This window comes from Rhipicephalus sanguineus, chromosome 2, assembly GCF_013339695.2.
Source record: "Rhipicephalus sanguineus isolate Rsan-2018 chromosome 2, BIME_Rsan_1.4, whole genome shotgun sequence".
NCBI lineage: Eukaryota > Metazoa > Arthropoda > Arachnida > Ixodida > Ixodidae > Rhipicephalus > Rhipicephalus sanguineus.
Genome location: NC_051177.1, coordinates 92234415 through 92378593, shown reverse-complemented (window position 1 = coordinate 92378593; position 144179 = coordinate 92234415). Strand labels below are relative to the sequence as shown.

General features: G+C 46.1%; 4 protein-coding genes across 6 annotated transcripts; all 4 read left to right on the top strand.

Annotated features, from left to right (window-relative positions):
- Positions 1-15325: 15325 nt before the first annotated feature.
- LOC125757192 (alpha-tocopherol transfer protein-like) lies at positions 15326-52865 on the top strand. Of its 3 annotated transcripts, XM_049412491.1 has the most exons (6): positions 24788-24981; positions 28673-28824; positions 32302-32553; positions 34119-34312; positions 37298-37408; positions 40389-40823. In XM_049412491.1, the coding sequence occupies exons 3-6, from the start codon at positions 32325-32327 to the stop codon at positions 40581-40583; spliced, it is 729 nt and encodes a 242-aa protein (XP_049268448.1). In that variant the 5' UTR covers positions 24788-24981; positions 28673-28824; positions 32302-32324; the 3' UTR covers positions 40584-40823. The 3 variants fall into 3 exon arrangements, with proteins under 3 accessions (XP_049268447.1, XP_049268449.1, XP_049268448.1); XM_049412490.1 differs by lacking the exons at positions 24788-24981; positions 28673-28824 and adding an exon at positions 15326-15440 and having other exon boundaries at positions 32412-32553; XM_049412492.1 differs by lacking the exons at positions 24788-24981; positions 28673-28824; positions 37298-37408; positions 40389-40823 and adding exons at positions 15326-15440; positions 52641-52865 and having other exon boundaries at positions 32412-32553.
- LOC119383383 (alpha-tocopherol transfer protein-like) lies at positions 43872-54731 on the top strand. Its single transcript, XM_037651482.2, has 4 exons — positions 43872-44026; positions 45915-46166; positions 50061-50254; positions 53686-54731. The coding sequence occupies exons 1-4, from the start codon at positions 43897-43899 to the stop codon at positions 53905-53907; spliced, it is 798 nt and encodes a 265-aa protein (XP_037507410.1). The 5' UTR covers positions 43872-43896; the 3' UTR covers positions 53908-54731.
- A 17735-nt stretch (positions 54732-72466) lies between these two features.
- LOC119383385 (alpha-tocopherol transfer protein-like) lies at positions 72467-76640 on the top strand (the record flags this gene model as incomplete). Its single annotated transcript, XM_037651485.2, has 3 exons — positions 72467-72664; positions 74867-74977; positions 76375-76640. Coding segments are annotated over 3 exons (561 nt in total), but the record flags the coding sequence as incomplete, so codon positions are not given.
- Positions 76641-87886: 11246 nt separating this feature from the next.
- On the top strand, positions 87887-139167 carry LOC119383381 (alpha-tocopherol transfer protein-like). Its single transcript, XM_049412882.1, has 3 exons — positions 87887-88122; positions 138404-138596; positions 139161-139167. Exons 1-3 carry the CDS (start codon positions 88002-88004, stop codon positions 139165-139167), a joined length of 321 nt encoding a protein of 106 aa, XP_049268839.1. The 5' UTR covers positions 87887-88001.
- The last annotated feature ends 5012 nt before the right edge of the window (positions 139168-144179 follow it).

Below are 144179 nucleotides of genomic sequence, written 5' to 3'. Positions count from 1 at the left end.
TTACTGCAATTTCATTTTCTGATCATAATATCACGTTCTGCTTTTCAGATACCGTTTTTCATGGTGCTCACGCTGGACAGGAGCGACAACCTAGCAAGCCACAAGTCTGATGCCTCAAGCCGTCACCACTTTTTGATTTATTCTTAATCACAAGGAATAAATATGGAAACATGATGGCGATTTCTGCTGTTCATTTAGCAGCATATGACACTGTGCACATCACAGTCACACATTTTAGTTGGCTATACTCATAGAAGCATGTAAATGAGGAATACCCAAACTTCTTAATTGGAAATCACAGACCATCTTTTCGCGCTTTCTATATAACTTTGTTGGAAAATATGTGTTGTTTTGACGAGTTTTATTAAAATAATGCTAAAACTGAACTATTCTTTTTTTACAGTCGCTGGGCAGAACGGCAAGTATTATTGGACTTGCTTAAAATGAATACTCCACTATTTTCAACAGTAGCCGCGCAAAAGTAGAGCAAGGATCAAATGAGTAGCTTAAAATACTTGTGGAGTCGCTTGATGCTTCGGTGTGGGTCCCTTGACCCCACTAGGAGCGTTACCGGCAGGAGTCGTCTGACTCCCTATGACTGGTAACGTGATCCTTCGGATGAGAGTCTTTCCACTTTTCCTAGAGGGTCAGGGGCCTAGCCGACCCTGACCCACCAAGAGAGTCACCGTGACTATTTAAAGAGAGTCCTATACGTGGCAAGTCAGAACTCTCCGAAAAGAGTCACGCATACTCTTTTTTTTCTTAGAGTGTGTAGTGCTCATCTATTTCGTTCTTAAACTATCAGCAGGCGCAAAAAACTCTTTCGTTGGTCTTGAAGATGCACCGCAGTGGCTTCCCCTGAGTTTTGTGTTCTACGGAGAAGGAAATGACCAAGCAATTTTAAGCTATTAACAAAATTTTACGGCACTCCCAGATTTTCATTCTTGGGTGTATATTCTCGTCCGGCGGGTCATGGTGCGGGCGCGCGCGATTCTCAACGAAGACTGTAGTCCTGAAGCAGTGCTTTGAGTTCGTCGAATGTGGTACTGTTATTGTATCGTTTTGTGCGTGCATCATGCGGGTAACCGAAAGCATTCATAAGCTTTTACCAGGACTGTGTATGCCCACACGTCCGAAAGGATTCTACGTGATCAACAATCCTCCAATATTTGACTTTTTCTTTGCAATCATCAAGATGTTCCTTAAGGCAAAACTCGTACAGCGGGTAAGATTCATCTGCGTGCGTTTTCTTCCAGTTATTCATTCTTTCAAATCCCTCACGTTAATGACTTCTTTCCAAATACGCAACTAAGAAAAAACGAAGCTACATCGACGATCGTTGCGTGAGGGTTTGAGGGTTTTTGGTAACTGACGGCGGAAGCGCAGCCTCAGAAAAAAAAAACAACGAAAAAAGTATTACGCCATAGGACGCGTACGTTTCGAAAGATAGTAGTTATTTGAAGTTCCGACACGAATCTCATGTAAGCAATACATGGCGACATTAGTAGTTTGCTTGAACAAGAAGGAACTGCAACCGCAAATGTTGAGCACTTCAACAACACGCTTTCTTTCGTGGTCTGCCTAATGAAGTTCTGTTCGTCAACGAAAGAAAACTTTTTTACAGCTTTATTGTCGGGTGCATGTCCCCAACATGAACTGACTGAACCACTAAGTAAGGATCCGTGTTAAAAAAATGAAAAGACCTATTAGCTGACGGTTTATTGCGAAATGCTTGTTTCGAAAGACTGAATTTTGTACATAGTTATTGTGCGAGTCTGCGTTTGATAATCAATACTCGAAACGTTCCAGGTTCCCCTCCTCGTAGTCTGGTAAAACACGAAACATTTTTTCTGCACATAAACGAGAATTCAGATATAGGCGTCGCCGATCACGTACCAATAATTAATAAGTACACTCGTGGCCCTTACAAAGAGCACTCCTGTTGATTGCAATTTGTGTGGAGCCCTTTACAAACCTTACATTTACAGATCTGCCTTTTTGGCTACGACCTAAAGGAACTGCACCAGCTCGTGCCTGATGACGTCATTCCGGAAGAACACGGAGGGACGAACGAAAGCTACGACTATACGACCCATTGGAGAGAGAGTTGGAGAGTGAAGAAGGTTTCTTCCAGAAGCTGGGCTCGACGGATACCAGGGTTACCAATGGTGGCTACTTTTCGCCAAATTGGCGAATTTGAGAGGCCCGGGGCGACCTAAAATTATGAATGGCGACATGGCGAATTTTTTGGCGATTTTCGGCTTAGGTCTCCGCTGAGTTATACATCCTAAGCTCAGTGTCTTTCCAATGAATGAGCGGCAACATTCCCGGTATTTTTCTTGGTTTTAGAGTAGAACGTGCACATTACGCGTCATTCGGTATGTTCGTCCTGTAACTCGTGTGTATCTCCTCAATTCATCTAAATTCAGCAGGTACTCGAATGTCCCCCAGCGACATTTTAGCAAAATGTAAGTCAGCGGACTGCCTCGCAAACCGCGAGGGGGCAGTGTTTGACTATAAGTATATAGCTTTAGGTGGTTTAAGCTTCTCTAAAGTTTCGCTTCTGAAGGGGCTAGACGACGGGTTGGCCGCGTGTTCCGACCATTTGTTCCGCCAAAGCTCCAACTGTTCTGAATAGCTTGGCGACTTATTCACTGTTGCAGTACCCCCAATTTAGCTTATGTATCGAGGCATTTTCCACTGCTCTCGGTGAGCGTGTGCAATGAAAACAATTGCTATAAACATTCTACATTGTCTACCTGTTCATTATTAACGCATCGGATTGACACGTGTAGATGTAAGTGACTATAAGAAAGGGTCGGTGGCGTCCTTTATCATATCAGTTCCCACTTAAAAAGTGTAAGTCTCACTAATGATCGGTTCCTGCAAGAATTCTGTCGTGTTACCGTCAATGAACCTTTTAATCCTTTTAATTCATATAAGGGCACGTAAAGCTGTCTACAAACAGCGCTTTCACGGTTTTCGCCCAAGGTTTACCACACCTTTACCTTTGAAACGAGCCGACAGGGATGGAAGGATATCATGAGCGCTTCATTCATTCACCCTTGCGCCACCACGCACATCTTGCGGCTAGTCGGAGAAGCAGCACTGTGCACTCCCATGGTGAAGCGGGCGATACAACTGGTATTGAGAAACGTCAATATAATTTAAGGGTCTTGGATGGTACTGTATTCTACCGAGCTATACGTGAGTGGAAAGTTTTATTACTATGTATGCCGCACATATCTAGGATGGCGACTTTTTTGGCGAAATTTGTAAAAAAATGGCGACTTTTGGCGACTTTTTGCTCGTCGTTTGGCGAAATTTTCTCGAAAGTCAGTGGCAACCCTGACGGATACTGCGATACGTCGACGAAAACTGAGCCCGATTATAGTGGCTTGTTAAGTAACGAGATACTCTCGATGAAAGAATAAGGGAACCTCTGAGGCACTCTGTGATGAACTATGGCGCTGCCGTTTTTCGAACTTATTGTTTTTTTTTACACACTCCTGGTGTCTCTTGAACTCACGCCGGCGAGAAGCGATGAGTGAGGACAACTCCTCATAACCTCCAACGCAATGAAAAGTGACAGTCGCGCTGATGGTCACAGCATTTTCGCAGGTGGACTCATGGGCTAGTTGTTACGAAATTGTGTATGCCATGAACTGGCGCACCACGACGTTCAAGACGCCTCGACACGGGTATGAACGATTGATTAGCATGTGTGCAACAATACGTTCGTGGAAGGCTGTGTTAGAAACTGGCGCCACCTCCCGGTCGAAAATGGGAACCTCGCCCGAAAGAGAACGTGGCCCGTTAGTCTGCGGAACGCTCAGCGCACAGCTTGCCGCCGTTGTTTCCGCTGAGTCTGCTCGCGGCTTGTCGGTGGATGGCGATGCCACGAAAATGAAAACCAGCCGATAATCAAGCCAAGGAAGGTATAAGGGGCATTCTTCTGAAATTCCGGTATTGGAGTCCATTTCGGGCAGCTTCATCCGCTTTTTCGTTTCCCGAAATGCCAGCATGTCCAGGTATCCACTGGAATGTAATGCTATGTCCAGCAATCTTAGCCTTGTGATGAAGATAGGCTATATCAGATGTTGGTGATTACCACACTCATGCCTGTTCCACATACTTTGTAGGGCTGCTTCGGAATCTGTAAATATCACCCATGTTTTTGGCAGCTGCTGTCGTAGTATTAACATAAGAGCCTCCTTAGGGTCATATAACTCAACTGACGTAGAGGATGCCGTTCTATCAAGACGAAACGAGAGGGATTTTCCTTTAGAGGGCACAAAAACTCTGTACGCGGACATTTCCGACTCTAAGCGTGCAAGAACATTCGGTGAGCATATTGCATACGGGAATAGCTTCACGGAAGGACACTGCTGGTAAACATGTTGATATCATGCCTTCAGCACACGGTGCACGCCGTGCATGGTTACTAACTATAAGAACCAATTATATCAGTTTTAGCGAAGCGGTCGTGGTGCGTGCCCCGATAGGCGAGTGCGGGGATTAAGCAACCGGTTCTATAGTCAAGGGCAATGTCCTTTTTGTTTTCTTTCCCGTTTGGCAAAGTAAGCGCTCGCGTTGGCACGCTATTGGTGTCAACAACTATTGGTGAGCCAGTCGTCATGTTCTACGCAATCTGTTTACTGCGGCGAGTTGGCTCTTAGGAGTAGCGGTGGCTCACGTCGGGCGCTTGCAGGAGTAACACTGTCGCGTTTCCTCGAGCAGACTCGTAGGACGTCGGAAGCTCGACGCTACAGGCGTACGACACCAGCAGTACCAAGAGTGAGTGCACAATACTGAAGCGTAAAAATTCGTAAGGTACTAAAAGATAAAGTAGGAGCTATGCCGTGTTTCTTTTTCGCATCATAGACGCTGTTGGTGTTGCACCGTCGGCATACGTTGTACGAGTCTTTCACATTCTATGCCCCGTGAAAGTGTAATTCTTCCCCTAAAATACTATTACATTAAACACAGTAACGCGAAAATTGGAATAGTGTGTCTGTAGCGGAAATTGCAATGTTGACCGTAAGGAAGATACATTCGGGTGGCGGAATCGACGCAGATATTATATATACGAGCTTAAAATGTACTGATGGGCTAGTTGGTGAGCCATGATTTTCGAATAGGCAGCGCACAAAAGGGCAACGACATAGTATGTGTAACCACATACTGTGTGGCAAAATAATTTTTTTTTATCAGAACCACGTGTTATTTTGTTTTTTTTTGTTTTTTGGTTTTTTTTGTTGTGCCTTTATTTGTGCGGTTTCCTCGGGTTTTTTTCGGTCCTCATCGTATCCACTGCATGCTGTGATAGCGCATGTGCGTGTTCACATACATAAGCCTGGTCCTTCGACAATAAATCACCATTGCAGTACACATAGGCGTGCGCAGGGGGGGGGGGGCAAGGGGGGCGAGAAGGGGGGGCGCAAAGTCAGCCCTATACATTGTAGGGGGGGCGAGAAGAGGGGCGCAAAGGCAGCCGCATACATTGACATAATAGGGAGGGGGGGCGCTGCGACGAACCTTCGCCCCCCCTGAAGGGGAACCCTGCGCACGCTTATGGCAGTACAGCGCTTGTGTTTGCGTCTTTTTATGTGTACGTATTCGTTGCCCTTTTGTGCGCTGCCTATTTGAAAATATGTACGAGGGTTATCCAATAAGGACAGAGACTGACTCTCTGAAACGGTTATTTCTGAGCATTACTTTTCAAAACTTTTGTCGCCGTGCAATGCACTTGTCCCAGCGTGTCTGACATTCCAGAAAAATATGGGAGAAGCCATTTTTCGCCCTCCGCCTGAGAACTGCCTCTAAAGCCTGACCGTATTTAGGGCCGTATCAAAATGACGTCCCTTCAGTTCTGTTTTTCTCGTGGGGTACAAAAAAAGAAAAAAGAAGTTGCAGGGAGCCAAGTGAGGACTATAGGGTGGGCGAGGGATATTTGAGGTGTTTTTCCGAGAGGGAAATTTGACCACAGTGTTCGCAACGTGAGCCCTTGCGTGACCCATGCCTCGTGTTATGCAATGAAGCGAGAGAAAGAGAAAGAGAAGCAATGCAAAGCACGCAGGTAGATTAACTATAATATACTACACATGGCTATGCTATGCTAGGAGCTAGCAACTTGGCACATACTAAACTATGGTATGCAAGTGCCCTCACTCATCGCTCGCGACGCCCGAACTTCATAGGTTGAGGCACTTCCCCTCGTGCTGCTCGGAATTCGCTCAGCGATCAAAGAAGACCTCGGGTGCACAGCGGCCGAAATGGTGTACGGCACCACCCTCCGCCTACCTGGGGAATTCTTCGCCTCTACTGCAACCGACCTGTCACCGCCTGACTACGTCGAACAACTGCGACTCCTATGTCAACGCCTGCGACCGACTCCCGCCTGGCTACCTGCCACTTATGATGCCTTCGCATAAGCAAAGACCTTGCTTCATCAAGTCACGTCTTTGTGAGACGCGAAGACATCCGGCCATCACTTACGGCACCGTACGAGGGTCCATTCAAGGTGCTCGACCGTACCGAAAAGACCTTCACAGTGACTGTAAATGGCCGCACGGACGTTGTGGCAATCGACCGCGTGAAACCAGCGTACTATCGCGCTCAGTATGAGCTACATCACGCGAGCGCATGGCCGAGCGCTCTGCAAGGTTGTACAGTGGCGCCGATCACGGCGTATTTTCGAGTTTTCTGGAGAGAGTTTGGCTGCTCGTGCGAGCGCGCATCGCCCCCACTTGCTTGCTTGCATCCTTGAAGTTATCATTTTCGAAGCTGATATCACCGCAGGGCTAAACGAGGGCGAGGGTGAAAGCAAGTGGAGGCGATGTGCGCTCGCAGGGACAGCCAAGCTCTCTCCCAATAACGCGAAAATATTCCATGATCAGCGCCACTCTACAACCTTGCAGAGCGTTCGGCCATGCGCTCGCGTGATGTAGCTCATATTGAGCGCGATAGTACATGCCGAACTCAGATGTATCAGCTTCACTTCCCATGAGTTAAACGGTCCCATCGGCGCGAATCACGTTGCCTCTAATTTTGCTAAAAAAAAAAAAAATGCCTCATCTGCCACGGGGGGGGGGGGGGGGGGGATGGTGAGCCTTGTAGCGGCACGCCCTCACTCCTGCTTACAGCGACACGGACTCCGAGCGGTGCGCTCAGTGCGCACCCGCTTACAGCGCCCGCACCGCGTGGCGCAATACGCGCGAAGTAAAGATAATGTTCTCTCTCCAGCGACCATCGTGTGCTGACGTACATTCCGCTAATCGCCTATGCCTGTCTGTCTGTAGGCAACGTAGATCGCGTTCCCTATACAAGGCTATGCAATGTTTACCTTCTCCCCTCCTCCTCTCCTTCCTCCTCACCCTCACATCACTCATCCTCACTCTCACTTGCCTTTCCCATTCCCTCGCTATACTATACTATGCCTGGCTTTGCTATGCTAGTAGCTGCTTGGTTTACACTAAACTATACTATACACAGCTATGCCATGATTTACCCCTTCTCCTTTCCTTCCTCCTCACCCTCACTTCCCTTTCCCACCACCTAGCTATACTATACTATGCATGGCTATGCTATGCTAGGAGCCGCTTGGCACATACCCGCTTTCAGTGGCGCATACCCGCTCGACCACTTCTTCCGGACGAAGCCGGCCGAACCTCAAGCTTAAGCAGCTCCGATTGCTTAAGGGGCTCCGAATGCTTAAGCAGTGAGGGAGGGCCTCTCTTCTTGCTCTCTTCAAGAAACTTTTTCGCCAAGAATCCGTCTCCTTCTCTATCCTTATTTCTCTCTCTCTCTCTTTTTCTGTCTTTCTTTCTCTCCCTCTATACTCGTTCTCTCGCCCATCAGAGTTATTGCATGCCACACTGGAGAAATGGGCTCACGCATAGGCGTGGGCAGGGTTTCCCTTCCGGGGGGTGGGGGGCGAAGGCTTATCGCAGCGTCCCCCCTACCCCATTAAGTCAATGTACGGGGCAGACTTTGCCGCCCCCCACCCTCTCTTAGGTGACTAGGGGGGCGCCCCCCCCCTCCTGCCCACGTGTTCTGTGAGCGAAGACGACAATGAAGAACGCGGTACGGTTCATGATGATGATAATATTCTATCTATAACACACGGCCAACCTCGAGCATAACAGCTCTGCTGTGAAAAAGACCAAAAAATGCAGGAGTCCTTGCCCTGTAGGAAAAATGAGGGCAAGGGACGCTTTGCGTCGACGTGCCTGACGTATCTTTCTTTCCTTCTTTGCTCTTTCTTTTTTTTTCTCTTTCTTTCTTTATTTGTTCTTTCTTTTTTCTTCATTTCTTTCATTGTTCTTTCTTTTTTTCCTTCCTTCCTTCCTCCTTTCTTTTTTTCTTTCTTTCTCTCTTTCTTTCTTTCTTTCCTATTTTCTTTCTTTCTTTCTTTCTTTCTTTCTATCTATCTATCTATCTATCTATCTATCTATCTATCTATCTATCTATCTATCTATCTATCTATCTATCTATCTATCTATCTATCTATCTATCTATCTATCTATCTATCGCATTGCGCAACGCTCCCTCCTAACTTTTTCCTTCCTCCATGCCGGGAATTCGACCTCCATACGTGCTTAGCAGCGCAACACTTCTGTTGCTACAGGTAACAACGGCGGCCATGCGTTCATATCCTGGCAACAATCAAATGCGGCAACGTGAAATTACAAGTCACCTCGATAAAAGATGAGATTGCCACATAAAAAAAGGCTCATCGCCGACAAGCCCAGGATCGACAGGGCATCAATTAGTATTGGAAAACGGCGCATACAAATATGCATGCGACTGCCGTACCTTCCAAGGCCGCATTTCTGTACACACGCCGGCGGCGGGCTTGTCACGTATGGTGCTGCCGCCACCGCCTCCGAAATCTGTAACTCATTACAAGCTTCACTTGAAAAGTCTCGCTTCATCAGCATCGCACCTGATGAATGAAAAGGAATATAGCAATCATACACTATTATAGTGCTAAAAGAAGCTCAAAACGCTTCGTGACAGGCGTTATCGCCCGTTGATGGGACTAGTTGGTAGTGATGCAGAACTATCGGTAAGTTGACTATCGATAGTATCGATAGTTTTTTTGAAACTATCGATAGTGTAAACAAACTATCGATAGTGCTACTATCGACAAATTATCGATAGTGCAATCGGTAGTATCATCGTAATATTACTAGCGATATTACTGCTACGCGTGTTTATTGCTTTGTTTTGACTTATTCGGGTTTCACCCACAAAGACTGTTAGCAACGTTTGACGCAGACCGCGCTATAATGTTGAGAAACTTCACAATTGTTTGAGATCATTCTGTTGAGATTACGCGTCGGACGCGAATATTCAAGTTTATTCGAGAGCTTACGCGAGCGCCAGCGGTAACGCTGGAAGGTTTGATGACTGATGTATAAAGGACGACGCGTTCCACCGATGATCAGATTACTCAACGGCTGACGACTGCTCCCGCCGCTGTGAGTGCGCAGCACGTATCGCTTGTATCATGAGCTTTAATTTTCTGGGCACAAGTTCGCCAAAATAAAGAGCTCCGTATTTCCCAGTCTTGCTGCAGCATTCTTCACCGTTACAACCACGTGACGGTACTATCGATAGTGGTGGGAATAATGATGCGGTTGCTGGCCGGCCTTATTGCGAAGATATTTGCGATAGCCTACTACCAGCTTCGCTTAATTTATGAGCAATTTTCGGCAGAGAAATGAATTATTTCCGCAGTAGAAATGGCGGAATATATCCATCAATAAATTCGTATCGAAAAGCAACCAGTTACACCTTACACTTAACTTCTCGATATTTTTTTTATTTTGAAATCATAAAATGCAATATCAATTTGAAGCCGCGCAATCCCAACACATGCATTCCCAGGATTTGGGGACATCTGTGCGTGGCGCCATCTCTCGGCGGTAACGACGGCCTCCTGCCGTAACTGATTGGGAGATATGCGAAAAAAAATCATATCTCTTGAAAAAAGCAAGCTATCAAAAACGACTCGGGGTTCTATACAGTAGAGACCTACTGGAACATTTTGGTAAAATTGCAGTATCGCACTACAAAGCCTGTGGCTTCCCAGGGCAATTGAACACCGCCCATTAGAAATACATGGGGCCCCATTGTAAAATTTTAAACACTCTGGGAAGCCACGCGGTTTGCAGCGCCACACTGTAATCTTAACAGAATGCTCAAGTAAGTCTCTGCTGTATAGAACTGGGAGTCGTTTTTGATATCTGTATTTTTTCGTCAGATATGATTTTTTTTCGCCTATTTCCCATTCAGTTACGGCAGGCCACCGCAGTCCCCGACGACAGATGGCGCTACGTGCATATGTCCCCAAATCCTGGTCATGTAAAGGCTTCCTTTCCGCTAGAGCTGAACAGTTTGACTTTATAATCATGCGTCAACAAAGCACTGTGGTGAAGAACTCAATCATGTCAACTTTCTCGCCCTTCAGCCTGCTCCTCCGGCTCCCCTATGTACCACGAGAGCGGAGAACCAAGTTTACTCTGCAGTGAGTCCGCGCACTTGATTTTATACTATCGATAGTACCATCGAATTTTTTACTATCGATAGCGCTATCGATAGTATTTTTCACCATCGATAGTTCGATAGTCACTAAGCTATCGATAGTATCGATAGTACCATCGATAGTTCTGCATCACTACTAGTTGGCGTTCTCGCTTCAGCTGCGCAGATGAGCGTTTTAAATGCGCCGACTATTGTTCTGGTTCATATCCGTTCCTTAGCGGAACGGATATGGAACTGTATGCTTAAACTATAAATGCCTTCATTCAGCGCTGACAGAACACAGATGGTTTGTCCTTAGTCTCATCGCGTGCATGATCCAGCTGCGACACATTCAACGCTCTGGCGGTGTTTGTCATATCTCAAACGTTGTGAGACGCCGAGAGCGCTGTTTCTACTGCGCAGTAGGCAGTTGAATCGCGTGGTACATTACTCCTTGTTACCTTTTGAATTGAGTAACGGGGCCGTGAAAAATGATACATTTCTGCCACCTCAACTACCCTGCGTTTCGCAGGTGCTTGGTCCTGCAGGGGTCCCTGACATGATGGCGGCGACACAGGGACCTACCGCCTCATTTGAATCCCTTGAGCATGTTGCACGGAAAGAATTAAGAGAAACGGCAGCGATAAAACTGGCGGCTCTCAATGAATTGCGTCAACTTATTTCAGGTAAGCAGAAACGGCAAGCAAGCAGCTGTAAGACCACGCTAAGCCGCTATTTGTTGGCAATAACATTTATATCGACAAACAGAATATTATACAGACGTTTTGTGAAGAAACCTTGGCATAAGCGCGTAATGTGCCTTGAAGTATGGTGGTTACGCGAGCGTACGAATCGTAGGCAGTAAATAAATCTATATTAAAGCGAAAGTCTCACGTCTTTCGTTGCGCGGCCCTTGAGGAAAACATGGTAGGCGAATGAAATAGTACAAAACCCCGCGTTACCTACCTCACTGATGGCGTCATGCTGTGACGTATCAGTGTGATGTCAAAAAGCTTCAAAATTCGTGCCGTCATCATAAATTCATCACGTGACATCATCAGTTGACAGTTGGCCGATATCGGAGGAAGTACAACACCAAGTGAGGTGCAGAATGGTACGAGCAGGTGAACGGTAATGAATTGGACTGAGAATGTCAAGGTAATTTGATTAGAACTAGAATTAGAATTAGAGGTAGTTTAATGCGCGTCTCGCACACCGAGGCTCGTGTTGTTTTGCAAGAGGTGTGGTAACCGATTGTTCAACTTAAGGCATCCCAAAGTGTGAAGCAAGCTTTCGCCTTCAGGTGTTAAAGGGGCCCTGAAACACTTTTCCAAGTAATCGTCGAATGGCTTCATTAAAAGAGCCTATTGCCTCACGAATCGACTGCCGCAAAAATTTTTAGAATCCGTGAAGTACGAGCGGAGACCCAGGGATTTGCCGCACGCTTCAAGCGCTTTCTCTCTCCTTTCAAACTAGCGAGCGCCCTAAAAGCTACGCAGGGAGGGGGATGACGAGGGGTCAAAAAGATGCGTCCGTTCGTCAGCGCACGTCATGACCTTAAACACTTTCTTTACTTTTTTTTTCTTCGAACACGTGGCTTACTTTCAGTCGCGGGCACGTGGCGGCATCCCGCGGCGGCCACGGCAACTATGCAGCCCACGATGCTCAACCAGACAATGGCCGTGCACTTTACGTTTATGGCGTGGTCATTTGGGTTTATGGCATCAATTGCCGAGGGAAGAGGGAACAATTTCTGAATGACTTTGAGAAATAAATTGTAAGTTCCAAGCCGCGTGCAGTGCTATAATGTCTGGCCCGCGTGTCCCGGGAGTCTCGACTCCCGGTCGGCAGCGTTTTCTGGCCACGCTGAAAAAGTGTTCCAGGGCCTCTTTAAGGAGAGTGTAACATACGCAGCAGAACATTTTTTATTGCGATAGCAATTATATGGACAGTCTCGGCTGATTTTTGCCGTCGGTGGCCGCCGTCATTCACCGTATATGTATATGTGTGTATATATACAGAAAAGCCACAAAGAAATAATTCAGAAATTCTTCCCGACGCGCGGAATCGAACGGGCGCCCTCTCGCTTTGCAGGCCGCCGCGTTAGACGTTAGGCCACGACAGCACAGTCTTTCAGCCTGCTAACGGCGACAGGATGCTTTTTTAGTGGCCACATAGATGGCGCGACGTGCGCGCGCGCTTTAAAGATCGTCGCCCCGCCCCTGCGAACGCCGTTGCTGTTCGCTCTACAGGGCGTCGTCGCTTTCGTGCGCTTATCTCAAGGAAAGAAGGGGCGGCCGGTGGGCTGCTTCGCTTCGCTCGCTGCAGCGGCCGCGTTTGCGAAAGGAGCGCGCTCTTCAAACAGAAATAAGTAACAACTGTCACAATTAGTTCGCGCCTTCGCGCTCGTCTTGTTTATATACACCTCTTACATCAGTATCCTTTCTGAGTTACCACGTAGATGGCGCGATGTCCGCGCGTGGCGTAAAGTCCCTGAAAAATATAAAGTAGCGCCAACTGCGTCCCTTCGCCTCTGCCTCCTCTCCTAGCAGCTGCAGCAACGCCTCTAGGGTGTCCTCCGGGAAGCTCCAGATTTTACCTGCTGTAGACAAAACCTCTTGTTTCTGCTCTTGTACCGGTGGCTGGTGCCACTGACAGAACAAGTCGGCATCCTGAAGCATCCAGAACCACCGTACGAACTGACTCAAGCGCGGTCGACCACGCACCGTGCACCGATCAAGTAAACAACCCAGACGAGGACAAACAAGATGGCGCTCGGACAACCTTCTAAAAAGCTAGTGCGCCACTCTAGCGATTTCTTAGCGCCGCCGTGTTTGCAGTGGCGCTGCCATCAGGAGCGAGCACTTTTGCGTACTAAAACATTATGTACCGTACAATTTTATGCTCTCGGACACCATGAAAAGACGCCACTTTCTTCGATGTATATTACATTGCCGTATTTATCGCTATTAGGAGCTGGCTCGCCAGGTTCTTAAGCTGCGGCGAAGTTCCGCGCCGTAACGTGCATCCATCCATTCAAAGCGTCGTGGAACGCGAAGAGGAACGCTGCGCGCGTCGTGTCTTCCCTCTAGCCTGGCCGTTAATTCTCGCAAAACGATCGGGGAACGCGGTCGACAGCCAGGCGAGCGTCGCATAGCTGTTTTTAGGGCCACTTTGTCGTGGGCGTCTCGAGGGCAGTCTTCGAATTGAAAGAACATTAGGAGCGTTGTGTCTGCAAGTGTCGACAATGGATAATCAGACGCTGTTAGATGTTTCTTGTATATATGCTTCAACAATATGTATATAATTGTAAATTGTGTATATAGTTCATCAAAATTGTATGTTAATTAAACCTTGTGTATATATGTATATATAACAACGTGTGTCACGTCTTCATATGATGGTAGAGGGCTTGTACGGAAGATTCATGGGTTTTCCCGACTTTCTTCGAGCCAGCTCCTCAATCATCATTCACTTCGTGGATATGGCGTGATTTCTTTTCATACCCTTTATTTCACGGACCGTTCCAACTGCGTCACTTAGAACTGCAGCGCCCTCGGGCGCTCTAGCGGAAGAATTGCACAAGCCTCTCCTTCCGGCCAAGAGCCATGCCCTGCGAGCTTCGCAGCTCAACTAACTTCAACTGCAATCTACAAAGCGCACGAGTGAGGAGGTGCCTGCACACTGACATGAATGGCGCTACTTTAGTTATTTTTCAGGGACTTTAGCGTGGCGCGCTTTAAAGATCGTGACCCCGTTCCTACGAACGTGGTCGCCTTCGTGCGCTTATCTTGAGGAAAGAAGGGGGCGGCTGGCGGGGGAGCGGGGGGTTGTATGTCTTGTGCTCTCCCGGCGATGTCTGCGCTGAAGTGACAGAGCGTACGAAGGTCGCTTCGACGCTGCAGCGGCCGCGTTCGCGAAAGAGGCGCGCTGTTCAAACGGAAATAAGTAACGACTGGTACAGTTCGTTCGCGCTCGTCCTATGTGTACCTGTTCGTTCGTTTCGTGCGTCCTGCTTTATGTTTGAGCAGTGCGCTTCCAGTGTCGAGCTGTGACGCATTATAGTTCGCGCTCGTCCTGTGTGCGTTCTTTTCGTGCGTCCTTTGGGCTCGAGCGACGCGCTGGCAATTTCGAGCTGCTTTCCGTTCTTCGCGTTACATTCCAATTTATTGCTATCGCATTCATTGCTTCGCCGTTGCGGCGAAACTGTGACTTTTTTTACTTCGTTCTTTTGCGTTTTATGGCATTGTGAGTTATTCAAGGAAAGTATTCTCCTATAAATGGAAGGACATGCCATGATTATGCACGTCGCTGGGGACTCGTTGGATACGCGTGTATAATCAAATATATCGAGAAAAGCATCCGAAAATTTTCGCAGAAATAATACACGCATAATCACCTTTGCGAATTTTCTATAGATGACGCGTAAGTAGAGCTTTTCAATATGAAAAATGAGAAATAACAAAACTTTATTGCAAGGGACGGTGTCAAAAAGGGGCGACTTAGGAGCTCATTGGTTGGCGCCCAAGTCATGGGCTCCACCGGCATCCGCCGCTCGCCTAAATGGCGTAGTTGAACGTGTGAGTCCGAGCTCGCGAGTCGGGCCTCCCAATGCCACAAACAATTCGAAATGTTGTTACTTCAGATTTGGCACAGACCACTGGGCCACATGGCCTAAAACAACATGGTTAAGCTTCTTATACAATGCATAGGCAACTAGCTCAAGTCGGACCAATGCAAGACCTTCAGTGACGGCCATTTTGTGACGTTTTGTTTTCATTGTACCTCTATCCCAACAAGATGAGCCATTGTTGCAATGCCCTATGGACGATGCCTTCCTGGTCAAGTTTCTGCGAGCCCGCAAGTACGATACGCGGGCCGCTTTCAAGAACGTCAAGAAGTACTTCAAGGTTCGAACGGACCGCCCGGAAATGTTTGAAAACTTAACTCCAAGCAGAATACCTTTCGAAGCCGTGTGCCGCAAGCATCGCCTGGTCACGGTCTCACGTCACAGAGATCCGATGGGAAGGATAGCTCTGGTGCTCAAAGCCGGTAAGCCAAGAGATTTCGCTATGCGCTGGACTTTCGCGCATTAATTTGACCTTTAAACCTCAAGTCTGAATAAAATTATGTAGCGGAGAACATAAAAGGACTTTCAAGACAGGCAATATTATATGAGGTTTCAGAAGAAAGCCTTATGCAGTGCGCGGTTCAAACCCACTCCATATACGCTCCTAGCCGTCTTGTGATGAGTCTGGGGTACTTTACCAAGAAAGAGAAAGAAATAGAGAGAATAAAGAACATTTACTGAAATAAAGAGAAACTTCAGGGTTGTTCGAAGGGCGCTGAAAGGGGATGGTGTCGTCAGTGCAGAACCCGAATGAGCCGCGGCCGCCCTGCGCGCTCTGGAGACCACAACAACTTGGCCTCACCAAGTCTCGAAAAATCATTGACTCAAGAGACGTATAAGGCGTTCGGCTTAATAACAGCGATAGTTGTCGTTCTGTTCTTCTTTTTTAACGCGATAGCGTTTGAGAGCTCGTGTCGCAGAAATTCCGGTGTCGGCGTCGTTGGTTGTGAGCGAAAAATCGTCCGTGACCGAAAAATCGAGAAAGATGCAAATAATATAACATAAACAGCGAAAATCTCCGGTCCCATTGAGGGTCGAACCCGGGCCGTTTGCGTGGCAAGCAGGTGTCATAACACAAAGCCACGATGTTACTCTCAACTACTTCGAAAAAAAACACTACATAAACGCCATGTAGTGGAGAGATCGAGTCTCCTTAACGCATTTAATGTTGCATTGCAGAAGCGCACAATGGCGCAAGGCGACGCTTAACTGCATCAACTGTTTCAGTGCGATTTTCATGTGTGAAAAACTTTGAAGTACACAGGAATGTGAAGACCAACTTAACATCTTTCGCACTCCCATCGGCTCTCGGACTTTTTGCCGTGCGCCTTGCAAACTAGGCACCGCCTTGAGGGATTCTTCTTTATTTTCTTCGGCAGGTGTCACGACGAAACGGAGCCCATTCGGCGATTTGTAGGCGCATTGGGGGGAGTTGCTCGGATGATTTCACGCGAGACGGACGTGTTGCCCACGATGCCCCGCTCGCCCGTTCAGGACGCGCTCGTGCCTCTCGCCGTCGACGCTCTGTGACGGCTGCCTCGACCGCCATGCCGTGCGCCTCTTATCGGCGGGGCCTTCGCCGCCTCGTCACCGACGTGCATCGTGCCCCTGGCTGAATCGTGGTCCCGTCCGTGAACTCCTGTGACCGGCTCCCCAATCTTTCCTGTCCCCTTGTCTCTTCGTCGCGCCTGTCGACTTCCGATCACTTCCTTCCCTATTTCTTTCTACTTTTCTTTCATCCCCCCTTACCCCACCCCTATAAGGCACTGCGCCGTGTCGCCTAATGGCAGACAGAAATTAGGTGCCTTTTTCCTTTTCCTCCCGAACCACCAAGGCGCATTGCATGGGGAGGCCATCGAACTACGTTTCTTCCGCGACGCCATGCTTCGAAAAAGCCGGTATGGTACACCCATCGCCGCTAAAAACGCAACTTACAAACCGCTCCAAAAATGGACAACTATGTCCATCTAGCGGAACACATGTCAAACAAACAGCAAACATTAGATAATCTTTGATACATTGTAAAAAACATGACTCGACTATTATTGCCTCCGAGGTGACAAGCGCGCGGCGTGTTTCACGTCGCGCGTCCGCCATCTCGGAGGCCATGCGACTACAGCAGAGCCTGTATGGTTCCGCCGTTCTAGCACAGGGAAGTTGCCAAGTTGTTGTCAAGTGGTCGCTCTCATGCCAGGGTTGTCTTGGCGACGCTGGCGCTTGGCCTCCGCTTCTCGAGCTCGAAGTTCTGTGCCATTTCGGCGTCGTTGACGCCTGTGATCGGCTTCCCGTGCTCGTAGTTGGGGATCCATATCACGGCGAGGACGCCTTCATTTCAGCTTCCCTGGCTCTCAGCAAGGCACCTTCATGGCATTTTTGGCGTTTGACCTCCGCTTTCCTGGCCTGACCATGTGGCGCGCGCGCCCGTCTGTGTGCGCGTGCGCGTGTGTGTGTAACAACACACATTAATAAGTATGCACTTCGTGGTTGAAGTGCGCACTAAGGGCCGGATTTCGCTATCGCGTTCAACTCTTAAAGCGAAGCATAAGGGTCCCCCAATTTTTTTTTCATGTGTCGATACTATTTGATACCGCTTTTTAAATACCCGTTAAAGAGACACTTAAAGCGCACAATTCCAGCGAAACGAATATGTGCATCACATTTTAGATGTTTCCTCAGTTTCCTCAGTCTGTACATATGTTGGAATGGATTGCTCTTTTATGAACATTACTCTGATTTTTTTTTCTCTGTCGGTCATGACCACTAGGAGCCTGGAATGCTGGGATTTGCAGGTTGAACGATTTGTTCCGAGTGTGCTTAGTACTCGTCGAGCACTGTCTTCTTCTCGAAGACACTCAGGTTAGGGGCATCGCGGCCATAGTGGACCTAAAAGGCCTCAGCATCTACCATCTGGCTCACTACACACCGTCTGCCATAAGAACTGCTGTCAGTCTAGCCGCAGGTAAGTGGCGCACAATGAGCTAACTGCTGAGCAGAGCTCTCGTTCAACACGTCATAATAATGCACAGGGACAGTTTGAGAGTCTCTAATAAGGGTATCTATACAGAATGGCACGTTTTTCGCCAGCCTGTATACGGACATATTATTTAGCCAGTACGTCTTCGCTTACATCGTCTTAATACAGAAATTAAGTGCTCATCAAGCCCTACCTCTATCCTTAAGACAATACTTTGCACTTGTCATCAGGCGTGCGTGTGGTATCGAACAATTACTGTAATTCTCACGGTGCTCAAGAATAACGGAAAGTTGCTGTTTCGTATTTATAAACCGCTGAAATGACTGGACATCCTTTTTCGAATGACATTTACCTTAGTTGTATAACGTTAAGTAATACCTTTTTAAAAATACTTTTATTTTAAAAATGAGAACTATTCGACACTGCGTTCGCGCGTTTTGATGACACATTTACGATGGCACGGGCCACATCAAGCTTTGCTGCGCAACACCACAAATTATAAGTATAACCACATGTGTTTCTTTTTTTTCGTGTGTGTGGTGCAGAAGCAAGTTTCAACGAATTCTGACCTCTGAGAAGTACATAGAACATGGTACTGTTATTGCAATGGTTTGTATGTGCATCGCGCCAGTAACCTGCATAAACATCTTCCAGGATTCCATGCCCATACGCCTGAAAGGAATCTACATCACCAACAATCCTCCAATATTTGACATTCTCTTTGCGATTGCTAAGACCTTCCTTAAGGCAAAACTTTTAAAGCGGGTAAGATTCGACTGGATGCTTCTTCCTGCAGTTTTTCATTGTTTCGTTCCTGATAATTTTAACATCTTCCCAACCGTGCAATTAAGAAAAAAAATCTGCATCAACAAATATTGCTCGAATGTTGCAAATGACGGCTGAAACACAGTCTCAAAAGTTAAAAGAACATGATCCCATGGAACTGGCACTTTTCGCAATAGAGTAATTGGAAAACCCGACATGAATAAAATACATGACGATATCAATAATTTGTGTAAACAGGACGCAACTTCAACTGCAAATATTAAGCTCTTCTAAAACAACCCTGCTTTCCCGGTTTGCATAACGACGTGCTGTTCATTCACAAAAAAAAAAAAGGAAAAAGAGAGACTCTCAATTGGGCAGCTCTAGTATCGAGTATATTTCAATAAAATGAACTAACCGAGCAGCTTGAACTCTCAACATGGGCTTGGACAATTAACAGAAGGTATAATTGCGAAATGCCTGTTCCGAAAAGTGTATCAGGTGTCGCGTTTCTAAGGTAAATATTAGCTTGATAATCGACCCTCGGGACGTCCCAGGTTCGTCACATCGTAGTCTGTTTCAGGAAACATCGGATTCGTAAGTGTTACAGCGCTTACGTACCAGTGATCGTAAGTATGCGAATTGTATTTCGTGCGCTCACAAACCTGCTAATCACAATTTGTGTGAAGCCCTTTGACAAACCTTCCTTTTACAGATCAGATTTTTTGGATACGATCTAAAGGAATTGCATCAGCTCATGCCGGATGACGTCATTCCGGAAGAACATGGAGGGACGAACGAAAGCTACGACTACGATCCATTGGAGAGAGAGTTAGAGAGTGAAGAAGGCTTCTTCCAGAAGCTCGGCACTTACGGGTACCGCGATACGGCGACGAAGGCTGAATCTAAAGGCTTGCTAACTGACGTGATACGCCTGAGGAAAGACATGGTGAACATTTGAGACAGCCTGTGATGAACCGAAGCATTGTTGTTTTTCGAGCTCCAGGTGTCTCTTTCACGCCGGTGAGAAGTGCTGAATCTTCATTCAAAACTTCTCGCCAAAGATACTTCGTAACCTCCGGCGCAATAAAAAGTGATATTCGTACATAGGTCTCCGCATTTCACTCACTCACTCACTCACTCACTCACTCACTCACTCACTCACTCACTCACTCACTCACTCACTCACTCACTCACTCACTCACTCACTCACTCACTCACTCACTCACTCACTCACTCACTCACTCACTCACTCACTCACTCACTCACTCACTCACTCACTCACTCACTCACTCACTCACTCACTCACTCACTCACTCACTCACTCACTCACTCACTCACTCACTCACTCACTCACTCACTCACTCACTCACTCACTCACTCACTCACTCACTCACTCACTCACTCACTCACTCACTCACTCACTCACTCACTCACTCACTCACTCACTCACTCACTCACTCACTCACTCACTCACTCACTCTGACTGACTGACTGACTGACTGACTGACTGACTGACTGACTGACTGACTGACTGACTGTTAGCGCTTTCGGAGCACCAGTAATCCTTGGAAGAAAGGCCATTCATGCATTTGGCTCTGCACTGAGCTGAGTGGTTGTGAAGCGTTCTTTTCAGACAGGGAAGCTCTATTTAAACCACGCGATCGTACAACACATGAGAGTGGAATTGCCATGAAGAACAGAGGGACTACCGGGAGTTGTCTGAGGATTAAAACCAAGAAAGAGTTGCGAGCGAACTTCTAGTGTGTATGTGTATCTTATTACTTTTTAAGTATATTTCATCTGTGAATTTACTCCGACCCCTGTATTGATCCCTTTGAGGGATTCACGGATTTGGAAATAAAAAATAATGATAATAAATAAAGTCAGGTTTAAAAAGAAAATCAGAACACTTGGAAGCCTCTGGTCATCCGAAAGCGTTTTTCTCTGCAGTGAGAGAAAAGTTCCTGCAAAAGTTTAAGAGGCTTGCTGACAAAAACTTGTAAAACGTTTGAATTTCACCTTCAAGAGTAGAACGCGATAGCTTAACCGGGCACCGTTCGCATCGCCCTCTCAATCGCTAGCCTGCCTTCGCTTCTTGGTGGGCCCGTGCTGCAAGAGAAGGAACATCTGTGCGCGCAACATTGGTTGTTTGAAACTATCCTATAGAATGCCTACAGCGAGCACAGTTGCGAAGTGCCACTACGCCATAATTCTTCGTTTTACAAACTGGCGATGTGCTCACCAGGCGTCCGTAAGGAAAACCTGCATCTACACAGCTGCCCACTTTTTCGATGCTCTGATGATGATTCAATTTGTCTGGGCGGTTTGTAAATGGTGGGCCTATATACCCCTCACTTGTTGTGCGATTAACATATCTTGACGCCTGGCGCGATTCTACGCTTCTGCCACGCAGCATTACATGCGGTAAGGAGAATCCTTGCACTATATGACAGCCGTATGGTTTTTCTTTTCCGAAGCAGTTTCAAGCACTGGAGTGGCTCTGTGTTGAACACGTGCTTCCCACGCAGAAGGCCTGGGTTCGATTCCCACTTGAACCGAAGATTTTTATTATTTGTTTATTCGCATCTATCTCGAATTCTCGCTCACCGACAACGCTGATTTTTTGCTCAGAACCAAGGACTCCGACATTGACGTTGATGCCGCAACTTCTGCGAAACGATCTCTTTAATGCTATCGCGTTAAAGAAGGGTCGACCCCACAGGAACTGACCAGAAAGGATTATGCCTATGTACTACACAGGATTTCACATAACGCCAAAATAAATGCTGCTAGACAGGACGTTAACGTCGTCATTTCAACTAATTGCAAACTTTCAAGTCTTTGTTCGCGTGCCGCGCATGACCGAACTAGAACCCGTGCATGTACGACGCTGCATGAAAATGGTTGTTACGTGTTCAACATGTACGTGCGGTTTACGAGACTCCGCTGACCTGTGAAAAAGTAACCATCGGCAAAAAAAAGGCCAGTGTTTCAATAATAGGCTCTGAGAGCACTACCATTCTTTTAACACTTTTGACGGAGCGAACGTGCCTCGCCATTGTCAGGAATGCGGCCGCGTCCCTCCTTTTTGCAATGTTAAAATTCTTGATGGAGGCAAGGACAAGGTGGAGCGCGCAATTATCGAAGCAAATTAGCATGCAAGGGGATAACTGAATCGGCACACAACCTACCAGACTAGTGCAGAAAGAACTAAGCATCCTGTCGGAGTGGTGCTAGCCACTTGATCGATCTCGCTATCAATTTTCTTCGGTGTGTGCTCTTGAGCTGCGTATGCCCACCTAGTTTTCCTAGGAGATGGTTGTTTTCAATAAAGCACAGTTGTTAGTCCAGTCGTTGTGTCTGCCACTTCTCTCCGCTGTGCTTCGTTTTTCGGCAGGTTCAAATTTCCGAGATTGTGTAGCAAGTGACGCAGATGACAACTCTACTGTAATTGATAACCCTGCACAAGCCTATGCCCTCGCTAAAGGGAGCGGGTTCACTCCGGGTCTGGGTTCATGTTACTCCGCCGACCGGCTTCGCACACCATGCCGCACAGTGCATCGCACAGTGCATGGCGCGTCATCTTTTGAGCGCCTCGCGTACGAACGTAGGCGTGCGCAGGGTTCCCCTTCAGGGGGGCGAAGGTTCGTCGCAGCCCCACACATTAACATAATAAGGAGGGGGGGGGGGCGCTGCGACGCCCCCCCTCCCAATTATGGGGCGCGTCGCAGCGCCCCCCCTCCTTATTATGTTAATGTGTGGGGCTAACTTTGCGCCCCCCCCACTTAGGTGAATTGGGGGGGGCGGCCGCCGCCCCTGCCCCCCCCCCCCCCCCCCCGTGCGCACGCCTATGCGTACGAAGAGCGCTCACATATGTTTTGTAGACCGCCGATGTTTACACGCCCTAATGGCAGAGTTCTTAATAATAATTGTTGGAGTTTAAGGTCCCAAAACCACTATATGATTATGGGAGACGCCTATAGTGGAGGGCTCCGGACATTTCGACAATCCGGGGCTCTTTAGCGTGCACCTAAATCTAAGTACACGGGCTTCAAGCCTTTTCGCCTCCATCGAAAATGTGGCCGCCACGGCCGGGATTCGATGCCACGACCTTCGGGTCTATGGTAGTGTTCAGGGAGTGAAAGTGGGGCGTCATAAGTATGACCTGTTACCACAAGGCAGACGTTCTCGGGAAGGCCGAAGCTTGCAGGGATGACAAATTCGTCAACACGGGGTGTCACTGTCGGCTCTAGTGACACCCCGTGTTGACGAATTTTTCGTTGTTGGCACGAGGTAATGCGCACTGTCATGCAAATATGTATACAAAGTCATGGGCACCTATTCCCTTTTTGGCGTCCCAACTTACAAATACTGGTCCTTTCAAAGCGACGATCTAGCGTACTCAATGCTACTAATTTAATAGCTGCTGAATAACGTCTTGTAGTTCTCATTCTCAGAAAGGTGTACCGTGTCATTTGTGCGACGTCAAACACAGATGGTTCGTGCGGAGAGCGACAGTAAACAGTGCACATGACAAGGACAACCGACTGTTCGTGGCGTTTTCCGCAATCAGTGAAAACGCACGGGCCTGCTAGTTTCTACGACCGTCGATATAGTTTAGTGAGGTACTTTGAAATGGACAGTGGCAACCTTTACTTCAGGGAGAACAGCGGCGGTAGAACTACTTGTTTTCCAGGACCAAACCTTCGCTGTACCAGTGCGGATGCTCGCTGTGTAGAACTGATGCAAGATAAGTGCCACCATCTTGAGAGGTAAGAACAAGACGGCTTTAATTTCTGGACGAAAGTCAGTAATGGGGACGTGAGTTTACAATGAGACTTCAAAGAATGGTCGAATATCTCGTAGGAGTGAATGCGATTGATTTTATCTGATTTTTTTTAAACGTTATAGACGTTCTGTACGCAGCTACAGGGAGTAACGGTCAAAAGAGATGTCTGGACCGTGTACCTTGTGTTGGTGCCTATTGCTTCAAATGTTCATGCATCATGATAAGTGAAATAGTTCCGACAGCGGCCAACGAAGGCTAATTTCCTAAACCATAGACGGAGATATTTAGATATCAACTAAAATTTTAGAATAGTTAAGCAACGATAACTCGGACAGCAAACGTGTAAACACATTTGGTACTCAAGCTTTATACGCGAATAGCGATAGATAGATAGATAGATAGATAGATAGATAGATAGATAGATAGATAGATAGATAGATAGATAGATAGATAGATAGATAGATAGATAGATAGATAGATAGATAGATAGATAGATAGATAGATAGATAGATAGATAGATAGCAAATTTTTAATTGCATTATTTATTTATTTATTTATTTAAGAACACCCCACAGGCCACCGAAGAGGCATAGGGTGAGGAGGGGGGGGGGGATATAGTACAATTCAGTACATGATATATTCAATACGTACAGGTATTCATGAATTGTCACAGAGCAAAAAAAAAAATTCCAAGTTACCGAACGATACAGTTGTTAGGAAAAAAATAACAGTAAAACAAGGAATTAACAGATAGGTAAAAGAAAACAGCAAAAAAGTTGCATAACATGACATTAAGTATTGCGTACCGCCGGAAATGCTAGCCTCGTTTATCGCCTGGCTTGCTATGTAGGCGACTGGCACACGCATTGTGTTGGCATTGAGACTTCGGCAACAGTACACGTGTCCATGAGTCACTGTGTATCAATTATATAAGAATGAGGGACGACACGTTGACTCCCACACGTGCTGACAGTCGCATGCGGAGGTCAACAAACCGGTTCTGAAGTCAAGGACTGTGCCTGTTTATTTCCGTTTGGAAATCTGAGCGCTTGCGTCGGCATGAGGGGAAGCCTTGACAAGAGTAGCGACGTGAGTCAGTTTGGAGGCCGTACGCAAGCTGTGTACTTCGTGAAAGATAGCTCTTCGGAGCAGCGGTGCCTTGTGGCGGAGCGCTGGCAGAAGTTTCCCCGCCGCACGTTTCCTCGGGAATACTCGTTTGACGTCGCAAACTCAACGTTTCAACTGCACGGCACCAGCGGTACTACGAGTGAGTGCACGACATTACAGCGTGTAAGTACGAAAGGTGCGATACGTATATGCGAAAACACGGTTGGTATAGCATATCTGTGGTCATACTCTTTCTTCTTTATGCAATTTTACCAATATGTTGTACGAGCCTACTGCTTTATATGTCCTGTGACAGTGTAATCCTGCGTCCAAATGTCTTTAGTCGAAGCAAATTAACGCGCTAATTGCTATATATACCGTACTAATCACGTAATTAACAGTGTGTTCGAGCTTCCAATAGACGAAATATATAAATCGAATTGCCTTGAACCTCCCGAAGCAAGCTACACTTATGTGCTTGGAGAATGATCATAGACAACAGGCTGGACTTGTAGAAGATTAAGGGGGGGGGGGGCACGTATGTGCGTTTTCGCACTTATATCTGTACATCAAGCCCCGCCGCCTCGAGACATGTTGCCCGCCTCCCTCCGCACTCGAAAACAGGGAAACATTAAGAACCGATTACAATAGCTACTCTGGTCCTTTTAGCGCTCCAGGCTTCCGAGTCAATGTACGAAATTTTGACCATATTTAAAGCAAAACAAAGCTTGACAAGGTCAATAGGAAGTTTTTTGCAAAAATATCTAGGAGCTCTTGCCCTGTCGAGAAAATGGGGGCAAGTGAAACTGGGCGTATGCGTGCCTGACGCACTGCCTTTCTTTCTTTCTTTCTTTCTTTCTTTCTTTCTTTCTTTCTTTCTTTCTTTCTTTCTTTCTTTCTTTCTTTCTTTCTTTCTCATTGCGCAATGCTCCTTTCTAAATGTTTGCTTCCTCCATGCCGGGTATTGGACCGGCATCCGCCTACTTAGCAGCGCAACACTTCAGTTGCTACAGCCAACAACCACGCTCATGCGTTCTATCTCTATCCAGGCAACAATGAAATGTGGCAACGTGAGGTGACAAGTCACCTCGTTAAAAGATAATATAATAATATTATCGGGGGTTTAACGTCCCAAAACCACGATATGATTATAAGGGACGCCGTAGTGGAGGGCTCCGGAAATTTCGACCAACTGGGGCTCTTTAACGTGCACCTAAATCTAAGTACAAGGTCCTCAAACATTTTCGCCTCCGTCGAAAATGCAGCCGCCGCGATCGGGATTCGACCCCGCGACCTACGGGTCAGCACTCGAGCGCCATAACCACTAGACCACCGTGGCGGGGCACCTCGTTAAAAGATGAGATTGCCATATCAGAAACGGCTCTTCGCCAACAAGCCCATGATCGAGAGACATCAATTGGAAAACGGCGCATAGAAATACGCGTTTGACTGGCGCACCTTCGAGTGCCGCATTTCTGTGCGCTCGTCGGCGCCGGGTTTTTCGCGCATGATGCCGTTTTTTTTTTCCGCTTACGCCACCACCGCCGAAACATGGCAGTTACAAAAGCTTCGCTTAAAGGGCCCCTAAACCACTCCGATTTCAAAGACAAGGGAGCGGTTTCTTTCTCACTTTCGCTACCCTTCCCACAGGCGATATCTCCTCCTCGCCACTCATTTCTTCATAAATCACGAGTACAATGTCAGCACTGAGCGTTGAGCCTATCAGGATTTCGCGCTTGTTGGATACGAGCTGTTACCTACACGCAGTCGGAAACGCACAAAATGAAGCGAAGTCAGTTGATCGCGCACGATAGTCATGCGAGAGAAGGAAGAACGGGTGTGCCGACTGCATGGCAAAGCAGGGTAGGAGACAATTCACGACTGATATTTATCGTATATGAACCAATCGAGAGTATGATCCTTCAATAATGTCACGTGAATCACCGTTCTGGCGTCACGAAGTGAGCCAGAAAGACGAGAAACGCCAAGAGAGAGAATAAAACACTCGTTCATTGTATTTTCTGAGGCTGTTTAGCGGCAGGTGTGACTAGCAATCTTACGTTATTGTTGCGCCAAACATAAGCTCGAAGCGCTTTGTGCTGCACTTGATGGTCTTTTGACAGGGATATCAAGCGTTCGCGCTTTAGCTACGCACGTGAGCGTTGTCAGCGCGCTGATTAGCCTTCCTGATGTTTGCAGAGAATGCAGTGGTGGGTGCCCCGGTCTTAGCTGAACAGATGGCAAACACAATGCTTAATCTATCAATCCTTTAACTGAAGGTTGTCAAACGGCGATGGTTGGCAGTTGGTTTTATCCTCATCCCGTGCATCATCCAACTGCGAAGCAGTGAACGCCACTGCGGGTGTTCCTCACCATGCCAGCGTTGTGAGGCGCTTGGTATGTGCAGCGCCTTCACTACTTTAATGCGGTAGCGTTAAGGATCTCGTTTCGCAAAAATTCCGGCGTCGGCGTCATTGGTTGTGACCGAAAACTCGGCGTTGTCCGTGAGCGAAAAGACGAAATGGACGCAAATAAAGAACCTCCGGTTCGATTGGGAATCGAACCCACGTCTTCCGCGTGGCAAGCAAGTGTTCTACCACAGAGCCACGCCAGTGCTTGAAACTGCTTCGGAAAAAAGATCCTACACAGGTGCTGTATATAGTGCGAGGAGACACGCTAACACGGGTACTATTGCGTGGCAGAAGCGTGGAATCGCATCCGGTATTTAAACATGTGAACTCCGCAACGGATTGGTTGTTTAAACGCCCCACCCATTACAACGCATTCAGGCCTATTTGATCATCATCAGCAGCAACAGCATCAAAAAAGTGTGGAGCTGCGCAGGTGCATGTGTTACCTTACGGACGCGTAGTGGGTACTTCGCCAGTTCGAAAAAGGAATAATTATGGCGTAGTGGGCTCTAGAAATCTTTCTGTAAACAAAATAGGAAATTATTCTCATTACTAGTTTTTAAATAATTTTTTCTAAGCTACCCGATTCTTGGCCAATCCCCCTGAGTGGGTGTGAGCCAGCTGTACAAGATCTACATCAACATCTACAAACACCGCTACGCATCATCGTATTAGATTAACACCTTCAAATGTACTGTCCCTCCGTGAAGCGATTTTTGGGCACAGCGACGGGAAGGTATGTGAGGCAGACCAAAGGACAAGTTAATCTATTTTCTATATATTCAATATTTCACCTCAGTTACCTGATTCTTGGCTAACTGCTCGGCGTGGATGTGAGCCAGAATTTTAGGTTCTACATGCACACTTCACAACTGTATTTGCAGTAGGCATTCTCCCCGCCATGGTGGTCTAGTGGTTATGGCGCTCGACTGCTGGCCCAAAGGTCGCGGGATCGAATCCCGGCCGTGGCGGCTGCATTTTCGATGGAGGCGAAAATGTTTGAGGCCCGTGTATTAGATTTAGGTGCACGTTAATGAACCCCAGGTGGTCGAAATTTCCGGAGCCCTCCACTACGGCGTCTCTCACAATCATATGGTGGTTTTGGGACGTTAAACCCCAGATATTATTATTATTGCAGTAGGCATTTTAGTATAGTTTGAAACGGCCGACGTGACGCGCACAGACGTTCCTTTCCTTGCGGCAGCTGTCCATCGAAAAGCGATGGCAAACAAACAATTGAGAAGGCGATGCGAACGGGACCAGATTACGTTATCGCGTTCTAATCTTGAAGGCGAAGCTCAGGCGTCCTCCCAGGTTTTAATAGAGGGGGCGTTGGTATGTGTGATGGCACCTTTTCTGTTGCTCAGCGCCAGTTGTAGACAGTGTGGTGCGTCACGCCACGATGCATCTTTCATGAGTTGTTATTCTCCAGCGACGTCGACTATATATACTGCGTTTCGCAGGTGTTCGGAGTGGTCAGTGACATGAGTGCGGCGACCTCGGCACCGGCTGCCTCACTCGAATCTACAGAGGATGTTGCACGCAGAGAATTAGGAGAAACGCCAGCGGTCCAAACAGACGGCTCTCCATGAATTGCGACAGCTCCTTATTTCAGGTAAGCAGAAACAGTAAGAAGGCAGCGAAGAATATCCTATACCGCTGTTTTTTGGCCATAACTGTAACGCCAGCAGATCGAATAATAGATATATAAAAAATTCGAGGAAAAAGCCTAGCGGAAATGTCCATGATACCTTTAAGTATGGTGGTTCCGCCATTATGAGGACACTATATAGGTAGTAAATCATTTCTAAACTTCGTTCTTCTGGCGGCAAAATGGGTCTTTGACATTGCGAACTTATTTCATACGGGAAAATATTCCGCCATAAAAAACGAAGTATTTCCCACGGTTAGGCCAAGGCTCGTCTTCGTGGACTCGTTGCGTACATGTGTACACAAAAGTACAACGCGAGAAATTTGATTGGTAAAGCACACGAAAAATATACAAACGCCGACGGAAACCCTTAAGTGACAAGTATGAAGCTCAGAATTCATTATTATGAGATAGTTAAGGAGCCGAGGCACTTCTACGTAACATTCAATGTAAGAATGTTTTAGGAAACTATGCGATTAGCAGGAGTGCTAAGTAGCAACTGAATATCTCGGAAACATCTGTACATCTTCATGGCGCCAATGGCGAAGTCCTTCGGCCGAAGTTCACGTACGCACCACTTGCCTTAAAATCTTTTCGTTCATTCGTGATGCGCATCATACCGAAACTACACACTCGATTCTGAACACAGACAGACAGACAGACAGACAGACAGACAGACAGACAGACAGACAGACAGACAGACAGACAGACAGACAGACAGACAGACAGACAGATAGATAGATAGATAGATAGATAGATAGATAGATAGATAGATAGATAGATAGATAGATAGATAGATAGATAGATAGATAGATAGATAGATAGATAGATAGATAGATAGATAGATAGATAGATAGATAGCAAACCTTTAATGATATTCCTGGAGGCGTTAGCCCGGTTTATCGCCTGGCTTGCTACTCCAGATGCCGGGTGATGACTATGATATATGCAATTATCCTACATACATACAAACGATACATACAGTCACAAACACACATATATGTACAAACGAGTCATTCATGAGGTTTCGTTAAGGTGACGTACTGCTTAAAAACACCAACAGCGCTTTTGTGTTGGGCATCGCACAACCGCTGTATTGCCACTGGCCGAGAAGTTGCCGCAGCTCGAAGCTCAAGCCGCGTCGCAAATGAAGTGCTGCTTTCAGAACCTGTCGTTCTGCGTCGTGACGGGAACAGTAACACAGGATGTGTATTAATCCTTCCCGAGTGTTTTAGTGTACGTAGGGGAGTCCGACTGCCTGATCTTGTGCTTAAAGCAGGCCCGTAGCCAGGAAATGTTTTCGGGGGTGGGGGGCACTTGCTGAAAACCTTGACTTTTTGAGAAAAAACACCTATTTTTATTATTTATTTTTGGTAAAAACACATGCATCAGCGAAATTTCGGGGGGGGGGGGGGGGGGGCTAGCCCCCCCCCCCGCCCCTTTCCTGGCTACGGGCCTGGCTTAAAGTAGTTTTTATAGGCAACGTCGAGTCTCAGCCAGTGAATGCGCATTTCATCTTGCTTGGTTTGTCGTGGTGCCATAAAGCTACACGACGGTTCTATTCTGTGCGGCGGTCCATACTGGTTTCTGCACGTTCGCCTGGAATTTACGGCGAATAATATGATTCTGAGGAATTCCGTATTCTACAATATAATTGTGATGGTGCTGTTTAGCATGTAGCAAAATTATTTGATTCTGTTTCTATTCCCTGGGGTCGAATTTATGTGTCGGCCGATGCAGGCATATGAGCGGGAAGCCGCAGGTTTTTCTGAGCGACCCAATAAAGAGCTCTTCGTGTTTACCGCAGCTATGTATTATGAAACAAAAAACACTGCGTGCCCTGACACAAATTTCTTAGCTTTTCGGGAGACGTAAGTCCGCAGGTCTTATGTTATCGTTTCCCTCCCTATCTCGAAATATGAATTGTAAGGTATTATAAAGGCAGCGTCTTTACAAATGAGTAAAAGTACTTGGCTTGACCAAAATTCAAAGAGCTGCGATTTATACCACATCTATCCGCTGATTGAATTCAAAATCACGCTAACTTTAGATAGAACTATGGAAACACTTATTCACCACTTAAGGCTGGGCACTGCATGCACAAAATATGTTTCACAGAGAATTGGCAGAACTCATTGAAACTCCTGAATGCGAATGTGGATTTGTAGATGAATATGTACGTAACCTTCTTCTGGACTGTCCAAACCATATAACACCGAGACGCCGTATTAAATAGGAACCAATGGCACTGGACCGCGGACGGTTCAGTATGAAGAAACTTCTAGGCCCGTGGCCAACCAGAGATTTACAGGCGTACGCTTTAAAAGCTTTAAAACGTTTTCTTGAAGACATCGGCATTTCTGGCCAATGCTAAGGAATTTATGTTCATATTACATTAAGTCAGTTATCATATGTATGTCCTACTTATTATATGTATTATTACATGATACGTGCTATATGTATGTGTTGAAGTATATGTTGTGTTGACTGTTATCTTGCCCATTTGTGCGCATTCGATTCAATGATGTCCAGAGACATTATCAGATACATTATTAATTACCTTTCGGACATTTTCGTTTACGTTACGATGGTGTTGTTTGACACGTTTGTGTGTGGGTGTATGTGTATGTGTTTTTACATATATCCGCTCGCGTGTTTGTCTTCCATTTACTACTGTTTATATGTTTATTTCTTGTGTTGTATGCTCGATCCACTCAAAAGCTAAGGAGTAGCCGGCGCCTTATTTGTGCGCCAACATCTCCTTTTTCATTATATCAATAAAAAAAGAGGCACATTCTATTTTAAACCAGTGAATGACTGAATAGGGTAAGTGCCTGTTTGTATGTTTGTGTGTTGCTAGAATAACGTGAAGTTAGTCCTTTGTAGCACGTCAATTTGTCTGACTTTTACTGCACGTCACTAGAACTAATGCAAAAAGTTATATTGAAGTGAAGTAACTTACCACTAACTTTAACACCAAAATAAAAAAAATATCATACAATCTACAGCACTATGTCGTGTTTTAGTATTTAAGCGAATAACCACCACACTGACGAAGACAGACCTCTGAAAAGTATATTATTACGATACGATATGCTGGAGATATCCGTGCGGCCGTCACGAAGAAGTCAGCGAAATCTCTGTGCTCTTGGCGCGAGATTGTCCATCTTGATCTCCGGCGAGCCTGCCTTTGCAAAATACTATGTGAATATTCTGTATTTCTGTGTTTCTTCTGAACAACATTACTGCGGAGGGGGGCGTATACATAAGCTGAAACACGGATCTGATTTGGCGGTGAGCTTTAGGACACATGGCCCGAAACAACATAGTTAAACATATCACACAATGCTGAGACAAATAGCACAAGACGGTCCACTGCGAGGTCTTTAGTGATGGCCATTCTGTGACCTTTCGTTTTCCTCGCATTTCTATCCCAACAAGATGAACCATCACTGCACTGTCCAATGGACGACGCCTTCCTGGATCAAGTTCCTGCGAGCCCGCAAGTACGATACGAAGCCGCTTTCAAGAACATCAAGAAGTACTTCAAGGTTCGAAAGGACCACCCGGAAATGTTTAAAGACCTAACTCCAAGTAGAGTACCTTTCGACGCCATGTGCCGCAAAAATCGCATCACCACGGTCTCACGTCACAAAGATCCGATGGGAAGGGCGGTTGCGCTGATGAAGGTTGGTAAGTCCAGTGAAGTCCTTACGCACCGCAATTTCGCGTATTAACGCGATAGCGTTTGTTTTGCAAAAAATAAAGCAGGCCTCTGTACGTCCGGTGCTTCGTTTGCGTGAACACATTGTTTACGCTGCGCTGTGCCTGAAGCATGCAGTGTATGGTCGGGCGGGCGCTTGACGCGACTCGCGGGGGAATCGAAAGTATATGTGTAATCGGGAGTTCTATATCAACGGCGATGGCCTTCGATATTTAAGAAACGAGAACAGGCCAACGCAGGCAGTGTTAATACTGTGGTTACACGCGTCAAAATGCGTTACCCCGCTCGCCCCCTCCCCCCTCCGACCGCTTTTGATTGTCGTCATGCTCAAGAAAAAGGTAGGGATTCCGCGGCCCTCAGGAAAAGTCGTTGGGGTTCCCCAAGGCCAGAACGTTTGAGAACCCCTGCTATAGTGCACTATAACGGCGAGCTATTTATATACACCATTTAGCGTTGGCGGTGCGCACATCTCGGAGGTTCTTCAGCGGCTTGATTATCACCCGCGAGATGGTACAAATGGTTACTGGAGCGTGCTTTTAAACGCATCGCACCGCCGTGTGGCCTTATTTCCTCGCGCCGAATGCATGCATACTGTTGCCGGAGGGCGTCCGCACTTTGGCGTTCTTTGCGGCACGGTTCAGGTCTCCACCGAGAAGCGAAGCGAGGCTAGCGATTGGGAAGGCGATACGAACACGGTCCGATTACGCTATCGCGTTCTACTCTTGAAAGCGAAGCTCAAGCGTCCTCGAAGTGTTTACTTTGGCCTTTAAATGTGATGTCTGAAAGAAGCAGTGAAGTGCACAAAAATTAAACGAAGTTTCATGACACGTGACCTTAAATGAGATTTCCGCAGAAAGCCCTATACGGCGCGCGGTTAAAACCAACGCCGTACACTGCTGGCAGCCTTGTCATTAATTAGTAAGCGAATGTTTACTGCAATTGTAATATGCGCCTGATAAAACTACAAACCTGACTGTATAGTTGTCTAATACGTTACTATTGTTTTTCCCCTTTCGACCGGAGTTGCGATTTTCTTTTTCACGGAAGGAAATACAAGTGTACCTTCGAAGGGTTACAATGCTAGTGTAAGCTGTAAAAAAAAACATTATGTTTTAGAAAGATGGTGCATATTCATCTCCAGAACGAAGCACCAGGAGGCTAGGAAGAAAAAACGTATTTCGCGCGTCATTGTTCTTAGTTTGCTTCCTTGTTGTACAGCATTTATATTTTAAGGCGAAAGCCTTATAAATGCCTCATCAAGCGCCAAAATTGATCGTCGGCGTTGGTGTAGTTTCATAAAAAAAGTAGTTATAATTGTGTGTCGCTTTAGTATGGACGAATCCACGCTGCTTGTGGCTGCTCTTTCATGACCTGTTAAGAGATATTTATAGCGTAAATTTAAGCGAATTGAACTGATGCGTCACATTTTAGGCGTTTCAAGAGCGCTTGCTCTGTACAAAAGTCCGAGGATGGTATCGGTCCAGCGCGAGAATTCATATGATCTCTTTTTCTCTGTTTCGGCCATGGCTGCAAGGGTCCTGGAATGCTGAGATTTGCAGCATGAACGATTTCTTCAGAGTGAATTTGGTACTCCTCGAGCACTTTCTTCATCTGGAAGACGTTCAGGTTAGGGGCGTCGTAGGCATATTTGACTTTAAAGGCCTCAACATGTACCATCTGGCTCACTACACACCATCTGTGATAAGAACCCTCATCAGTCTTGTGCAGGTAAGTGCAACATATTCAGTTTCCTGCACAGCAAAACTCTTCTTCAACATCTACTTCCAGCGTAGCAATACAAGGAGCCAATCTAGGAGTCTAATGAGGGTCTCTTATAGGCAGAGGCTGTGCCGAGCAGATTTAGAACATCTCATTTGGACATGCGCAGCTTTCTCAAAAGGCAGACGCCACATTGAACACCTGCTGCACGCCGACATGACAGCTCTACGTAACTTAATACAGTCAGACCATGAAGCCCAAAAAGCTCTCGCAAGATACGGTAGTCAAAGTGGCCTGTTTCGAGTGGTGTAGGAGAGGTCGACTGATTCGTGCGAGGACGTGACGTGAAGATGTTCATCACCCTTTAATCCCCTTACCCCTTTCCCACCTTATCCCCAACAGCGACCAAGAGTCGTCCTTTTATTTCAATAAAGGTCACATTCATTCTTATAGGCATGTTCCGCTTTTAGAAAGTCTCTCTATGGGTTTATTATTTAACAAGCATGGCTTCGTTTACATCTCCTTGAAGCTGCGTTCACACACTCTATCAAGGATTCTAACCAACTAGCCCGGTAACGGGTTTTACACAAATAAGGTGCCGCACATCCCTCGTTAAGAAAATATTTTACCGCGTCTCATGACGCGCTTAAAGTATAGAACTTCAATTTTCATGTTGCTCAAGGGTAACAAAAGCTGTTGTTTCGCATTTACAAACTGCTGAAAGTGCGGAATGACCATTTACAAATGGTCTTTACATCAACTGTACAAACTAATGCAAACGAGTCATGTGAATGCTGGATGGTTACTTCTATCGAGAATCTTTAACATAACGTTGACGTACTGTAATAAATAGAAACTGCATATATGTCAGTAGATAGGAAACGCTTTCATTTGTGCACTGCCGGTTGATTCAAGCATTGTCATTAACCAGTGCATGCGGGATCTTTGTTCATAAATGCGTGGCTATCCCACTCAATAAATCATCGTAAATGCGTCATCCTTTCTGCGTAAAGGTCCAATAAACAGGCTGCGGCTTTTTATTTGTACATCTCCCAAAAAAGCTCGCTCGTTCGTATAGAAGGCCGATGCATTCACATTTTGCGAATATAACATTGCTGCGCGCTGCGCAGACGCTAAATTTCGAAAACAATTACCACGCCCCTCTCCAGCGCCTGCCCATTCCTCTTCGCCCGCAAAGTGACATAATGTTGCCAATGGGCAACGTTACGTAGCACAGACCTCATCGATTGGTCCTCAGCACTACGAAACGGTGCCTTGGTCCTACGGTCATGCGGTTTCGGCCGCGCAGTGGTCGCGCCCGGCGAGTACTTGTTTACCTCGTCTACTTCGTCAGTGCCTCGCACAGCGCTTCCTCCCTGCGCCGCTCCGACGCGAGCGACACGTGGGGGAAGTATTACTCTGTCATTAACTGCGCGTCGATGACGTAATCGCAGACGTCATGTTACGTTGCTGATGTGGGCGCAGTCACGACGACGGGCTACGCCCCCAAATCTGAGGGGCGGAGAAGAGTGGTGAGGCCGAATGAGAAACCGAAACCAGCCGAAATGGTTGTTTTATCCCTGGCAGCTTTATTATTACGCCACTTATTCCCAAAATATTTTGCGGCACCGAATTCACATTGAACAATTCTGCAGTTATCTCTTCATCAGAAGTTCTGGACCGCGGTGTTGTTTACTGGCACTTAAAGCAAGATATTTCAGTGATTCTGGAGGTTCATACTTTCTAAAAAACACAGTCTCATCTAGGCTCGCCGTAATGTACCAAGGAAATCCAGATTCTTTTTCACTGCCTTCGGTTCATTAAAAGCACCGAAAAAAGCACGGAAACAATGTGGAAATGGCGCCATGGTTCCTCTAAACGTTGGCACTCCCGCCTCGCTAGTGCTGATACAGAACGGCAGCTGATTGCGTGTCACCGGCCGCTAGCCCTGATAAGGTGGGGAAACGAAGCAGAGCACGGCGGTGTTATGTCTCTATCACCGCGCGATATACCACTGTTTATCTGTTCATCCACTCGTTCCTTCGCGTGCGTGCGTGTGTGTGTGCGCGTGGGCGTGACACCACAAAATCAAGATACCGCAAAATGGAACAAAAAAAAGAAGAAACAGTACTGCTCTTTGCGACGTCTGAACACAACAACAGGCGCTACAATTTCAAGTCCTTATCCGTATCATACGTTCCACGTCTCGTAAAAGCAGACGCGAGGAGGGAGTGAAAAGGGTGTCCGGAAAACGTTATCCTTCGCACTTTATTTTTAGCAGCGTCATCCGAGCGTCGATCGAATTGGGGTTTGACGCTATTCGCCACGCACTGGCATGTTTCCGCTCATACTGCTCACAATAGTACGTCTTTCGTGAAGTACCTACCAGTTCCCGAAAATAAAGTTCTTCTCTTGGCCACCCCTATGTAGCATTCCTTTGTCTAAGATTACATTTTGGTCTATATGCCAATCATAGGCTATAAAGATAAACACTGCAGGTCCCCATCCGAGATTTTTTTTTATGTTGGACATTTCAAAAAATACTCTCTATAACGTGATTGAAGGTTCACTGGGCACCAGTACAATTTCACGGCGGGCCAAGAAAGGCACCAGATACTAAAGTGGTACTTTCTCGAAACTTCAGGAATTCTAAAATGCTATGGTGTCAGCACTCGACCACGAAAAGAAATGTAGACAAGGAATTGAAGAATTATAACGAGGTGCTCACAGCTAGATTTTATTAATGCAGTTTAGTTCACGCTTTAGTACTCTAAAGTGTCAAGAAATATTAGCGTTATTAGCAAATGGGTTGGCACTCCACATTTTCATTAGGTGTATTCTTGGCCGACGGGATATGGCGTACACGAGATTGTAAACGAATAGTATAGCGCTGAGGCAGTGTTGGCAATGCGTAGAACATTTTAGTGTTATTGCATTGGTCTTTGCAAGTATGGAATCGGTAAATGTACATACACATTCATAAATATTTTCCAGGACTGTATGCCCATGCGCCTGAAAGCAATCTACTTCATCAACCATCCTCCAGTATTCCACATTTTATTTGCAATTATTAAGACCTTCCTCAAGCCGAAACTTCTAAAGCGGGTAAGATGTAGCAGCATGTTTTTTGCTTAGTAGGTGCTTCCGAACTTCACAAAAATTGTGATTTATGGCGTAGTGGGTACCTTGCTAGTGTACTTGTATTAGTAGCCCCAAGAGAGCTTACAACAGTGCTTTAGAAACGCCGCTCTTCCAGCTTTCGCTGTGACTGTGCTGCGGTTTCAGCGCAGGCCTGGCGTGTTTTCTTCTAGTTTTTCTTTTCCATTACATCACTTGTGGTGCTGACTTCTTCCCAACTGCGCAAACTGTTTTTTTTTTATCAACGAAGTCTGAGTCAGGGAACATCGCCTGAACGTTCAAAGTGACGGTTGAAACAAAGCCTCAGAAAAGAGAAAAAAATAATGTCATAAAACGGAAACCTATGGCAACAGACTAGTTATTGGAAGCCTCGACATCAATCTTATGCAACAATAGATGACCATATCAAAAGATTCGGCAGATCCCACGGATAGTGAGAATCGGTTTCATGCGAAGCAGTAAGCGGTAGCTGTCTATACTGGAATTTTTTTTTTTAGCTTCGAGACAAGCGTTATGAGGTGTATTGACGTGCTCTTGTAAATGGAGCAGCTGTTTGAAGTGCAAGTTATGGTCTGACGTAATGTTAGCAATCACGTTAGAGCATAGACTTCAGTTTGATCGAAACGAAGTGCACACTACGGTGTGACGATGGGAATATCATACGTAACATTCGTTAGCGTATTCCCCCGGGGACGAGCAACGCTTGAATAGAGCTTGCTGGTTCATAGGAGTACATGCGTAGTGTTTATTAAAGACGATAGTCTTTCTTGGGGAACTTAAGCGCAGAAATTTTGGTCTGTCTTTCTGTCTTTCTGTTTGTCGGCACGTCCCTCGATTCAGCCACTCGGCCAAAGTTGAACCACTTGCCCAAGGGCCAGCCGTCTTGAACTGGTACGGCTGTTCATACTTGTGAACGTTGTCGATCAAAAAGTAAATATCATGCATATCTGAGGTGCAACATCACTAGGTAAGTATTAGGTGGCGTGTTCCTTTAATAGAAAATGCATACATACGTAATTTTAAGGACCCTAGTTTCTTAAGCTGCGCTGAAAATGCATAAGAATGGAAGCTTGAGCGAGTTGGTATGCGTTCATCTTTGTTGAAACAGCGCTCACTAGACGACGACGAAGTAAAAGAAGGCACAGGACAGGCGCTGCCTGTCGTGTGCCTTCTTTTACTTCGTCGTCGTCTAGTGAGCGCTGTTTCAACAAAGCTGAAAATGCGACTGCGCTGAAATTTGCCTTCCTCCGTGCCCTTCGCACGAGCTCATTGTTGTGTTTCGGTTTCGGTTCTGTATTGCACTGTACGAATGCCATGGGTTGGTGTTGAAAAACTTCGGTTTTGAGAAGGCCAAGAAGGTGAAAAAAAATATTTAAAAAATGAAAAAGCAGCGTTGTGGGCGGCCTTCAGGCTGCCGGTTGTGGGCGCCGCTCTGGCGTTCCTGTTTTACCCAGGCGACGTGTAAATAAAAGAGTGTGTGGAGAGTACTCGTTGAGTGCGGACGTTTCTCTGCTTCAGCGCTTCGCGCCAAACCGCGTTTTCGGGCTGGCTGGCGTCCCCGCCGGTCGCGTTGGTCACCGCCGGTCTTCGCCTGCTGCTGCGCCGGGACTACCAGCACGCAACACAGCACTCATGTTTCTCGACGTATTGCCAGATGGCGTCCATATCTCACACAGCGCCTCTTCTATCGTCTTTACACGACATTTGCAGCGAAGCACGCAGATACGCGGCCAATTTTTACCTTGTCATAAAATTAGATATCCAGCACTGCAACCACAATGGTAGTTGCACCGAGATGACGCCCCTGCATAGGCATTTCTTCCAAAGCATTTTTCGAGACCTGGCGTGGCTCTGTGGCAGAATACTTGAGTGCCACGCCGAATGACTGGGTTCGATTCCTGTTGGGATCCTGATTTTTATTATTTGCCTTCGTCGGGTCATCGCCGAAGCCGGATTTTCTTGGCGCTCTCGCGTTTAAATTACCAATGTCTGTTCTTGCTTTTACTGGGTATATATAAACTGCGAATCGCGCGTAGCCGCGTAATGTGAACCGCTGTGTACGGGTATGTGCCAAATGTGGCTGGGGGAAAGGGTTTCATGACGTACGCGATAGGATTTTCACGTTATTCATGTCATGACCACATAGTCATGTTCGTCATATCCTCCTGCCTTCCTATGTAAATTTCGGTCTATACCAAGCTAAAGAGGGCGACCACGAGAGCACCCAGACGTAGGCGGCTAGACGGATATATGGCCAGAAACGCTCAAACTGCCCTTGGTTCGCTAAGTGCTTCGCATTTAATAGTGTGTTTGAACAGGAAGCAACACCAAATATTGAGCGCTTCGACATTGAGCTTGATTTCTTCATCTGCGCAATGACGAGCCACTCGTTGGGGAAAGAAATTTTCTCGATTGCACAGTAAAATGTTCTCGCATACTGGTTGGTTTCTATTGAATTTGTGACGTGTTGCTTAAGCACGACAGAAAGAGATTGACAGGACAGGGCTCCGTTCTATCTATCTCTTTCTCTTGTGCTCGCAGAGCAAATCGGTAGTTCATTTGTATAGCTTTATTTTCGATTCTATTTCACAAAGACAGATGAACCAAACAATTTGGTAAGGGTACACGTTGGTAAAAGAGGACACAACACGAGCGCGGACCACTAACTGAAGGTTTATTGCGGAATATATCTTTTAAAAGGTTTATTTTTTCACGGAGTTTTTAAAACAAATTTTGGTTTGATAATCAGTGGTTGTGACGTCTCAGGCTCATTTCAGCACTGTAAGTTTCCAGCAAAGGATTTTTGTTCTACACGTAAGATGAAAGACGGGGTTATAGGCGTCACTGGACTTGTAAGAATAATAAGTATGTGCGTGGCATTCCTCGCCTTCACCAACCTGCTGATTACAATTAACGCGAAGCCCTTTCAGAAATCTTGCTTTTTCAGACTCGACTTTTCGGCTACGACCTAAAGGAACTGCACCAGCTTGTGCCGGATGACGTCATTCCGGAAGAAAACGGAGGGACGAACGAAAGCTACGACTACGAGCCATTGCAGAGAGAGTTAGAGAGTGAAGAGGGTTTCTACCAAAATCTCGGCTCGTACGGCTACCGCGATGCGCCGACAAAGACTGAGCCTTAGTCCGACGGCTTGCTCACTGACGAGATATCCTTGAGCAAAGAATAGGTGAACACAACTGAGGCATTCTGTAATCAACTGCGGTAATGCTGTTTGTTGAGCTTACTGCTTTTTCACATGCCGCCGATGTCGCCTTCATGCTGACGAGATGTGCCCAACAAAGAGAAGTCCTTTCAGCTCCGGCGTAATCGAAACTTAATATCGTGCTGAGACCACTGATCAGACCGACTAGAGAGAAAGCTCACTGGATATATATATATATATGTATATATATATATATATATATGTATATATATATATATATATATATATATATATATATATATATATATATATATATATATATATATATATATATATATATATATATATATATATATATATATATATATATATGAGCTAGTCCCTTCATTCCTTCCCCCCAGTGTAGGGTAGCAGACCGGACGCGCGTCTCGTTGACCTCCCTGCATTTCATTCCTTTCCTTCCTCCTAGTCGGCTAGGACTGATATGCTGTTTAGCTCAGGGAAAAGCAGGCGCATCACGACATTTAGGCATTTAGGTTGAAGAGCACGCTCTCTTCAGCAGCGCATTCCCACCTGGTTTTTCTAGGACATGATTGCTTTCAATAAAACGCATTTCTTAGTTCAGTCGTTGTGTGTGCCTCTCTTCTCCTCTTTACTTTGTCTTTCGGCTGGTTCAAATCCCCAAGATTATGCTGCAGTGACACAGGTCGCAACCGTACTGTAATGGAGAACCTTGAGAAAGGAGGTGGGTGAAGGAGTTCACACCCCCTTCCCAAAAATTATTTGATTTCGCATGTGTATATATACAGGCACACATAAAAACACAAGCCCGAACATGCACGAATACCTGCCAACTAGCTCAGCTCTCTGTTATTCTAAGTGAGGTGTGTTGGAATGGTAGCAGTACCTGTTTGCCAGGACCAAACCTTCAGAGTACACGTGCGGATACTCGCTCTACCCATGTGCAGGACCAGTGTAACCATTTTTAAAGGTAACAGCAACAACACGGCTTATTTCTTGACAAAAGTCACGTTAATGTCGACATGAGCATAGGCGTGCGCAGGGTTCCCCATTAAGGGGGGGGAGGGGGGGCAAAGGTTCATCGCAGCGCCCCCCCCCCTACTAAGTCAATGTATGGGGCAGATTTAGCGCCCCCCCCCCCCTTTAGGTGACTAGAAGGGCCAATGTACAGGGCAGATTTTGCGCTGCCCCGCTCTTACGTAAATAGGGGGGGCCGCCGCTCCCCCCCCCCTGCCCCTCCTGTGCTCACGCCTATGGACATGAGTGAACAATAAGCCTTAAAGGAATGGTCGAAGACCTTGTATGCGTAAACGCAGAAGATATTGAGTTTAGATGTGTTTTTCACAATGAAACAGAAGTTCCGTCTAAAGGTATACATATATTTAATTCTTTAAGAAAGCCTGCTCTCTATGCAGGTGCCACTGGCGTAGCGGGGGGGGGGGGGGGGTTGGAAGGCTTCCACCCCCCTGCCCCCTGAAAAAATGTCTGGCTACGCTATACTGGCAGGCGCTTAGCACTTCAACCGTTAACGTGTATCGTGACGAGATAATTACTCTCAAGAGCGAAACAGATTAATTTTCTTAAAGCGTACGCGAAACTTTTCAGAAATAAACTAGCGTTTCGGACAAACAAAGTAAACAATAGGATATAAGCCAAAAAAGATTGCAAATGTGTAAGCGCATTCGGTCTGCACATTGTGCTGGCGAATGGCTATTGTCGAACACGAGTGGCACACGCACAGTGTTGACATCGCGACTTCACCACACAGCGCACGCCGTCCGTTACATAATACAAACCATTCATATCACTCTGAGCGACGACGCGTCGACTCCCACACGTGGTGAAAGCCACGAGCGGAGGTCAACGAACAGGTTCTGAATTCAAGGGCTGCGCGTCCGTTTTCCCGTTTGGCAATCTGAGCGCTTGAGTCAGCATGTGAGGGAGCCTTGGCAATCGCAGCGCGGCAAGTCAGACGGGAGGCTCTACGCAAGCAGTGTACTTCTCGCGAGCTATCTCGTCGGTGTGGCGGTGGCCTGTGGCGGGCGGCGCTTGCAGAAATATCAGAGCCGCACGTTGCTCAGCAATACTCGTCTGACGTCGCAAGCTGAACGCTACAGCTGTACGGCACCAGCAGTACCACGAGTGAGTGCACGGCATTTGAGCATGAATGCCCGTAAGGTACAATACATAGGAAAAACAGGGTGGCTATGACAAATATGTGGTAATATTTTGCCTCCTTTATACCATTTTATTTAGGCAGTGATAGGTTCGTACTAAATATATATCCTGTGACAGTGCAATTCTGCCCCGACATGTCGTTTACATGAAGCACACTGATGCGCTAATTGCTATATACCGTGTTAAGGACAAAATTCGTAACATTTGCAACCTTCCAATTCACGAAAGGTTACTGAGTGCATATATACAGTATACACCAGCGCGCGTGTGTGTGTCCATGTGCGTGCGTGCGTGTGTGTGGGTGAGTGCGTGTGTGCGCGCGCGTGTCTGTGTGTGCGTGCGTGCGTGTGTGTGTGCGTGTGTGTGTGTGTGTGTGTGTGTGTGTGTGTGTGTGCGTGTGTGCGTGCGTGCGTGCGCGCGCACGCCTAGAACCTCGGGAAGAAAGGTTTGCTTAAATTAACTGATTGGACATTGATAAGAGATTAGAGGCTGCGCTTATAGCGGGGGGAAGGAGTTGCATGGCAATCAGCAATACAACCAGCCCCGCCGCGACACTTAATCAAGAGGATACATTAAGCACCGATTAACGGAATAGCTTCGGTGGCCCTTTTAGTGCTAACCATGCTTCCGATTCATTGTATGAAAATTTTACAATATTTCAAGCAAGAGAAAGCATGACAAGGTCCACACCAAGTTCTATGCTGATATATCGCCAGTCACTTCAGTGACTGGCGATCTTAACACAAGTTTGAGTACTCTGGTCTTAGCGGAACGAATGGTAAACGCAGAGTTTAATCTATCGATGCTTTCATTAGAGGCGCTTACAAAAGCGAAAGGTTGGTCGTTCCCTTCATCCTAATTTGGGGCATAATCCAGCTTCGACGCAGTTAACACCACTGCCGGTATTTCTTGCCGCGTCAGTTTCCTGGAGCACCTGGTTTGTGCGATGGCGCATTATTCTGTGGCTCAGAACCAGTTTTAAAGCGTGCTATACGTCGCGCCAAGTTGCCTCTTTCATGAGTTGTTATTCTCTAGCGACCTCGACTCTGTATACTGCGTTTCGCAGGTGTTCGATCGTGCAGAGGCCGGTGATATGAGCGCGGCGACCTTGAAATCTGCTGGCTCGCTCGAATCCATTGAGGATGTTGCTTTCAGGGAATTAGGAGAAACACCAGCGATAAAACAGACGGCTCTCAATCAACTGCGCCAGCTTATTATTTCAGGTAAGCAGAAACAATGAACAGGCGATAAGGTATAGCGATATTTGTTGGTCATAACTGTAACAGCAGGCTGAATATGATATAAAAAAAGTTTATACAAAAGAATATGATTTACGAATGTTCTTGTTGCCCTTAGGCTAAATATGGGGGCCTCGCGAACATGGCGACGATAGATAGGGTGTAAATCAATTCAAAACTTCGTTCTTCTGGCCTCAAATGGCTTTGTGACTTTACAAACTGATCACTTAAAGGAAAATATTCCGTAATGATTGGACGAATTCACCATGGTCAGACACATTCACGTCTACGAAAACCAGTTACGTAAGTGTGTATATTAAAATATATCTTGAAAAATTAGGCAGGTAAACTGGAAACAATATTGACACCACAAAATATCTCAAGTGAGAAGCATGAAGCTTAGACGTCATTATTATGACATAGTAAAGTAACCGATGGCCGTCAGGCCTCATGTTCTAGAACAACAATGTTAAATATATTATACAATGAATAGCCAACTAGCTGAAGACGGACCATTGCTAGCTCTTTAGTGATAAACATCTTTAAATGCGAATGCATTTCTTAGTCGGGCTATGTGAGGCATCTGGCGTTTCCGCTCGCCTCTCCGCTCTCACTCCCTCTCCCATAGCAACAGCTGCGGGCGCGCGCGCTCCTTCTCTCGCCGTTCGCTCTCTCGCTTCTCTCGCCGTCCTCCCTGCGCCACCGCCTCAATGCAGTGCGTTTGAAACGCGTTTGTAGTGTTCGTGCTGCCTTGGCACAGCCTGAAAACAGGGCGTTCTAAACGCGCTTGTGCTGCATTGAAGGCGGTGGCAACATCCCTGAGAGAAAAGGTTTATTATGGCAGAAAAGCTAAGAGGTCGGCCTGAATCAATGTTCTGGCCTGCTACTCAGCAGTAGGAAAGGGGAGAGTGGTAGTATAGAGAGTGGAGAGAAGATGCGGATGATGATGATGGAAAAAAGTGGCGACATCCCTGAGTCGCAACAAAAAGTCGCAACATCCCTGAGGTGATTACGAACGCACGTAGGAAGCGTTCGTTGAAAGAGGCGCCCAAAAGGGAGACACTTGAGCGCGTCGATGTGTCCAGCTTCACGTTATCACAGATTCACAAGAGGCTTGTCGACTGTTTCTCAGAGGCGTCCTTCCCCAGCGCGTCCTACGCATACTAGGATCCAACCTCCAAGAAGACCACGGCATCACATGGTGCCCCGCTCACGAAGGTGTAGGTGGAAACGAACGGGCGGACCGCTTGGCTCGAGCATTAACTTTCCGAGCCGCGGACATGCCGACCCGGGCGGATTACTTCATACCTACGCTGCCGCGAGATATCCTCGAGAGCCAAAGACGGGCGCGGCAGACAATGGCGCCACCCCACCCTAAACTCACAAGCTGGCAATCTAGGGACTGGAGACGCCTACAGACAAACACATATCCGAACATACAAACACTCAGTAAAATGCGGCCGTCCCAATACGCTGACCGCTGCCCTTGGTGTAGCGACACATCAATACTCATTCACATCACTTGGAACTGCCGACAAAGACCAGCAGAGGGCAACTCGCCACTCATCACACGCAACGAATTCGATAGGTCGTGGGAGGTGCTACTCACCCGGCAGGACTTAGGAAGCCAGCAGGCAACCTTGGACCAGGCCAAGCGAGCCGCTCGTCCAGTGGGGCCCTGGAATAGGGGCTCCAACCACGGGAACCTTAGTTTGCCATTTGAATAAAATGTTTACTCCTCCTTTACGCCATTAAAATTACTACGCCTTGTACTCTCGGCGCAAGAAATGCATTCGCATTTCCTCACGATTTCCTTCGGGGAGGTGGGGGCATTTTTTACCTTTTGTTTTTCTTGCATCTCTATCCCACCAAGATGAACTATCATTGCACTGCCCCATGGACGATGCCTTCCTGGTCAAGTTTCTGCGAGCCCGCAAGTACGATACGCAGGCCGCTTTCAAGAACGTCAAGAAGTACTTCAAGGTTCGAAAGGACCGCCCAGAAATGTTCAAAGATCTAACTCCAAGCAGCGTACCCTTCGACGTCGTGTGCCGCAAGCATCGCCTGACCACAGTCTCACGTCACAGAGATCCAATGGGTAGGATGGCTATGCTGATGAAGGCTGGTAAGTCCTGTAATGTCGCTATGCGCTAAGCTTTCGTGAATTAGTTCGGCCTTTAAACTTCGCGTATGAAAGGAACAGTGGCGTACGCGTAATAAAAGAAGCTTGCGTGACTTAAAACAAGGTTCCCGAGGAAGGCCTCATATGGTGCGCGGTTAAAAGCAGCCCCACGACAACGCAGTTCTTACCTCCGGAACTGCGGCTGTCAGTTTTCCTCTCGTGCGGGGCTAGGTCGGCGAATCATCGGGGAGATGGATCGGCGATGGGGCGAAGACGAACGGCGTGAGTCGAAAGGGCATCGCGGAGAAAACGAGTCAGCGACAGCCGAAGGAAGTCGTTGGGAATGCCGGGCAGCCTGATAATTGGAGGAAGCCACACCATCCTGGGACTGGAAGCTGCGACGTCGGCAGTAGCGGGCTATATGCCCCATAAAACCGCACGCGAAACATATCGGCCGATTATCAAAAGTGCGCCATGGGCTAAGGACAGAAGATCAGGAGGTCGAAGTAGGATGGGGTACCACCGTGCGTGTGGGCGGCGGCGTCATGTGGAAGGAACAGGTGGCCCGGCAGTCGCCAGAAACAGATGGAGCCTGTGGTCTGGCAGCGACGGCCGTGTAAGTCAGCGGTGTAGTGGCAGGCGGCGATGGTGGTAGTGCCTGCGCGACTTGCGCCTGAATGACCTGACGAAGACGTGGTTCCAATGATGTCACTGGTTCAGGTGTTTGGGCGACAAGGGAAAGTTGACGTGATGAGGAAGAACCGTAGGGCCCTTCGACGGGCCCTTGTCGTAAGTGGAGTGCACAGTTCAGTATGTGATGAGCCACGGCAGCCCCGTGCGACGAGGGTGGCGAAATGGGCCCCTTGGTCAGTCATAGTTGCAATGTTATCTGAATAGCGCCACACAACATAGACATCAAAAGGAAAGAAGAGGGCGAGACAAGCGTTATCTTTCGACAGTGAAAGATAACGCTTGTATCGTCCACTTCGTTTCTTTTTACGTCCATGTTTCGTTGCGCTATCCAGATAACATTACGCCCCACGCGTTTTCGCGATCAGATCGAGCTGGTCGCGGGAGATCGACTCTAGACAGCGAGGGCTCCCAATGTAATGCGGTGGGGGGCGGGTTAACGGGAAAGGTTTCGAGTAAAAAGCACTGACATGAACAGAATTGAAAACTATGACACTGGAAAGACCCGTACAATGTGTCTTATTTTCTTATTTTCACGCCAGTGGTTTCTGCCGGAAATCTTTCCTGATACGCTCACCCATAAGCTCAGCCCCACACTCTAAGAAAAAAAAAAGAGTACGTGTTACCCTTTTCGGTGAGTCCTGACTTGCCACGTATATGATTCTCTTCAAAGAGACACGTTTACTCTTTTTTGTGTCCCGCTACTCCCCGACCAGAGTATAATGATCGCCAGAGAGAGTTCATATGTCCCTTTAAAGAGAGTCGTATGCGTGGCATGTCGGGGCTCACAAAAAGAGTGAGATGGTCTTTTTTTTTCTCCTTTCTTAGAGTTTCCGGCATTCTGGTATATTGGACAATGGCATGCAAATGTTAATGGCTCTGAGGATGTGGTTTATTTGTACGACATCGAGGCTCGTCCTTGCTATGGTAGAAGGGAAAGATGGGTAGGTGAAACACCGAAGGAGATTCTTGTTTGGATAGTCGTTGCAAGGAAGGAGATTGCTTAGTGTAATAACTGTGTCTAGTAAGGAAGGACACCTCAACCGCACTACACAGAAGGCGAGAGAGATGAGGGATGGAGTTCAACGATAGGAATAGCCAGACAGCTGGAGGTATAGGGACTGGGCTTGGTTGGTTATCCATTACTACAGCGTAATGATACAGCGTAAGCTTTTATCACCTCACAGCGTATCACCTCACAACAACAGTAGGCATTGGTGATGATGTCGTGCGCCACCGCAGCCACCGGTGTGCGTCACAGCTGTAGCGCACAATGCGATTGAAAAAAGAAAGAAAAAAAGACAGGGTTCGAGCAGGCCTAGACATTCTGCGTGGCAGTCAACTATTGTACCACAAAACCACTCCATTTTTTCTTTATTTTTTGCTCTTTAATGCATGGAAATATTACCAGTAACTCTTGTCAACTGTGCAAAACATAGTTCATCACGTTAGAATTACCTTACAGGAGTCATATCGGGAGATAGTCGCGTTAACAAGATGTAATATTGAGCGGCAGAAGAGTACTGTCGCACCAGTCCCCCACGCCATGTGAATTGCGTAACCAGTGGTGGTATAAAGCTGCCCACCCATTAGAAAGACCTCAGCCAGAATTCATCATCACCATCATCATCATCATCATCATCATCATCATCAGTCACAGCATCAACAAAGTGTGCAGCTGCGTAGGTGCACACATGCCTTATATCGACGCTGATGTAAACGGGGGTTCTGCCCAGAGGACCGGAGCCAGCCAGAGTCCCGGGGAGATGTCGAGGAGAGGAGCCCGGAGCTGTTAACAGTAACGTTTATTTACAGGTAGCGTGTTGCTACATGATGGGGTTAGCATCATGGAAGCTCTCGGAGCTCGTGAGAGCTTGAGAGAACTTGTGAGAGCTCGTCGGGAGCGCATCGGCGCTCGCATTTTATGTCCTGGTCTTCCCAGGGTTCCCTGTAGGAAAAAACAATGGAGGCCAGGACAGTCCAATGAAAATTTCCATCTTCACCTCCGCCCCCAAAAGGGGAAGGTGAAACGTCGCCTCCTTCCCAACCCACGAAAGGAGAAAGAGGCACATCCAGTTCGTCCCATGGCGAGGGAAAAACACTGCCCACCGCGCACACACGGCACAGCACGAAGACGTTGAGTCTTTCGTGGAAGTCAATTTCGTAGTCTGTTGCAATGATGGTTATGCGCGAGGCAGACCACGAATTGTGGAAACAGCGGCAACAAGGCGCCACGGAGAACGTGGGAAATGCATCCGCAGACGGTTCCCAGTCGCTGGGTCCTTTGTCCGGGGCACCTTGACGACAAAGCAAGCCGCCTCGACGGCCAACAACTCTTCCTAAACTGTCAGTCGGTCAGGCGTGCCCAAAGGGTTTTACGAGGGGCGCAGACAACCTGAGAATATTACACGAACGACCTTCGTGTTGTCGCCGCTCTTGGTGCATCTCTGGAACCGCTGACCCGGAAGAAATCAGGGTAGTCCTAGCCGCAACGTCTCATGCGTCAAAGCGGCGCCAAGCCAGGCAGGCCGATCATAACAACGCGTAGTGGGTACATCACTACATCGCAAAATGACTAATTGCGACCTAGTGGGCGCTTCGCAGCTGTACTCTCTTAGAGCGGCTGTGAAGCTGCGCTTCACAGCCGCCCTAAGAGAGTTAATAAAGGGCTTGAAGGCAGCACCTGACTGTGCTGCGTGATCCGCGCAGGCCTGGCCGTTTGTATACTTTTGCTTCTCGTTCGTTGAGCTCTTCTTTTACGTTTTTCTTGTATCTTGGCATAGTTTTGTCTATGCTTTCTTGAAATTGGTTATTTATTTCGCCTTTACTTCTTCTATTGTCCCTGCCTTGAACATTCATTTCTATACCCTCCTCCCTGAAACGCTGGCAGTTATTCTATTCCTCCCGGTGGCCTCAAATGGTGTCTAGTTATTTCCTCTGCGTCGTTTGTATAATAGTTCATGCGCGTATATTTTCATTTAAAGTAAGCATAGCTGTCGCTTTATTTTGAAGTGTGTACGCTATTTGACACCACTCTTTAATTACCTGTAAAGAGTTATTTAAAGGGAGCAATTCTAGCGAAATGAACTGATGATTAGATAATAAAGATTTCTGAACGCTCGCTCTGTACAAAAGTCGGAGGATGGTTTCGGTCCTTCATGAGCATTCGTGTGATTTTTTTTTCTATATTTCGGCCATGCCAACCAGGGGCCTGGAACACTGAGATTTGCAGCGTAAACGATTACTTCAGGTTGAACTTGGTACTCCTCGAGCACTTTCTTCGTCAGGAAGACGTTCAGGTCCGGGGCATCGTGCTCGTGTTTGACTTAGAAGGCCTCAACATCTACCATCTGGCCCACTATACACCTTCTGTGATAAGAACCCTTATCAGGTTTGCACAGGTAAGCGCAACATACTAAGTTACCTGCCGAGCGAATTGCTCCTCTTTAAAATGCGCTGGCGACAGAATAGTATACGGAGACAATTTAAGAGCCTCTGATAAGGGCCTCATGTAGAAATATCCCGCTTTTAGAAACCCTGTATATAGATTTATTGTTTAGTCAGCACGGCTTTGTTGCATCGCCGTGAAGTCGCGCTTACACAATCTTTGATGGATTCTAACCTGCCTGCCCGCCAACGGAGTTTACACAAATAATGTGCTCCTAGTGCCTCACATCTCTCCTTAAAGGGACACTAGACAGAAGCAATGAATCGGTTTTGATCGATAAGTTGGGCTTTGAGAACTCTAACGTTGTTAACTTCGGCGTCATAGGTTTAATAATAGACGAGAAAATCAAGTTCATAGTTTCATTTTTAGATTTCGCGCCGAAATCTCCCCCGCGTGACGTCACGGATTTCAAAGTGTATTTCAAGCGCCTTCTTGCAGCAAGCGTGGTGTTTTTCGTATCGTGAAAGAGCACTTTACTAATATGAGAAATATCGTTTTGCTCTTCAGTGTCCCTTTAAAGGGACCCTGCAACGCTTTTTCAACGTGGTCAGAAAACAGTGCCGATCGGTAGTAGATGCTCCTGAGAACACGCAAGCCATACAATATAGCGCAGCACGCGGCCTGTAATTTACAATTAATTCTCAAAGTCAGCTAGAAATCGCTCCCTCTTCTCTCTACGTATGATGCCGTATACCCAAATTACTGTGCCATATACCCAAAGCCCACGGCCGTTGGCTGATTTGAGTGTCGTGAGCTACATAGTTACCGCAGCCGCCGCGGGATGCCGCCACGTGCCCGCGCGCTCGCTCGCCAGCGCGTTCGAAGAAAAAGTCAAAGGAAAATGCTCAAGGTCATGACGCGCGCTGACGAAGGGACGCATTTTCTTGCCCCCTTGTCATCTCCCCTCCCCTGCGTAGCTTTCACCGCTCTCGCTGGTATGAAAGGAGGGAGAAAGCGTTTAAAGCGTGCGGCAAATGCCTGTAACTCTGCTCGTACTTGAAGGATTCAAAAAAAATTTTGCGGCAGTCGATTCGCGAGGCAATGAGCTCCTTTAATGAGTCCATTAGACGATAACTTGGAAATGTGTTGTAGGATCCCTTTAAGACAATGCTTTAAGCGAATCTGATGACGTATGGAAAACACTGAACTGTAATTTTCACGGTGCTCAAGAGTAACCAGAAAGCTGTTTGGCATTCAGAAACTGTTGAAATTTCGGCGCCTGTACATCATCAACTGTATAATGTAACGCAAATAGGTCTTGCCGATGCAACATTCTTACTTCCTCCCAGGAATCTTGGCATAATGGAGGTGTGCAGGGGCGTAGCCAGGGGGCGAGGGTTGGGGGGGGGGGTTCACCCCCCCTCGAAATTTTTCGATTTTGCATGTGCATACATACACGCGCACACACGAACATACAAAAAGGATGGTTGAACCCCCCCCCCCCCTTCTGAAAAATATTTCTGGCTACGCTTCTGGAGGTGTGCCACAATAAATAAAAACTGCGGCAGGGAGAGTGTTAGATAAGTGAGAGTTTTAAATCGACGTACACTTGCGTTCTCGCACTACGTTGTCCAATTAACGCGGCCGGAATTGAACCTGCCTCCTCCAACCCAGCAGCGCATCACTTACCATAACTATCAAACGTAACCACAACCACTACGATATGACTATAATGACTAAAGCGCGCGTGCGTGCGTGCGCCCGTGCACGTAGGCCTGTGTGTCATCTTTGCAGCCAAATACGTTTCTTTATCCCACACCTACCAGCTCTAAAAAATAAGGTACTTCTCTTTGGCACACCCCTGTAACATTAGTTTGTTTGACAATATATCTCAGTGTATGCAAGCCATGTGCTACAAGGTTAGACAGTGCACGTGTTCATTCGAGATTTTATTATGTTGGTCAATTGCATGGTACTCTCTGGCACGTGATTCAAGGTTGAATGGACACCAGTACAAATGTTACGGATAGTCAAAAAAAGGTGCAGATTTTAACCTGGTACTGGCTTGAACTTTCTGAAATGTTGGAATACTATTCACAGTTTGTTATCCTCCGAAGAGTTGGCCGTCGAAAGAAGGTAGACAAAAAGCTCTATCAACGTGCACTCAGCTAGATTCCCAAATCTAAAAAAATATTGGCGTTATTAGCAAATTTCTTGGCGATCGCGTATCTTCATTCATGGGTGTATTAGTGGCCGACCGTATATAGCGTAGACGCTATCCTCAACGAAAATTACAGCAGGAAGGTAGTGTCTAAAATGCATGGAACGTGGTACTATTATTACATTGGTTTATGCATGTAACAAGCCGGTGACCGTACACATTCATACACATTTTCCAGGACTCCATGCCCATGCGCCTGAAAGGAATCTACTTCACCAACCATCCTCCAATATTTAACATTTTCTTTGCAATTATTAAGGCCTTCCTTAAGACGAAACTTCTAAGCCGGGTAAGAATCGGCTGCATGCTTTTTTTTCTAGATTTCTTTCTTGTTTCGTCACTTACTGCAATGATTTTTCCCCAACTGCGCAGGATAATAAAATACTAAACTCTGTGTCAGCAAAGGTTGCTTGAACGTTCAACCTGACGGCTGAAACAGAGCCCCAAAACACGAAAAAAGAATGAAGCCATACAACGGTTACTTTTCGCAACACGCTAGGTATTGGAATCCTCGACATGAACATAATGAACAGAACACTTGACCATGTCATTAATTTGTTTGAACAGAAAGTAACTGGAACTGAGTGCTTAAACAACACACTTGATTTCCTCGTCTGCATAATGAAGGGCTGTTTGCGAAAGTTTTCTCAGTTGTAGACTAGTTAGAGACTTGCAGACTAGTTGGTTCTTGCAGACTAGTTGGCTTCTATTGAATTTTTGAAGAGTTGCGTAAGCACAACAGAAAGAAATGAACGAGACTGCGCTGTGTCCTGTCCTATCAGTTCTTTTTTGTTTTTGTTTTTGTGCTTGCGCACGCCAATAGTTGAGTTGTATGGAGTTTTTATTGGCCATATTTCCCTGAAATCAACTAACCGAACAACTTCGTAAGGATCCTTGTCAGAAAAGGAGGACACAACACGAACTCGAACCAGGAATTGTGACGTTTATTGCAAAATATTTGTTTCTAAGCGCTCATTTTGGCACTCAGTTTTTGAAAGAAATGTTCGTTAATAATTAGTTCTCGTGATGTCTCAGGCTCATTTTATAGCAGTAAGTTTTGAGCACAGAACCTTTTTTTGCTACACATGGATAGAACACAGGTTCATAAGCGTCACCGGGCACGTACCGGCGATGAGTCTGCGCGTGGCGTTTCTCGCGTTCATAACAGCAGACGCGTTCATTGCACTTTGCAAGGGGCTCTTTGACAAATCTTGCTTTTGCAGATTCGCCTTTTTGGCTACGATCTAAAAGAACTGCACCAGCTCGTGCCGGATGACGTCATTCCGGAAGAACACGGGGGGACGAACGAAAGCTACGACTACGACCAATTGGAGAGAGAATTGGAGAGTGAAGAAGGCTTCTTCCAGAATCTCAGCTCTTACGGGTACCGCGATACGTCGAGAAAAACTGAACCTGAGTCAAACAGCGAGCTCACTGACTCTTGAGGAAAGAATGGGTGTACACCTTGAAGCATGTTGTGATGAACTGAAGCACTGTTGCTATTCGAACTCATTGCTTTTTCACATACCACTCTTGCTTTTTTTCATGCTGGCGAGAAGTGCTCAACGAAGAGGTCTGCTTTCACATCCGGCGTAACCATAAATAAGACTGGCGCTGGCTTTCAGTTTTGATTACGCTCGATGTGGAAGGAGTTGCTAAAAGCTTTCAACTCTGGCTATAAGTGGAACCAGCTGACGCTTCCGAGATGTAGAGAGTGAGAGGGGGGGGCTAAGTTATACAAGAATTTATAACTGGCTTCCTTGAAGCTTGACTCATATCATGTGTTTCCTTTCCACCTGTGAGATCTCCATTACTGGAAAATATGCCATATGATGACACTCAATCTAGACATAGGAAGACACCCGTCAACTTTACTAACTACCGCCATTTTTCTCTCACAAGCACAAAACGTAGGCTGACAGAAAACATTGTAATGTCTAGTCAAATGACCTACCTCTGTCCCTACCAACACGAATTTTGGCTAGTTTGACCATGGGAAATAGTGCTAGCGGTATGTATTTGGCATGTTTCATTATGCTAATTAGTGCTAGCGGATATGTAAAGGGGGCTTCCTGCATAGATCTGCATCCGGGAGGACAGATCATTATTATACTGCTCTGAGACATTCTATTGTGTCAACACTGTTTGCTCGCATGTGTCACCTTTGCTAACCCCAAAATCTATTTCTACAGATAGGATATAATTCGCATCGTCCATTTGGCACCCCCTGCGGGATTATGTAACAGCGCACTGGGAATAAATCTTTGGCAAAGCAACAAAGTTCGTAGCCTTTCAGAATTTGACTTACGTGGCCTTACGCGACTAAGAGAATCACTTGGCCTGTCTTCGCTCGCGTATATATGTGCCATCTCGCATGTGCGCCTGCTTAATTTTATTTCTACCATTACCATGAATAGCATCGTGTGCTGTTCTAACCATATATGGAACATCCATCTGCGTTAGACACAGCTAAGCGATAGCTCATGTAGTTGAACGTTATCCATTCAGAAATCCTGTTTCTCGCCTGTGCGATAAGTCTTCAGAATGTTCTTCCCGATTGCATGGCGTCATGTACCGACCAGAATAAAATAAAATAAGATAAAATGGAAATACGCACGACAGATCAGCTGCAGGGTGTTTTAAGAAATGTGTCCTAAAATCCTCAAAGATAAGGAAAAAGAGGTATTTTCACGCTGCCTTCATAATTACTTTTTCTGTGGCAGCAGGGATCTTACGATGAGTAGAGGCACCGATTATGACAGTAATTAAGTTAACTTTTTAATTAGTGGAGGCAGGTGGTCGGGTCAAAAGGGAAAATTGCAGCCGTTCCTGCGAAGAGGCTGTTGGCGCTTTCAGATTTCGCAAGAGCAACCACTGGCAATTATTAGCAAATAATGAAATCTGACCAAATCGCCGCCGCAACTGAAACCGAAACTCGAAAGAGCGCAACTTCCATACTGTTCCGAGACGTTCAGAATGAGCGAGCGTCGTTGTACCAATCATCGATCAATAGCGTTTATTGGTTGCAAGCGTTTCGTTTGTAATTAGAGCACGTATGGCACACGTACGTTAACAAGTGCAGAATAATTAACACCACTGCAATCGTCATCGTAAACGGTGACGTCATTATAGTCATATGCTAGTTGCCCTAATCGGAGCTTCGCTTTCGGTTCCGCCGGTGAATTTGGTTCAATTTCGTTGCTCCGCAACAATTAGTAGAAGCCGACTTTTCAAGATCTCAAAGCGGCAATGGCCTTTTCGCAGGAAGGACAACAATTGTCCCATTTTACCCGACCGCCTGTATCCGATAATTAAAGAGCTATGTGTATGTTTGAGCTAGTTGGTAATCCATTGATTCTACCATAGCGCAAACTTCAGAGACCAGGGATGAAAGAACACAACACACACAAGCGCTAACCTCCAACTGAATATTCATTGTTTGAGACACATATTTATAATGATAACCGCGCGCCTGCGCCAATTGATCTCCACAACCACGACACCCTAAAGTGGTAACAGCAAGCTTACTATCTAAAAGACGTCGGTGACGTGCAAAACCAAAAATCGTGCCAGGTGAATTGATAGCGCCCACTGAATCATCTATAACGTTTTGGTTTTGGCTTACTCGAGTGTGGTAGTATGGCCTACTCGAATGTGGTTTTGATTAACAATGTAAAAATTTTATCGCGCATTTCCTATCGTTTCCGGCCTAAACACTACTATCCAAAACGTTCAGGGTGTCAAAAAGATTTGTATTTAGCATTCACTTTGCACAACTTACCTGTTTGTGGATTTACTAACACATGTTGCATGCTGTTCGAATGATATATATATATATATGTATATATATATATATATATATATATATATATATATATATATATATATATATATATATATATATATATATATATATATATATGTGTGTGTGTGTGTGTGTGTGTGTGTGTGTGTGTGCGCGCTGTTTTATGATGAAGTTCTACCAACTCGCCCAGCTAGCTACTTTGAAGGGGTCATGGACCACTTTTCCAAGTAATGATCTAATGACCTCAGTATCGGAGTTTACTGCCTCCCTAATCGATTGCCGCAAGAACTACTCGAATCCGTCAAGAATCAGCGGAGTTACGGGGGTCTGGCGCACGCTCCCAGCGCTTTCTCTCTTTTCTCGTGCCGATGAGCGCACTGGAAGCTAGGCAGGGAGGGATGGCACGGGGGTGAGAAGTTACGTCAGCGCGCGTCATGAAACGCGATCGCTCTCCCGCTGTGATTCGCATGCGCGAGTGCGGCTACCGTGTAAATTTAGCAGACTGAGGAGTGCGGCGCGGGCAAGTGGCGGCACCCCGTGGCAAGAAGCGCATCTCATCCGGCTATCGGCCAATAAGCATGCTATATCTCTTGCGACGTAATCTGGCAGATCCGCGACGTCAACGTGCAGACGCCCCACCCACCGACGAGAGTGAGAGCCGGCCTCTGTTTGAATAGAGGGCGCCTGAGGAAACGGCATCTTCGCGCTCCGCTTGTGGCCTTCACGCGGCGCACACGACTGTAATATTTTGCAGAGCAGTTCATAGCCGTGTCAGCTTTCCGCAGGATGTGTTTTTTCAACAAGACCAAAGGGTGCTTCATGACCCCTTTAAGGCACGTTCACACCGGGCATGGATCCTGAAAGCGGAGAGGGGATTATCCGCAAAAGCGGAAACTCCGCGGCCGCTTCCCCGGAACGCGCCTGGCCGATTTTCTCCGCGCGGAAAAGTTGGCCGCTTTGGCCGCAACCAATCAAGGCCGAGACGCGTGCGCCCAGTATCGCGTAGTGCCACAAGATGGCAACACGTCCACCGTCGACTGGTGAATTGCTCCGCCCGCGCGGCGGAGCGGACAGAAGGCAACGTGGCGTGATCGGTCTGAACTGCCGCGAGCCATCGCTGCCTCTCCGCTTTTAAAATCCACTTGCCCGCTTGCGTGCTCCGCGTTTGGTGAGAACGTGCATCTACCTTTGTATTGACCACTTGAAACTGAGCGTGATCACGTCACATGAAATCTATGGAAGGACGGCAAGCCCGGCCCCTAAAGTACTACGTACTTAAACGTATTTTTGGAGACAAGCAAACCGGTTTATAATAATAATTGTCCGGGTGTCACGTCCCCAAAACCACGATATGATTATGAGGGACACTGTAGCGGAGGGCTTTCGACATTGCAACCACCTGCGGTTCTTCAACGTGCATTTAAATCTAAGTACACCGGTTTCTAGCATTTCCCCTCCACCGAAATGTGGCTGCCGTTGCCGGGATTCGATCCCGCGACCTTTGGGTCAGCAGCCGAGCACAATAACCACTAAACCACTACGGAGGGTTGGCAGACCGGGTAGTTTGTCCAGTATATCCGAATATCTTTAGAAGTGTAGAATACGTAAGTGTATGCTTAATTTACTGAGTCGATTTTATAGGGACACTGGAAGTACTGTGCAGGTATCTACGCGATGTATGCGTTGTATGCATTTGGGTGGTTATAATGTCCCCAGAGACTCGCAGTATGTTTGAATGCAAAAGCATCCAAGTCAAGTCCCCCTCCTTACCGACGTTTCCCACCGAGCCGGCATTGCGACAGGCCTGTTATATCTGAGGGCGCTGTTTGTGCTTTGCAGGAGCAGCTGTCTCGATTGCTGTGACGCCGCATGTCACATCGTTCAGCGTTTGATACTCTTTAACAGCGACCCCAATAACTGGGTCTGGCCGGTGTTTCATCCTGCACTGGCCTGTGACATGAGTGGCGCGTCAGTGAAACCTACTGCCTCGCTCGAAGCCCTCGAGGATGTGGCACGCCGTGAATTAAGAGAAACGCCCGAGGTAAAGCAGGCGGCTCTGAACGACTTGCGTCAACTTATTTCAGGTGAGCGGAAACAGTGTATATCTAAGCAGGCAACTGAGAACATCTTGTAGTGTCGTTTGTGTTGGCCCTGACGGCGACACCAACCTGCGGCGTAGGGATTCATGCATAAATTACTAAAGGGACTCTGGGGCGATCGTCTATGGCGCGGCAAAAATGGAGGAATTCAGCAGACATGGAAACGATGCCCAGTTCCCGGATTTAGCTAACGCTTCGTTCTTGTGGATTCGGATGGATATGTAAACAGCGCATTGATTTAGGTATTCAATAATTTTGTCGAAAGCGAAACGCACCGTGATAATGCGCTTGTATACCGACTCGTTGTCATTCGTGGGTCTAGAAAAATACCGCTTCTCGGAAAGTTAGCGAAGCAAACCGCAATAAATAACGGCACCCAGACGTCTCAAGCTACGGGCACGACGTTTAGGCATCATGTGAGTATCGTATAGTCTGCCGATCACAGCTATTTCGATGGAGGCGAAAGGCTAGAGGCCCGTGTACTTAGATTTAGGTGCACGTAATAGAACCCCTTAAGGGATCGAAATTTCAGGGACCCTCTTCTACGCCGTCTCCCATAATCATATCGTGGTTTTGGGAAGTAAAATACCAGAAATTAGTATTTATTAGCGATTACAACGCCAGTGTACCGTGTAGTAATGTTTGTAGGAAACTCACTATACCTGGAGCACTAGAAATAACAAATATAGATGGCAGTGAACTCAGTTTACATCGCGTTCATACGCGTTTACGCCAATCATTGCGAGGCCCTACGCTCGACTTGACATCTATACGACACACCTTAACTAACGCTTTTCGTTTGTTTTGTCGTTCTATTCCCCAGCGTTCTGCAACGCTGTACGATAAATATTAGTCGTCAAATTCAAGTACTGTACTTACTTGTATACTACCAGCATTGATTAGCACACGCTAACGTTGGTCAGTGCTGGTAAAATACTAATAAGTAATATTAGCTGATTGTGGTTAAATGAATGCTAAATTTGGCACTGTTTGACTGTTGACAAATGTCGACCAGTGATGTCAAATGACCGCTAGTTGCGGCTAAATGGCGGAAAACGGTGGCTATAGTGTTAGTCAAAAGTCGGCTAACATTGGTTATTCCCCGTTATAAAAGGAATGTTGTTTTCATTCAGCCATTGTGTGGTCTACCAAATGTTTTCTTTTAGTTGTGGTATTTAACATAACGAGGCCATCGGACGCCGTGATCTTAATGTGCAACAAACCACGGTACAACACGTTATGGTATGTAATTAGGTGTGTTGGTACATACCCTTAATGAAACTTCAGCACACGGAATTGACACAGGGAGAAAGACGAGACAGGACGAAGTGCTGACTTCCAACATAATTAAAGTAGCTTTCTTGCTCCGTGTATGCAAGGTTCTTTTCAATTAAAGCTATTTGTTGGACGTAATCACTTTGTCTTGTCTCGACTTTTGCCCTGTGTAAATTCCGTGTGCTGAAGTTTGACTACAGTGCAACAGCGATTCATCGGAATGAGGCCGCGGCGTCTATGGAAATCAGAACCGTGACACTATGCTCCGCAGCGCATGGCCACATCCAGTAGCTGAAGCACGAAAGACGAGATTGAAATCAAGCAACATTGCACCGACAGAGGCCGGCTGATTTCCGCGTGACTTCTAAGAAAATTAAAGTTAAATGTTGCGTTTATTTTTTAGTACTCAGTTTACGGCTACAACACTGAAAAAAATTGAGCTTTGTAATAACACTCTATCAGTCTTGTGGCCTGATTCGGCGTGTTTCCTAAGCTGCACACATTAAAACATGTAAACCATCTTGTACGATGCATAACCCCTTAGTCCCAGATTGTAGCACTGCCGAGCTGCTAGCTCTTTAGTGTTGGTTGTTTTGTGACTCCTTTGTAATCTTTCCTGCATCTTTGTCCCATTAAGCTGAACCGTCTTTCCACTGCCCTACGGACGATGCCTTTCTGGTCAAGTTTCTGCGGGCCCGCAAGTACGACACACAGGCCGCGTTCAAGAACGTCAAGAAATACTTCACGGTTCGAACGGACCATCCCGAAATGTTCAAACAGCTGACTCCGAGATCTATACTATTCGACGTCGTTTGCCGCGAGCACCGCCTTATCACTGTCTCGCGCCATACGGATCCAATGGGAAGGATCGCTGTGATGCTGAAATTTGGTAAGCGCACCCTTTGTATGAATTAGTGCGGCTTTTACACCTCGCATCTGAAAGAAAAAAAAATACACGGTCCTTCATGCATTTGCCTACGACGACTAGAAGGCGAAAGCCAGCTTCTTTTTTCTTCTCAGATGATTGTATTGCACCCCCCCCCCCTCCTCTACGTTGAAAGCTTTCTACCCGCAACCTCAACGGGATTGGAGGCATTGAAAGCTTTCTGCACTACACGAGGTTTTGCCGTGCCTCCGGGATTGGTCCACCTTTGACCAAGCGACGATGTCATGTGATGACGTCACCATGTGACGTCGCATAAGGTGACGTCAGGGTGATATCACAAATTTTGGCGACCTGTGACTTCATGACGACGTCAAAAGGCTACGCGACCACATGATCATTATTTATTGCGTAATTCGTGCTGGAGATGATGGTCCCTTTTCACGTTTGATGAGGAATCCAAGGCTTTCACCTTAAAAGGACACTAAAGGCAAATAACAATTTATGTCAGAGTGAAAGCTCAATGTATGACAACGTCCAAAACGGCAATATTGTCAACAGCAGTGCCCTAATTACCGAGAAATTAAGCTAAATGTATCACACGACGTGCGCCTCGAGTTGGACATTTTGGAAATGATCCCGATGACTTAAGAGCGTCCGACTACGATTAATCACTAGTAATAAAACTAGCTGCAATAAAAAAAAGAACCTTCCGTGCATCAAGAGACGTAATAAAATGCTGCTTGTTCGTTTCTGTTTGATTCATGGAAAAAAGAACCTCTTTGGCGTTGCCATGGGGAACGGCGCGCGTGGTTCAAAGGTTCCGTTTTCGCCGAACTGCGCTTCGCCCGGGGTCCGGCTTTGCTCACGCGGTCGCGTCTCAGTGGTAGTTTCGGTAATGCGTACTGCCGCGTGTGTTTTGCATGCTCGTGAAAGACGCTCTGACAGAAAGTTCAACAAAATGCCGGATGCATGTGATGTTGCAAGATGCCGGAATGGTGCACGCCGCCGCGCAGTAAAGGCGGGCAACGTTGGGCACGGCAACAGTGACGTCAGGAAAACCGCTTTCAGGCGGGTGATTTGAAGTGCGCTAACGCGATGCGGACCACTAAAACGTGATTTAATTTCAAAATAAGCACTTCCTTGGCACAAAAGTAGCACTACGAGGTTTCTATACCGCACGACGACGAAGTGTCTTTTCATAGAACGCTTCTGCTTTCTGCTCCGATCATTTTTATCAAGTTTTTCGCTTTTTCCGGGAGGCGCTGCTCCCTGTCCCAGGGCGACGGACGCGGAGTCTTCCACTGGTCCGCCCAGCCAGAGGTCTGCCATGGCGAGCTCCTCGTTAAATCAGCGCGCCTGGCCCAGAACCGATGAGGCCAACGGTGAGAGTCACTGCCTAATGGCTGTAGACGCGGAGCCTTCTGCGGCGCTGTCCGGCCAGAGATCACCTTTGGCAAGCTCGTCGCGAAAACGAAGCACCTGTTCGAGCACCAGCGAGGACACGGAACTGTACTCGGCCACTGGCGACGACTCGTCGGACGACAGCTTCGAGACCGTGAGAAGCAGGAAGGCAAAAAGAAGAAACATCAAGCCGTCTTCACCAGCGAGGACGTTAACGTCTAAGTCAAGTGAAGAACGCTGGCCGCACACCATCCTATTCATTCCCGAGGACTCCACCGTCAGCCTTCGAGCAGTAAACAGGCAAGCTCTCTCTATGTACTTTGAGGGGGTTGCACCGAACGAAATTAAGGATATCCGGGTGAACACGCGGAAGAATATCCTAGCTGTGGACACGACGACTGCCAGCGCCTTAGACAAGCTTCGCAAAATATCAGATTTGGGAGACATCAAAGTTCGACCTGTCATTCCAATGGACGGTGCCTGCGTGGCGGGAGTAATCTACGACATTGATTTGGCCATAGCAAACTCGGACCTCCCAATTCTTATAAAGCCAGCGAACGAGGGATTTGTCATCGCGAATGTACTTCGCCTCGGAAACACCCGCTGTGTAAAGATAATGTTCAAAGGAGAATCTATTCCGTCGCATGTCAAGGTTGGACACTTCCGACATCCTGTTCGGCCATTTGTCCCTAAACCACTTCAGTGCCATAACTGCATGAAACTTGGGCATGTCAAGGGTGTATGTACAAACACCACAGTATGCCCCCGATGCGCTGAGCCGCACACTGCAGACGCATGTCGGGCAACAAGTCTGAAGTGCGGAAACTGTGATGGTTCACATGATGCTGCCTCTAAGGAATGCCCGCGGATTAAGAAGGAAATCGCAATTATCAAACAAATGGTTAGGGACAATTCAACCCACAGAGAGGCTGCTGAAAGGGTACGGCGTCGGCGTAGTCGCCGACGGAGGCATGTAAGACAGGGTGTTGCGCATAACCCTTTTCCTTCGAGCACGAGTAAAGGAGTAAGCACGAAGCGAAATGAGGTGGAGAAGCTCGCAGCTGCGGATGAATGGCCTACGCTTCCGCGTACGCAGCCTGCGAAGGAGCCTCCTCCGAGGCCTCCCCGCCCTACACCTTCCACCGAGTCTACTCCTGTTGAGGATGTGTCAAGGGTCGATCGACAGATCATCCCGATGCTGCGATCCCTCGTTGCTGTCATGGCAGACCTACCAAGAAGCCTGGGAACTCCAACCGCTCGAAGCGGGCTACAGGTGTTGGACGCGCTGAGCCCAGTCCTCGCCTCCCTCGCGTAGAGCCATGGCAGGAGATCAACAATCGTTCCGCAAAGAGGTCAGAGAAGCATCAGTCATCCAGTGGAACGCAAGAGGACTTAGATCACGGATTTCTGATTTTCGTCAGTACGTGTTTTCCAACCGTTTCCCCATCATCGTAATATGTGAACCGAAATTATCAAACCCGATCAGGCTATCCGGCTACGAGTCAATCCCGTCCCAAACCCGCAACGAAAGCAGCAAGGTCATTGTGTATATTCGTAGGGAGCTTACATACATCATTCAACCTGTGTCGCCTCATGATGAGAACCAATATGTTTGCCTGACTGTGAAGCAGAAAACCCTCACCTTCACATTAGTAGGTGTCTACTTATCTCCCTCAGCCCGTTTTGATCGAAAAAGACTGGATGACATACTTGCGAACTTCCCGGATCCGTGGATAATTACAGGGGACTTCAACGCCCACCACCCAATCTGGGGAAGTTCAAAAGTCAACGCCACGGGCCGGAGACTGGCATCATTTGTGTCGGCTCATGAACTGTCTCTACTTAATGATGGGAGTCCTACATTTCTACGAGGATCAACGTACAGCAGCTGCTTGGACTTGACGTTTGTGTCACGTCGCTTCGCCACAAGCGTTAGGTGGTTTTTAGACATCGAGACACATGGTAGCGACCACATCCCCAGTTATCTCACCATCAAAGGCTTTGCTAGTGGCCACCCGCCGAAAACCGTCCGGAGGATCGATCTGTCTGCATTCACAACTAACGTTGAACACGCTTGTGAAAAGGGCTTATCCTCTGGCATTGAGCAAGCGATTAAAGAAGCAGCGCAGAGTGCGATGCGCACGCTGACATGTTCTACAAGGCCCTCAGAAACGGATGTGGAGTTAGAGCGACTCCGTGCGATTCGTCGGCGTGCGGAGCGCAGATATCGACGCACAAAATCCATTCAAGATCTGCGGATAGCTAGGCGCATGCAAAAGAAGATCCAGCGTCGTATGGACAAACTGGAGTTTCAGCGGTGGGCGAAGTTTTGCGAGTCTCTAGACCCTCGCAAACCACTTTCTCAAATATGGCGAACCGTGCGAGGCCTACGCATTTTTCCCGAACAACGTTTTCCGTTTAAAGCCTTGGCCCTTTTCCAACGTAGAAGGGATATCGAGGTAGCGGAAGATTTTTGTAGGAAGATTGCAGGCCCGTCAACTTGCACAGGAGCCCTTACTGCTGATGACACGCCACATTCCCTTGACCCGCAGATGGACCTGCCCTTTTCCATGGAAGAGCTGGATGCGGCTCTTGCTTTATGCAATCGATCGTCGTCGCCTGGACCGGATGGCATATCATACCGCCTATTACGCAATCTCGGTGATCGAGCACGAAGCGCTTTGCTGGACGTGTTCAATGAGTCCTGGAGAGATGGAACGGTCCCCAGAGAATGGAAAACAAGCCGTTTGGTTCCACTTCTCAAACCTGGAAAATCACCTCTAGAGCTTACGTCATACCGCCCAATAGCTCTGGCTAGCTGCGTAGGGAAGCTGATGGAGAAAATGATCCTTGCCAGACTCGAGTGGTTCCTAGAACGCTACAGAGTATATCCAGACGCCATGGCCGGTTTTCGTCGTCTTCGTAGCTCCATTGACAATGTCATTGACCTGGTGACCTACGTACAACACCAGAAAATGAGTAGACGGCTATCTGTCGCACTATTTTAGATGTCAAAGGAGCATATGACAATGTTTCTCACGAAGCCATACTTGACGCCCTCGAGTCGGTTGGTTTGGGTGGACGAGTGTACCGCTGGATCTGTTGCTACCTACATATGAGATCACTGTTTGTGCAAACTGATGATGGGCCGACTTCTGAGCATTACACACACTGTGGTGTTCCTCAAGGTGGTGTATTGAGCCCCACACTATTCAGCCTGTTTCTGATCGGTCTCGTGGAACGCATACCGGATTCCGTGCAGATATCTATCTATGTAGATGATATTTGTGCTTGGACGTCAGGTGTAACACGCCCTCAGGTACGTGCGAGGCTCCAAAAAGCAGCGAATTCAGTATCGGCGTACCTTAGAGAACAAGGCCTCGAGATTTCTCCTGAGAAATCGGCGCTGGTTGCGTTCACGCGGAAGGCAATGACGTCATATCCCATCGCCATCGATGGACGCAATGTTTGCTACGCCAGGACGCACAGGTTTTTTGGGGTCACGATCGATCGAAACCTCTGCTGGAGTCCCCATGTGGCCACTCTAAAGAAGCGCCTAACGGCCATCGCACAACTTTTCAAGTTCCTCGGAGGAAAAACGTGGGGCACATCAGTGCACGCGATGCTGCAGCTATACAAAACGCTGTTTCTGGGATACCTGCGGTATAGCTTGCCGGTTCTGACGAACGCTTGCAAAAGCAGTATACGCACGATCGAAAACGCCCAGGGCCAGGCACTCAGAGTTTGTCTTGGATTACCACGCTGCACATCAACAGCCGCAACCATCGCAATTGCAAAAGATCATCCGGCCACGGTGCACATTACATTGGAGGTGCTTAGAGCTCACATTAGGCACCTTGCTCGCGCCCCTGCCCACCATCTTGCTTCGCTTCCAGAAGATCGACCGAGTACCTCCTTCTGTAAGAGAATATTGACTTACCGAGAGTGCCTTCCAACAGCCTACACGCCTCCGGAACGGATTCTAACACCCCCTTGGTGCTTGGACCGACCAAAACTGCTCTTGACAGTGCCGGGGATTCGCAAGAAGGCGGAGCTCTCATCGCCAGCTTTGAAGCAGATGACTCTACTCATGTTGCACGAAGATTACAAAGATCATGTTAAACTTTACACGGATGGCTCGACAACTGTTGCAGGATCTGCAGGAGCTGTGATCTTCCCAGCAAGAGCCGAAAACATACAGTTTCGAACGTCACACAAGACAACATCGACAGCCGTGGAGCTCGCGGCACTCCGCAGCGCACTCCGCAGGATTTATCGAGAAGCACCACAAAAATGGGGCATTTTTACTGATTCGAAACCAGCTCTGCAATGTCTTCAAACTGCTCTACGTCGTGGGGCTCAAGACCAATTGGTGCTGGAAATACGACAACTGTACCATCAACTAATAGACGAAGGACATGCTATAAAATTTCAGTGGTTGCCAGGCCACTGCGGCATCATCGGTAACGAGCATGCCGACGATGCAGCTAAGAATGCTCACGAAAATGGCGTGATAGAACCTATCCCACTGTCAAGAAGCGACGCAGCAGCAAAGATTAATACGCTTGCGCATGATGTCGCAAGGTCTATGTGGAACACGCCCGGTTTTCTCCACACCCGTCTTCACCGCCTGGATCCATGCCTACGACTCAGCATTCCATCTGGCCTGCCTCGATCCGAGACGACCCTTCTCTGCCGCATGTGGCTTGGGGTGTCTTTTACGAACGCCTTTGCGTGCCGCATCGGAATGAGAGACAGCGCTGCATGTGAATATTGTGGCAATGACGAAACCATTGAACACATTTTATGTCAGTGCCCTCAATTCAGCTATGAGAGACAATCCCTCGCAGCAGTGTTTGCTCGCCTCGACGCCCAGCCGCTCTCTGAGCAGTCAATCTTGGAATGTCGGAACGATCGAGCTTCACGGCAGAAAGCAACGAAGGCGCTGATGAAGTTTCTTCGAGCGACCCGCCTCGTTGAACGATTGTGACACTCCTGTGTGTGTGTGTTTGTGCTTCCCTCCCTCCCTACCCCATCCCTCTCTTTCTAACTTTTCTGTCTCCCCTTACCCCTTCCCCAGTGCAGGGTAGCAAACCAGATATGTTTTCTGGTTAACCTCCCTGCCTTTCCGCATTACATTTTTCTCTCTCTCTCTCTCTATTTCAACAATCAACATCGACTTAATATTTGCCTTTAGTGTCCCTTTAAAGAGGAGTGCACAACATAACGGAAGTCCCATTCCACGTAACGTCCGAAAAGCCTTAAGAGGAGGAGATAAAGGATAAGTGAACGGCGGAGAGATTATTCAAGACTGAGCTTGTTTGGCTATCCTGTGGAGGAGAATAGTAAACGGGAGGAAAGTCTGAAAAAGGTAGAGAAACGTAACCGCTGATGAAGCCGACGTAAGCCTACATAATCATCATTACATAGGGTAGAGTTTTTCTAATGTTCGATTGCTAGCAACGGTGCGCTAAAATTGCGAGGAAAGACTTTTCCTGGGTGTCGTGAAAGAGCGCTGACGATAAGGGTTCTTAGAAAGTGATGAATTTTGACAACATCAGAGTCCGTCCAGAAGAGACATAGAAGAGGGTGATCGGGAGATATATATCGACCAAGTTGAGCCCGCTTTGCTATCAGAGGAAAGAAAACTATAAGATTAGTTGAAGAATTGCGCAGAAACCGCCGGCAATCACTGAACGTAAGCGAATAGGCGAACATTTCAAGAAAACTATTCGCGCTATTAAAGAAATTGTGAGCTTTTAACTGCGCACACTTGCGGAAGAGAACATATTTTGGTAGCGTTTGTTATTTCGATGCCCATTTTTTCATACAGCTGCCACATATGTGACAGTGTCTGTTGGCCACAAACGTCCTTTCGATGTGAAACTAATACCCACTTCGAACGTTGGGATGTCCAACAGTTGCTAAATCCGCTCGACTGACCTACCGAAACAGCTGGTGTTTGGACACGGGATGTCTGGGGGACGTTGCATGTCAGAAAGCGTGCGAGATAGACTGCAGTGACATTCTTTCGTTTAAATGTCATCCGTAGTACGCAAGAATGACCTTACTTTTCAGCTAGCCATCTCTTTCCTTTGAGTTACATGAAAATCCTCAACCTTCAATCCACGGAATATTGGCACATTTCCGAGCATTATTGCTGTTAATTTTCCGTTGAGCTGTTTTAAATTTGTCTCATAGGAAGCGTATGCGTCATGACAGAGGTGGTCACGTAGGAGGAGAGCAGTTTGCGACCATTTGTATGTTTGTTCACTTTTACATTAAAAGAAACTTCAACTTAGGCATGCAGAGCCACCGCCTACATCATTCCGGTACATATGTCCAAGCACCATTGGTACGTTTGCTGCATATATATCGAAGATAAAATGGGACGCCGTTTTCTGTGAAACCGACGGAGGCATATCGTGCAATGTTTTCATCGAAACTTTTATGGAAGACATATGACAGGGCTGCGCGAAAAAAAAAAAAACACGGACGAAGAAAGGGAACTACACACTGTTTGACATCGTGTTTTACCAGCTTCCAGTGTCGGCGCATGCCACTGCCAAGTTTGGTTTGGTACGTAAAAAAGCCCATCATTGTTATTCCCCATATCGCTATCGTCAAGGTTTGTTGTTTGACTTTCGATCTGTGTGTTTCCTGCGCTTGTCTTTTCCGTCATTTGGCTGGTAGGGATAAAAAAAGAAAGAATAATTCTTATCATGGAAGTGTTTCTGTCAATTTTTGTAAGTCTTTTTGTGCGTGCGTGCTCTCCTTCTCTCTCTCTCTCTGTCTTTATATCTCCCCCATCCCTTCCCTCAGTGTAGGGTAGCATACCGGCCCTTCTAGACTGGTTAACACCCCTGCCTTTCCTTTCTCTCCTTCTCCTTGCTTCCTTCTTTCCTTGTAAGTCTTTTGATACTGTATCTTTTTTTTATAGGCATGTGTCAGGATGTTGTGTACCCACATTGGGCAGCTTTCGCTTTCTGAATTACAGTTGAGGTTTGCGCCCGTGCTGTGTACTTCTTTTTCTTCGTCCATCTTTTTTTTTTCGCAAAGCCCAGCTCTATGCCTTGAAGAATGCACCAACTTGCCCAAACAAAAGCTTTACTGCTTTTGTGGAACCCTATAACAAATGTTTTCCACTCAAAACAAAAAAGAGACCGCGAAAGGCAAGGAAGCCTTGAATTACCTCGCAATGTGCCTTGAGCTATAAAATAAGAAAATGCACTTTACCAGCGATTTTTAAAATTTAGAGACAAAGAATACTTCGAGACATTTAGAAAACACAGAAATACTACAAATTATCTCTCAAGGAAAAGCAAAATTGAATATTTCAGCAACCTTCTCAGCTCTGAAAAAAACCAAAACTTCAGAAGCCGCCTGGAAAAAAAAATTAAACATGTTGCTCAATCCATAATCGGATGACAGCACAACTTGCCGTGGGCAACCAGGTCCTCACTGGTGATGACCTTGGTGAAACCTTTTGTAAATTCTTTACCTCCATTGGAGAGAGCTCCCATAAGAACAATTTCACAAGGTTCATGGGCATGCAAATAGGCGAAAGTGGATTTCTATTTCCGGTGACTACACAGGAGGTTACGACTGTTTTCATGTCCTTAAAGAATAGCGGGTGTTGTGACGTAGACGGCCTGGAAATTCGCCCAGTTAAGCATGTCATTCATGTCATATCTCCTGTTTTAGAATACACCATTAGTTTAATCTTCTCATTAAGCGCGTTTCCTAGTCGTCTTCAGATAGTCAAAGTTTCTATCATTTTCAAAGGTGGTAGTAAAATTAACATATCAAATTACAGACTCATTTCTATTTTACCGGTATTTTATAAAGTGAAAAGCTAATACATAAACGAATAGCGTCATTCTTAACCAAGCACCACATTATGACGCCTTTTCAGTTTGGTTTCACAAAGCAGCGTTCCACGGAAACTGCTCTGCTAATTCAAAAAGAAACCATTTTCGATGAATTTGAAAATGATATATGTACACCTGGAGATTTTGTAGCTTCCTCAAAAGCATCCGGCAGAATTAACCACGCTACACTAATTAGAAAAGCTAGAACACTATGGTTTCCGTGGCAACTTTTTAAATGTCATAAAAACCATTGGCGTGTGCACGAGGGGGGCGGTCCCCCCCCCCCCCCCCCCTTTGTTATCTTAGAGGGGGGGGGGGAGGGAATTTGCCCCACACCTTTACACAGTCGGACATGTACCGTCATTGTTTAAAGCGCAATTAAGGTTATGGCCATGCATTTTTGACAATAAAGGTGGCTGAGGTCCACTGATTTTGCATTCTAAGAGCTGTTTACTTCCCATTCTCACCCCCGGAAAGTCGGGGACCAAAGGCAGGCTTTTGTGGGAAGCACGTCGTCGTTTGATTTTCATTTTTTGATCCACTGCGAAGCGTGAGTTCTTTCGAACGCGACCAACGATTGGAGGGAGGGGGCTGCGGTGAGACTTCGCCGCCTCACCCGACCCCCCCCCCCCCCCCCCAATGGCGAACCCTGCGCACGCCTGTCCTAAAAACCTGTTTGAAAATACCGACAGCGAGAAGTGGAAATTAACGGCTGCGCGACTAGTTTTAAAGAACTATCACACGGCATGCCCCAAGGCAGTATCCTCTATCTCCTGCTTTTTAATCGTTATCTAAACGACTTGGCATACATCGATCGTAATACAACCTTTATTATGCATGCAGATGATACGCGCTCATTCTCTAAGGACTACGATTTGTATAAACTTGCAGACAAAGCGAACGGTGTCTTGGAACTTCTGAACGTTTGGAGCATAAAACAATTCGCTAATTATAAACGCCTCAAAAACAACATCTGTACTCTTTAGTTAAACAAAAAAGTCCATCAACTGCGATTTGTCTCTAATGATCGGCTCAGAATCTATTAAAATTCAACCTCTAGTGAAAACTCCGGAAGTAATTTTCCACGAACAAAAACTGCGCGCATAATTACAGGCGCTCCACGAGATGCACACTCCAAAACCATTTTCAAAGCCCTTAATTTACAACCAATGCCTGGCATTTACAATTCGATTTTAGTGAAGCGATATCGTACTTGCCGAAAGAAACACGATTCTATTCTTACTGATTTAGCGCTTTTACCACCCTATACCTGCACCTATAGCAGTCGACCCACTCATGGCAGGATAATCCCTCACACATGTACTAACTATAATGAGCTACTCCTGCATGCTTATTTATAGTATGTAGGGCTCCTTCGCCGCTGTGCACTGTATGCAGTGAAGTCACGGATATACATAACTACATGTGGTCCTGTAAGCACTTTTATTTATTTATTTATTTATTTATTTATTTATTTATTTATTTATTTATTTATTTATTTATTTATTGAAAATACCTTAAGGCCCGAAGGCATTGAGTAAGGGGGGGGGGGTTACAGTGAAATCAGATAATGAACAAAGTCTCAGAATGAACAAAGTTACAGTGCAGGTTAATAATAACAAAAAATACTTCGTAATAACATTAACAATGCAATGAGTCACGTAATTCAATAGTACACGAATAGCAGATTACAGCATGTTAATCAAAACAGAGCGCAACACTTGACAATATAAAAGTGTGAATGTTCGATGAAAAAAAAAAAAGAAAAATAAACTTACAACTCTACACCGTGAAAATGTATCTCAAGTTTCTGCCGAAACGCTCCAAAAGGGAGAGGCTAATGGACGCTATGAAGAAAAGAGGGTTTCCTCACGGATGCTGTGAAGACATTGCGTTTCCGGCAGGTGTGCGGTTGATTGGCAAGGAAGTGGCTACTATTCGGCTCTCTACGAGGGGCAGGTTTAAGTGATGTACGGTGACACGTACTGCATCGAAAGAGTCGCTCGGGCGGAGCAATTGCCGGCCAGGTCTGCCAGGCTAACCCTGCCTGCGGCATCATCACCACGACCACCTATAATAAGCGACTTACTACCCCGCAGCTTCTTGCGATAAACAATTTATACCATCTTTCTATCAACACTTTTTTCTACGAGTGTTTTAAAATGAAAATTGACATGATCCTCAAAGACATGTTTTGATATTGTGTAATGACTAATGATTTCACGCTGCTGTTGCTAGTGTTAAATCGTGCAAAAGCCTTCGTCAAACCTTAATGGCTTCTTGCTTTCGCCCTCCAGCATCACTGTTGTGACTTTTATAATGTCTTCTGTTATGTCGAAATAAACTGAATTTGAATTTGAAATTGAGGACATTTTGGGCTATGATTTGATTGGTTGTCCACTATACTGCAACTCGTTGGTCAGCCCCGGCACCTTTAATATCGCAGGTAGCTGACGGAGTCAGAGCGAATGCAAAGGAACGTCACGATGCTTTGCGCCCAAGTGGACACCTGAGTATATATAAAGCTTTTTTTTTTAAGTTGAGGGGACTGATAAACTGCTTTTTAGCAGCTTCCGGAGCACTCGTTTCGTTGAAAAGAATACGGAGTAGGGACTGGGCAGTAATGAGCAGTATAATGTTTTTTAAATCCATTTTCTTCCGCTGTAATCAGGTGCCTGGAATACTGACATCTGCAAGCTGACTGACTTCTTCAGAGTGGGCATAGTAGTCTTCGAGCACGTCCTCCTTCAGGAAGAGGCTCAGGTTAGGGGTGTGGTGTTAAATATAGACTTAAAGGGTCTCAACGTCTATCATCTCGTTCACTACACGCCATCCACGATAAGAATACTCATCAGTCTTGCGCAGGTAAGCGCTACATGTTCCGAGGCTGGCGGTGCAGAACTCTCTTTTTAAATAATTGCGAGGTTCAGCCGGGCAAATATTACGAAGCGGCGAACGAATAGTCTAATAAGAATAATATATATTTAATCATAATTTCTAATAATAACATCATTCCGTGTATACCAATTTTAGCTATTCCATACACAGGTTTATCGTTAGGACACTGAGGCTTCGTTTGCATCGCTGCCATAAAGAAATGTGATGCGCGCAATTGCCTACTTCCGTTCTTTAATGAACGCAAGATTTTAAGGGCATTTTGTAACCTGCAGTTCCAACAGATCATTACTGTAATTACCGTGCTCGAGTTGACTGGAAGCAGTTGCTTCGCGCTCACAAACTGCTCGTATGAAGCTATGTCTTTTTTATTACATGCGCGTAATAACAAAGTAACATAAATCGGGCTTTACCAAGTGAACTAAAAAATAATATTATTACTCCATCTATTGCTCCAGAAACGAGAGACGGCTCGGTAATCGATACGACATTCGGGCTGTTGCCGAAATTCAAACCTAAGGATATTCTAAAATTTCGATGTTGTAATACTCAATAACTGAGACGTATTCGCCGCACTGACAACACACACGGTTGGATCCCCCCTACCCCCCCTCTTCCTAATTTTTCAATCCATGAGCCAAGTAAGTGCGTCGAATCCCCGTACTCAACTTTAGGTATCAGACTTCCCATAATCCGACCCTTCTTGGGAAAAATCCTCTTTGAAGACACATTCATAACGACGAGAATATTGCCTCCAACTGGCGTATTTACGGTGCAGACTCACATATACAAAGACGAAAGTAGACCGATGCGCAGGTTAATTGCTATGCCTACGACAATCACTGGTCCAGCAACCTGTACACCAACTGATGTAAGAGAAGGAATGTATCGCTTAGGCGTAGTGTCTTTTCTTCTTATACAGCACGCACATGTCATATCAGGCTCGATCTTATACTTGCTTCTGTCGAGAATATTGAGCGGACACGGGTACTCACTCTAAGTCAGTTTGAAGTGGCGGCAATGTCGTCGTAAATTCTCCTTCCTTTTTGCAAGAAAAGTATACCCTATCAAGTTTCTGGTGCCGAAACCTGGGTGGTATTATATATTCGACATTTTATAACGCAAGGAGCTAACCATTGTTCGATGGAGAAGTGGTTTGATAGCCCTAAATCAAAGGAATCAGTACTTTATGAAGTTGATCCAAACAGAAAATTTTTCATAGCGACAGATCTCCCACGACACTTAGAGACTTTAATCCACAGACTTCGATTGGAAGTAGCCTACACAAACAGCTTCCTGCACAAGATACATCGATCCAACTCCCCGGAATGCCATTGTGGTCAAGCAGAAGAAAATGTTCGCCATATTCTGTTGGAGTGCGTTAAATACGCGAATGAAAGAGAAAAATTAAAGAAAAAATTAGCAAGTTTGGACAGACGGCCCCTCACATTAAAGAAATTACTTGGACCATGGCCTGAGATGCATCTTCAGAAAAAGGCGAACATCTTCCTGACAGATTTTTTAGTGGAGACCGGACTGGATAAGCGCCTGTGATAAACAGCCAGGGATTGATTTATATGAAATGTGTTAGTGCATATACTGATAGTAGAAGAGGAAGGTGTGCGGGTGAACAGTTTATGATAGTGTGAACTGCTGCAAGCAAACTGTGTATTGGTATGATTTTTTTTTCGGATTGTTCATGTTTAGGTACCGTTCAGTATTATTCTTTGTTTTTTTTTTCGCTGCATAACTTCGTGATATGGAGTAGCCGAGGCAATATGGACCTCAACCTCTCCACAGCAAAACAGTTAGAACAGAACAGAACAGAACAGAAGGCACGACAGTTGACAGTTATTTAAGGCGTATTTAAAATTACATCAAGTTGTGCTCAGAAAAATTTATAAATTCATAAATATGTTTACGTTTTCACTTATGTCCCACAAAGTGTCACAATGATATTACCGTCAGTAGCGAATCTCTGAGCACTTCAACATCTTCAGTGCTGATGCGCGCGCTTTCTTCAGCGGCCGTGTGTGGCGTCGACTCAATCCTGAGCGAAAACCAGCCGTAAGCTCGTGCATTAAAATACGCGTGACGTTGTACTATCAACATTGCCTCTGTTTGTGCACACTCCACGCAGGTAAATGAAAACATGCGTAAACCTCTTTTCAGGACTGTGTGCCCATAGGCCTGAAAGGAATATACGTCATCAACAATCCGCCAATATTCGACTTTTTCTTTACAATTGCCAAGACCTTCATAAAGGCAAAACTTCTTAAGCGGGTAAGACTCGGTTGCATGTATATTCTTTTTGTTTCAGTTTTTTTATTGATTGGTCACAAACCGATGACTGAAATGGAACCTTAATAACTTCAAAAAGGAAAAAAGAATGCTATTAAATGGTGCGCTTCTCGCTGCGCACTAAATATTGGTACACTGAAGAAGAATACATAAGGGAGGAAATAAATTACGCGCGTATGATTCATGTGAACAATAAGCGACTGCAAAGGGCAAATAATAAGCCGTTTCCCGGCACAGTTGTGTGCCTTTAATACTGTGTGTCTTTTACTCAAGCGAGGGATGTAAGCTGATCAAGAGAGCCAACCGAGCAATATCGTGGAAATCATGTTGGATGTGCAGCGTGAAACAAAGTCGAGGAAAAGACGAGACAACAGAAACACCAGTCATTTAATTAGCTAAAGGTTTATCGCGAAAATCTTATTTCGATAATCGCCTCTCGCGTTTCTAAAACCATTTCATAACCAATGCTTACGATACTTTGGGAACATTACAGCACATACTTTGTTTGATTGTAATTTTATTCCTACGGGAGAGAGAGAGAGGCAAAGGAAAGAGAGGGAGGTTAAGCAGGTTGTACCCGGTTTGCTACCCCACAAGGGGGGAGGGGAAAGGGGAGAAAAAATCCAGCGCTAAATGCAGTTCCCATCCAGCGCTAATGTCCTTGTGTAGCGATTACTTTAGTTTTAAATCCTGCACTAAACGCAGTTCCACAAATGCGAACCTGATGAAATGCCTAGCACGGGCACCCAGCGATTCCCGTTGCGCTGTTGTTAGTCTTTGTCTATGAATGATCTCTCGTAGGAGTTCGTAAAACCGGCGCGAGATGAACGCCGCTGTGGGAGTAGCAATATCGCACGCCTGGCTAAAAAAGCCCCTCGCCTTCTCTTGCCCAGCGCGGGTGTCAGACGCAAGTTTCGGAAACATTTTTTAACAATTTTAAATTAATTACTGCGATTCATTCCTGGTTATTACTGTTAATTATATTATTTTATACCTTGTTCGTTTATTTTAACCAGGTCTTGAGCATTGCTAGCCTTGTCTGTATTGACCCCTTGATTTCGAGCGTGATCGCGTCACATGATATATCTATGAATGGACGACAAGCCGGGCCCCCAAATGAACAGAGAAAGCAAAAGGAAAGAAATAACGAGTGATAATAGCGCACACACAGATCAACGTTCACCGCGCACGCACAGTCGGCCACAACCGAAAAATATTTCAGAGCGGTTCCTCTACGCTTGTCTTCAAGTAGACTGGAATTACAGATGCGATAGCAACACGCCAGTGATAGCTACTCGTGTACTTTGTTGCGCCCTCGACAGTATAGGTCTGTATGCTGCAATGCACTCGAAGCCCGTGGAAAAACATTGCTTTTGCAGATTCGCCTTTTCGGCTACGATCTAAAGGAATTGCATCAGCTCATGCCGGATGACGTCATTCCGGAAGAGCACGGAGGAACGAACGATATCTACGACTACGACGCGTTGGAGAAGGAGCTGAAGAGCTCAGAAGGCTATTTCCAGGCGATGGGCTCGCATGGATACTGCGACACGCCGACAAAAGCGGACCTTGAATCTAACGGCGGGCTCACTAACGTGATACTGTCGAGTGAAGAATGGGTATATCTCTGAGCATTGTGCAATAAATCGAGACACATGTCTGTTGTTCAAACTTCTTTTTTGTTTATATTGTTCGTGTGTCTTGCATGCCGATGGGATGTACTGAAGAGATCTTATGACCTCCGGCTTAAAGGGACACTAAAGGCGAACATTATGTCGACGTGGGTTGTTCAAATACCGTTCCAGAAACCCCGTAGTGCTTGCCTCGTGTCAAGGAAATGCTTCGTTTAAAAGAAAATACTGTTTTAGTGGTCTGCGTACCGTAGCGCAATTCGAAGAGCCCGCCACCGTGAACTGCCTCCTGACGTAGCCATGCACAGCCTTTACTCGCTTCACTGCCCGACAGCCGGCGTTCCGGCGCAACGGAGCAAGGGGCTGTAGCGGTGTAGAGTTAGTACAGACTTTAGAGGAAAAGCTCCCTATCAGCCGAGACTGCCCATATAATTGCTATCGCACTAATACCTTAACTTTTTCGGAATAGCAGGAAAGTGTCTTATTCTGAACGTAATTCAAGAAGGCTGCCCGCCGATCACACAGGCAGAGCAGAGGCTAATTTAGCAGCTGGCGAGTTGTATTCATGCGAGTATATAAAATATTTTCAGTAGTATAACGCTGTTGAGCTGTTTGTGCCCGTATACAACTCTGTCAACTCAGAGAGAAAAATTAACATCGCTGCTCGTGTGTGCTTCTTTGCCGTGCGAGTTGTATATTGTGCTGTACAAGTCAATTCAAGATGAGTCAAGGCCAACTAGGCCGTCTGTCAATTCATTTTCCTTAGTCCAGAAAACCATGGACTTTGACCACCTCCCTGGTCTAGCAGGACAAGTTGCGGGGCAAGCTTGAAAGCTGGGCTTCCCAATGTGCTAAAGTCGACTGCCTTATTCGTCGCCTTGTTGCGAGCCAACGCAATCGCTGCAAGCTACCATATTGTCACGTGGTTATGACGGTGAAGAAGGCTGCAGTGAGACTGGGAAACACGGAACTCTTTGAGTGGGCGAACTTGTGACCGGAAAATGAACTCAAAATACAAGCGATACACGCCGTGCACTGATAGCGGCGCGAAGAGTGGCCGGCCGTCGAGTAACCTGATCATCGCTGGAACATCGCTGATCACCGCTTTTTCACGTCTCATCACACCTTCCAGCGCTATCGCTGGTGCTCGCGCAAGCTCTCGACTAAACTTGACTCTTGGCGTTCTGCGCGTAATCTTAACGGAATGATCTCAAATGACCGCGAAGCCTCTCAAACATTGCGGCGCGATCTGCACTGAGCGTTGCTAACAGTTTTTGCGCGTGAAACTTGAATACATTAAAATGAAGCAAGAAACACGCGTGGCAATATGATAAGCAAGAGAAAGCACGTTAATCAGAGGCTAAAGCGGAAACCTTTTTTCTTGCTCCCAGTTCGGCCCAACTAAAACACGTCTGCACTCTCGTCGACCCACAGCAGCTTCGATATAGAGCAACGGTGACGCTATTTCCTTTCGATGAAAGTAAATGAATTTCCGGAATCAGGAAGAACGTTTCATCGGTCTATAAAGCTTTACTGGTTCCCGCCCATATTTGCGTCGTCGATGATGTAAATTTCAGGCCAAATAGAGAAGAATAAATGCATGTGCAGAGCGCTATAGGGCTGTAGAGTCCCTGCTCAGCGGTAGCCTCCTTTGGAATGCTGGAGCGAAAGGCGCGAAAGCGTCGCATAGGCGGCCTGCACCGCAGAGAACATACCGTGCGCGGTCTTGAGTCACGGAGGACAATTTTCACAGCAGAAGCGCAAGACAAATTTTAGTATAGAATGACATGAATGTTGTGTTAAAGGAAAACTTCGCCGCAGTTGTTCGTTTCTATGTGTGCAGCCGAGAGCGACCACTCTCAAAAGTGGAGGGGGCTCCGCCCCCCCTAAGTTTTCTTAGTGGGTGTGTGTGTGTGGGGGGGGGGGGGAATGGCGCCCCCCTTGCCCCCCCCCCGGCAAATACGCTTATGATTGCACCCGTTTGGGTGAACTTTTCATTACTCAAAATTCTTATACGGTAGCGAACTAGATTTCTCTCTCCTTGACCAATACTCCCTTCTGCCCAGATAAGGGTGTATAACTAAAGTTCCCTTTTAATACTCGTGTATATCTTGGTATAAATCCGTCTATAAATCCTTCGTTTATTCTTCGGTATATTAGCTCAAACCGCGTTCGAACAACCCGCAGCCGCGTCGGTTTTGCGGCCAACAGATCGCGGCCGCTGCGTTCAATGATCAGAAGAAGAAAGTGCAGCGCAAATCGACCAGCTACTTCAATGTTACTCCAATAAAAGTGAGTTGCTGACGGAGTGTCCATAGTTTCCTCGTCTTTACAGCGAAGTTGCGTATGGCTAGGCGAAACGAAGATTCGTGTGTCCTAATGTTTCTAGAAACTTGTCCGTTTGCTGCACCGTCGGGATTAACCCAGTGATAAACACCGGGGCCGCACGTTTGAGCTTCGTGTTTTATTGCGATAGCAATTATATGGACAGTCTCGGCTGGATTTTGCCGTCGCCGTCGCCGCCGTCATGCACCGTATATATAAATGTATGTATATATATATAAAAAGTCACAGTTTCGCCGCAAGGGCGAAGCAATGAATGCGATAGCAAGAAATTAATGCTATACGAAGTGAGGCTCGCCAATGGATACTCTCAGTTTGAACAGCGTTCCTGTTGCAAAGGCGGCCGAAGCAGCGAAGGAAACTAGCGTGCTTCAACTGTCGAGCTGTGACACTTGATAGTTCGCGCTCATCTTCTGTTTGTTCGTTTAGCGGCGTCCCTTCAGCTCGAGTGACTTTCGTACGCTCGGTAACATGAGCGCGGACATCACGGTGAAAGCGTGAAACATTCCTCTTCCCCTCACCGCGAGAAAACCGCGCGAGCAGACAACGGAAGGGCAATGTTCTCGCTGCGCAAATATAAGAAGCGAGCGAGCTCGACGACGACTTTTAAATGCGCCCGTCGCGCTGCTAGCGCCATCTCGCTGGTAATGAAGAAAGCTTATTATCGCCTGCCGTCTGTGAGTCCGTCCAGCGGTAAAGGGTATGTATATAACGCTCGCCGTTAGCTACGTGGAGGATCTGCGTTTCGTGGCGTAGTGATAGCGCCACTCGCTGCGGAACAAGAGGTCCCTGGTTCGATTCCGCGCTTCGGAAGCATTTTTCTGAATTATTTTTCTTTGGGACTTTTATATATATATACATACTTATACATATACGGTGCATGACGGCGACGGCGACGGCAAAATCCAGCCGAGACTGTCCATATAATTGCTATCGCAATAAAAGCCCCCAAAAAAAATAATTCAGAAAAATGCTTCCGACGCGCGGAATCGAACCAGGGACCTCTTGTTCCGCAGCGAGCGGCGCTATCCACTACGCCACGAAACGTATATCCTCCACGTAGCTAACGGCGAGCGTTATATACACACCCTTTAGCGCTGGACGGACTCGGAGACAGCAGGCGATAATAAGCGTTTCGTCATTACCAGCGAGATGGCGCTAGGAGCCCGACGGGCGCATTCAAAAGTCGTCGGCGAGCTCGCTCGCTTCTTCTTATATTTGCGCATGGGAGAAGCTTGTGCTTCCGCTGTCTGCTCGCGCGGTTTTCTCGTGGTGAGGGGAAGAGGAATGTTTCACGCTTTCACCGTGATGTCCGCGCTCATGTTACGGAGCTTACGAAAGTCACTCGATCTCAAGGGACGCCGCTAAACGAACGAACAGAAGATGAGCGCGAACTATCAAGTGTCACAGCTCGACACTTGAAGCACGCTAGTTTCCTTCGCTGCTTCGGCCGCCTTTGCAACAGAAGCGATGTTCAAACTGAGAGTATTCATTGGCGAGCCTCACTTCGTATAGCATTATTTCCTTGCCATCGCATTCATTGCTTCGCCCTTGCGGCGAAACTGTGACTTTTTTTTAACCTCTTTGGTTAATACGATTTTTCCAAAATACGTTTAATTTTCCGGTTTTCGTGAAAAACGTATCAATGAGGTTCCACGTATACAGCTTCGCTGTGCGAAGGCGCTGTTCTCACGCCCCCAGAAACGAAATAATCTGACTAATCACGACGACCATTATACCACCAAAGACGGCCGCAAGTGCAAAAGGAGTTCTCACAACAATGTGCTCGTTACGCGCCATGAAAGCGCCGCTGTTATATCTGAATTCAACAGGCCTCAAGGAGACCTTGAGTATAACTATTCCGTGTACGTGTTTGACCTGTAACTTTATGTGTTATTTGTGTGTTCATGCTGTCATAGTGCATACCGTAATTGTCACGCAGGAGCCGGGGCAGCCAGCCAGGGTATCAGATGTAGGCTAACATCTCTAGCATATCAATACAGCTTGTGAATGAATGAATAAGCTTTATTAAAAGTCCGGGCGAGGCGGGGGGCAGAGGGGATTAACCCCTGTCCCGTCCCGCTCTCCGTCGATGATGATGGCGTCAGGTGACGGCTTGAAGCCCTTGGACAGCTTCTTCATTTACTAGAAGTAAATGAAGAAGCTGTCGTTATTTATTGGCGATGGCTACCCCTTTTCACCGGGCTATTGGGAATAAAATTGAATTTAAGAAAGAAAATGTAGTCTTGCCTTCCGTGAGTTCTAAAATTATCGTTTCAACACAGCCCGCTAATTGTTTGGCACACACAAGCACAATGCACGTACGCAAAGTAATGCTTCTATCGCGGATGTTAAAAAGACTGGACGTGCAAACACGGACACAGGAGAGAAGTCAAGACAACACCGGCGTTTGTACTGTCTTTGTCTTCTCTCTTCTTTCCGTGTTTGCACGCCTAGTCTTTTTAACATGAATACCTACCAATTAGCTAAGCTCTCTGTTACACTCTCTTTCTCTCTCTCTCACACGCACGCACACAGCCACACACACTCTTACAATTATTTCTTTCACTCCCTCCTTCGCGTATCTGGTAGAGAAAGTCTCTCGTCCGCTCTCACCCTTTCTCACTGTCACGTGACCGGCCGTCGCCACTGGAGAGGCCGTCGATGGAATGATGAGTAGACTGCTCCGCAAAAAAGAGAACCGGGGAGCTGCTGCTGTTGGCTGTTCAGGAGAAATTCGAAGCCGGTTGAGATGGCGCAACACAGGAGGTGACGCCGTGAATAATCGCATACAAATGTGTTGGCCTCAAGGTCGCGATGCGATAGCACTACTCGTTTCGTGTTCACAAAGATATGCATGCTCGGTAGGAAAAGTAAGTTGCGCGTAATTAGGCACCGTCAGGTGGCGCTGAATTGGCCGACCAATCGCGAGGTCCCGGATGACCAGAAGACGAGGTACGTCATACGAACGGGATCATCGCTTGAGCAGAACGCAGCTGTCTTAGACGCCTCGAAAGTGGGACTCTTCAGTGGCCCATGGTAACTGTGAAAACATGAGATGCTTGTAGAGGGCACATAAATTCCGTACGACGATCTACGTTGGGTTGTAGAACCGTCTGTGAATATGTGCGTTTCGGTTGCGTATTCTTTATACATATACTCCAGCGCTATCTGATGAGTTGCTGCTTGGGGCATTTTCCTTTTTGCACTGATTCCGGGGATATATGGCACAATTTCTAGCGGTGCCAGTGTCCAGGATGAGATGTTCTTTGGCATAATAGGTGACGCCTGAGCAGGGATCGAAATACGTGCGTATATGCTTCCGACGGCCTGCCCGAAGCTAGATGCGGCATTGGCTGTAGAAATATTCTTTAAAAAGTGGGTCTTGTTGTGAATAACGTGTCTGAGGTGAATCCGAAGTGTCTCCTGTGAAGATATCACTTCAAGAGGCAGGCATCCGGCTTCTGCTACAGTTGCTAATCGAGACGATCCCTTTGGAAGGCCAAGACATATTCGAAGACAGTTGTTGCGTGCTGCCTCAAGTTTTCTCTCTACAGGACAATCCCTCTCGTATCGTCTTGAGAGAGCGACATCATCTACGTCAGCTGAGCTATATGGCATTAAGGAGGCTCTTATGTTTATACCACGACAGCAGCTGCCAAAAAAATGGGTGATATTTACAGACTCTAAAACAGCCCTACAAAGTATGTGGAACAGGTATAAGCATGGTAATCACCACAGTGTAGCATCTGATATCGCCTATCTTCATCACAAGGCTAAGATTGCAGGACATTACATTAAGTTCCAATGGATACCTGGCCATGCTGGCATTTCAGGAAACGAAAAAGCGGATGAAGCAGCCCGAAAAGGACTCCACTACCGGAATTTCAGAAGGATATTTTTTACTAAAGTCGACGCCTCGAAGTTTGCAAGAAAATATGCCTGTCAAAAAAAAGACCGCCTCTGGAATCTGCCGCTCCACCAAGATAACTGTCTGCGATGCATTGACCCAGAAGTGAGAGTGAAAATTTCCCCAACACTTCCTCGCCAACTTGAGACGCTGTACCATCGTCTTCGACTGAATGTGGCGTACACGAACTGTTATTTGTACCGCATAGGGCACACCACTAGTCGCTGCTGTGATAACTGTGGCAGCATAGAGACAGTGGAGCACATATTACTGGAATGTTCCGCGTACCGCGATGAGAGACAATTGCTTGAGCGACAGATGGACATGATCTGTCACGATCAGTTAACATTACACAACTTATTAGGCCCAGTGCCCAGCCCTTCAAAGCAGCGATGGGTTTTACAGGCACTGTTTAATTACCTATCAAAAATCGGCCTAGTAGAAAAGCTTTAATGGTTGGCTATTTCACATAGCAAAGCCTTATCTTACCTGACACCCTCCTTGTAAATATTTCTATCAGGTTCACTTGCTCATTTCATTTTTTTATATTCTTTCTTTCTATTATTATTTCCTCCCCTCTCTTCTTTAATCTGTCAATCCCATTCCCCATCCCTACACAGAGTAGCATGCCAGCGGTATACTGACGCCGGCAAAAATCTCTGTATTTCTAATAAAGAGCATCTCTCTCTCTCTCTCTCTGAGATGCTTGTGAATTGACCGTTGGGCTTTTTCCTCGAGAAAGACCGAGTCTACGAGCTGCGATCGGCGGTATGTTGAGCTTGGTTCGTCTGAATTAAGGCTGTTTGGTTTCGATTGTTTGAAACCGTTTTCACAAAACGTGGTTGTGATGGGCAGTCCTCCTAGCGCTATTTGTGCGTGTTTCTTATTGTATGTCGGTGGATGACTTAAAACAGGCAAAACTTGCGATTAACCAGAGCGACTAAATGGGTGATTATTCATTTTATTCCTTGCCATTCCGCGTTTTTTCTTTAACTAGTTCAAGCGAATGAAATAGCGTGACTTGAAAACGACCCGTGGCTGACTTCCGCTTGATATTCTGCAGTTTCCCATGTATTTTTTCTAGGAACACCGATCTACAAGCGAATAGTGTGAAGTTCTTCTGTTATGCAACCTTATATACTCCGTGTACATCGATATTTCCGGAGATTATCCCACAAATGAACTTTTGTAGACATAATTTAGTAGTACATATTTCGCAGCGCAGCACGTTGGTCAAAACAAATATTAGAAGAATATGACAAAAAATTATAATTATACCTTTTCTTTCTTTTTAATTACGAAAGCCTGCCTTTATGTATAGTACAATGCGGTGTCATAGAAACATATACACATTTGCTTCATGTGGGAAGTCCAACAGTGAGCGGTGGAACGATCCGTGAATCCAGCGATGAAGGTATATCTAGGGTTGTCGTTTTGCCTCGTGGTGGCAGAAGCGTTAGAGGCTGTGGTAGTAGTAGTAGTAGTAGTAGTAGTAGTAGTAGTAGTAGTAGTAGTAGTAGTAGTAGTAGTAGTAGTAGTAGTAGTAGTAGTAGTAGTATAGTAGTGGTAGCAGCAGCAGCAGTAGCATCAGTTATTGAGCAGCCGCTCATTCGTTCCCCGTTTCTTTCTAAAGAAAAAAATCACCCGCATCTTCCCACGTGGGGAACTCGAGTAAATGCGTCGCAGAGTGGTGGGGGTATCGCGTGAATGTTGCGTAATTGGGTATGGTTTGGGAATGCTTAATTGTTACACGATGCGCACACCAAGTACGACTTGAACGGCTCCAGCGTGCACGAAGTTCCGGGTCCGCAGCTCGCTTCAAACGCTTGCGTTCAGCGTCGTATGCTCGTCTCTTCGCAGCCTTGTCTTCTGCGTTGCTTGCTGTTGTTGACGCCGACGACGGTGAGGGTGGGGTAACGTTGCCTTCAACCAACGTTACTAGTTTGTTCTAGTAACGTTGGCCTTCAACGAGTGGTGGGACGCTGTTTGAAGGTACTCTTGCTTCCATCGCATCTACTCGAGTCAAGCAAAGCGTCAAGTCAACCGAAAGCCAAGTAAAGACGCCCTTGACTGAATTCCGAACGCGCGCTCCGCCGCTTATATACACACCGCCCGCGTTCGAGGGAGAGAAGGGAGGTAGGAGGAGAGGGAGGGAGAGGAGAGGCTTGCTGCCGGCACGAGACGAGCCGAGCATGCGCAGTGGGGGTGTGGACGGCGCCGCCGACGCCGCAGGTGCGACTAAGAAATGCTCCGCATTTAAAAAGCAATGTCCTTGAGGAACTTGTGCACCGCCTATTCCCAAGCGCCAGCTGCTATCCAACGTGCGCCGATATTCAACGAATCTTCGAGCGTTACGAAACCCGTAGTGGTCTTGCTAGTTTTCATAAAAATGTAGTAGGAGCCACACACCTTACATTATATTTTTTTCTTTTTGTTCTGTCGCAAAAGCGACGCTTTTGGCGGACTCAACACGCGAGCGGCTCTGCCGGCGCAGTTGAAGGTTTTATCTTTTGCTTTTTGCTTTTTTTATCTTGGGCAACTCAAACGCAGAAATTTTGGTCTGTCTGTCTGTCTGTCTGTCTGTCTGTCTGTCTGTCTGTCTGTCTGTCTGTCTGTCTGTCTGTCACCCGATTCAGCGACCCGGCCAAAGTTGAACCACTTGCTTATCGCCCACCCATCTTGAACTGGTGCGGCTGTTCATACTTGTGAACGTTGTCGATCAAAAAGTAAATATTACGCATATCTGAGGCGCAACATAGATACGTAATACTAAAGACCCTAGTTTCTGAAGCTGCGCTGAAAGTGCGGCTGCGCTGAAAATGCCTATGCGCGCCGACTAACGCCCTCTGCCACGGAGGAAGGAAACCCTCTGCACAAGCTCATGTTTCCCGACGTATTGCCAGATGGCGTCCACATCTCACGCAGTGCCTCCTCTATCGTCTTTACATGGCATTTGCAGCGGAGCACGCAGATATGCGGCCAATTTTTTCTTTTTTTTTTGTCAAGAGACACCCGAAGTGTCTCTTGACAGTGAGGGTACCAGAATCTTGGAAGAATGCTAACATCATCGTAATCCATTAGAAAGGGGGCGCCAAACCCTTGAAAAATTACAGGCCAATCAGCTTACCGTCCGTTGTCTACAAGCTAATTTGCAAAGGTAATAGCTAATAGAAATAAGACCACCTTATAATTCAATCAATTCGAGCCACAGAATCAGTCCCCGGGGCAGCGCGCTGGTTACCCCTTTTAAACCGCGCAAGCAGGTCACGCGCACCCCCACTGCGCAGCAGGCGCGCTATCTATAGAAATACCCGACGCGTGGTTCCCCCAATTAACTTTCGCGATAATTTCTTTCGTGACGACGAAATCCGAGAAGTTAGTATTCCGGACTATCAGTCCGTATCTAATTCCAAGAAATGACACAAGCACTTTGTCGGACATCCGATTTCTAATCTCATTTTTTTGCAGAGCGCCCTCGACGCGGAATATACGGAACGACTCTGATCCGCTTCCAACTTCGGATTTAAAGTCGCATTGAGCAATAGTCGGTGTGAATATTGGGGCCCCGTGTAACAGTTTTCGTTGAATCCCAGTCACACATGAGAAAGCCTTTGCTCTTGTATACTGCAAGCGCCAAATTCAATCGTAGGATCAGGTAACACACCTCGGTCACCATGTTTTGCCGCCACATAATCAAATGATTACTCTGCGAAGTCGCCAGATACTCATAACTTGTCTCCAGTTGAGGGAACATTAAAGTAGCCAAGAAGTAGCCAAGTAGCCGAGATGTTTATTCTGCCGCCACCGGACTAGAAAAGTAGCCAAATTGGCGCAAAGTAGCCAAACTTGGCAACCCTGCTCTCAGCCATGGCTCTGGTGAGGGCGCAGTTGTTTCAGGATATTATACGGTGTGTTTCAGCTTACTTGCGCCAAGCATGTATTCGAGCATTCTTAGCAAAAGATGAAAAAAAAATTAGACAGGGCAGTTATTTTAGCATACATGAAATAATACGACGTTGCTGAACAAGCGTTACAACTTTTTAATAGCATATTTTTCGTCTTAGTCCTGAAAGGAGTAACTTCCTCTTTTCAGGGCTAAGCTCCTGCTGCACGAAGTCATAAAAAAGCGTCACTCCCATGAAGGTACCACGACTTAAATACTGTAGTGCGACTTCATATATGTACGTGTAACTTCCGAATTATTAGAGTTTCAAGCCTTTTCCCCAGTGAAATCGGCGTTTGCTAAAGCTTAACTCTTAAGACAGAAACATAAGCAATTAAGTATTGCCGCTATAGACAATGCTCAACTTCAGGTATGTACAGATGCTAGCTATGCCATTCTGAACCGAGCTTTGATAATCTGTCGGCCACCAATGCGTCTAAATGCATATTGAGAACGCATGCCTCTTGTATTTCAGAGGAAAAAAAAACCACGATGTCCAGTGATAAGAACGAGAAGATTCTGGAAATCATTGCGTCCCCTGAAGATTTGAGAGACGTTGCCAGCAAGAGCTGGGAGAAACGGCTGCAGTAAAGGAGCAGGCACTGAACCAGCTGAGATAGCTAATCCTGGGTAGGTTCAACTGTACTGAAAGGAGTGCTTTGTAATAGTTTATTTGAATACTTAGCACTGTCTTTTTTAGTTAGATTCATCGATTGCGTTTCTAGACCAATGCGTCTACACGTAAGTTTCGTCGATAAAAGGTGATCAAAACATGTCTAAAACGCGGTAAAGATTTCGTTTTTTTTTTTCACTGGTACCATTTGTTATATTGGAAGGAAACTGTTGATATTGAGGTCATTTCGATCAAGAAACTAGAATGCTGACGCTTTACTGGTTGCGCATGTTTGTCGCTGCGAACAGTATTCGGCGACCTCTATTGCAACGTTGACCGAAAAGCGACCAGAATATCCTTTCGTACTGGAAGTGAAAAAAAAAAGTTCATTTCAGGTGACTCGTCTGTCTTTAGTTTTTTGGCACGTCCACAACAACCAGGTGAACCCTTACTCGACTACGGACTAAGACTTTCTCCTGAAGTTTCTACGAGCTAGAAAGTATGACGTGCAGAACGCCTTCAAGAATGTCAAGAAGTACTTCAAAGTTCGAAGGGAGTACCCGGACATGTTCGAAGAACTGACGCCTTCCAAAGTGCCTTTCGACGATGCCTGTCGCAAGCATCGTCTGGTCACGGTGTCCCGGAAGACAGATCCCAAGGGGAGAGCTGTGATAAAGTACAGGACAGGTGAGATCAACGAGTCTCAAACGTCGTTCTTCACCTTAAGATTCGCGTGTCTTCCTGCCTAGCAGTCTCCGTATCTGTCGTCCTGTCCTTTGCTATCGTATTCTTTCTTGCCTTGTCTAGTATTGGCTTATAATTTTGTTTGTCCGTCTGCCCGTCCGTCTGGACTTGCCTCATATGCTTGCCGATATTTCGGCACCTATCTGTAAAATGTATTGTTCAGAACGCCCTTCCCGTGTCTGTTGTTTTTTTTCCCTGTTTGTGTTCTTTTTCTCTTTCTTTTCCTTTCTTTGCATCCTCTTCCCGGCCCCTATTTCTCCAACCCAGTGCTGGGTAGCAAACCGGATGCTAATATCTGGTTAACCTACCGGCCTTCCTCTTCATCTCTCTCTCTCTCCTTGCTGAACGCCACAGAGAGACAGAACACATCCTTATTAAGGATAGATAAGGTGCAAAATTGATTACTATTCTTCTTGCAGTTTATTATCTCCACCAGTGCACTTTCTTTTGGATGATGATGATGACGACTGTATGACAATTCCCCAAAGAGAGGTTTCTATGTCAATGTTTTACAGCGAAAGCTGTTATGAGATCACAACAAGGGCCGTTTTTGGCACCGTAGTTGTCCGCCGCCGCCGCCGCCGCCGCCGCCGCCGGTGTCCATAACCCCTATCGCTCGAAATAAGAAAACAAAAACAAAATAAGAAGAAATATCCAGGATGGAACGAGGTTCGAACCTGGGCCCTCTGCGTGGGAGCCCAGTGTTCTACCTCAGAGCCAAAAATATCAATTAGGACGATCCCACAGATTTTTGGCGTTGATGACTGACAGACGTCGCCTTAACTTCACATGAGAATCACGTGAAGTTCGTCAAGGTTAGTATCTTTGTGGAAGAAAGAAGTCGGGAAAGATTTAGTGAAGTCTTCGTTATAACAACACAGGATCCTATATACTTGATTTTTGTGGTATAACCTACCTGGTTTTTTTTTTCAACAGATGTGTCTATAATCCGGATACAATTCAAGCCCTGATGATCGCCCTTAGATTAGCGTGGAGCACGCCCCGCCACGGTGGTCTAGTGGTTATGGCGCTCGACTACTGACCCGAAGGTCGCGGGATCGAATCCCGGCCGCGGCGGCTGCACTTTCGATGGAGGCGAAAATGTTCGAGGCCCGTGTACATAGATTTATGTGCACGTTAAAGAACCCCAGGTGGTCGAAATTCCCGGAGCCCTCCACTATGGCGTCTCTCATAATCATAACGTGGTTTTGGGACGTTAAACCGCAGATATTATTATAGCGTGGAGCACATCGACAGAAACCATGAAAAATGTAATAATGCGGTTGCGTGTCTACGTGTGCGCTGTGTGCGCCTTGTCGTATCCCTTCGTCCTCGTCTTTTAAGCACTTCCCACATTCATCATATGTATACTTAACCAACTATCCCAACTAGATTTATTGGCAGAAACCACTGACATAGCTACCGCTTACGCAGTCGTTACGTGTGCGGCCCTTAAGATTATACATGGGCGCAAATAATAATGAACTGTTTTACACATAGCCAAGAAATATAATAATACTATGGTGATCATTACTACATGCTCAATGAGGGTAATTACGAGTTATGAAACATCCTTATTCCTCCCTGTCCATATCGCAGAATAAGGACCTTGGGCGTCCGTTTTCTCCGTTTACATTGCATAATCCGAAAGGTTGAAAAGCAGGAAAAACCAGCACCACAGCACAAGTCATATGATATCGTGTTGCCTTTAACAAAAAGAAGAAAAATGAAAAGAGCAATACCATAACAAATTCTTCGAGTGTACCGTCGAATACTGATAGGCATTGAAAGAAGTGCCGGAAGTTAGTCTTGAAGGCAAAACATAAATTAAGGCTCATTGAATCTTGGGTCTGCTTTGGGTAAGTCATTTCGTAGTTGTAAGCCAAGCAGCTGATACGGAACAAGGAAAAAGAAGGGACGAACTCGTTCCTCTTTTACGAGTCCGCCTTTAGTGGGTCGGCATTATCGCTCACTGGGCGAACGTTATGGGACAATCAGAAGCGAGTGCACCCATCGCAAACCTATGAAAAATTTATCGAAGTGTTAGGAGGAAGAAGAAGAACTCTCTATTCAAGGCTCCGCCGTCGAAAGATGTCGCGAAATAATGACGAGTAGGTGACAATGTTGTTTACAATGCGGGCCTTCAATCAAATTGCATGTGCAGTAAAAGAACTATAGGTTCCTAACAGGAGCCGATCATAACAACAGGAAGTGACAATAGAAACCCTTTTAACTGCGCATTTCTGCTCTATGCATATTTATTTGGTGACCATTCCTTACAGGCCTCCTTTCAAGCAATGACAATCACAGATGTTTCCCAACTGATCCGTATCGTGTTTTAAGCCTGGCGCTTTTTTTAAACGTACATAAGATAAGGCGCGTCTCTGCAGCTGCTGCCACAGCGTGCAATTGAATGACCCCTATGCAAAAGTTCATTCAAATGGGTCTCCTTGCGTCAGCGCTATATTATAGCGCATCATACCACCTCGCACGAGGAAACCACAACAAGTGATTCCCTTCACGATAGTACATACACTAGGCGGGAGGCAGAATGCTTTCCGTATTTGGCTCCTTGCCGCCACGGAAAGTTACCTACAGCAGAGCAGGCGAAAATTAAATTTTTTTCTGAGTTATATATATATCGAGGTAGTTAACAGAATAATGACGCGACAGTGCACTTTTCGAAACCAACATGCAAATAAACATACAAAAGAAATGGGTGAGTGGAAGTCGGGAGAAATTTATAGTTACATTCAGCTTGCCATCGACGATATTAAAGTGTTGGGACGTTAAACCCCAGATATTATTATTATTATTATTATTATTATTATTATTATTATTATTATTATTATTATTATTATTATTATTATTATTATTATTATTATTATTATTATTATTAACGATATTAAAGTGGGACGCGTGAAACCTTTCTCGGCTGTCTCGAAAAAGTGCCACGATTTTCAAAAGTTTATTATTTTTAGAGAACCATTATTTCGAATGAACTAAAGGCGCCCGCCGTACAATCCATAATTGTATTTGAGAAGAGCGACACCACCTATAGGTGCCTCATGATTCTGAGCAAGATTTTAGAGTAACGCGTGTAAAAATACGTGTGGCATATGAGCTCACGTGTCTACTATACCAGATCAGTGAACTAACACACTTGAATGTGTTATGCGTTAAAATGTACCAAGTGTCTCATTATGCTTCTACTTCGATGAAAGTTTAAAATGTCACCTCTGACAACGCGATTCGGTATGTTCAAGTGAATTGCACGAAAAGGCGGCCGTTCTCTGCGCGGTGAACTGGAACGTTCACGTTAGCTAATGAACGGTTTCAACTAATAATTTTTTCAGTTACAGCACGCATTCATATCGGATCCGAGCAGTAGTAGCGAAGGGGCATTTGCTCTGCTGAAGTAACCAGTAGCTGGTCCAGCTTTCGAGACATGTGGCGTAAAAATGTGAGCCAATTTTATCGACACGCATAATAATATTGGGACCATACGTGTATTTCCACGTACATTCGCGTTCTTGTTAGGTTTAGCAATGGCGTGCGTGAAGCATTTGAAAATGATCATAACTCTAAGAACAATGCACTGTAAAGCAACTTTTAAATACGAGGGCGAAATGAGATAGTGACATCTGCTATTATGCATGCGACTATTTCTCACTGCATTGATCATTCGTCGGCGTGGTGCCTCTATAGCTTCACATAAACATAAACATCACACATGTAAACTAAGCCAACAGTTAATTAATAATTTGAACAGCGGCAAGTCACGACACAAAAGAACAGAAGTGTTGTCATGAGAACTGCCACCACCTGGAACTACATTCTTAGTCAGGTCCCGCTTAAAGTGACAGATATAGACAGGAAACCGGATATTTTTCGTCTGGTTTCCTGGATATAGCCCGCATTTAACCAGGACTTGATTAAGAGTGTACCATAGGCGCTTCAGCTGTCCTGACCACATAGATAAGTGAAGCTTGAGAGCGAACGAGGGACGCCGTGTTATCTGCATGACATGAAACGTTCTCTCTTCCACAGCTGACACGCATACTAAGAAGTAGGCACAGTTCAAAAGATACGTTTGACGCAGCGCCTTTGATCTGACTATCATTTATTTCATCCACTGTGTGGCAAGTGTTACGTTTTGAAGGCCTATGGAGAACACGTTGCTTTGGTGTTAGGGTTCTCTTTTGAGAAGTTGCTGTCACACTGCGAGCATCAGTAGTAGGTCAGAAACAAGTTCACTCCTTTCTGTTGGCAGCTTCTAGAGAGTCAAAACTAGCGCGCTACAGCCAGCATCAAGCTCGACAAGAGTCTCAGGAGGGTTCTCGACAGAAGAACAACCACGTGGCAAGCAGCCGACAAAATACGAGCACATCGCATCCAGTAAGTGTCACGCAACAGGAAAACTCCTCTATGTCAATTGTTCAGCTTGTCATACCGATGTTGTTCACGGCTTTGAAAGCCATACTTGCCGCAATTTCACAGGCTAATAGCCTCCCCGAAGTGAAAGCTGTTTGGTCAATGGAGCAAATGGTGTTGCAATACGCTACACCAGACGCTGCGCAGGCAAGGCATGAATAACTGTCGCCATATATATACCAGTGGAACGCGAATAGTCTTCGCTCTAAGAGTGCGGACTTCAGGAAATTTGTAGCTCAGTTCTCTTTTCCAGTGTTATGCATCACAGAGGCTTGAGTAGACAACACATTTCGACTGGCTAATTACGTTGTGTATACATCCACTAGATCTGCAGGGCAGAGCAGAGCGATGATTTGTGTGCGACGAGACCTACCGTCAGTTTTATTAAGCGCTACATCATCAGACTATCCAGAATATATGTTGCATGGGAAGTTCGGTTCGGCAGAGTAAATATAACTGTAGTTAGTGTTTATTTACAACCTTCAACAAACATTTCACTTTCTACACTAACGGGACTTTTTCAGAGCTACACCAAAGGTGTGATATTTTGCGGAGATTTTAATGCGCACCATGCAGTGTTGTACACGTTCCTCCAAAACAGGAACTAAAGCTCGTTCCTCGTTCCTTTCCAATATTGCAACGAGTTCCCGTTACAAGTTCCTTTAGCGCGAAAGGAACTCGTTCCAGTTATATTTCAAAAATTGGAACGTGTCGTTACATTAACGTTACATTTGAATTCTTAATCAAAATATAGTGCCGAATAACCCTGAGGCAAAAAAATGGTAGCAATTTAAAGCGATCATTGAGCAACATATATTTTACGAATTTGACATCGCCGGCTGTAGGTTATGTGTAGATAAAATGAATCTAAAGAAACGCTCCTAGGCAAATTCTTTTAGAGAGCACCGGCCATATTACAGACGTGTCTAACGCCAACTTTTTTTGCTCGTATATTACAAGTGGAACACATGGGGCACTTTCCACGTCAGTCTTCAAATGCGCCGTCAGAATACTGCACTTCAGGTATTCAAATAAAAATTACCACAAATGCACCAATATAAATAAGTTTCTCGCACAGGAAACTACATCGAAAAGAACAATACATAGGCGTTTAATGAGTGCTGATTCAATATCGCAGTGTGAGTAGAAAATAATGTCCAGGATGCATATTCGCAACTTAGTAAAGTCCCTTGTTCGCACTCAGCAAGAGTTGCATCTCGATATTGGTATCCGACTGAGGAACCTGTTTTTCGTCAGCACATCGTTGGCAATGTTGAACAGCCATTCCATCAAGTGCTTGAGTGTACTGCCGCGTGGTACGCAAATAGGGACAAGTCAACCGTGGTCATAGGGGCGAGGGCAGGCTCAGCGGGCGCAAAAAGAATGTAGCACTGGGTGTACGCGTATTGTTTATTGCATGACACACATTACCGGTGCGGCGGCTGTCGAACTGAATTATAATAAAAATTACAGGCCGATAGCAGCGGAGGTAATTCGCATGTTTAAGGGATGCCTGCCCAAACGAAACCATCGAAGGCACCTGACAGGCGTCACAGCAGCACCCGCGTCCACTGCGTTTCGGTCCTCTTCCCCGCTATCCACGCAACTGGGTGTCAAAAGACAGATTTGTCGATAGCTGACGGCGGCATGCACGAGATACTAAAGGGACGATCGAGCCAGCCACTAAAGATCATGCAACGAGAGAAACATTCCCAGGAATTGAGCCGAAGCTTTGCAGTCGGCAGCGCGCGAATATAAAACCAATAAAACGTCGCAAGAGTACGTTGCACGCGGCAAGGCGCTCACTGCCAAGGGGTAGAACCGAAGTGTAACCGAAGTGTACGTTGTAGAACCGAAGTGTACGTTGGGGCCGAAGACCATTCATGCGCAGTGGGAGGTCACCACGCGGGATTTCGGCGCCTATCACATCGGTGCATCACTCATTTTCTGCGGCCCCTGTCGTTGTGATTGGCTCCTTTGTCCCATGCCCGTCAAACACCAGATTCGCGACGATGATTCTCGCCGTTCGAAAACTCCGCGGAACCACGCGTAGGCGCCTCGACTATGGTAAGTCGGCTCCCCCTCTTTTCCCTATGCCGACAAGGCCAGGGGCGCGCACCAGAACCGCCCGAATACAGGCGAACGGTAGATTCTTACGCCTCACGTGGTCGCCCATCCACCCTCTTCTGCATGATTTGCTGTGTGCGGGCGCCTGTTCAATGCCGAGGAACGTTTACAGAGGGAACGCCGTTCCCTATGCCGTTCCATCGTAAACGTAACGAGTTACCGTTACAGTTCCACCGATCCTCAATGGAACGCTGGCGTTACTCCGTTCCTCCAAAAAGGAACTAGTTCCTGGGAGGAACGCCGTTTCATACAACACTGGCATCATGTCATGTGGGGAAGTACCTACTGCGACAGTCGTAGAAACAAGCTACAAAAGGCAATTCAGAGTAGCGGTCTGTGTGTGTTGAATGACGGCTCAGTGACGTTCTTACGAGGTTTTAATTACTCCAGCTGCCTCGACCTCACGCTTTGTTCTAACGATATTGCATGTGGAATAACATGGAGAACAGACATTGAAACAAGGGGTAGTGATCATTTCCCTATCCTAATACAGCGTCCTAGACTACGCTTTTCGACTTACAGGCGTTCAGCAAAGATAACCAATTGGCAGGCATTTCGATATCACCTAACAAGTCAAGCTGATACTGTCATTGATACAGACACCCTGTTGTCACTTACTGAGGACGAATTAAATGTGTGTTCAAAGTTTGTTAAAATTCCTGATGGTTACACTGGGGTAGACTCTGAATACGAAATACTTAGAGCAATACTCCACAGAGCTTAAAGGAAATACTGGCGCACAGGTCTTCTTGAATATTACCGAGAATGCCAAAAAACGCATGATCGTATGAGTCGGCAACTGCAACGACTAGGCGCAAAGCGCTGGAGGGAATTCTGTACTTCACTTACCCCCCCCCCCCCCCTCACAGAACAGTCAAAATTATGGAATGTCTTGCGCTCTCTAAGTGGTTCAGTAACACACGAACAGACGTTCAGGGCCCTGGCTTTGCTGCAAAATGTATCGGAAACAACCGTGGCGAATGAGTTTTGCCAGCTTATTACACGCTCAAGTGCAGCAGTGAGTACACTAGAGTACATAAACTCTGTAGAACAAGTCAAAGCACCGATCGCATTGGCTCTCCGCACACGTCATCATGACCTAGATCAGGTGTTTTCGATAGGATAATTAAAGAACGTGCTGTTATCGTGCCGTCAGTAGACAGCAGATGGGCCGGATGGGGTCCCGTATGCTGCTCTGAGAAATGTGGGCCCGGTGGCCACAAGTCCTTTGTTAAAAGTACCAAATGATGCATGTGTATTAGAATGTCTTCCTCCTTCTTGGAAAGGTGCAAGAGTCGTTCCGGTACTAAAACCTGGTAAAAGTCTATAGATTCCTTCCGTCCTGTCAGTATGACTAGCTGCTTATGTAAACTTATGGAAAAGATGATTGACGCTACACTTCAACGGTGGAAAGAATGCGCGAACGTAGTCCCAGAAAATATGGCAGGTTTCTGAAGGCATCGGCGCACGATCGATGCCATTTTAGATCTTGTTACACATGTAGATCACGAGAGAAGTTGCGGGAGAATCACCATAGCAGTGTTCCTAGACATAAAGAGAGAGTTTGACACAACAAGCCACATACATGTTCTGCATGGGTTAACTCTGTTGGGCATAGTTGGACGAACGATGAGGTGGATCTCAGAATTCTTGAAAGACGGGAAAATTTTTATTGAAACTGCCGATGGCAAAAGCAAACAGCATATAGTGAATCAAGGTGTTCCTCAAGGTAGTGTCCTCAGCCCATTTATGTTTAACTGCGTTTGGCTGAACTGTCACACATATTGCCCGCAACCTTGAATTATTCCCTTTATGCTGACGATTTGTGCATATGGGCAACGGATTCGAGTATTCAAGTCGTTCAGCACACGCTACAAGCAGGCCTAACAACAATTGATGAGTTTTTGAAAAGCAGAGGAATGATTCTCTCACATGACAAGACTGCTGTGCTACCTTTTACGAGGAAGTTCCTCAAAAGATTTAAGCTCGAGATAGACTCCCAGCGTTTACAACTTGTGCGACAGCACAAGTCTTTGGCTGTTATTTTGCACAGGAAGCTGTCATGGGCTCCGAAAATAAAAGCATTAGAGCAGAAAGCATTAGAGGAGTTAGTGAACGTTCTTCGTCGATTTGCCGGAGTGAGATGGGGCAGTTCAAGTTCTTCTTTTATACCCATTCATTCGGCAATGATCAGACAAAGAAGTGCATACTCTGCTCTAGTACTATACGGCATATCTCGTAATTTGGAAGAAACCGTCCAGAGAATGATGACCAGAAGCCTTCGCATATGTCTTGGCGTACCGCGCGCATCTTCTAGCGCCTTGGTCATTGCGGAGTCCCGTCAACCAACTTTCCAAGCGCTTAGATTTACAGAAACCTGTAGGCACTACTTTCGATTGGCGACACAACACGATAATCATCCTCTTTGCCGAGCGGTTCAGGAAAGAACCGCTGCCCGTAACGATGCAGATATTATGCAATGTAAAAATTTACTACCTACTCGTGAATACTGGTCGGCATGCACAACTCATCACCCAAGGCGATTTGCCATTCCAGAAATTGTCACATCGGTTCCGGGGTTAACTCAAAAGTGTGCCATTCCCGTTATTGCAATAAAGCAATTTACTTCAGCCCATCTTTACACAAATTGTGCTGATCGTATTAGCGTTTACACTGATGGGTCATGCCGAAAACAAAGTTCTACGTCAGGTTCCTATATACCTGAATACCAAGAGGGAAAAGCTTTTCGGCTCTGTCACTTTACGACGTCCACAACGGCAGAACTATTCGCTATACTTTCTGCTTTACGCTACATATGTAGAAAGACAGGGCCACTTCGCTGGGTAATCTTAAGTGACTCGCAATCATCATTAGTGTGTATTGAAGACATAAACTTAGGAAAAACATATAAAAAATTAACATATGAAATTCGGAAAACATACGCCATAGCAAAAGATTTACATCATGATATCGTTTTCCAGTCGATCCCAAGTCACTGTGAAATCACCAGAAATGTCACAGCTAATTGTTGGGCAGCGCATCAAGATAACGATTTATCTCTACTACCTCTCGCGGCGAGTGATGCACGATGTTTCTTGAACAAACTATGTGGTCGATTGTCCAAAAAGAGTTGGTTAGCGAACGGAGCTCAAAACTCTCAATTATATACAATCGATCCTGGAATGAAATTTCAAATTCCGAAAAAAATTAGCCGTTCTGTAGAAACAGAAATTCATAGACTTCGTCTAGGCACTGCCTACACTAACAGCTTCCTATATGGGATAAGAAAAACTAACTGCGCTACATGTACATGTGAAGAGGCAGAAGAAGACATATAACACCTCCTTCTACACTGCAAAAATTATGCGGTTCCCCGTAAAAAATCTTTAGAAAAACTAAACAGATTGGATAGACGGCCGCTATCATTAGCAAAAGTTTTGGGTCCATGGCCAACAGAAACCTTTCAAAACATTGCTGCACGCGCCTTAGTACAGTTCTTAGAAAAGTCGGAAATATCGAAAAGATACTGATTCACATTTGTAATTATTCTTCACATTGAGATACTTCTGGTCACATGTTTCGCATTGTCTCTTGGGATTCAAGACAGCTGTGTTTAAAGTGCGGGCAAAGGGCCCAGTGACGGTTGTGTGATCGCATTATACAAAGGACTGTGAGAACTCTTCGCCAAAGTGCGAACGTTTCTTGTGTGTCTTGTGTGTGAACATTGTTGTCGACACGTGGATATTGTGCATGACGTGAGGACATTCCTTTTAAAAGGACATTGCCGTGACTGAGTTTTACAATACTCTATTTTTATTTATATGTTCGTGACGCAAATTAATAAGTAAGGCGAGAGGAGTAGCCGGAGCCATGCATAGGCACCAACCTCTCCTTAAACACATTTAATAAAAAAAAAAGCAAACCGCGGTACTACTCTTGCATGACGTCTGCCTTTATTATTATTATTTTTTGAAGGCTTGGCGCAGGGAGAGAAAGCACCCTGCAGCATGCTATGCCGACGATTGAGTTTCGAAATACCGTCGGCAGCGCTCCAGGCCCAAACGCACTATAACAAAAACGCAATAACAACAGCGTAAGAAAACGCGGGCCAAGGACAACTGCTCGAGTGCGACTTTGGATCACAGAAACCGGAATACGCATGTGCAGAAACCGTTGCCGAGTCGCGATTAGGTTGGAGGAAATTTCAATAGAATGCTGTATTAGATACCGTTAAACATGTAGCCATTTCCGGGGCATGTCTGTGATCACACTGTTGACGTCACCTTCAACATTCCGCACTTCTCAAAGTGCTGTTGCGGATTCGTCTGGGCTAAATGTTTTCTACAGAAGGGTCATCGAAATGTAAACTCTACTCTAAAATATTTTCACGCGTATTAAGCGTGAAACGCGCGTCTCGGGGTCGTAAAATTTGTTTTGAGCAAGACGTGACTCGAAATACGCGTTGTTTTCCTCCATCCAAGCGTGGCGCGGGTCGTGGAAGCCCACATTCGCTTTATATTACGTGTGATGCGGGATTCCATGCGTGAGAACCAGAAAACTCACGCTTAGGAAAAGATCGCGCCGCCGATGGCGCTTTTCTTCGTCACGCATATATATATATATATATATATATATATATATATATATATATATATATATATATATGGCAGGCATCGTGGTGGAGTGACCGTAGCGTTGCAAGTAGTCAAGTAGATCCTCCGTGAGAAGTCACAACGTTGTTTATTTCGACGTTTCAGCCAGAGTCTGGCCTTCATCAGAAGGCCAGACTCTGGCTATACATATATACATATATATATACATATATATATATATATATATATATATATATATATATATATATATATACGTATATATATATATATATATATATATATATATATATATATATATATATATATATATATATATATATATATATATATATATATATATATATATATATATATATATATATATATATATATATACACTGATACGAATCCCCAAGGGAGCCGCGCGAAGCGGCCGTTACTCGCTTCTGATTTGCTGCTGTGACTTGCGCTTTCTATTATTTTTCTTTCTTTTTCCATTCGAAAGCCTTGAAAGATGGCGCTAGCTTCAGTATATAATTTTGGCGGGAAAACGGGGTTACAGCCGTTGGAGTTATTGCCTTTGTCTTAGTAGGCACTTTGTGCGGCGTGTCCTCCTGCCTTTCAAGTGTGTACTGTGAGGAGTGCTCGCTTTCTGATGGTAAAAAGTGGCAAAAAAAGGAACGACGTGACGTGTAATTTGACACCGACGGACCTGCGTGGTGTGCCGCGCGCTATAAGCGCAAGAACGCCGAATGTGTCTACCCGGAGATCTCGCGCGAAGCGCCGCCACTCATTCGAACTCCACTATTCCGGCCAGATGATGTGCTTACTCTGAGCACTCGCCTTCTATGCACGGTCGCTTGGGATATCTAGGTAAGCGAATTATTTCCTAACGTCTTTGCTCATCATATGTGCTAAAGTTATTTTCCGAGGAACGACGTTTTTAGTGCACTGCGTAGGTCTTCCTACGGGCCTCTGAACTTTGCATGTGTCAGGTCAAGTTCTCTATATGTACAGCACTCACGGACTGAAATGCAAAAAATTAGGGCTAAGTAATGCACGTACTTCTGTTTCCGGCTTCGTCGGTCTGTGTCATAACGGCTTCATTTTGACTAGAACACTTGCATCGGAGCCAACATTACATTTGGCAGCCAGATATGTAGCGACATGACACAGTTGGAGCAATTGCTCATAGAAGTCGTTATTCGCAATGCCCATAGACCGGCACACCATCAAACGGATGTCAGGAGAACCCCCACGAGGTGGGCCAGCAGACGACAAACTGGCAGATCTGGCAGACGTTCCCTTATCCGTCTGTGCTAGTCCGATTGTTAACGCGCTGACAGGAAAGGAAGACTACGACTTTGCATGTTTCCTGCATCAGTGAACAAACCGGGCCCTCCGTGACACGAGAAAGCTGACTCGTTCTCGCGAGACGCGAAGTTTTCGTGAAAATACGTGGCAAGTCGCGTTTTCCCACAGCGTACACATACCAGCTTCGCGAGGTTTTCTGTAGCCATGTAGGTTAGTTAAATGTTATCGTCTGACCTTTTCAGTTGAAACTCAGCCTGTTTTACTTGCATATTCGCAATGCCCACGAACTACAGGTGGCGCACTGTGCGATTCAACATGGCGCCCGGAAGAAGGTCAAGCCGTTTTAGCATAGGAACAGATAGGACGTGCTGACTAGGCGCTGCGCCGTGCTCCCGACCGGGCTGCAGAAATTAGGCGCCTTTCCTCTTCAAGCCACTACCACCGCCACATGCGGACGTACGGTCCGTGCCCCTTTCACCGGCTGAAGTCATGAGCTGCCACTGAAATGGATATGAGACCAAATTCTTCCCCAAACGATAGAAAGTGCTAAATGCTCGCCACCTAATTATCTGTCGTGGTGTGAAAGGTTATAGTTCGGCTCCGTTACCGTGCATCAACGATGCTTTGCGAAATCCTGTGCGCGCTACAGAAAACGTATGAACTGAACGGCACTCCAAGTATTCGTACCGGCTTGCCTGTCGGATTTGCCGTAGTAATAGGCCGCTAGCGGGCAACGCCATCGTTGTTGCACAGGACCACATGTTTAGCGTGTCGATGGTTTCTAAACATGTTGCTCCGTCATCATTATTGTGTAGTGAGGGACGCGGAGTGCACAGTTCACTTCCCTCGGATGTTACAGGTTTGATCAGCACCTCGAAACGAGTGCACACGCAAGCTTTTCGCAACGTCGAAGAGAGAGAGAGAGAGAATTTATTTGATGGCAGAGATGTCGGCCTGAGCTAGTGCGCTCTAGCCTGCTACTCTGACAGGGGAAAAGGGAAAGGGGAAAAAAGGAGTGATGAGGGGTGATGATGGGGAGGGGAAAGAGATATGCGTATATACAATAACCACGTGACATAGTGGTTTCGCTATAGTCTTGTGTCCAGTTCTGCGCTCTTAAGAAAATCTATCACAGCCTTGATAGAAGATTTCTGAACAACGACGCCGTTCGGACGGTAATGGTCAAGTTCATTTGGCAACTCAGCGGCGCGGCTTGTGGACGCGATTGCACGTTTCGCTTCCGCTCGTCGAGGTTTTTGGCAGCAAGTTTTATAACATTCAGTCAACCGCTTCATATACATTTCGAAGTGTACACAGGACACGCGCAAGCTTTTAAACTGTTTTGTGACAGCTGCGGTGCGGAAGAATCAAGTCTGTCATGGGGTGTCATAAAAATGCAGCAACGAACGCTACTGTGCTGCCGAGTGCCCACTACCCAGGGACGACGAGGAACTGAGAGTTGCCATCGAGTTGCTGGTCATCTTGTGCAACCTGGTAGGATCTTTTGTGGTATGACCAGATATGATAAAGGGAACATTACTACAATCCCCTTTCCCTTCTTACAAGCGCATTTCCTTGCAGTCTTTAAAAGGGAACCAGTTGGTGAGGGCAGGTTCGCAGGCATGCAGTGTTATATCACGAGATGATTCTGCTCCGTGGAAACTGCCTAGCGCGATTCCCCCCCCCCCCCCCCCCCCACGTCGATTAGAATAATACTTCCTCGAGCATGAAGAGGAAATATTAACCGTTAGCATGAGGAAGTAACAGCAATGCAGATTACCACACTTGATCGGCGCTGTCTCGATTATACAGATGTCCATTTAGCTCACATTTAATAGTACAAGCGGAACAATTTTTCTTTATTATACTTAATCGATACACTTATTTAAGTCGCGTTCGTAGAAGTTGACGTTGGCTTTAACAACCTAGATAAAGCAACCAAGCACTTTCGTTGCCTTTTTCTTTCTATTCGTAGAATAGTCTATTTCCTCCTTAATTTATCGTATTAGCATGATTATAGAATATCGCAATAAAGGTAGTTTTGTTCCGCCTAGACTGTTTTATAACTTAACCTTCGCTCTAATCGAAAGTTGCGCTCCTGGAAATCACGCATCTGAATTGCTAAATGGGACACTAGAGATCAAAGACGTTTTTCCCGTATTAGTAAATTAGCCGTTCACAATAGCAAGAGCGTCACTCCTGGCGCAAGGAGACGCTTTTTTAGTGAGAAAATACAGGTCACGACGCCTCCTTGGGCCTATCGCATCAACCTGCCATGACATATAGGTTTTGACGGCTTGTGCTAGGTCCTACATAATCCTTTATGGGTAAAAGTTGTTACTCTCTTCCTAGGAGCCAGAAACTAACACGACAGGTCGCAGGAAATTTTGCTAATAGAGACTGAAATCCATGACGACACATTGACAATCCGGTGCTGAAGTTTCGCCGGGAAATCCATAAATGCAACTTTGACCTTTATTTTCTATTCTAATAATATACATGTGATGGAGAAACAAATTGCGAGAGACTTCTAAATATAATTTATCGGTATAAGCTGATTTATTGTCCTGCTTTAGTGTCCTTTCAGCAAACATTTTTATCACCTGGCGGTGTTGGTGAGCACCGACTGCCAGCAAACACCTTGGTCGAATATTTAGGTTATGCAGAAGAACTGAAATTTTGGGCGAGTTGCATGTGGTTAAACGTGTTCAGTGGTTTCAGCGCGAAACGAACGAGGAAAAAGGCAAAGAAGGGATACAAACACCAGCGCTCTCTCACAACTAACTTTGTTAGCAAAAAGACACATATTTTAACCCTTTACTGCAATTTCTTTAATTTACAAACATTCAAATAAATGGAAATCAAAACAAAAGAAAAGCTCGTTTGAAGCCGCCTATACACGTCGTTGCATTTCCGCAACATTGCTTTGAAAAAGGCGCCGTCTTGCGTTGCCATCAGTGAGAGAGATAAGATTATTTAATGAAATGCCCGGAGAGGTTAGCCTGGTTTGTCGCCTGGCTTGCTACTCCTGGTGTCGGGTGATTATGGTATATACAATGATCACATATACACCATATTCACACAAATAGCACATACAGTCACAAACACACATATATACATAAGAAGAGTCCTTCACAGGCATTAGTTAAGCTGAGTGTGTTCCTCAAAAACGCCAACTGCGCTTTTGTGCTGAGCATCGCACAACTGCTGTCTTGTCACGGGCCGAGAAGGTGCCGCAGCTCCAAGCTCGAGCCGCGTTGCAAATGAAGTGCCTCCTTCAGAATCTGTCGTTCTGTCGTGTTGCCATCAGTGCTCATTCCACGCAACTATTCGGAAAACATCCATGGCGAACGGCGCGTGCAATGATGCAGGCAAGTTTTGCCAATTATAAGCGCATTTCCTAACACGACAAAGCGCGGAAAAATTTCTTAAGCTCTAATGCATGTCCTCCTGATTGTGCAGATTCCAAAAAAAAACATTGTCACTTCGTAATAGTTTGTCCCTGGCGACAGAACGTTGCTATGTTGCGCAAACGCAACACCGTGCACATGGGGTTTATCCTTGTCAGAAATGAAAATGGGCCCTCAACGCTTCATAATTCCTTCTGATATTGAAGACAGCGACCCTTCCGGGAGCTACGATGACCGCTAGTTTAAATCCATATCTATTTGACATGTGCGCAGCATGTTTTCTTGTAGTATGCCCGAATTTCCTCATAGGAGTTCGGTATATTCGCGCGCTCGTGTCCCTTCATTCCGGGTGTATACCCTTACGTATCCGCTTCTACGTTCTAAATTTTGGGCCATACCTCTAAAACACTGTCGGTGCCGGTATTGCCTTATTACACGTTCCGCTCTGCCCTCAGTTCCGAGCGTCCCCGCCTCTTGTATCCCCTCGCTCCTCTCCCTCTTCGCTCCTTGACCGATCGCGGAACGTCTAATAAAAGTAGTTCTGCCTGCTCTCGGAAACACAGGCTTCCTGTTTAGTCAACGGCTGCATTTAGCTCTGTTTTGCCGCGAACGTTATTCGCTTTATTGCGATATGTTTCCGGCCCCGCCACGGTGGTCTAGTGGTTATGGCGCTCGACTGCTGACCCGAAGGTCGCGGGATCGAATCCCGGCCGCGGCGGCTGCATTATCGGTGGAGGCGAAAATGTTTGAGGCCCGTGTACTTAGATTTAGGTGCACGTTAAAGAACCCCAGGTGGCCGAAATTTCCGGAGCCCTCCACTATGGCGTCTCTCATAATCATATCGTTGTTTTGGGACGTTAAATCCCAGATATGATTAGTATTACGATATGTTTCCTTCTGAAAATGTTCAACCTTATGTGAAAAGGCGCTGCAAATTTCCTGGCTGCGAAGAAACTGCATGGTGTATTGCTAGAAGCATGAAAACGAGCTTTGTTCAACAAGCAAGAGCCATTGATTTCTTTTGTACCACACTACAACGTGATTGCATACCTACTTATTGGTCATGTGCAAATTAATATTTGAGTTACAATCGCACAGAGCATCTTTCCCCTTCAACTTGTTCTTTACTTGCTCGTTGTTGCAAATATGCAACGTACTTTTTTCTGCTATTACAAACTGTGAAAATCCACGAAAGTTATTTTCGATGGTAGTGCAGCTATTGTTATGCTTCCGTGCAACTTCATGAATAATACTATGACGCAACAAAAAACTGTGCAGTAAAAAGGTTAAATCACAACTTATACCACGTGAACATACGCCGATGACGTCAGCAGAGGGTAACTGCAAAATATTAGACAAGTGGACTAATCAAGTATAATCTGTATCAAGTTACAAAACAATTCAAAAAAACATGGCTGATCCCTCCGTCATAGGAATCGGAATAACACGAAAGTGAAGCGTGCCCTTACAGTAGTAATTGAATTTTTGCTGTACATTGATATAAGAGAGTTTGCACAATATATATTGATGTCTGGCAGCTAATGGCGCCGTTTAACGTGCATGCACCCACTTTGATGATTGGTGGTACATCTCCATCCCGACGACCAACGTCCATGTTAAATGACTAAACAAACCCTTGTGGTAGCTGTAGTAGTTAACGGTGAAAGCGTAATCAGAGAACGAGGTGTGATAGCCAGAAGAGCGTCGCATATTGGACGCAGAGCTTGTTCGCCGTACCGCGGCATGTTAAAATGTGATTGAACACCCACGGCGGCACTAGAGGGAAACGCCAAGCGCGTCGTGTCGCCCCGGTAGCACGGCCGCGATTTTTCTCAGGGCGAGCGCGACAACGGGGAACGCGGGGTTACAGCCAGGTGAGGCAGGCGCGCGTCGCAGAGCTATTTTTGGTTTGTATTAGCGTGATGCTGAGCGAGGCCGACGCTTTTACGACGCTTGGGCAAAGGTCGCCACCTCGCGGTGTGTTAAGGCATTGACAAAATTCAACTTCTATTGAAAACGCGCCGAATGGGACGGACGCGTAACGCGTTGCAGGGGCTAGTGGCGGAGGCCACAGCAATGACGAATTACTTTGCCTTAACACTCCCAGAGGTCAACACCACCCAGCCGACTGTGAGAGTGGTAGATATAAAAGGCGCGTTCGTAAAGCCTCCAGAGTCTGTGACCGTGGCGCAGTGGATAGCGTGCCCGGCATCTGTTGTTGCGGACCGAGCGGTCGTGGGTTCGATTCCCGTTGATGGTACCTTTTTTTCTTTGCCATCTGATTAGGTATATTTTTTCGACGTCATCTCCGTGACGGAAATACGTCACTGAAGTCTTGGTGGACCCCGGCATAAAACACTTTCGTGTTAAAAAGAAATTTCTCTGTCATGCAGGGCTATCGAAGGCACGTTTACACAACTGTTGCCCTTTTTGTGAATGTAGTAAACTTCCATAATTTCTCTGGTACCCCGATCCGTATGATCAAAAACACACAGAGTATCTGTAAATAGTGCTGTACAGCCAGGTTCAGCACAATGTCTAGCCAGATATCAGGATTGCCTTCGAATGAGCGTGTGTTTTCCAATAGTCTTATATTCAAACAGCGGCCCGCTTGGCCTATGTAAACGGGGCCACATGAGAAAGGCACCTGGTAAACAACACAGACCCTGCATGGAACCAACGAGGACAGGTGCTTTACCTTGCAACTTTTTTATCCACGCCTGATCTTTTTTGAACCAACTTTCAATCAATTATTCCGCCAATGTTTTTCATTTTATTCTGGGCCGACAAGAGAAATTTCGGAATCACAGAGAAATTTCTTTTTTGAATTGTTTTGTCACCTCATATTGTACTTGGTTAGACCACTCCGCTAATATTTGAAGCGAACTGAGTCGTGTTGTCCAATATATTGGACACTACAGATATGCGCTTGCCAAAACTTAATAAGTGGAGGCATAGATCGGCAAAAAAATTGGAGCTCACTCAGACTCACTAGAGAAAAATATTTTGCTCTGCGAGCTCACTCGGACTCAGAGTCACCAAAGTTTTCCTCAACCGGACTCGCTCAGACTCAGACTCACTGAACTTTTTCTCAACCATACTCACTCGGACTCAGACTCACCAACATATTATTCAGCCGGACTCACTCAAACTCAGACTCACGCCTTGACCTGAGTTTGAGTGAGTCAACACATGAGTCCGTTAGCGTAAAACTAACTTTGTTCGACCATGGTGCCAATGATCTTTAATCCCAATATCTCACATAATCGGTGCTCTACGGTACGCCGTTTCATCTTGTACCTTCAAATACGTGTTATGAGTGGCTTCAATCCAGTAAGGACCTTTTTATGAAATACGCGACTCACACGAAATATTTCATCAAGAACTTCGCGTGAAAGAGTTATCGAGGGGAGGTCATGCACCCCTCTCCCCGCAACTCACGCCTCTCATGAATAAATATTGAGGTGGCACATGAACGCTCGTGCGTTGACATATGAGTGAATAGACTTGAGTATAAATTAAGCCGATATAAGACTGATAGTAATGCTGAAAATGTGTAGATAGTACACTAGGTCGGCAATAGAAGGTGGAGCTCACACATACTCACTCAGGAAATATATTTTGTGCTTAGGGCTCACCCGGACTCAGATTCATGAATGTTTTCCCCAACCAGACTCACTCGGACTCAGAGTCACTAAAATTTTCCTCAGGCGGACTCACTCGGACTCAAACTCAGCAAAATATTACTCACCCGGACTCACTCAGACTCAGACTCACTGCCCGTTATGAGTCTGAGTGAGTCGACTCATGAGTGAATTTGCCGACCTATGAGTGGAGGTAGCGAGGCAAAAGACGCGCTAGAATGTGCCTCAAGTACTTAAGATTGATGAACGAGCTAAAAAAACGGCACAAATGTACGCCAAATATTTTAAATAGTACTTAATTTGGCGGGTAATGCCGTAGAACGCTCTGTTGCTGAACGCTGCCATTGCGGATGCGTATGCCAGGCGCGTCGCTGCAGTTATTTTGCCCCCATTTGTTAGAGGGCGCTAGTAGATCTTAAAAAAAAAGAAACTACTAAAGGAACTGTTTTTAACGGGAAATATCGGGCGCCGCGGTTGCAAAAGGCGATGACGTGTTGTCCAATATATTGGAGAAACCTTCATGGCCGGGACTCAAGAGAACATACAGCTTCGCAATAAAAAGAGCAAGCCCCTTGGTACATTCCACTTACTTCGTTCTTTTGAAAATTGCCCTTCGTGGAAATTATGTCAGCCTTCTAGTGCTTGGTTAGTGGTGTTTATTTATTCATTGACGCCAAATGATTTCATCACTAAGTCATAACGTTCGTGATAGTTCTCCATTACGATTTGCAATAAATGTCACAAAAAAATTCTACGGCTCATCCACTCCGCGAAGATGGTCCCACAGCGAAGATGTCTATGCGTGATGGTCCCCCTTGCAGCCTTCCTTGTAGTGGCCCTTACTGCCGTCAGTAGTGACGGCAGCCCTTCGTTGCCGTGCTGCCGTGGCTTCGCGAGTTCGCATTTTTGAGTCTTCGGCTCTCCGCTGGCGAATTGCCTCAGCTTCACGAGCTAGTAGTTCGGAGTCGTACGCTCTCGGCTGGCGCTTGGCCTCCGCTTCGCGAGCTCGCAACGCCGCGTCTTCGGCACGGTGACGTCTGTAGCACGCGAGTCAATACAGTTGGCTAGTGAGACCATGGGTGGTTAGGAAAGCGCGCTAGTCTATATGATTGGCTAGCGATATAACGTGGTGTCGTGAATACGCCGCTAGCGGTAGAATAAAAATCTATAGATTTTAAATGTAATATAAAATTTAAAAATCTAGAGATTTTAAATGCGCGCGCTTACGCATGGTTGGTCAAAGCTAGATCACGTGACCTGCCGGCTCAGCCAATGGAATCACAATTTGAAATGGAATACCAACTAGCGCCTACTCACACCTTGCCTCAGCCAATGGACCCGCCGGACTCTTTGTCACAGGAATCTTCGTCAAACCAGTGAGACGGACCCAAGGCAAACCTTATTTCGATCACTTAAAAAATAAAACGCGCTGTTAGCACGCACGGACGCTCAGAAAGAAAAGGTAACGACCAGTCATGATGACAATTATACAGTTAGTAAAAAGGCGGCTAGAAGTACGAAAGTACTTCCAACAATTACGCGCCGGTTATAAGCCACGAAGGCGCTGCTGTCTATGAATTCGACAGGCCTACACGAGACTTTGAAGATAACTATTCTATGCATGTTTTTGATCGATGACTGTACGGGTTATTTGTGTGTTTATGCAATCACAGTATGTTTCATAACTGTCACCCAGCGCCTATAGAGCTGCCAGCCAGGATATCAGCTATAGGCGAACATCTGCAGCATAGAATTAAAGCTCGTATCTCTTCTTCTTTGTACTGAAATAAAAATAAATGAAAGGGTTCTCGCATGGACACACAAGCACAGTGCGCTCATACAAAGTAGTGCTTCTATCTCTCACTATCCCTCTCTCTCTCTCTCTCAAACACGCACACGCACACAAAAACAAGTATTTTTGCTTACTCCCTCCTGCGCGTACGTAGTAGAGAAGGTCTCTCGACCGCTCTCCCCGTTTCTCATTGTCACGTGACCGGCCGTCGGCAGTGGAGAGAGCATCGATGGAGTAATGACTCTTCCAAAAATAAAGCCGGAGAGCTCCTGCTGTTCGCCATTCCGGTGAAATTCGAAGGCGGCTGAGACTGCGCAACACGGGAGGTGGCACCGTGAATAATCGCATGCGAATGTCTTGGCCTCAAGGTCGAGATGCGATAGCCCCTCTGGTTTCGCGGTCACGAAACAAGTTGCGTTATCGCATCTACTTAATGCTTGGGCGAAAAGGAAAACTCTCCGTAATTAGCCAACGTCAGATGGCGCTCAATTGGCCGACCAATCGCGAGATCCCGGATGACCAGAAGAAGAAGTGCGTCATTTGAACGGGATCATCGTTTGAGAAGGACGCGGTTGCCTTAGAAGCCTCGAAAGCGCGACTGTTTAGTGGCTCGTCGTAACTGTGAAAACATGAGATGCTTGTGAATTGACCGTTGGGCTTTATCTTTGAGAAAGACCAAAGTCCACGAGCTACGAAAGGTGGTATGTTCAGTTTATTTTTGTCTGTCTTATGCCTATCTGCATGTGATTGTTTGAAAGTCTTTTCAATGAGCAGAAAACATGGTTGTGATGAGCAATCCTCCTATAGAGCAATTTGTGCTCGTCTCGTTTAGCGTTCCTGTGGCTGACTTAAAACCGACAAAACTACAAATTAGCAAGAGCGACAAAATGAGTGATTATTGGTTTTATTGTTTGCCATTCCGCGCTTTTTCTTGAAAGAGTTCATGCGAATGAAATAGCACAACTTCAAAACGACGCGTGGCTGCGTTTCACGTTGATATTGTGCAGTTTAACGCGTATTTGTTTCTAGGAGCGGCAATCTACAGGCATATTGTGTTAAGCTTTTTTGTTGTGCAACATTTAACGTTGGCTATACGTGGATATTTCTTGAGATTATTCCTCAACTGAACTTCAGGACGCATAGTTTAGTACATATTTCGCAGAGCAGTACGCTGGTAAAAACGAATATTAGAGGACTACAACGAAGAGTTCGAATTATAGCTTTTTATCTCTTTTTAATTTCGAAAGCCTGCCTTTATGCATAGTATACGACGCGGGGTCATAGATACACATACAATTTGCTTCATGTAAGAAGAGTAAGCGGTGGAGCGGTCCGTGAATCCTGCGATCAAGTCGAGTCGTCATTTTGCCTATCACGGTGGCAGTATAGCAGTGGCCGAGGAAGTATTAGCAGTTGTCGTTGTTGTAGTAGTAGTAGTAGTAGTAGTAATAGTAGTAGTAGTAGTAGTAGTAGTAGTAGTAGTAGTAGTAGTAGTAGTAGTAGTAGTTGTTGTTGTTGTTGTAGTTGTTGTTGTCGTTGTTGTATTAGTAGCAGTAGTAGTAGTAGTAGTAGTAGTAGTAGTAGTAGTAGTAGTAGTAGTAGTAGTAGTAGTAGTAGTAGTAGCAGTAGTAGTAGTAGTAGTATCAGCTATTCTGCAGCTACTCATTCGCTTCACGTTTCTTCTTTGAACGAAATAAAAAGTTCGAAATGTTAACAGCGCACAGAAGGTTTAAAAATGGACGAGACAAACAGAGGCAAAGTGCGCTCTTTTTTCTGTTTGTCTCGTCCATTTCCAAACCTTCTATGGGCTGTTAACATTTCGAAATGAATCCTCACCAACTTGTTCAAGCGTTAACCCTTTCAAAATAAAAAGGTATGTCCTTGAGGAAATTGTATGCCGCCTATTGACAATCGCGAGCCGCTGTTCAACGCGCGCCGATATGCAACGAATCTCCGAGTGTTGCGAAATACGTAGTGGTTTTTCAAGTTTCCATGGGAATGTCGTAGGAGCCACACGAGTTATATTATTGTTTTCTTTGTTCTGCATAGCTTTTGCAGGACTCAACAGGCGAACGGCTCTGCCTACGTAATTTAGACGTCTTTTTTCGTTTTGTTGCTGAGATGAATCGCAAGAACTGCCAACCACGTTGACTTAGAGTACGCACAGGATATAGTGCACGTGAGACGGAATGGAGCTGCGCGCTCCACGGTTTAGGTTAGGTAAACATGCGTCAATGGGCTGATTCATTCAATTCAGTTGTCGTTGTTGTTGTTGTTGAATTAGCTTTATTCTTCTCCAGAGAACACGCAGGGAAGACTCATTTATTTGCAGACTGCCCACGAACATGTTTATAAAAGTCTTGGTAACAATACAATCGTCAATTCACAAAATCAAAGACCGAAAAGAAAGCACGAAACGTGAGCAAACTTGGTTACAAATTGGCGGAAAAAAATTTTAGAAGATGAATTGAAAAACAGAAGAGAAATAAGTCATGAATTAGTCATCATATAGAAGTTAACAACGTCAACACCCTCACGCAAGAAATTTTGTGGATTAAAAATAAAGTTACAGCGCTAATAGAACGAGTTGATTTCACATAGAAAACACCTAGCGCAAGTTTTGGCGTGGAACAGAAAACGCTACACTCTCGGTAACCGCAGACGGGAAACGTGAATGCGGACTCCTTTATACAAAAATTAGTAATCATAATATCTTCGCCACAGTTTTAGTTCCTTAATGTTAATCATGCGTACGTACACATTATAGTCACGGTAAGCACGTATCTCAAGAAATCTATCATGCGAAAAAAAAAATAGAGAGAGATGCGTCTGAAGGCATTCCACTTTTGCTGCGCTTGTCGGAATAACAGTTTCACGCAACCATACTGGAATCTAACTTGAAACGGACGATGAACAAACAATATTCTTGTGCTTCCTAGAAATTAGGCCTAAATGTTTATCTCTAGGAAGCATATGCAATGGTTGAGGCGTGCTCTTAGAATGTTAACCTGAAGGCAAACAATACTGTTAAGTAGAATGTACAACTGGTTCTCTTCTAACGTATGCACTCTTAAAAAAAAGAGAGTCAAAAGGGAGTCACGTCTGCTTGACTCTCTTTGTGGCAGCCGATGACCACCTTTTTTTCTAAGGGGAGTCACAATGCTCTGGTCGACGCTCCTGAATGAAATAGATGACTCCCTTGCTCCAAGGGAGTCAGTGATGGTTCTGCATATACAGGGTGGGTTTTTTTTAAAAAGAAAGCTTCACTGGCTGCGACCAAGATACAGTTCGCTGCTTTGGCTTGTGGTATACCGAAAAATTTTGGTTGAGAATATATAACATGGATTCGTAAAATGTGGAATTACACACGTATTTTGTTATGGCTTCAGTTACGATATTGCTGAAACGGCGCTTCGAAAACGTCTACAAGTAAACAGGGTTCTTAAAAAATCTTGCCCCCAAGCGAAACATTCAGAGTTATGACAACGTTTAACAATGGCAGCGCTGACAAATTTGCGAATCTTCGCACGTTTGCAAGCGAGGTTTGTAGATTCCTACGACAGCATGTATGGCAGAAAACATACATTTATTAGTGAAATGGACGTGCATGGTGTTGAACGCACTGGCGATCGGGAACACATCTAACTCGACGGCCGTAAAAACATGTGCCGCAAAGCTGGCATGATAACCGCGCAGACCGGTTATCAAGGCGACGCTTTACCGCGTCTCCTAAAGAGCGACAATACTACCAGAATCAGGGGCGTAGCCAAGGGGGGGGGTTGGGGGGGTTCAAACCCCTCCCCCCGAAATTTTTCAATTTTGCTTGCATATATATACATGCACACATACAAACGCACGCACGAACATACATAATGTATGGTTGAACCCCCCCCCCCCCCCCCCCCGAAAAAAATTTCTGGCTACGCCCCTGACCAGAATTATAGCTCGCGTGGTCATCATTTCTGCCCGCCACAGCTAAACTATATCTTCACGATAATCCGCGCGGGCCACCAAATCGCTCAGCAAACGTTGAGCACAGCTAGGCACGCACACACGGCCTCACCGCACTCTCCCTAGCCCCTAGAGCAGGGGATGCACGTTCACCTGCGCCCCCTCCCACCGTACAGCCCTTACAGACGCACACAGGGCACGCTTCGCCTCCTCCACCCTGATATTATTCAATAGAGCTTTAACTATGCATGAATGTGTGTTCTATAGCACCAAAACAAAACCGAAACCATTTAGGCGTTCGTGGAGGCTACTTCAATCCAAAGCCGAAGCCATCAATACGAGACAGCCATTTTGGCCTGGCGTCGTTAGGCGGCATTGTTCGTGATCCGTCTCGTTGTGGTCGTTCTTTAGTCCGCCAGAATAATCTGTGTCGTCAGGCGTGATTGCAAGTGATTGTTTTGCGTGACTTTCTTCGTGCTATGCATTCGTGGCGTAGTATCGTATCGTCGGCTCGCTCTTGCCGTGTCTGGCTGATCGTTTTGCGTGACTTTCCTTCCGTGCTATGCATTCGTGGCGTAGTATCGTGTCGTCAGCGCACGCTTGCCGTGACTGGCTGAAGCAGTGTCACTCAGTGTTTGGGAAAAGCAGCCTCCGGACGGAGAAGTCCCTGCAGTAAGCTTCGTTTCGTCGTGAACTTGCCTGAGCAAGATGGCAGCGCATGACGGATCCCAGTGGCACCGACAGACGAAGCCTGTGGACGACGCTCCTACGGTCGTTATAGATTTCAGGTGAGTTCTGCCGGCTTCTGCCTACAACTCTTTTATTCGCTTCACACGTAGCTTTGCCACTTGTCTTTCTGATGTTCCAGTTGCACGGATTTTGCTATCGTGTTTCAATGGCTTGGCAACGACGAAAACCGCGCTGGACTATCCAGTAGCGGGTAAAACGGAGTGGTGCGCGCCACTATCGTGTTTCCTTATTCCATACATGCCAGAAAAACATGAAATTGCGAGTTGAAATCTCGGTTGCAAGTCGAGTGTGGTGACACGTAGAGCAACGTTGCACCGATATATATCTGAAGGGTAAGTAAGATCAGCTGATCAAAATCAATCTAATGCACCCGGCCCGAACATGCCTGGTATCCAGATCATGATTTTGGCTCGTGAAACTCTAGAATTTAGTGTTTCTTTCCTTTGCTACCCAGACGTTGAAACACGTTTAATACGTATTTATTCGCTGCATATTCGAACTTCTCGCCGTGTTTGCTTGTTTGTGTGTGTGTGTGTGTGTGTGTGTGTGTGTGTGTGTGTGTGTGTGTGTGTGTGTGTGTGTGTGTGTGTGTGTGTGTGTGTGCGCGCGTGCGTGCGCGCGCGCGCGTCCGTGCGTGCGTGCGTAACTGCTATAAATCTTTGATGCAATAGCTTTTGTAGCACGGTTTCATTTAATTGAAACAGTGGTGACTTGATCTTATGATGCTAAAAATTATCATGCAACAAAGGTAAATGTGAGTTCACTTCAAAGTTGTAGTTTTTTTTTTTTTTTGTCCACAAACTGCATACGAGCATAACCTCATCCTCCTGTGATACTTGCTTTGTCTAATGTGGTGTGGTGCTAGTACCTAATAGTAAACACAACACCGGCTAGTAATAATGGCAGTAAACAAACGCTGTGTTTCGTGGGTATTGGATGCCTTTGTTATACCAGCCGTGGTTCAGTTCGTTATTATTTTTAACACAAAGATACAGTCTACAGTGATGTTGTGGGCAGTGGACAAAAATCCTTTAAAATGGACTTGGAAGCGTTACGCTGCGAAGCCCAAGGACGCGTGTTCTATTCCTGACCCCGGCAGCTGCATTTAGAAGGGGGCGAGATACAGAAACTCCCATGCCCTCTGATTTGTGCACGTTGAAGAACTCCAGGTAGTTGAAATTAATCCGTGATCTCCCACTATGTAGCACCGCTTAATCGCATTGTGCTTTTCGCTCATAAATCTCTAGCAATTATTGCTTCGTCATTATACCTCGAAACACTCGCTCTATCCTATTTGAATTCTATTCGCCATAGTCTGCAATGAATATTTAGCACTTTTTACAGCAGGGTACCTCATTTGACATTCTTTTACAATGCACCTTAATTGTCCCAATTTCGTGTCATAATCAGCTGTTGTTTTTAATATGTATATAAGTCACTTCAGCACTGTTCCTTTTTGTTTGACCGCTTCTCATCACCTCGATTGTTTGAGGTTTGAGGTGATGTTTGTGCTGCACAGTTTGCCCGAGTTTGCTCCCAACCCTCTATACTGGTCAACGCTGGCTGGTGGGTTGTCCTTCCAGACAAACGGAAAAACGAGACCTTTGCCTGTTGATATAGATCTGAAGAAAAAATGGCACATTAGGCCTTTAGAATAGCTGCACCTTCGTGCAGCTGTTCTGAAGCCAGGCACTAGAAGGGCACGCTCACAATGATGCGACAGAAAGAAGGCAGTGAAGGCAAGCCTAGTCTTGTCGTACATTCGCCATATTTCGTGTAGCTGTATACACATTTTGCCGTTTTCTTCGTTAAACTAATAATAACATTTGGCGTTTAACATCCCAAAACCACGATATGATTGAGAGACGCCGTAGTAGAGGGCTCTGGAAATTTCGACTACCTGGGGTTCTTTAACGTGCAGCTAAATCTAAGTACACGGGCCTCAAACATTTTCGCCTCCAACGAAAATGCAGCCGCCGAGGCCGGGACTCGATCCCGCGACCTACAGGTCTTCGTTAAAATACTGCTAGTCTAGTGGTTATGGTGCTCTACTGCTGACCCGCAGGTTGCAGGATCGAATCCTGGCCGCCGCGGCCGCATTTTCGATGGAGGCGAAAATGGTTTAGACCCGTGTGCTTAGATTTAGGTGCACGTTAAAGAACTCCAGGTGGTCGAAACTTCCGAAGCCCTCCACTACGGCGTCTCTCATAATCTTATCGTGGTTTTGGGACGTCAAACCCCAACAATTATTATTATTATTAAAATACTGCTGCCATGCTATACAGGGTGATTTTTTTTCAGACAGTACATATCTTTTATAAAAAACTCTATGACAGTCACGCTCCAGTAGTACTCTAGTTCGAGGCGGAAATATTCTGCCGCAACAAAAAATGCGTTGACGGGACTAATTAACAAAAACCCGTTAACTAATTTTTATTTATTGACTTGAGGGCAGTTGTTTATATTAGAAATTTGTAGTGTGTGCCGCTTTATGGTATACCCATTTTTCAGAAATCATGAAAGTTTTACGTAACTCGAGATATTTATTGTGAAATTTTAAGGGCTAAATCAAAACTGATCGTGTCCGGCACACAGAAAACGCGGTTTTTCTGTTACGTCAGACCGGAGCTGCCCGCGACAAGGGAGTGACAAAATTTGAATGAAGGCGCGTCGTGGTCGTACCTTTTCGTGAAAACTGGCAAGTCATCTAACTTGCGTCAGCGGATCGCCTTACCTTTGCATGTGGTGTTTGGTGCTCATTTGTTTCTTTCGAGATGCGCGCATCCGAAACGGCAGTAATATCAACCTTTTCTTTCTATGTTTACAGATAAGTACCACACATCGCACCCAAATAATAAGCTGTTTACTTGTGTATTTCTGAATGCTTGCAGATTTTCCTGATCACATTCTGCTTCGGCCCACCTTCATTAAACTATCATCACCTTCTTTTCACGTGTAGCTCCGAGCTTACGTAACAGAGAAGCGACGTTTCCTGCATGTCAGGCGCTATCAGTTTCGATTTCGTCCTTGAAATTCAAGGATGAATATCACGAATTACGTGTAACTTTCGCGATTAAAAAAAATGTGTATGCCATAAATTGGCACGTGATACAACTTTCTAATATAAACAACTACCTCCAGGTCAGGAATTAAAAGTTAATTAATGAGTTTTTGTTAATTAATCTTTTCATTGCCATTTTAGTTGCAGAAAACTATTTCCTTCTTGACATAGAGTGTGTGCGCGAAAACATCTTGAGCGTGACTATTATACAATTTTGATAAGAAATATGCGTTCTCTAAAAAAACATCCTTCTAATTGTACGGAGGTCATGCAGCGGAAACAGTTGCAGCTGGCTAAGGGAGTAACAGACCCTCAAAGTACAGCAAAGTTAATGAGTATCCCTGGTTTTGTTCATTGCCATGACACTTCATGGAATCTGGTGTGTGAGCGCTGCCCTTGTCAGATTAAAAGGTGATCGATCTGTCTGTCATCATGTGTTTATTTTTGTGCACTTGACTATTTCAGGTTGCTTCAAGACTGCACATTGAAGCTCTACAGCTGCATTTGACCAGGAAGCCTCCTTGGAAACTTCGTGTCTCGAGGTAGTCAAGACGTGTCCAAGAATTCGGAATAGCCACGCTTAAGGTCTGGCCGTGAGTGGTCTCGAATCAGTGCAACCTGCTGTCCTTTTCGCCAGAATGCCACCTGACCCTGACACGGTCTGGGAACACGACACTGCCAAGCTCATGCATGCAAGCTGTGTCACCTATTGGGGTTCTGTATCTCAGATGACTACATGAGAATCCTGTACTACATGAGAACTACACATGTTGCATGTTTTGCGCTGTATGCCACATAAAATATGTAATGGATGTCGCAAAGAAGTGCTTGATGGCTGGCCATTGATTCCTATTCATAAAAACTGACTGCTGGCTATGCTAATGTTTATGCCAGGTCTAGTATATTGCCGCATTTGACAGTAATGAACGATGTTAGCGAAACTATTGCTTTTCATATCTCACTCATTCTGACAGTAATGTGTCTCGCTGTATTTCTGGACGGTGTTTCTGTATTTCAGTTCTGTACAGAACTCTCCATACCACCGCTAAATATATATATTTATATATATCATACCTTATATATATAAGGTACTTGACACACGACGTACGTTTTAGCATTAGCATAGTGCTAAAACGTACGTCGTGTGTCAAATGCCTTCCTACAGTATCAGGACCTTCGTGATCTTTCTGTAGCTCTTATATTTAAGGGTCATTCCATGCCAAGTGTCCCAGACGTGGCGCTCGCACATCGCAGCTTTTGCTGATAAAATTTGTGCCTTTTTCCTGTGCCACATGGAGTATTGTGGCAAAAAATTCTTGCTCGAAAAAATTTTTGACGGTCTTGGCACCCCCTCGAATTTCGCTTCTATTTATTAAACTGTACCTAATAGAAAAATGTGTATAAAATCTACTTTTGTGTGTTGAGCTTCTAAACTGCGCTTGCGCTATCGCAGAGGTTCTGTTTAGTTGTCCCATTCATTATTTCCGAATTTTTGTGTTTCACTACCAGCTACGTAGCTTCAAAAACTACAAAAATCTTCAAAGTTCGTGAATTTTTCTTGAGCTATCTGGAACTCACCCTAATCAATATTAATAATAGCCTGATTTCCAGGAAAGTGTATTTTAGTACAGAAATGTTTAGGGGTAAAATAGACTTCAGATCTTTCCGAAAAAAAATTGTGAAATTAGAGAAAATGTACGATTTGTTGCATGTTTCACCATATTTTTCATACTGATGCGGTCAAAGTAAAAATCCTCGTCATGCGGCGTTTGATAAAAGACTTCATCGTTAAGTAATGAAAAAAGTCTTATCAAATCATTTTTTTCTTTTAAGGAAGAAAATAATTTTTGAATTTGGCCCTCCGAACGCGCAGTGCATTTCATTTTGTTGCCACTTCGCCGCAAAGCACGTGGTAGCCCTTGCAGCTGACACTCGTCACAGGCAACGGCCAGATGCGAGATGTATGTCAGTGGCTCGTGAGTGGTCGCAAGTCTTGTCACGTTGATGTCAGGGCGACGAGTAATGAATTCGCGTTACAATGTGAGCTTGCTTGGCGGGCCCAATGGGAAGTATGGACGCCCGAGAGCAGCCTATGGCGTCGTTGGCACATTGTGCTAGAGGCCGTCTGTACAACATGTATACCCTGAGAAAGAAGTGTGTACAGTGTGCATTATTTCTTTCAGTATGTGTATGCTAGTTGTGCAGACGTCCCTCTAGGACATTGTGCCAACGACTCCACATGCTGCTCTCGGGCGTCCATATTTCCCATTGGGCCCCGCCTAGCAAATGCTCATTGTAACACAAATTCATTACTCGTCGCCCTGACAGCGCGACAAGACTTTCGACCACTCACGAGCCGCTGACATACATCTCGCATCTGGCCGCTGCCTGTGACGAGTGTCAGCTGTAAAGGCGACCACGTGCTTTGCGGCGAAGTGGCAGCAAAATGAAATGCACTGCGCGATCGGAGGGCCAAATTCAAAAATTATTTTCTTCCTTAAAACAAAAAAAATGATTTGATTAGACTTTCTTCGTTACTTAACGATGAAGTCTTCTATCAAACGCCACATGACGAGGATTTTTACTTTGACCGCATCAGTATGAAAAATACGGTCAAACATGTGACAAATCGTACATTTTCTCAAATATCACAATTTTTTCGGAAAGATTTGAAGTCTATTTTACCCCTAAACATTTCTGTACTAAAATACACTTTCCTGGAAATCAGGCTATGATTAATATTGGTTAGGGTGAGTTGCAAATAGCTCAAGAAAAATTCACGAACATTGAAAATTTTTGTAGTTTTTGAAGCTACGTAGCTGGTAGTGAAACACAAAAAAAATCGGAAATAATGAATGGGACAACTAAACAGAACCTCTGTGATAGCGCAAGCGCGGTTTCGTAGCTCAACACACAAAATAGATTTTATACACATTTTTCTATTAGGTACAGTTTAATAAATAGAAGCGAATTTCGAGGGGGTGCCATGATTGTCAAATATTTTTCGACCAAAAGTGTTTTGCCACAATACTCCATGTGGCACAGGAAAAAGGCACAAATTTTATCAGCAAAATCTGTGATGTGCGAGCGCCACGTCTGGGACACTTGGCATGGAATGACACACACACACACACACACACACACACACACACACACACACACACACACACACACACACACACACACACACACACACACATATATATATATATTGAGAGAGCGTAGGCATCGGCAAGTTGGTAATTCATGTTTGACTTTTTGAGCACGCAAAAGAACAGGGACGAAAAACGACGCAGACACAGCGCTGACTTCCAACATATGCTTTATTTTCTACAGTGGTACATATATATATAAACAAAAAGCAACGCACGCAGGCGCATTGTACAGGAAGGCTTCATGTAAAACCACAAATAAGTATGCATGATAAGCAATCAAACAACCTGATACCGGATTTTTTTCTTCTTTAAGAGATCACGCGGTCATTCCTGACTACCACTATCGTCTAGTCACCCTGTGGGCCTTGCTTAGAAAGTCTAGTTCTTTTTGGATAGGTCAATTGAAGGTGCACTAATGCACATGTCTCCCAAACTTGCAATCTTCGCCGCTTCAATTATCTCGCGTGTTGTTTGTGCCTGGCTCCTTCCTGTCGCAGTGCACTGCGAATACATGTGATCGCACCCACACTTCCTGCAGTGGAAAGCCACATGTCCCACACCTCCAGTTCGCACGTTATTTGCGTGCTCACGCAGCCTGTCATTGGCACACCGTCCCGTCTGCCCTATGTATTTCTTGCCACAGGACAGCAGTAACTCATAAACGATGTTGTTCTCACATTTAACAAAGCTTTCTTTGTGCTTTTTTTGGCACCTGGGTTTTTCAGAACCACTGTAGGAGGCCTTGCACAGATTATAAAGCTTGTTTGGTGCTGAAAGGACGACTCTTACGTTGACGTTGTTTCCTATCTTTTTCAGCCTATGTGAGACATCGTGAAGGTACGGTATGACGGCGCATTTCTGCTTGACAGGCTCCGTTTCTGGTGAAGCCTGCTCCTCACCCTCGCGAGCATGTTTGACAGTCTCGAGAAGACCCTCCGCCACAGATGTGACGACATACTGAGGAAACCCCGCCTTTTTCAGGCAGTCAGCTTGCGCCTGGAAACTACACGAACACTTGTGAGGACATGAGCGGCAAAGCGCATTCATTAGGGTTAATTTTGCAATACCCCTTTTAACTAGCTTGGAGTGGCCCGAAGAAAACGGCAGAAGCGGCTTATTGGCCCTAGGCTCGTACGACCTGCAGACCTGGTCTCGCTCGAAGAACATTCGCAAGTCAAGAAAACGCAAGGCGTTGTTTTGCGGCATTTCATGCGTGACTGCGAGCGGTTGCAGGAAACGCGTGAACAGATCAAGTACGTTTGAAGAATCATTGCCAAATTCGCCTGGACTTGATTCTAGAAAGACAACGTAGTAGTCTACATATCTAAACACCTTCTTTACATTTGTGCCTGTTACTAGAAACTAGAAACAGAGCTGACAGGCACAAATGTAAAGGAGGTGTTTAGATATGTAGACAACTACGTTGTCTTTCTAGAATCAAGTCCAGGCGAATTTGGCAATGATTCTTCAAACGTACTTAATCTGTTCACGCGTTTCCTGCAACCGCTCGCAGTCACGCATGAAATGCCGCAAAACAACGCCTTGCGTTTTCTTGACTTACGAATGTTCTTCGAGCGAGACCAGGTCTGCTGGTCGTACGAGCCGAGGGCCAATAAGCCGCTTCTGCCGTTTTCTTCGGGCCACTCCAAGCTAGTTAAAAGGGGTATTGCAAAATTAACCCTAATGAATGCGCTTCGCCGCTCATGTCCTCACAAGTGTTCGTGTACTTTCCAGGCGCAAGCTGACTGCCTGAAAAAGGCGGGGTTTCCTCAGTATGTCGTCACATCTGTGGCGGAGGGTCTTCTCAAGACTGTCAAACATGCTCGCGAGGGTGAGGAGCAGGCTTCACCAGAAACGGAGCCTGTCAAGCAGAAATGCGCCGTCATACCGTACCTTCACGATGTCTCACATAGGCTGAAAAAGATAGGAAACAACGCCAACGTAAGAGTCGTCCTTTCAGCACCAAACAAGCTTTATAATCTGTGCAAGGCCTCCTACAGTGGTTCTGAAAAACCCAGGTGCCAAAAAAAGCACAAAGAAAGCTTTGTTAAATGTGAGAACAACATCGTTTATGAGTTACTGCTGTCCTGTGGCAAGAAATACATAGGGCAGACGGGACGGTGTGCCAATGACAGGCTGCGTGAGCACGCAAATAACGTGCGAACTGGAGGTGTGGGACATGTGGCTTTCCACTGCAGGAAGTGTGGGTGCGATCACATGTATTCGCAGTGCACTGCGACAGGAAGGAGCCAGGCACAAACAACACGCGAGATAATTGAAGAGGCGAAGATTGGAAGTTTGGGAGACATGTGCATTAGTGCACCTTCAATTGACCTATCCAAAAAGAACTAGACTTTCTAAGCAAGGCCCACAGGGTGACTAGACGATAGTGGTAGTCAGGAATGACCGCTTGATCTCTTAAAGAAGAAAAAAATCCGGTATCAGGTTGTTTGATTGCTTATCATGCATACTTATTTGTGGTTTTACATGAAGCCTTCCTGTACAATGCACCTGCGTGCGTTGTTTTTGTTGTCTATATATATATATGTACCACTGTAGAAAATAAAGCATATGTTGGAAGTCAGCGCTGTGTCCGCGTCGTTTTTCGTCCCTGTTCTTTTGCGCGCTCGAAAATGTCAAACCACACACACACGCACAGATATATATATATATATATATATATATATATATATATATATATATATATATATATATATATATATATATATATATATAAAATGCTTAACAATTGTGGTGACGTGGCTAAGGACTACGCATTATTCGCAGGATGTTGTGCCTATAGTTTAGGTGCTTACTGATAAAACAGTAGGTTGTCATTACAATGTGAACATGTATGAAATGGCATGAAGTGTTTTAAAACCGATTCAAAGAATAATTTTACGAATCGCAGAAATTTCAGTTGTTTATAGGATGAAGGCATGCAGACGTGAAAGAGAAGACACAGACAAACCAAACGCTAGCGTTTGAGCTGTCCGCATCTCTTCTGTTTCCGTGTTGCATGGCTTACTTTCTTCTAGAATCAACATTTTTTGTTTTTTACGCGAGCGGAAATTGTTCTGAGACTCATCTATATAAACTTTGAGTAGTATTTTATTTCCCCCAGAGGAATCGAGTGCAGCACTGTAAAGTTGCTACAAAAACTTGTTGCGGCTGTCATGCATCCACCACAGTGTTCCTGTTTGAGTAAACCCGGTGGAAGTGCCTTGTTGAGTAACAAGAGGTAGCGGCGCCAACTTTCGTCGATTGTCAGATAAAAACCCTAATGGTGTTCGCTCTGATTTGAAGTTCTTTTGAAATTCTTGATCAATCTCTATAAAACTTTTAGTTTATGTGTATTTGTACGCTGATTTTGAAAATGCAAATATTTTTCTACTATTATATGTCGTGTTAAGTATATCAAACATTTCATGTGCCATGTTAGGCCTGCACGAGTTACAAAGTAAGCATATCACAATAATATGAATGGGAACTGTATGCAACATAACCAGAATGCATGTCCTAAACCCACTTAACAATAGTCATAGTATGCTGAACATTGACCAGTAAGTGTATGTCTAGCTGGTGATTCGCTCACGAGAGTTCAATATTACGTAACTTTTAACTCAAATGGGTTTAAAACACGAGTTCGTATGTGGGCTAGTGGGTTCATGAACATTATGCCAGAACAGCGCAGTAAACTCCTTTAAAACTATTGCATACAGTTTTTATCCCCTAACTATAGCGATATGTCGATTTACTTTGTAACTCCAAGTTTGGAAAGGCTTGCTCATCAAGACACATGAAATTTTTATGTGTAAAAACTGCGTTTTCTTCCAGATAATTGCATATTTGAAATCGCCACATAAGTAAACCTAAACTCAGCAAGTTTCATCAATATCGACCAAGAAGAAAAATAAACGCATTATTTGTTGCAGAGTGTCTCATTGAGTACCACGAAGTGGTCACACTGACTCTTGCCAGGGGAGTCATGTACACCACTGTCCTTAAGGACAACGGAGTCAAAGGAACGCTCCAGTGGGGGTCAGCGTTACCATGGCAAAGGGGTCACCCTGACTACCTAGAGGTACTGGCGGGAAATAAAAGGTAGTCACGTAGACTCCTGCGTTGGGAGTAACGTAGACTCTCTGCTTGTGAAGAAGGGAGTCGTTGGTCTGAAGAACGAAGGGAGTCGTTTGACACCCCAAATTGTGAAGAAGGGAGTCGTTGGTCTGAAGAACGAAGGGAGTCGTTTGACACCCCAAAAGGTCATCATATGTATAGCGAGGCGATTACCACCCAAAGGTAGTCAGTACAGACACCCTTTTTTTAAGAGTGTGTTTCGAAGTTCGTGGGCGTCCTCTATACATTCTTTTCAGAGCGCAACTCTTAGGCGCTCGTTCCTGCGTTGAGCGGCGTCGCCGTTGCCGTCGGTGCGTAACCGATAGAGCGAACGAAGACGAAAGAGAGACAACGCGGAGTAAGTCATTATCACGAGCCACTGGCCTATAACCTCATTTTCTTCTTCCATCTCGCGCGCTGGCCCCTCGGTCGGAGCTCGTGCGCATGCAGGGCTGGCACGTGCACTGCGGCTGCTTGTAGCATAGCGCGGAAGCAAACGAGGACAAAGAAGAAGTACAGGACGAACACAAGCGGCTGGCTTCTCTTGTCGTAAGCGGGGCTGTCGGCGTTTTTGCTTGGCTCGCGACGCCTGCAAATGCACAGAGTGGTGTGCGTAGCACTAGAGCGCTAGCAGTTTTTGTGGCAATATGTCACGACTGTTACATTGCTACAACTGCGTATAGCCAAATCTTCAAACATAGTTGGCGTTGCCCCCAACATGAAGCTGCGCTCCGAATTCGCATTAGACTGTATAGTAATCGTCGGTGAATTTTTAGGATGCGTAGCAGCTCTTTGACTAGCCTGTGTACGCTGTCCGTCCGCATAAACGCGAGGCAACGCGTTTCCGCGCGCGCAGGTGTTGGAGCGGTGCCAAGTAGGTCACGCCGCAGCTGGGCGTTGACGTCACGCACCCCTCGCGCCCCTCGCACGCTTCCCTCGCACTGACCTCCATTAAAAAGGCTGGACGGCGCATCCCCGCTCTGCGAGGCGGGCGCTTGTGAGCCACCGAAGGTCCCCTCTTTGTCCTGGAAGCTGGCGTCTTCTGTCCGTCTTAGTCGCGCAATTCAAGTATTCTCGGGTGGCAGCTGTTGTTATGATCGTTTTTTTCCTTTTATTTTTTCAAACTCTGCGATTACGCCTCACTTTAGACGCCGACGAACGCTACACGAAAGATGACAGACGCCGCGCCGACACCGTCCGAATACGGCGGGAGTGCTGCAACGTACAAAATGCGTAAAAAGTAACAAACTTTGAGGTACTTACGCGTGAAATGTCTTCCCTGACGACTTTTCCGGTCGATTCGTACAGTTTACTGCGCTACAGGCAGGCATTTCTTTAAAAAAGAAGAGAAAGCTCTCGCGGCCGGCAGCAATTGACTAGTGATGTCGGTGGCTCCCGGACAAAAACGGTGGCTTCCGGTGGTTTATCACGCCCGTGTGCTCGATGTAGAGTTACTGTATATGTTACCTTTAGGTAGCAGAGTTGCGCATCTGTTTTCCAACGCCGCTAGTAACCACGCATTGCGGAGAAGCTGCCGCTTGGGCCAATTTTTTTATTTCTCGACGCCGCCGCTGCAGCGAACTGAATTAACACTAGCCATCGACAGCCAATGTTTATCGCCGGTCTTCGACACGCCAGACAGGTTTAATCGGCGACACAGTAGGCATGTCGCCTGCAAAAACGAAGTGCGACTTCACCGCATAGCTGTGGTTGCTAGCCGGACCTATGCGCTACTCTGCTACCTAAAGGTAGCATATACAGTGACTCTAGCTCGATGCGCCATCCAGCTGCTCCTAGTGGAGATCAGTGTTCCCTTACAGGTGCTCGCGTACGTCACTCTCTCCCTCACCCGCCGGAGCGCCGCAGCTGCCGGCTGCCTCCCGTGTATGCTTTTCAAACAAACGTTTACGCTAGTAAACGCTACACCGAGTTTCGCTTCAAACGAATCTTCCAGCGCTCACCGCAGCACCCGCGTTAGCGCCGTTCACCCGTGACGCCACCCGTGCGCAACGCTGCTGCTTCGCATCCCATCAGCTTTCCCTTCGGGGAGATGGTCCAATTTTTTGGTGTAAAGAACGCAAACAGCGTCTTAACTAAATCATTTGTAAGAAAGTGGAAGCACACCACTCAGCTGTAGAGATCGCGTATTCCTGCAGCGTTTCTCAATCATCCGCCGATTTTATTGATAATTCACGTTTTTAATCATCGGCATACAAAAGGGGGATTTGAATGAACACGCATTCTCCAGGTTGTTAACAAAGACGTTAAAAAATAACGCGCCTAATATAGACCCTCGTGGGACACAAGAATGGCATACACATGTCAAAGAATATTTCGCACCAACGCCTAGATGGTTTTGTCCGCAAACAGAGTTCCTTATTTAGCGTGCACGGGCTGGAACTAACACCATAGGCTGAGGCCTTCTCGAATAAGTGGATTATTAGCAATGGTGTTAAAAACATCAGACTGGTTTAAGTACATTGTTTTTATGGTGAAGGTAGAAAACCCGAGGCACTGCCCAGACCAAGGTAAAAGTTTAATACACATACACAAAAGGACTTTTCGACTCCCACACGGAAGCATTGTTCACAAGTAAAATGAAAACATGTGTCCTAGCAGGTCGCTTTATATTGTTTCTAACGGAAAGGTTGGCAACAGCGGAACCCTCAGAATGGTAAGAAACCTAGTTTGTCTCCACTAGAGTCACTGTATATGCTACCTTTAGGTAGCAGAGTAGCGCATAGGTCCGGCTAGCACCACAGCTATGCGGTGAAGTCGCACTCCATTTTTGCAGGCGACATGCCTACCGCGTCGCCGATAACATGTCTGGCGTGTCGGAAGGCCGGCGATAAACATTAGCTGTCGATAACTAGTGTTATTGAGTGAGCTGCAGCGGCGGCGTCGAGAAATACAAAAATTGGCCCGAGCGTCAGCTTTTCCGCAATGCATGGTTGCTAGCGGCGTTGGAAAACAGATGCGCAACTCTGCTACCTAAAGGTAGCATATACAGTAACTCTAATCTCCACAATACTTCTAATAAACGCATGCTGACAACTGTTAATTTCGTGCTTCCTTTAAAACAGAGAGATGCCTAAGTATAGCTACTGTAAATGTTGCTTAGCGGTGACAGGGCGACTGCGTCGTTATAGCACCGGTTGGCATTCCATGCAACTGCGTTTCAGGTTATTGAACGACGCTGCGAATGTTGTGGCCTTTCGAGAACAACCTTAGAGCGCTCTAGTTTCGGACTCTCGTAAATTGCAACGACGCTAAAGATAGAGAAATGCGTTAATGAAATGCTGGAGACGGTAGCCTGGCTATTCGTCTGGTTATGATACGCACGCACGCACGCACGCACGCACGCACGCACGCACGCACGCACGCACGCACACACACACACACACACACACACACACACACACACACACACACACACACACACACACACACATATATATATATATATATATATATATATATATATTATATATATATAGATATATATATATATATAGACCAGGACGAATTTTTCGGCAACTAAGAGGCTTTATTTCTGAGAAGTCCGTATGGATTTCCTTGTGGCTTCGTGCTACAAATGGGTGGTTGTCTATTTTCCCTTTCTTAACCTTCCGCAAAGACACCTAATGGAACACTTGGTCAATATCGTTTATAGCGCTGTTTAATAAGAAAACTACGAGAATTTTTCAAGCTGCCATGGTTCAAAGAGTGTTACGACTCCTACGGCGCGATGACCCAGTTTTTCTTGTAATTCTATTGCACCAATAAAGCATAAAGCAGCTGTAGAGAGTCCAGTTCTGATGCCGCCAGCTGCATCTAATACGACCCACTTTTAATAACGAACCAAGATAGAAAGAAATAAACTGTGTCAGTACATTGCGGGAAACTTCCTCTTTCAGGACTAGGCTACTGCTGCACGAAGTCATAAAAAGCGTCACTCCCATGAAGGTACCACGACTTAAATATTGTAGCGCGACTTCATATATCTACGTGTAACTTCCAAACAGTTAGTGTTTTAAGCCTTTTCCCCAGTGAAATCAGCGTTTGCTAATGTTTAACTCTTAAGACAGAAACGTATACAGGTCTTGCGGCTAGACAATGCTCAAGTTCAGGTATGTACAAATGCTAGCCATGTCGTTCTGACCGTGCTTTGATAATCTGTTCGGCACGAATATCTCTAAATGCATAACGAGAACGCACGCCTCTTGTATTGCAGAGGGAAAAAAGCCACGATGTCCAGTGACAAGAATGGGAACATTCTGGATGCCGTTGCATCCCCTGAAGATTTGCGAGAGGTTGCGCAGCAGGAGATGGGTGAAACGGCTGCAGTAAAGGAGCAGGCTTTGATCCAGCTGAGAGAGCTAATCCTAGTAGGTTAAACTGCATCGAAAGAGTACTTTGTAATAGCTTATTCGAATATTCACCACTGTCTTTTTTATCACGATTCATCGATTGCGTTTCTTGTCACTAGGTGTACCGGTAAATTTCATCGATAAAACGTGCTCAAGATATGTCTAAAACGCGGTAACATTTCGGCTTTTACCAGTACCATTCAAATTGTCCAGTAAAACTGCAAAGAAGTGTTCATATCTATGTTATTTAGATGAGAAACTAAAATTGTCGCTGCGAACAGTATTCGGCGATCTCAATAGCAGTACTGACCAAAAAGTGATCAAGACATCTTCTCGTACTGGAAGTGAAAACAAATCCCTTTCAGGTGACTCTTCTGATCTTTCGTTTTTGACACGTCCCACACAACCAGGTGAACCCTTACTCGACTGTCCTACGGATGAATCCTTTCTCCTCAAGTTTCTACGAGCTAGAAAGTACGACGTGCAGAGCACCTTCAAGAATGTTAAGAAGTACTTCAAGTTCGAAGGGACTACCCGGAGATGTTCGAAGAACTGAAGCCTTCCAACGTGCCTTTCGACGATGCCTGCCGTAAGCACCGACTTGTCACGGTGTCCCGGAACAGACCCTAAGGGGAGAGCTGTGGTAAAGTTCAGAACAGGTGAGGTCGATGAATCTCAAACGTCGTTCTTCAATTTAAAATTATCTTGTTTGCCGGCGCACCAGCCTCTGAATATGTCGTTTTGCCCTGCCATATCCTGTTCTTTCTTGTCTGTCTCGTGTTGGCTTGTTCGTCTTTCTGTCAGTCCGTATGGCGTTGCCCACCCTACTCTGCCGGTCCTTCGTAGCTTATCAACAAGTGTATTGTTCCTTGAGAAACGCCGCAGACAGACGGGACACAGTTTAAGTATGGATAAGGTTAAAATAGATTACTATTCTTGTTGATAAACCTGCACTGTTCACTTTAATATGTTACCGGTGCACTTTAATGGACTGAAGATGCTGATAACTATTTGGCGATTACCCTTTAGGGAGTTTCTGCTTTAAATGTTTTTCTTTCCATAGTTTTTTTTTCGTGGTGCATTTCAAACAACAGAACTACAATTTCGGCATGGGGTGACTAACTGTAGCCACGTGCCATGATTGGTGACGTCAGAACCAGTGCGAATTACACGGTGCATTTGTACTTGTGGTCACGGCTGTCGCTCGAAGCGTTGCCCCGTCGTAAGGTAAGGCGCACGGCCTTCTCTTCGAGATCTTGAGAATTTCGCGCCACTTAGCCGTTTAAGAGCCTATGACACAATTGCCCAACTATTGATTTGCGCGCATATGCGTCACAAGGTGCAAACTGGTGAGGATCTCCTTGAGAAGCCTGGCCATTACGGGTTATGGTTACCTTTTCACCAATGGAATACTAACACAGTCTGTCTAGGCCAGAGAAATGAAATAAAAAATTGTCACCTTATTTATTCCTCTTGACAAGGTCGTTGCCTTGCTTTAACGCCAGGACTGCACTGCCCTAAAGAACAAAACAACCATATATAAAACATTTTACTCGGTCTCATATATATAAGTGGACGACGCTATATTCAGATACGCAGAAAGTGCGAACAACTGGACCAGCTTGAAGAGCGTGCATAAAAAAAGATGCGACGAAGGCTGACCTTGCACTGTCTGGTTTTCCTCGAGTTTTTTATTTTTATTTAAGCTCTACTCAATGAATATTAATCACTGCCGGAGCCCGAGATTTCTATCTCCCTCGATCCGTTTTTAAAGGAGCGCTGACGCACGCTTTCGGAGTTGTCAATGTTTTATCGCGTGCGTTTTTTAGTAACATGCGCGCGGCTGTCAAGTGGGGGCGCTGCAGGAAAGATTTATACGCTGTATATTCAATTGATATCAGGTTGATCTCGAAATGTCCGCCGTGGCGTCATTGAGATTATCGTGACGTGACGACACAGAGCGGCGTTTTCTGACGTCTTAGAGGAACATGGAGAAATATGTGGACTTGGGCAATATCAAATAAACAAGATTGATCCATCATTTCTTCGAACTGCGCTATCGTTTTAGAAGCTGCATTGCAGCAAACATGTGCGTCATGACGTCATGGCGCATACATGTAATTGCTCGGAAACCGAAACATTACAATGCAAAAAAAAATTATTTGCGTGCGTATTAACACTTGAAAAGCGTAACAGTAGAGGACTCGGTTCGAGCTTTATTGAAACAAACATTTAACAGTCGCACAAAGAAAGTTTGTCTCCACATACACGCTTACTGTGATATCCGATGCATCAGTGAATCATATTATCATAAAGTGCCCGCAGCATGGCGTTGATTCGCTGGCGGGATCACTTGAATAGCTATCATGAATAGACGGGCTCTCACAGTGGGGTCATGCACTGATAAGCAGATAAGCAGGGTCATGCGGTGAGTTCTTCGTACAAACAGCCTAAATATCAATAAACGCTTCTTCTCGCCCTCGTTCTCTCTCGCGATTAAAGGAAGCAAAGGAGCGCGAGATAGAAGGAAGTGAGCGAGGAACCATTGTTTTATTGACACTAACTTATGGACTACTTATAAAATAATTACTCGATACGGTAAAAAGGAGCGCGATAAAAATACCGTACGTCTTATCCAGATTGAAAAAAAAAGAAAAAAAGCTGAGCGCCGCTTCCAATGCGGGATGTACCAGGTTCGATTCCCAGTGCCGACGGGAACCCACCGGTTTTTCCTAATGAATAGAGGAGTACACCGACCTGGCGTTCGGTTGTTAATGGGTAGTCGTCTCGAAAGGTGGCCCCATAAGGTTCTGTAAAAAGGTCCTTGGGCGCACCTTAACCCATCAAAGCATTGGTGAAATAGTCGTGCATCCACCGCTGCTGAGGGAGGCACACTCTAAGAAAAAAGAGAGTCAAAAGAGGGTCATGGAACCGTGACTCTCTTCGGGTCCATCTGACCCCTTTTGGAAGGTACAGGCAGAGAAAAAGAGTTCGCATTTGGGAAGGAGTCACTGGACCCTCCTGAAGCGCGTTTCGATTGGCTTCGGTATACGGAAGAGCCGCCGTATACGCCATACATATCGCACGCTCGCCCTTTGGCGCCGTTGTGGCGCGTTCCTCGGCAGCGTAGACTGGGTTGGCGCCGGGGTGGCGCGCCGCTCTCCTCTCTCAGTCGCCTCAGTCAGGGTCGGTTTTTCGTATACCTCCCATAGGACGCGAAATTCAAACGCTCCGCCGACGCAAGCGCCGACAGCGCCGAGAGCGCAATTGAGTTACGCCTCTTGCAGAAGGCCGCCAAGCTCAAAGGGCGATGACGTAGCGATTACGTGCTTACGTCGTCATGGCAACAGTAACAACAGCCGCTCGCCTCCACCCCTCTTCCTCCCTCTCCGCGGCGCCGTTTTCTTTCTATTTTTTTTTGTGCGCTTGCTTTTCTCCTCTCCCATGTCGCGCACCGTTTTTATTTTGTGCGCTTGTTTTTCTCCTTTCCTATGCGCCGCGCCGGGATTTTTTTTTTTTTTTGTTCGCGTGCGCTCGCGCGCGTGCTGTGCTTGGCCGCGCATTCGCGTTTGCCCGCAGCAGCATGTGCTAGAGCATAAAGGATGAATCCACCTACAACATTTCTGTTACCTCTTTTATTGTTCTGTTTCCTAAACTCAAGATATGCATGTAAGGGGCACGATACAAGTTCAGGAGAAGAACAGAAGGGAAGAATTCACAGTGTGTGCATGACTAAACACAAAAGTTCATTGTAAAATTTAGAAATGAAAAAATCGAACACATTGGAAGTGTAAGCCCTTTGACGTACACATATAAGAAACACGATTTTCATTTGGTGCGATACCGAGCAAAGTGCAGAGGAGCCTCTGATGAGAGGTAATCATGTAGTTTAAAGAAATGTCAGTGCATGACAAAAAGATAACGAAGCGCAAATATGTAATATGAAATAATATTGCAATGATTTACTTATTAACCGTTGAAATGATACGAAACACAAAACAACCACTTACATATTTGCTCAGATTTTGCACAAATATACATGAAATGCTGGACACCTTCACCAGAAACAAAATGAAAAAGATAAGATTTAGCACAGTAAGTAGTACATGCGCTAAAAAGCAGACACAATAGTATGCAAGACACATGTACCGAACACTACTTGAAAGTTAGTTGGTGGCAACGGGATGCAGGCCATGGTCAGTTTATGCAGCAGCACATGACATTCGAAGAAAGGCGTATTACTCAACGACCACGTGAAAGAAGCCTATACGCAGCTTTCTTTCACCGGAATACAATGCCAAGCTGAATATACGCCACTGAAGGGGAACGTCATGTTGGGTACACTGGCACTTCATTGTGATAAACACAAACAGTAAATTCTGCATATAGGACATGTCTCATGCCTACACATGAATCCTTAGAGCGGTTTTTCCATAGGCAATGACAGAGACAATATAAACACACAAAACTATCTTCAGCCGTAAGTACATAGCATATTCACGCACCGAGAAGAAGCACTGGGGGCAGGGTAGAAAGCTGGTCCATTGAGTTGCGGATCGAGACTTCGCAGAGCTGATTCTACAGCTGTTAACCACTCCTTGGGCAAACACATCAGTTCTGCCTTCTCGAATACTCCGAAAACGTTTCCGTCCTGAAATAAAGCAATTGAAAACATTAATTCCAACGATACAAATTACGCAGTAGCATGAGGCAAACGTAGTTTCGTCGTCTCGGCTCAGTGCAAGCTGCGATACATAGGCAGTTTTAGAATAACGTACGCTATTGTAGCGTGCGGCTCGCTATTTCCGCCACTACGGGAGCCCGCAAGCGGTTAGCGTACGACGCATGACAGTTGCGCGAAAAGCCAACGCAAAGCTTTCGTACGCTATTCTAAAACTGCCTATGAGTTTCAGGAAGCGTATTTAAACGATGGCGAGTGATAAACAGGCAAAAAAAGCAAAACGCACTTCCATCACGCAGTTCTGTCAAGACGCAAAAGTTTAAACTATGAGTCTCAAGTTCTTTCATTTCATTCCTTCTAGGAACAGCGATATTAACTGCAACATCGTGCTTTTCACGATTCAGCGTAATTAAAAAAACAATAACTGTGTTGTCCAACTGCAATTCGTAAATGTGTGGCTGCGAACGCAAGCCGCATGCTCACCTTTAGTTTTTCGGAAACCTCGAAGAATCTTGCGGAAACTCGGCCGGTCTTGAAGTATCCGTGCACGTTCCATGATGTACGAATGGTGCGTGCCGTTAACCACCACGGCGGCGAGAGCGCACAAACACGCAAACACCACGAAAACTCCACACGCCGGCAAAGCTCGCTTATGTAACGGACATCACGAAACTTCATATCAAGGCCGGCGATAGGACGGGTCCTGTATGGCGGCGACGGAGCACGGCTGACAAAACGACCACTCGATAGTCTCAAGAGCGAAACAATGACCCGCTAACCACAACAGGAGACTTGAAGGTGTCCGCCAAGAATAACCTCCTGCACGGCAGCCTGGTGCCGCTATCAGCACTCGCTTCGTGCACAACGGAACTTTCGAGGAATTCAAAACTAGGCGTCGCGGCGCGCTCGCGGCCGGCGCGGGGGCATGGCTTTGCCGGCACGGCGCAGGCTGCCATTGGCTGCTTTAATTTGAATCTCCATGAACAATAGCGCCAATTCACATTCGTTACGGCCCCTTTTAAGAGGCCGCCGAACTAGCAAATTATCAAGATGGTGTCGGGTGACGCATCATGACGTAATTCTTGGGGACGCCGGAGCGGCAGTGTTCGGGTATTAGTATCCTGGTCTTTAGAATGCGTTGCGTGGTTGCGTAGTTGAGCGTCTTCGGTGGTGTTGACGCCGGCTCGAGCCGTGCACGAAGTGAAGCGGGTGACGCTTGGAGGCGGATCGGAATATTCATGGAGCTGCGGACACCGACAACGGGCGCCAGGTTAACACGGTGAGGTGTATGCTTTCGTAGGTACTAATTATACAGCTTTAGCTGGGCGTCTGCAGCAGCGCTGCGGAACTGCCAGCCATTCCAACAGTAGCCTGTATCCGCGGGGCTGTTGCGGATGCCCAACCAGAGCTTCAGTTAACGAGTTGCCACCGTTATGCGCGTTGCTGTACAAGCTCCCATAAAGTGAGCGATGCAAACAATAATCGAGGGTCATTTCTTGCTGATCGCACGTCGTGTCTGCACTACTGAAGGTGCAAGATGTCGTTTTGAGATGCACTTTAGTCTACTTCATAGTAACATTTCCATCGACCTTGAGTGTGCAACGTGCTTCCACGCGTGGGAACGTGAAAAAAGAAAGCCTGTGTACAGAACGCTCAGACGCACTACATGTAATGGTTTTTGTTGGCTTAAAGACGGTAGTTTGAGGTGCAGATATAGTACGGTGGCTTCCAGAACGTACGCGGTAGTCATTCAAGTTGGACACGCCTCGCCGGTAAAGTGAAAAAGCTCTAGGCTTTCGACGGCGCGCGTTGTTGTGGCCGCCGGCGTGCACTCTTTTCCCTCGTTTCTGTTTGCTGTTTTCGTGGTTTGCATACACTGAGATTACGTTGGGCGCTATAACAGAATCGAGTGAGTGTACGTGATTGTGGGAGTTATGTGCGCTAATTCTAGCATATGACATGTCTGATCTCGACGTAGACGGCGTACGCACGCGCTGGGTGTCGTTTGGGCCCTAGTACTTGCATCTGTTTATCTGAGTATTTAAGGATGGGTTACGTTTGTAAAACATGCGGTCAATAACCGCTCACGGCATGCCCCTGGTTGCCGGAGGATGTGCTTTGTTGTTTTGTTGTTAGCCTTTATTATGTCTGTGTGAACCACTTGTTGTGTAGGTTTTGCAAACCTTTACTGCAATTTCATTTTCTCATCATAATATCACGTTCTGCTTTTCAGATACCGTTTTTCATGGTGCTCACGCTGGACAGGAGCGACAACCTAGCAAGCCACAAGTCTGATGCCTCAAGCCGTCACCACTTTTTGATTTAGTCTTAATCACAAGGAATAAATATGGAAACATGATGGCTGTTTATTTAGCACCATATGACACTGTGCCCATCACAGTCACACATTTTAGTTGGCTATACTCATAGAAGCATGTAAATGAGGAATACCCAAACTTCTTCATTGGAAATCACAGACCATCTTTTCGCGCTTTCTATATAACTTTGCTGGAAAATATGTGTTGTTTTGACGGGTTTTATTAAAATAATGCTAAAGCTGAACTATTCATTTTTACAGTCGCTGGCCAGTACGGCAAGTACTATTGGACTTGCTGAAAATGAATACTCCACTATTTTCAACAGTAGTCGCGCAAAAGTAGAGCAAGGATCAAATGAGTAGCTTAAAATACTTGTGGAGTCGCTTGATGCTTCGGTGTGGGTCCCCTGACCCCCTAGGAGCGTTACCGGCAAGAGTCGTCTGACTCCCTATAAGCGGTAACGTGATCCTCCCGATGAAGTCTTTGCACTCTTCCTAGAGGGTCAGGGGACTCTCCTAGAGCGAGCCGACCCTCACCCACCAAGAGAGTCACCGTGACTATTTAAAGAGAGTCCTATACGTGGCAAGTCAGAACTCTCCGAAAAGAGTTACGCATACTCTTTTTTTTCTTAGAGTGCAGGGGACTGCTGCCGCCGGGGACCTAGCGGCAAAATAGGGACAAGCGCACTTCCGCCCTGGTGCTCGGCAGAACGAAGTTCATAGTCGCTTGGGTGGGCACCCACCCTGTGGGAAATGGGCGGCATGGGACCGCCAGCCCTAAAAATAAGATCATCCTTCTTTTTTTGTTTTTCCACGTTGCGGCTCCGTTGCGCTCGCTACAACTTGCACCATCATGCGCGCCAACTGGCTGATGCGGTCCAAAAAACCACCGCCAGCTTATCGGCCTACCGCTGCAACGGAGCCGGCGAGTCGCGGCCGCAGCTGATTTCTTTCGCCCCAACTGGCTGGCGCGGTCCAAGAAACCACCGCCAGCTTATCGGCCTACCGCTGCAACGGAGCCGGCGAGTCGCGGCCGCAGCTGATTTCGTTCGCGCCAACTGGCTGATGCGGTCAAAGAAACCACCGCCAGCTTATCGGCCTACCGCTGCAACGGAGCCGGCGAGTCGCGGCCGCAGCTGATTTCGTTCGCGCCAACTGGCTGATGCGGTCAAAGAAACCACCGCCAGCTTATCGGCCTACCGCTGCAACGGAGCCCGAGTTGCGGCCGCAGCTAATTTCGTTCGCGCCAACTGGCTGACGCGGTCCAAGAAACCACCGCCAGTTTATCGGCCTACCGCTGCAACGGAGCCAGCGAGTCGCGGCCGCAGCTGATTTCGTTCGCGCCAACTGGCTGATGCGGTCAAAGAAACCACCGCCAGCTTATCGGCCTACCACTGCAACGGAGCCGGCGAGTTGCGGCCGCAGCTGATTTCGTTCGCGCCAACTGGCTGACGCGGTCCAAGAAACCACCGCCAGCTTATCGGCCTACCGCTGCAACGGAGCCGGCGAGTCGCGGCCGCAGCTGATTTCGTTCGCGCCAACTGGCTGATGCGGTCAAAGAAACCACCGCCAGCTTATCGGCCTACCGCTGCAACGGAGCCGGCGAGTTGCGGCCGCAGCTGATTTCGTTCGCGCCAACTGGCTGACGCGGTCCAAGAAACCACCGCCAGCTTATCGGCCTACCGCTGCAACGGAGCCGGCGAGTCGCGGCCGCAGCTGATTTCGTTCGCGCCAACTGGCTGACGCGGTCCAAGAAACCACCGCCAGCTTATCGGCCTACCGCCGCAACGGAGCCGGCGAGAGCGGCCGCAGCTGATTTCGTTCGCGCCAACTGGCTGATGCGGTCAAAGAAACCACCGCCAGCTTATCGGCCTACCGCTGCAACGGAGCCGGCGAGTTGCGGTCGCAGCTGATTTCGTTCGCGCCAACTGGCTGACGCGGTCCAAGAAACCACCGCCAGCTCATCGGCCTACCGCTGCAACGGAGCCGGCGACTCGTGGCCGCAGCTGATTTCGTTCGCTCAAAGCACGGCTGAAAGCAGCACGTTCACTGCCGCGCGAATGCGCTAGTCACGTGTTTCTCTTTTTTTTGTATTTCGCGGGCTTGTTTTGCAGCTTGGAAAAAATGGTATACGTGAGACTTTCTTTACCGCAAATAATGCGATGGGTGTTTCTGAAGATGCTTTCGAACTTTGCAAGTCGCAATGTTTGCCTAAATGCAATATTTAGCAATTTATTTAATAATCTTTATTGACAATATAATTAATTACGAAACGAAAAATTGTCTGTAGTGCGCAAGGTGACTGTCAGCAATTTGCAACGGATTTCACTCGCTGCCTCTAATATTGTATTTCTAACCCTTGGCTAAAGATAGCTGGGACACCCTGTATCTATATATATATATTATATATATATATATATATATAATATATATATATATATATATATATATATATATATATATACAAGTTACAACGGCATCTTCAAGCCTCCCTTTTTTTTCGCCAGGTGCCTGGAACACGGACATATGCTCGCTGAATGACTTCTTCAGGATCACCTTAGTACACGCCGAACATGCCCTGCTTCGAGAAGAATTTCAGATCAGGGGCATCGTGGCCATTCTAGACATCAGGGGCCTCAGCGTCTTCCACATTACTCACTACACGCCTTCAGCTATAAAAAAATTTATTACACTGTTCAGGTCAGTGGAAAGCAGACGGTGCACTTTTCATGCGAATCATTCTATGGTTAGTCACACCACGCGTTTTTTTTAACGTGTTTTTGATATGTAAAAAACATACTGAAACAATTTTCATATTTGTGCACAAATCTATTAAGCCAGTAGCTTAAGTTTTTCGGATCAGACCAACTTCAGAGCTCTGAGTGAAGCGTGTAGGCTATACACACTTCACACAGAGCATGGCGCAGATTTAAATCTTTGAGATGCTTTGTACACAGTTGTGTACACGACTTGTTTTTGCTAGTTGTGTCGACTAGTGGCTAAGAAAGAGCAAGATACATTGACCGTTGGATGAATTGAACATCCTGCATAACAACGTTTCTTCGTTTAGGTTCATTTTGCAGTGTACTGTTGGACATGATCACTTTGCGGAAGACACTACCATATTTAACGAGTCAGTCGACGTGTTGCTTCTCGTGAGCCATGTCAAAAGTATAATTTTTTTTGCTCAAAGTGGACACAAGGGGATATGAGTCTGCACTACATTTCTAGCCTGAGATATGGCTCTCTTTATGCAAAAAACAGAACATGAATGATTCCAGCTATATATATATATAATATTATATATATATCTATATATATAATATATAATATTAATTCAAAAGTAAATGCTGAAGATCCGGGCACATGTAGTTGAAAAAATGAAGGAGCACACTTACGAAAATTGCATATTTTTACTCATTTACGTTTCGGCCGTGGGACGGCCTTCGTCAGAATGCCGAAGCACGGCACGGCCTTCTACCCTTCTGACGGCCTTCTGACGAAGGACGTCACACTTTCCTCTCACACCGCTCTTGGTCGGCGGGTGGTGTCGCTCACTCGGAGCGGTAAAGTGACGTATCATGACCGTGGCCTCCGCGATTAGCTCCTGCAACGCGTCGTTGCTACGCGTCCGTCCCGTTCGGAGCGTTTCTAATAGGAGAAGTGCAATTTTGTCAACGCCTTACCACACTGAGGGTGGCTACCTTAGCTCACGTGTCGGCCTCCCTCATAGCATCCATCCTGATCCATCCAGCCTGATCCATCCATGCTAAATATAGCGCTGCGACACGCACCTAACTCGCCGGACTACAGGGGAGACACGACGCGCATTGCGCTTCCCTCCAGTCCAGCCGTGGTGTTCAATAACTCTTTAACATGCCGCGGGATGGCGACCTTAGCCCAAGTTCTCTATCCAATCAGCGATGCTCTCCTGGCTTTCACATCACTTTTTCTGATTACGCTCTCACCGTTAACTACTACAGCTACCACAAGGGTTTGTTTAATCATTGATCATGGACGTTAGTCGTCGGGATAAAGATGTACCACCAAGCGTCAACGTGAGTGCATTCACGTTGAACGGCTATAGCTGCCGAACACCAACAGACATTGTGGAAACTCTCTTATATCAATGTACAGTAAACATTCAACTACTTCTGTAAGGGCACGTTTTACTTTCGCGTTATACCGATTCCTATGACGGAGGGATCGACCATGTTTTTACCAATAATATGCCGCTGCAGACGCCGTCAAGTTCTATGACGTCATGACGGGTTGGTCCGGAGACGCCAAGGGGGACGTCGCGCCACCTGTATTTATTATATTTTTTGCGCGATTTCTAGCTTACCAAGCATCTTCTCATGGTAGGAGCCGTAGTTTTGGTATTGTGAAAGTAGTCTAATAATACGAGAAAAATGTTTTTCTCTCTAAAGAAAACTAACCTAGCTGAGCGGAATCCGCAAATAGCGAATGCGACACAAGCTATACATGCCGAAGAACGCATTTCCGTTTGTGGCGAAATAGTGTTCGTGTAACGTTTGGGCTGTAATTGCAGCGGTCAACAGCTTTGTCAGGTCCTCTGTCAGCTATATTGGTCAGCGCTGCGACTGTATACCTGCACATATACTTTGTAAATAGTTTTAAGTAAAAGTACTACTTCATTCACATACCAGTATATTTTTTCGCAGCTTCTCTGTACTGTTTGAAACACGCCTGACGTATTTGCGGCTCCATACTTTGAAGTTTAATATGCACTTCGAGATAGTGTAGCTTGCGTGCTGTGTGCGAATCGGGAAAGAACGGCTGAAAAACGCGAAGGCAAGGAATCGGCAGATGCTACGAAACTGCTCTTCTATAAATCTCCTCGTCGCAACTGCCGTGTGCCGTTTAATTACTGCAGCAGCATGTACAGTGCAAGACTGCTCATGCCTTTATTTTTTTTTGTAAGTGAAAATGAACACCTAACCATACCAGAACAACAAAGCTTTAGAAAAAGAGAACTACTGACTTCGTACCGAAGCCTTAGTATTGGCGTTGCCGGAACCGTAATTTAAACATGCAACAGGTAAACGAGCGAATATAATTGATATGTGTAATTCCAGGATTGCCTGCCCTTGCGTCAAAGCAGTTTACATCATCAACAACCATGCTTTATTTGACATTCTGTTCACTATTGCCAAGCCATTCATGAAGGCCAAACTGGTGAAAAGGGTAAGAATATCCCAAGAGAGAGTTTATTACCTCCTTTAGATGGTTCCGTAATGTACGTGTGATCTGTCCATATATGGCATTTCTAGATTTAAGGGACTTAGGGCATCACAATTGCTCTGCCATCTCAAATGGTGTCCAAACATAAGCTGGGGAATCAGTTAACAACTATGACATATAAAAATACCTTGCTATATATCGTTATGCAGACACAAGTTCAGCCACGAAAGGCAGAGTGCCTAAAAGGTCGTGAGCCGTGGAACGATGAAGATTTTGCATCGAACCTAGCATCTCCATCAATGTCTCAAGGAGGAAATAATGAACGATTAAACAAAGAAAAAAAGACTTATTTACGGTTTAATTAAAAAGGTGCAGCAGCGCTGAATAAACAAAATGGCTGCCCGAATCCTGCGCACTCTTTGTGCCAACATGTCATCTTCGTTTCTTGCTGACGGGCAGAAGCCTCACTGCATCGTAACGATATATACTTATAAAAAAATTGGGAGTACTAACTTCACTTAGGTATGTTTAAATCATGGGCCCCACAGTGCAGTATAAATAGCTGTTCATATTGATTTTAGAGGAAGCTACGAGATGATGGCCCGACAAGTTGTCGGTCCATTTAATGAGGGGCCGCCAAAGCATCGGTAAAGAAAAATATGAAAATATTTTGTGTTCACCTTGGTTCGCAGATTCGCTTCTTCGGCTACGATTGTGAGGAACTGCACAACCTCGTGCCAGATGACGTGATCCCCGAGGAGCACGGCGGCACCAACGAAAGCTACGACTTCGACACTATAGAGGAGGAGCTCAAGAATGAAGAGCCATTCTTCGAGAAGATTAACGCTCACGGTTATCGCCTGGAGGCGGAGAACGAAACGAAGTGACTAGGATTTAGCTTAAACTAACGCATAATAAATCGACTCATTGTTTCTTTCGCGAATTCGTGCAACTTTCGTGGTTTCTTTTTGTGGGGTGGCGTGCGACATACGCGCAAGTATGCTGTCGAAGCATTTCTCGCGAAACGCCTGCAATTGCGCAGGCGATAGATATTCTAGCTCTAATCTACAAAAGGGCTAGTTATTATGTTGGTATGGGTATGGGTGCCACAAGAACAGTCTTGTAGAGTCGAGCTGTCCGTGTAGACCTGAGTCCAACCCAGGCCCATAGCCAAGAAATTTTTTTCTTCTTTTTCTTTCGGGGGGGGGGGGGGGAGGGGGGACTGATGAGGGCTTCGACATTTTGAGGAAAACACATATTTTTCACTAGTCATTAGACCCCCCCCCTCCCGGCCACCCCTCGAAATTTTGAGGGGGGGATCCTTAGGACCACCCCCTCCACTGCCTGGTCGAACCCCTGCATTTTGCTTCAGTGCAGGTGCTGGTATACTGGTAAGTCAGACTGATATAGAATGCCTGCGATTGTGAGCTTTGCCTGAACACTGCTCACGCACGATGGCTTGCTCAGTCATCTCATCTTAGGTGAGTACCCTGGAGTAAACGAGGCCCGATGTGCGAATACAGTTGCACTGAATGTTGTGCGGGGCTCTGCTGGGATGCTGGCGAGATGGTAAAGGTACATTGGACTCATTAATATCATTCCAAGCGCCGTTGAGTTCTTGAAAGAAAGTGTTCGGAAAAAGTGAGTTGTGTGACTGGCACAGTCGAGCTACAGGCGCTGCACAGTCACGGCCGCACGAACATGTTGATTATGCATGCTTAATTCAGAATAAGTGTTTTAACAGCGAAGCTATTTAGGCTGGCCGTAAGAACTTTGTTGCGTGTAAAAAACCTTCGGAACGCCCCGCGTTTCCTAGCAACCGCTAATGCCTCAACTACGCCGCACCTGCTCGCGACACCAGCACGCGCCTGCTTCGGCCTCTTCTCTTCATCTCTGCTTCGCTGTCAAAACTCGTGCGCCCATTGCTCCGGCGCGGAATGCAGTAACTCTGATGGGCGAGACAAAGAGCGCAGAGAGAAGAGAGAGAGGAAGACCAATAGAGATAGAGAAAGAGAGAAATTCTAGCGGAAAACAATTTTTCGCGAGGTGAGATTCGAACCCGCTTATCCACAAGCCGAAGGCGAAGGCCTTAACCACTCGGCCATCCAGGCACGCTAGCAGAGCGTAGCCTAGTCTTGTATGGTATATTACAAATAGTATAGTATAGTCAAGTATAGCAAAGGGTAGGAAAGGGAAGTGAGGGGTGAGGAGGAGGGGGAGAGAGTAAAGACAACATAGAAAGAAAGAGAGCGATGTGAAGACCTATAAAGACCGATATATATATTATATATATATATATATATATATATATATATATATATATATATATGCACACCCAGAGAAAGAAGGCAAGAGAGAAAACGAAGTGAAAAATGACACAAAAATAAGAGAGAAGAGTGTGAAAAAGAAAGAAATAGAGGAAGAAAGATAGAGAAAATTAGCAAAACTCAGTAAAACAGCAACAGCCCGGACTACCTAGATGCCCATCAGCTCCACTCTCTCTTTAACATGGCGCCTCCAGTGCAAGTTACGCCTTTGTTTTTGTAAGTAGTTTCGAGGTGGAGGCGATGCGTGAGGGTGTCGATGTGTATCTGGAGTTGAAGGCCAATCTGAGGCTAAAAATGGAAGTAATTTGCGTGTAAAATTTGTTTTTTTTTCTTCTACATAAACACGCCTTGTGACCCTCATTACAAAGATGAAAACCAAGGCACTGACTTACGCGTACTCGAGATACATGATTACACTTTCGTAATCATTAATATACGCTTATTATAGGTGCAATTATGATCTCTGGCAGCATTTTTTCCTGCCGCCTACGTCGCAGAATAGCGATCTCGCGTGGCGGTTTTCCAGCCTGTATTGCATCACGCGGAAAACAGCAAAAAGCCAGCGGCGCAGGACAAGTCATGTTATATTTGGATGCCTTCCACAAATTAAAAAAGCAACAAGTTCTCGAGCGTATCGTGGCAACTACAAGCAGGACTTGAAACAGGTGTCGGAAAAAAACTTCTAATGAAAAAAAAAAAACGATACCTTGTTGCTTGAAAACAGTCGGTTCGAAATTGGCGATTCATTTTG

Excerpts from the sequence above, each read along its gene's own strand:
- LOC125757192 (XM_049412490.1), top strand. The coding sequence starts at position 15,354 with ATGGACGATGCCTTCCTGGTCAAGTTTCTGCGAGCCCGCAAGTACGAT. Across the intron at positions 15,441-32,411 it reads ACGTCAAGAAGTACTTCAAG|GTTCGAAAGGACCACCCGGA; the intron begins GTTCGAACGGAC and ends AAGTACTTCAAG. Across the intron at positions 32,554-34,118 it reads GGTTGCGCTGATGAAGGTTG|GGTCCTGGAATGCTGAGATT; the intron begins GTAAGTCCAGTG and ends CATGGCTGCAAG.
- LOC119383383 (XM_037651482.2), top strand. The coding sequence starts at position 43,897 with ATGAGCGCGGCGACCTTGAAATCTGCTGGCTCGCTCGAATCCATTGAG. Across the intron at positions 44,027-45,914 it reads GCGCCAGCTTATTATTTCAG|ATGAACTATCATTGCACTGC; the intron begins GTAAGCAGAAAC and ends TATCCCACCAAG. Across the intron at positions 46,167-50,060 it reads GGCTATGCTGATGAAGGCTG|GGGCCTGGAACACTGAGATT; the intron begins GTAAGTCCTGTA and ends CATGCCAACCAG.
- LOC119383381 (XM_049412882.1), top strand. The coding sequence starts at position 88,002 with ATGTTCGAAGAACTGACGCCTTCCAAAGTGCCTTTCGACGATGCCTGT. Across the intron at positions 88,123-138,403 it reads TGTGATAAAGTACAGGACAG|GTGCCTGGAACACGGACATA; the intron begins GTGAGATCAACG and ends TTTTTTCGCCAG.